At 44.1% G+C, this 138,120-nt stretch overlaps 1 protein-coding gene and 1 non-coding gene across 3 annotated transcripts; one reads left to right on the top strand and one right to left on the bottom strand.

Annotated features, from left to right (window-relative positions):
* Positions 1–17,300: 17,300 nt before the first annotated feature.
* Positions 17,301–95,046, bottom strand: TNR (tenascin R). Of its 2 annotated transcripts, XM_003785688.2 has the most exons (21): positions 94,488–95,046; positions 91,456–91,932; positions 84,668–84,931; positions 81,791–81,906; positions 79,372–79,522; positions 73,556–73,825; positions 67,703–67,888; positions 56,286–56,375; positions 55,017–55,280; positions 54,177–54,446; positions 52,904–53,023; positions 51,886–52,032; positions 48,782–48,901; positions 45,596–45,739; positions 44,799–44,929; positions 43,758–43,890; positions 26,396–26,547; positions 24,934–25,030; positions 22,789–22,950; positions 18,490–18,653; positions 17,301–17,541 (listed from the first exon to the last, which is right to left on the bottom strand). In XM_003785688.2, the coding sequence occupies exons 1-21, from the start codon at positions 94,984–94,986 to the stop codon at positions 17,422–17,424; spliced, it is 4,077 nt and encodes a 1,358-aa protein (XP_003785736.1). In that variant the 5' UTR covers positions 94,987–95,046; the 3' UTR covers positions 17,301–17,421. The 2 variants fall into 2 exon arrangements, with proteins under 2 accessions (XP_003785736.1, XP_023366543.1); XM_023510775.1 differs by lacking the exon at positions 94,488–95,046 and having other exon boundaries at positions 84,668–84,827; positions 91,456–91,536.
* A 13,726-nt stretch (positions 95,047–108,772) lies between these two features.
* On the top strand, positions 108,773–108,879 carry LOC111723862. The gene has a single exon (XR_002772310.1). It is a non-coding gene; the product is annotated as a U6 spliceosomal RNA (small nuclear RNA).
* The last annotated feature ends 29,241 nt before the right edge of the window (positions 108,880–138,120 follow it).

Raw genomic sequence — 138,120 nt, 5'->3', positions numbered from 1 at the left:
TCATGGTCACTTGATTTATTCAGCTGGTTGCCTTCAAGCCTAGGTTCATGGCTTAAAACAATTATGAAAACTGGAATTTAAATTAATCATATTAATTTTAACTTTCCCTTTTTAAACTCTGTATTGGTTACTTGTTAACTTTTTGCAGAAGTGCAACTCCTAATAAAATAATGTTGGCCCAGCACTTTGAGATGATGGCAAATGCCTATGGAACAGGCAAAGTTGAACTTAACAACAGCCACCAGGTAGACTTAGCATGAAAGCTACTCCTCCAAACCTTCCTTGTTGCTCAAATGTGGCTAAAAGTGTTCAACATGGGCTCCTAGCTGCAATTCACTTCCTTCAACTTGAGACCAGACCAGCCATTCAAACAGGTCCATCCAACACCAAGGGACAATCAAACCTAACTACATGATGACTGACCAGTGATGCTTTTGGAGAAAGATCATGATCAAAAGGGGGACATGTGAAAGTTGTCAGAATTAAAATTAAGTGACTTGTGTTAAAAACAAAACAAACAAAAACACATCCCAACAAATAGCTCCAAGGAAGGTCACAAAGGAATGGTTCTCATGCATAAATGACTGGTAACAAAAGTGATCAAAAAGACTCTGTAGAAACCACAACCTTGTACAAAGGTCATTGGTACTTTACAAAAAATAATACTTCTGTGGGGACATCTGCCCAGCAACTGCCTGTCCAACTTGGATTGGTGTCACTCTTGTCATCAATCCTTATAGCCAAGGATAATTATTTTAAAACAATTATATGAGTCTACTCAGTCTTCTTTTATAAAGTCTTCCCTCCCTTTACCTCCTCGGATGTGCACATAGTTTACTATGCACATAGACCTCTACTGCAATGCCCTTTTCCCAAATAAGTATTATTTTCTTTAGGAGAGCTTCTCTCTGTTTTGTGGGTCAGTAACACTGAGGCATTATGATTTATCTGCATTAGTAGGTAGTCTGTGTTTCCTGTCTTCTGGGTCCCTAGCTGGATGTTGTGGCCAAAGGCAACTGTATACTTATAAAACTTTCCAAGCAGTTTTCTCAAACTATTATACATCCTGAAATAAAATGCCTAAAAAATTTGCAGAGGCCCATGTGACTGCTTCTCAGACAAAAAGGAGAGAAACCAGACTAATTTCTTTTTTATTTTTTTGAGACAGAGTCTCACTATGTCACCCTGGGTAGAGTGCCATGGAGTCACAGCTCACAGCAACCCCAAACTCTTGGGTTTATGTGACTCTCTTGCCTCAGCCTCCCAAGTAGCTGGGACTACAGGCACCCACCATAATGCCTGGCTATTTTTTGTTATTGTTATCATTGTTATTTAGGTGGCTGGAGCTGGTTCAAACCCACCAGCCCCAGTGCATGTGGCCTGCACCCTACCCACTGAGCTACAGGCACCGAACCAAAACCAGACTAATTTATCTCATTTCTTGATTTCTCCATCTACTGTTACATAGAGTCTATGAAGGCAGGTATTTTGTCTCTTTTGCTCTCTGCTATTCCACCAGTGCACAAAACAATGCCTGGAACATTCTGAGTGATCAGTAGATATTTGTCATATGAATGAGTAAAATCTAGGTCTGTAATTTCAATTGCTATCAGTATCCTATTGATACAATATAGGTCCCTACATAGTTTGTGGGACCCAGTGCAAAATGAAAATGTGGGGCCCCATTTAAAAAAATTTCAAGATGGTTACAGGAAAGTGTTAAACCAAACACAGGGGCCCTCCAAGCATGAAGCCCTTTGTGACTGTATTGGTCACAGGTCCGTGAAGTCGGTGTGGGACCCTAATACCTCTAGCTTAGACCTCTCCTTTGAACTTCACCCTGTACATTGTGGCTGCTATTCTCTCTTGCTTGGATATCTGAAGGCATCTCTAGCTGATATTGCAAATGGAGTCCCTGCCTTCACTCTCACTAGTGTCTCTCCCTTTGTTGTGTGACCACCACCCATGCAAGCATGCTGTCTGGAATCCTATGACCTCATTGTCCCTCAAGCACATGTTTTGATTCTGTCACTTTAATCCCTAACCATCTCTTGAAAATATCTGTCTCTCCAACTGTGCTAAAGCCACCTGTGTTCAAGTTATTTTTTGTCACCTGAACCAATCCCAACCTTTCCCTGAAATCTTGGGCACCATCTCATTGTTACATGACAGCCACACCACGTCTTTCAGATATAAACGTGATCATCTCCCTCTCTTGTGTAGGATCCTCTCTTGCTTCCCATTACTCTGACAATAGATGAAGATTTGTTGGTGGCTTATATGTCCCTGTCTGAATAGGCCCTGCTCTCCTTTCTACTTGGATCCGTGTGACCCTTCCCCACCCACTGGGGCTCCAGCCATTGTGGTTTTCCACAAGTTCCCCACACAGTGTTGACAAGCAGAAGAAGGTGATTGGGAATCTTCATCCAATGACTGAATGAATGAGTGCATGAACAGGTGAATGAAGGTGTGGATGAATGCTGCAGCTAGGGAGCTCTTAGGTGGCACAGTTGAGAAATTCCATTTTGCTTTTTTTTGGCCCTACCAGAGCTACTTTTGGCAGCAGGACATGTGTGAAGACGTGTTCTCTTGCTTTCAGTGTGTGAACATTATGCCTTGATGGGGAAGCTGCAGCTGAAGTGGCTGTGGTGGCCCAGCGCACCTGCCACAGCCACATGACACCACTCGAGTAAAAAACTACTGACTCGTGAACTGCAATTTTGTCTCTGGCACCTGGGTGCAGCAAGAGCAAGTGTGAGTGTGATAGTTTCTGTTCCTATTCTTTTTATAGGTCAGGACCTGGGATGGGTGAGTGGCTCTGAAGGTGGCCATGAGACCCTTGGTCCTTTATAGCACCAGACAGAGTCAGGGCTGGGGTGTGGCAGGCTTATCTCCCAACCCCAGGCCACTGGCATGGGGCTGGGGACAGGTGAGTGCCCAGCTCCTAGCTCACCCTCATTGGTATTGGGAGTGGACCTTTTCTGAGAGCCCATGTGTCCATTCTGTGCAAAGCTTGAGGGCAAGGCTGTGTTGAGACATGTGGACATCTAGAGTAGACGCTTGTTTCACAGTTATATAGATGGTTCTAAGGCTCTAGTCCCTATGTAGGAGACATGCCAGGAAAGGGCTGATGGCAATGCTCTGCCTCTCTGTCCCTGGGGCCTCAGATATCCCATCCAACATAACACAGATCCTTAGAAGCTGCCCGGAAGCCCCTCCCTACAAATTCTCTAATGTTACTGAAACATGCACTTTGCAGGACCAACCCTGGAACCCAGTAGGCCTCTCAGCCAGAAGCATAGTTTCCTGGGAAGAGTTTTAATGAACGAGGACCCTGTAACCTGCACACCTGAAAGATTTCTACGAAGCCCCTCTGTGGTGGCTGCTGAGTCCCTGTTGAGTCTCTCTGGTCTACACTCCAATTGCAGGGGTAGCAGGGAGTGGACACAAACTGCCCCCAGGGAGCATGTGGCACTGAGAGGCACTTAGCTGCTTTTTCATGCAGCCTGGCCCTGGGGGGCTGGCCTCAGATGTGGGTGCTCTGTGCCAGCTCTGAGTCCTTGTCCCTTGCTGCTCGTCTGTTCCTCTCCCTACCCTTGTCACCTTCCCGTCGTATCAGCTAACTGTCCAGAGCAAGTTGGTGCTTTAACACTTTTCCCAGAGCATTTTCTTAAGGCAATAAGTTGCTGTGGGGAACCAGATCAGTGAAATTTCAGGCCATACGACTGCTATGAGAGTATCTAGGTTGGTCTTTAACATTTCTTACCTTCTACCAAGTTCACACGCTCCTGGTAATAACATCTGCTGTAAAGTACTTTCTGCCAATTTTATTGTTTGTCCCTCACAGTTGTCTGTGAGGAAGGAAAGACACTTATTCTTGATCCAATTTTACAGATAAAATGGCATCTTTCTAAGCTTTAGAGAGACAAAAAGGACTTAGCCCAGGGTACATGACCAGTGAGAGGTAGAATGCTTGGACCACATAGGTCTCTAGACCTCAAATTGAGTGGTATTTTCTCTGTTCCTCCTTCCTCAGAAGGTTTGCTTTTTTTTTTTTTTTTTTTAAATATTTTGGGTTCCAGTTTTAAATTTTAGCATAAAATTAAAGCTGTTAATTGAGTCTGTTTCGAAGGTATATGATACAACTGATTCAGTTCAGTTTCCATCAATTCTGTATTCTGGGTAAGTATTTGGTGTAGAAATGGAAAACCCAGGCTTCTCCCTCAGAATGCTCACAGATGCAGGGCATTATCTTCTTGTGGCGCCTACTGAATCACTTCGGCATCTCCTCTACCCCTTTGGAAAGAAAATAAGCCCTTTACTCATCCAAGCTGGAGGTCTCGCCTCTTCAGAGTGGCTTGGTCTTGGAAGAGAAATAAGTGGTTCTGGCAATCTCTTAATGAGTTGCAGCCAGATTCTAATAAGACAGGCGCTGTGTGAGCTGGTCTGGTCTCTTTCTCTGGAAGAAGACCGTGGGAGAGGGCGGAACGCCTCCTTTAGCACCAACATGCGGACCTCCCATTCTCCTTCCTTGCCGTGAGTTCTGTGGCTAGGCACAGTAATGCAGAAGGGACCTCATCAGGGATTCTTGAGAGTCTGAGCAAAACTTGTCTCTCTGGATAAGAGAAGCAAATGTGAAGGTAATTGATGCCAGTTACACTCACATGTTGACCGAATCCCAGAAGACCTTCACAACTAACATATGTTACCCAGATCTACGTTGGTGGCTACATTTTCTTAACACAACACCGGATCTAGTAGCTCAACAGGCATGGCGGGAACAGCAGGAAAGTAGGAAAGAAAATCTACGTTGCAACTTCTCTGAAAATCACACCTGACCCCTCCCCCTCTCCTCTCCCTCCCTTCCTATGTATGGAATTGCTTGTTTAGAAGGGTGAGTTGGGTAAAGGAGTTTAGTGGAGTGTTGCTCCTCGGCCGTGAACTAAGGCTGAAGTAGATTTCTTTCATGTCTGACTATATATTTTTCCTGTTGCTTCATTCTATTCCTGTGGCACAATGAACAGTTTTCCTTGTTTCCTTGGCTAGAGGTCTGGTTTTCTGAGCGTAAGGGAGTGCTCTGTGAGGCATGTGACTTTGACATTTACTGTCTCCCAAGGAGCATGGGCAGAGATATCAGCCTTTCTGTTGACAAAAGTCCTGGTCTTAAGAATCATTCTTTGGTGGAATTTTGAGACAAAATTTTCCCTTCTTTCTGTCTTTATTGCCTAGCTTGCCCTTGTTTTCTTTCTTCTTATGAAACCTTTAGGACACAGGAGATTGTAAAGTATTTGGTGATCTTAAACAATCAATAGCTTTTATTATTATCCATCAGGGGAAGCAAGAGGGCCAAAGGTCTAATTTACAAGTGACTCGTGATTTGAAGCTGAATGGATTCCTCGAGAGTCATGACAAATAGAGCCATTTTAAGACAAACGCTCATTTTCTATAAGCCCTGTCCTGTAGATTCCACTCTATACCTTGGAATCTAATCTCCTAACACAAAAACACCCAGAGTAATTCAGACAAAATGAAACAAAAATAAAACACAGATCTAAGCTTTTTAAACATTTATAAGCAATATAAAAGTAAACGCAATAGAAAAGCTGTAACAATGTTTCTTTGGGGGGATTCTTTTGTCTTTTGGACTAAAATGGACCAGCTGAATCTTCTTGCAATGTTGCTTCTATGAAGTCTGAATTGAGGTTATCTTCTTCCTGTGGTAAGTCTGCCTGTAACAGTGACTCTGGACTGAGGGTCATCCCACTCTAGAGATGTTTGGCAGGATTTAGAGACATTTTTGGTTGTTTCAGCTCCATAGAGGTGGTGGTGGTCCTACTGGAGTTTAGTGGGTAGAGGCCAGGGATGCTGCTAAATATTCTATGATACACAGGGCAGTTCCCCACAACCAAGTATTATATGACCAAGATGTCAATAGCACTGCTATATTGGAACCAGGCTTTATAGTAAGCATGGGTATTTCAAACTGAGTTAGAAGTCCGGTCATTTATCTGGGGGAAAAAAGGGTTGCAGACTAGATTTACATGAATTATCTCTCAGTCTTCTAAAGGTACTGGGTGAGGGTTTGGGAGAAGATAGGAGGGCAGGTTGTTCCACACTGATGTCTTTAATCATCTCTTGCACTTCCAAGTCAGTAAGTCAATTGAGTTGCCTTTAACAGAAACCCAGGTTGTCATTGTTGCCAGTTGTTACAGTGTAGCTTTGGTTGTAAATACAAGTTTTGCTTATTACTCTGTTGGTTTTATTTATGGGGAGAAAAAGTCATAAAAAGTGAGCATGGCTCGCAAATCAAGCCAAGTATTGCCTGCATGCAAACATAATATACACATTTCCTCATAGTGCGCACTGTTTTTCTTGGATCTTTAAATTTCCTGTACAGCTAACATATTGAATTTTCATAATTGCTACTGCATTTCTGGTAATTTACATTTGTTTCCCAGAAACCTCTAAAGAGCTTATTGTTTGTCATGGAGAGCAGATCCAGAGCTTTCACACAGCTATGAACAGATGCTTTGCAGTGATCTCTGATGAGAGCAATTTTTATTTAAAGCATCGAACAGCATCAACATCTAAAAGTGCCAGCCCCTTTCTGGATGCTTCCTTCATTCCCCACCCCCTGCCCCAGGAGGATTCTAGAGTAAACAGGTTTTCAAGAAGTTTCAGTTAGCTGTTCAGATTCAAGAAACTTCTTAATTGCCACTTTTCTAAGTGTTTGCAGTGTTTGAAATGTGTCAGAGTTAAAAAAAAAAAATTGTCCATGTTGAAACGACAATGCTCATCCTAATTAACCGTGTTCTTTCACTGTGTATCTCTTACTGTGTTCTCATGAACACATAAACAGAAGTCTGGGAATGCTATTCAATTCTATTTTGAAATCTTTGAAGCAAGGGGCCTTCCTCATATATGCATGAAATATCTGAATTGGAGGTTAGGGAGTGTGGTCAAAATGGGTGGAAAAGGAAAGAGGGAAGAAGAGAATAAACATCTGGTGCATGGGCTATAGTTTGCTGATTCCCTGTTCTAGAGTATGGCTGCCCCACTGGGAAGGTCTACTGGAAAGGACCACATTTGTTTACTGCCTTGCAACTGTATGGTGGTTAATCGTGTATGTCAGCTTGGTTGTACTACAGGGTGCCCAGATTAAACACTGTTTCTGGGTGTGTGTCTATCGGGGTGTTTCTGGATGAGGGTGGTGTTTGAATTGGGGAACTGAGTAAAGCAGACTGCTCTCTCCAATGAGGATGGGCATCTTCCAGTCCATTGAGGATCTGATTAGAACAAGAAGGTTGAGGAAGTAGGAATTTGCCATTTTTTCTTTCTGCCTGTCTGTTGAGCTGAAACAATGGTCTTCTCCTGCCCATGGCCTGGGATTTACATCAGTTCATCTAGTACCTAGGTGCTTATTTTTGGACTGAATCACACCACTGGCTTTCCTGGTTTTCTAGGCTACAGATGACAGATTGTGAGATGTCTTAGTCTTCATAATCATGTGGGCTAATCCTTTATAATAAATTTCTCTCTCTTTCTCCTCCATAAAACTTGTATGTGTGTATATATATGCTATCAGTTCTGTTTCCCCAGAGAATTCTAACTAATACAAACTAGTATTACAAAGTTCCTGGCACATAGTATGGATTTAAGAAGTGTATGGTTAGGGAATAAATATAAATCTTTTCACTGAAGAAAAAAGGGAGAAAGAGAACAAATCTCTTTGGGAATGGGGGCTTCATCTTTTTGTACATCCAGAGTCAGCATTGGGTCTTGTGTATACAGTAGGCACTTACTGAATGTGAAGGGTGAGATGAGTGAAACAAGAGACTCATTTATGTGTGGATTTATGCATCCAATGCATACTCTTTCTGCAACTCCTTGAAAGCCTGGGCAATGGGGAATATTGTACATGTCACCTGAGTGGAAAGATACAGGCACAGAGGGCCCTAATTTTGTGGTGATGTCTTATTCCTAACTGCCAAAGCGGTCACTGCTAAAACACATGTCCCCAGGGCCACTGGGGGCATTACGGAAGAGAAGATGCTACTGGGTAATTGCACTGATTACTAATGCTGCTAACATTCCTCTTGCTTAATAATCCACTTTTAATTTTACCCATGGCAGTTCTTGGTTCCCACAACACAGCAATAATTAAATCTGTGTTCAGATGGTTGTAAATGAACCCAGAGGTCTTAAGCAAAGGGTGAATTATACTCATTTAAGTTAGAACATAATGCTAGCATTCAGCCACCTCAGGAATAAATACTAATTACTGAAGTTTCTATAAAGTCCACCACATCCTTTTAATTTCTGTTTCCTTTGCCCAGATAATATTCAGGTCAAGATCCTGGTGATAGGTTTTTTTTCTCCATACGTAACAGTCACTCCTTCCCTGACATTCTGGAAACCTGTTTTTTAGAAAATGAGGGGAAAAAAGAGGAAATCAGCCTGAGGAAAGAGGCTAAGAAATTTGCTGTACCCACCTGCTCATGCAGGGCACCTTCAGTGGTCAGTGGTCCTGTGGCTGGAAGCAGGGATCTTGTCCCCATTTTCTACTTGGCCCCAGGGTGGAAGCAGCCAGCTGGTCCCTCCAAAGACTAGAAGGCATGAATCTTTTCTGGATTGATTTCCAGCACTGGGAATCTGTCTCTGTCTCAAGGCGCTCACCATTTCTCCCTTTTAACATGGGAGATAAAGGTCTCTCCTCCCTTGGCCCTGGGGTTTCACAATGCTTAGCCTTTCCCTGGCTTTCTGTGGGGAGCCAGTGTCAGGGGACTCCCTCACCCAGGGGGAGCGTGAGGGATGGGGGAGCCCGGCAAATAGGACAGTAGCCCACTCTTGGCCCCTTCTGCAGGCTGTGCTGTTTGTGCCCCCTGACTCTCGTTCATGCTGTTCCCCCTCACTTTTCCCCCTGGGTAATTTCCATTGGGGTAAGGCCTGGTCAGGCCCCTGAACTCTCCAGACCGCTTCACACAGGAGGGCTCCTGGGACTGTCACCTCCATGCATTCTGACTGTCTGTATTCCTGCGCTTGTGGAACTAAACTGGTCCCCTTTCAGGGCTGTTCCCTGCACGGGGTCATACTAATGTAACATTCAGGTTAAAGGGGATCTTCCATTATGCACTGAGCCCTTTTTCAAAGGAAAGTAAGAGAAAAGGCTTTCCCAGATGAGCAAGGGTGAGGACTGGGTGGTCCTGGGAGCCACCACCATCAGAATGGCTGAGGACGAATTATAATAGTTTAGGCCAGCTCCAAGACAGAGCCGTGCCACCCGGGGCCCAGGGCAGGCAGGCTGAGCACGCAGGGCCAGTTGAATATTTTCCGTAGTGCCCGCAGGTGGCGCTGGCGCCCCAGAGATCTGGCTGCTACCCAGCCCTCCAGGGACCAGGAGCTGGGGGAGAAGGCAGGAGAGGTGTAGGCAGTGAGTCTGTCTCAGCTGCTGGTCAAGGACTCGAAGCCATAGACTAGACCTCTCCAGGTCATACTGGGGCAGCAGAGGCACCACCCATCATTGGTGACCTTTTTCTGATAGCTAGGTGTGAGATGAAGGAGTGGGAGATGGGGAAGGAAGAGAGGGAGCGGGAGAACCAGGACAGGAGGAAGAGCAGGTGGGAAGAACGAGGAGGGCAGAGGTACCAAGGAGATAAGGAGGGAAGGGCAACAGGGCGGGCAAAGGGCTCAGATGGGGGAGTGGGGCCATCGGGAAGGAGAACAGGCCAGGCCACAGGGCTATGCAGAGAAGAGACACCAGAAGTAGCCCTGGAAGTAGAAAGGACAGGAGGCCCGAGGAGGAGGCAGGTGGAGCAGGTGACAGCATCACGCTGTGATCCCTCAGAGGATCCAGAGGTCACACACAGTTCTTTCAGGATCTTTTATTAACGTATAGAAAATGTGTTTAAAAAAGGAACTATACAGAGGCTAAAAGCAACCAGGACTATAAATACTAGTTAACAATGGTTAACAAGCAGAGATCTCAGTCTTTGAGCTACAGTGCCATGAGAGGACGGGGGAAGTTGGTTTTTCCTCTCTCTTTCTCTGCGTGTTTATTTTGATTTCAGTTCATTCGGGTGTGCATCATCCCAGGAGTATTCACTCCATACCCTTCTTTCTCTTCCTTCCAGTCTTTCTTTTAAGGAAGCGCTTTTTCAAGCACACTGTAGCTACAAAGTCAGTAAATTGGTCTTTGTTATTTTTTTACCTGAAAAGGCTGTTAAAGGTTAAAACAACAAACTCAAATTCAGAGGGATTGGAGGATTTGGTGTTTATGATTTCTCAGAACAACAATCCAGACACCACCAGGGTGGGTTTCAGCTGCCCAGAGCCCCAGGCAATGATCCCCTCAACGTCACAGTGAGTTTGCTTAGGATACCTGGGAATTCCCATGACCTGGAGAATATTTGCGCTTGGAATAATTAGTGTGTGTGTATGAATGATAGGAAGGAAGAGGCTATGTTAACCCCAATAGACTCATGTAGGGGCTGAACCTTGAGTCTGTGGGACTATGGTGTGAGTCTAGGCCTCAGAGTGGGGAGGGTGGGAAAGCCTCGGGTACAGGAGTGCCTACGTGGCTGACGTTTCTGCAGGAACCACGGTGCGTGCTACATCTAACACATGGTGTTGCTGCTGCTTAGGCAGCCCCCCACACTGAAAGGAGACCTTAAAAAGCAGTGTTCTCTCTTAGGGAGATCTGTTCCTTTACCTATAAACATCATCCAGTGAAGGGCAAGGGCTTCATTTTAGGAGTTTTGGCCTAGCAGCTAAAAATACCAACTACCGGAGAAAGCTGAGATCGTAGCCAACTTTCCTCTGAGCCCTCCCCACCCACTGGGTATATGTGGCAGGTAAAGAGTGGAGGAAAAGAAACCAGGGGCTAAATCAAATTCATTTCTCTTCTGCCTTCTTCTAGCCTCAGTCCTCAAAAATTTCCACTGAAATTTTTTTTGTGCTCCTACAAGGGACCCTGAAGGTGTTTGTACCCCCGGGAGTCTGGGAGGAGGTAGCCCTCAACAGTTTACAACCTGCTGGTTTCAGCCTAAAAAATCATGGGGTTTCTGCTTTGGTACTGTCTGTATTAGCTGGAATGCATTAATGATGGAACATCTTCTTCTCAATTTCTGGGGCAGAACTGATGCTCTAGGAACCTATAGCATGTTTATTCTGTGGTGTCTCCCTCCTCAATCCTGGCTACACTGCTTATGCCAGCTTAAAAATAAGGACTTTGGAATATCGCATTCTTTTAATGTTGAGAAAGAAATATGCTGCTCTGTTCCCAAAAGTGTAGGGTGGCGGAGATTATATTTGTGTCCTGGTCCTTGTCTTCTCCTCCTAAACTGCTGTGGACATTCTCTTTCCCCTCCAAAAAAGAAAAGGAGAGAGCTGCCAGGATATTTCTTATTCCGCCCAATGGTGAGATTGAGGGTTCCCTGGAATCTGTGGCAAAAATAATGGAAGAATTCTGTTCTCTTAACATACAGAGGAGAGAGGAAGTGGCATCAGAAGCCCCTTTATGAAAACAGCAGTAAAATAAAATGGTGGCCACTTGGCCAAATAAACAGAAAAGACATATGTTTCTCGAAAGGTTTAGAATTAGACAAAGAAGTTCAGTATGGCTTCTACTTAGTAGTGGTTTGACTTTGGGCATGTTACTTAACCATCCTGTGCCTCCATTTCCTCTTCTGTAAAATAGGTAACCCTGACTCATGATTGTAGTGAAGATTTAATAAAGTAACATATGTAAAGCCCTTAGCACATTATCTGGTATAAGGTAGGTGTGCAAGAAATACTATTTCTCTTTGTCCTTTAGTTCTCATTTAGGGAGAGGCCAAATAAATATAAATACCAGTTACCTATAAATACTAGTTAACAATGCTTAACAAGCAGAGATCTCAGTCTTTGAGCCTACACCAGACCTGATCTCAGCTCTGTTACTAATTGGCTGTGTGGCCCTGGGCAAGATGCCTACCCTTTCCTGGCCTCAGTTTCCTTAAGCGAAAATACAATGAGAGGACTGGATTAAATGATCCTGAGGTCGCCCTGACTCTGAAGGTGTGTTCCCCGCCTTGGCCTGCTGGAGGGAGTGTTGAACATATTAATGTTCAAAGGCTGTTGAAGAGTAACACAGGGTCTCCTTAGGGGCTGCTAAACTGGTGATGGGGAGAAAACAATAGTTCTCATTCATGCGTTCACCTCCTGGCTTTATATCTAGGCCCAAACCCTCCCTCATGGCTTAGGAGTTCTAGTCCACCTGAGTGTGCTACTTCTTGTTAGGGAAAGAGGATTGTTTTGCCTGACCTGAACCCCTGGTGCCAGAGAGCACCTACACCAGTACCTGGGAGAGTCTATCTGAACCTGCAAGACTGAAAGAGTTAAATGTTTCTGAACCGGGAATATAGTACTACCCTGGCCTCACTGCCCAGACAAGAAGTAGCTGTTTTATTAAGTTATCAGAGGGGGCCAAGTTTATCTGCAGAACAAGAACCATGCTATTTGGATGGGCTGCAAAAGCCTTATTAAGCTTGGGGAAGGAGGGAGGATTTCCCGTTTGGAGAAAATACAACACCGTCCAAAGGCTGTAAGGTTTGCCAAGGACATTTGGACAATGAAGTGCTGCAGGTGCAGTGAAGTCATGTTTCAGGGAAGGGGTGACCTTGAAAAATTAATCAGAATGCTGGTGATGACAAATCAGGCTTGTGTATTGGTGAAGAAAAAGTGAGATCCAGGCAGAATTAGTTGAACAAGAACACAAACCCTTCTGCTTCTGGTTTTCTGTGCAGTGACAGTACTCTGGTGCCTCAATTTCTCCTCAAGTAAAGCAGGTGAATTGACAGGAGCTCTGGTGGGAGGTTGGAGGCCTGAACTTGGGAAACCAGTGCTGGTACCTCTCCATGGTTGCTAATGCCTGGTCTCTGAGTTGTTTGGGTGCAGCCATCTGTAGAAGGCTTGCTTTTAATCCCCAGTGAGCCATCAACTTCTTTTTAATTTAATTTTTCATTTAATTTTTCTTCTTCCCAGCTGTTTCTCCGAGCTTGAAGAACAGAGAACTGGTATAAACAAATCCAGTAAGGATACAATTAGAATGAAGCAGAGCCATTTTTGTTTTCAAACTGGACCCAAATCTCCACCAACACATCATCTTAAAGCATACTAGAGTTGTTTTCTCTACTTGCTTTTCAAAGTTTTCAATTGGCCTAGTAGTATCAAAAGGCTCCAGTATTGTTAAGAGAAATATCACATATGTGTGGGGTTGGGTTATGGAAGGAGCAAAGGTTTGGGGAGGCATTTAGCCAAAGATCTTCAGGAATGTGGTCAAAGGACCCTGTAGTATGGCCAGAGAGAGGCTGAGGGCACAACCCAGAACCCTGTGACTCACCTGTCCTCAGAGGATAGAACTTCTCTGCTATTGTTACCTAGATATAAATGGCCCATCGGGGAAAGTTGGGCAGAGGTGAGTATGCAGCTCCTGCTATCTGAATGACAGACAGACCCCCACACTTCACAGATCCACCTCATTGTTTTGAGGGTCCAAGACCCTTCTGGCAGCTTTGGCAAGTTTGAAGCAAGTGAATACAAATTGTCCCACCTTCTTTCAAATTATTAAAAGTGACCTGAAAGTTGAACCTTCCAGAAGCTCCTTATCAAAGTTTTAAGAGTTGACAATGAGATGCACCCCTGCCTACCCCCAGACTACTCAGAGAGAAAGAAATGGAATTAGACCGAGTATGAGTCTGGCAATGAGAAAGCAAGCAGTAGAAAAGTGCGTATCCTGGGTAAGTGGCTCCACCTTTCCTGAAATTCTGGGTGGAGATTAAAAAGAAAAAAGAACCCCTTCAGCTTGGTGCACCCAGTGTTCTCATAGGTTCTTTTCTCCAGAGGAATGGGCAAAGTGGAACTCATGAACTCTTTTATCAACTGATGCTTTTAAAAGAGGTTTTTGAAGAGTTTCCATGTTGACTTTTTGTCCCTTAATCTACAGCTCTGTTGTGTGACTAGATTCTGATTAAGATCTTAGGTTTGGCATTGAGCTTCTTGGCAACCTTGGTTCCTTAGGTCTGTCTTTGAAATAACGGGGAGCTGGCTGGTTCCCAAGGAGAAGGAAACAGGTGTTAGGTGTCTTACCAATCAATGAGGAGGGCAGTGGGGGAGCTAGAGTAGGGGGTGGATTTAAAAATTTATGTAAGTGTCCTCTGCATTAACTTGCTGCCATTTTGTTATTGTTATTCTTTTATAAATCAAACCAGTTGGTCAGTTTTCCTGGGTCCTGGTTTGGAAGTCCTGGAAACCTGGAAGGAGGACTACGCTGTTTACCCCACATCCCTGACCCCTCACCCCCCACCAAAGTTTCCTACAGGGTGTCAGGAGGTGAGCGCCACCTTGTGGTCATTATTGGCAAGTCCCCTCCACCAGTTAAATTCAGCCTAAAGCCCAGCTGCTTTTCATGGGTTTGACCTTTCTACACCCTTTTCACACCTGACCTCTTTCCAGAAATAACCCTGGAGAAAGTGAGCTCACTATGCTGGAAACTATCTTTTATGATGGAGAAGTGCAAAAAAATAGGGAGAAACTCCTTGGATCTTGGGTCATTGGCAGTTGTTTTTGTTTCTGTTTTGGGTCTAAGTACACATCCTGTCTGCACACCCTTCCTGGCGGGGTTCACCTCTAGTTCTTTTGAGTCCCTGGAGGGAAATTTTGGTGTGCTTGGGGTGGGTGCTTTGTGAGTATTGCTTACTGGATTCACCTTTGGGAAAAGCAGGTGTGGTTGGAAGACTAGGATAAGCAGGGATCAGTGAGGAGAGCTAAGAAGGCTTGAGTTCAACTGACCACTGGCCTTGGGAGGAGAGTGGGCACAGAGTCTCAAGAACGGTGAAAACTCATGAGAAAAATCACTCTACTTAATAAAAGGAATTTATAAATCCTTTTGTAGAGGGTTGAGTGAGCTGATCTCTGAAGTCCTTTAAAATGAATCTAGGCAATGTTGCTGAAGCTATTTATAAAAATGTTCCATGGGGTAAAATGGTTCCAATAAAAAGCAGGTTTTGGTTTCCACTGATGTTTCTTGACTTTCACCTGAATTGACAACACATAATCTTTTTCCGTTTCAGTTCCCTTGATGAAGTGGGTTGTGCTGGCACCACCCAGGTCCCTGGGCTCTGCTTTTATAGACAAAAGGAGTTCAGGCTTGTGCTTGGCTTTATCTTTTCTGAAATGTTTTCTTGTGTGTGTGGGTTTTACTTATGACTTCGGAATCTCCTTCTTTCTTTGTTTCATAAAACAGGGTTCCTGGTGAATTTCCACAACTTAATTGTGCTCTCTCACCAATGCCAATTTCTGCTCAGGTTTTCAGATCATAGACTAGCTTTGTTGACTGTCAAAACAGAAAGGGAAGTTAGAAATCATTCTAGTCTAAGGAAAGAGGAAAGTGAGGCCCAGAGAGGTGAAACAACCTATCCAATATCATACAGCTAACAAAATGGCAGCAGCTGACCTGTAATATGGCCCCCAAGTTCCTTCTTCAGTGTGGCTCCTACTATTTATTGTATGTCACTCTCTAGCTAGATCTAATTTAATTTACAGGCTTCTTGAAAGGATTTGTTTCTTCTTCCTCCTAGTTTTTTGAATTGAGAAATGAAAAAGCCATCTACATTTTCAGCTTTGGGTATGCCAGTCACATTCACACCACAGCAGTTGGAGCGAGCCTGGGAGGCTGCTCAAGGGAGTATGCCTGCTGCAAATGGCAGGCTGACTTCATCCCCATGTCACAGGTGTGATGGTTGGCCCAAGGTCCTGTCCCTTCCTGGTTTTCAAAGTTTAGTTAGAGTGTGGATGTTTTCATCAGAAAATTGCCGAGTCAGGCTCATTTAGGGACTGGCTGATAAAGGTACAAAATGCCCCAGTTTGACAAACATGGGCTTTACAGGTAACAGAACTGGGGCCTTAAGGGGTAGAGAGGAAGAGGAGAAGGCAGCTAGTTTGGGGGCTGCAGGGAGGGATGGTCGCTGCTTACAGTTCATTTGTTGAAGTTGAAAGATCATGGCTTCTAGAGCCTCCAGCTCTCTTGGGCTTAAAAATCAAATCATACTCGTGAAGACAGCACATCCCATAAAATGGGAGGTAGGCCCACAATCCTCCCCTGTTCGCCTTTGGCTCTCTGGATGTAATTTCCTCTGGCACTTTTCATTTTTCCTCTCAAAGGCAGAATAATAAAAGGAGATGGAGAAAGGCTTGCCATGATCTCACCTCATGAAGAGGGTCATTTCTGTTTCTCATAGGACCAAAAAAAAGAGAAAAATTATTCCCCCAAACCAAGAATTCTATCTCTTTTTAGGATTACCGGTCAGGGGAAGGACTAGTTGGACATATAACTCCTTCTTCTGACTCTTATTAAGCTAGCCACACTAAGGAGAGATTTACAGAAGACAGAGATAAGGCATTCAGTTTGTGGTTCAGGAAAAACAAAACAAAACAAAACACCAGAACAAAACTATGGCAAATAGGACCGGATAGGACCAAAATGGAGAAAATGGAGCTGAGTAAGATTTGTGTTGCCATAGGACATGTAACATTTGTGGCAGGTGCCCTGACCTTTTCTGTCCTTTCTTCAATGCTGGACCCAACAACCATTTCTCCCTCCAACCCCCTCAGAAGGGTACTGTTTGATCTGAGGGTGGGGGCATTGGCTTACAGCCCACAGCCCACAGGCACTGTGCAACCCAGTGCTAGGAGCAGGCAATACCTTGGGAACTAGATTCCAGAACAGTGGGGGGAAGGTGGCTTGAGGGGCTCTGGGTCTGAGATAGAGTGGAATTAGGCAAGGAGTCTATTGGAGATGGAGCAGAGTCACTATCTCTTGCAAGGTAACAGGATACTCAGCTGGTAAGAGCAAGGATGTCAGAAGACGAAGCTTTGGCCTATTACAAAGAACTTGGGTTATTGGGACAGAATGCTGTTGATCTGCTTTCCCTTAATGGGGGCTGTTGGCAAAGCTCTCTTGCTGAGGCTTCTTTTCTGGGCTGATGTGAGAATCTGGCCATTGAAAGCAATGGCCAGAATATAAATGACCTGGAAGATAAAAGATAGCTCAGAAGAAGTATAGAAAAAGATGTGTGCCTGTCACCATGACAATCTGCACTCCACCACTTCCTTTGAATTGTTCTCTTAAGAAAACTTTCCACTTGCCCCCCCTCCCCCCATGGAAAAGGAGGTAAATGGAGGCAGAATGGAGGCTGAGGGTTAGGCTCCAGGGCAGCAGAAACCAAGAGCAGATGGTAGCCAACTGATTCCTGCTCTAGCCCTGCTTCCTTCAGATACTCTTAATATGTTGTAAATCACAGCACTGTTACCCTACCCCCCTTATTTCATATTATAAAATACAAAGAAATGAGGGAAAAGATTGGTTGGCTGTTGGCCACCCACTGCTCAGAACTGTAAGGACCGGCGTTTCCTCCCCGCTGTGAGACGGTGGTTGTAGGGTCGCATCTTCATTTCCACAAAGGGGATGGAGAACTCGTGGCCTTTCCAGTGGTACCAGTTGATCCCCTAGGTGTGAGAAAGATACAATGTCTGGTTAGCCACACGCTACCCTCTTCATAGAATACCCACTCTGCTTGGAAAGAAGGATGATGGTGAGAGCAGGGAGTCTGAGACGAGGAATCAGCTGTTCTTGGTTAACACAAAGCTTTGAGTTCCCAGTAAAGAGAAAGGATCGGAGTCTCATCCTAGCTTTCCCTTCTGGCTTGCATGTGGCCTGGGTCCTCATTGGGAACATATTTCAGGTCATTCCTTATTGCCAAGTTTTATGATTTTGTCTTTCAGGAGTGGCATGTGCCAATAGATGGTGATGAATTTCAGAACCCTGATAGTGTGGAAGCCTTTGGGAGGGAATAACTGTGTTTGACTTCTCACTCTTGATGGGAGATTCAGGTGGTTTCTACTTACCGTGACTGACCCTCTTGGTGTGCCCCAAACTAAGGGGTTTCCCTGGAAGTGGGCCTTTCAGTATTTAAACTGGGAAAGACCTAGTTGGTCCAGCTGAGTCTCCTGATCACCCACCCTGGCCTATGGACTTATAGTCTCTGATTGGAAAAGATGGTCCAGTCCACACTGATATTTCTGATCTCTACCTTCCTGGGATCCCTTTGTAGGATAAAAGAGAGTCTGTGAAGCTGTCCTCAGAATTGATAACCTCTTCCCAGGATCTGCTAGATGAGGAAATGAAAAGGATCTTGACTGGCTGTCAAGGGCTTCTCTGGATGAGTTCTACCTGGTGGGTCCAGTTATTTTCCTTTCCTTTCTCTGGCTTCAGGTATGCCCATCCTCATTCCTAAATGTCTGCATTACTTTTCTTTTTGACAGTCCTTTCTCCAGACTCTATGTATTTCTTTACCAGAAGGGAAATGTAGGACTCAGAGGAACACCTAAGACACAGAGCTCAGGGAGCAGGGCTCCCTAGCTCTGGACCATTCATGGTGGTGGCACATCACCCACCTGACTGTGCCTGGACTCCCCGTACTTCCCATTGAGGTTGGTCCGGTGGCAGTTCTTGTACCACCAAGCTCCCTTGTATGACATAGCACAATTGGTAACTGCAATATCATTGTCTCTGTCCTCTGTGGAGAATGGGCGTCCCTGGTGGTAGCTGAGGGAGTCCCCTGCAAAAAAGATACATTTGTGAGGATATTCCACTTGTCACTCTTTTATCAGGATTTTGGGACATCTGATCCACTCCCAGCAAGGCTTGCTTCCACTGACAGAAGCTTCCATCTACCTCTGCTGTCTACACCCAATTCCTCAGCCTGGGCCATCCACTTCCATGCTGCTCTCTCTAACCCATTTCTTCATCCCCAACATCTTGCTGACAACTCTGTTCACTCAGGCCCCCCTTTCCTCCTCTGGATTTTCCTTCAGGCCTGCACCGGGACACAGGACATTCACAGTTCCTTTTGTCTCCAGAAGAGACAGTGATGAGCCAGGCTAATGTGAACCATTATAGGTCACCACTGAATAGCCTCAGTGAAGCCAGCCTCTCTCTAGAGCACATGGTCAGACCACACTCCAAAGCCCACATTTGGAATTGGTGATGCATGTGGACAGGGACATTAGCAAACTAGAGTTCCCAGCCCCAGGAAACAGGATGATGAAAAATCATAGTCTTGTCATAGAGCAGTGGATGGGACAATGTGGCTGTATCTTGATGAGGAGTGGTCTCAAATAGGAAGATGTGGTCTTTGATTACCTCACCAAATATGTGGTGGGCTATTGAGAAAAAACAATTAAATAATTTTTGTGAGGAGGTATGAGGACTCCCAGGTGGAAACTGTAAAGGGGCATATTTTGGCTAAATAGATATGGAGAAATTACTTAAATATTAGACCTAGTTACGAGTGGAATGGCTTGCTTGGAGATGGGATATTTCCATTCTTAGAGGGAAGCAAAGGCTGAGTTTTTTTCTTTTTTTTTGGTGTTACTGTGCAAGAGCTCATATGAATTGAGTATTTGAAATAAGGGATCTAAATATAATTGATTGCAACAATTGGGAAAACTTTTAGCAGGATTTGTGGTTAGGAAGGCTGGGAAGGGGGCTCCTGCTTTTTATTGACTGGAAGTGTTTTTAGGTGCTCCTGAGCTTGCTTGCTTTAAGCTAGGAGAGATCATAGTCTGATTCTGTGGCTTCTCAGCCCCAGAATGGGGCTTACAATGGCTACTCCATTCCTCTGATGCATTCCACCATGGCTTAACTCTTAAGTTTGGTTTTTGTTTTTTTGGGAAGACCAACCCCTCAGGGAGTGTTCCTAACTCATTGTCATTGTCTCTATCCATCCTCTTCATCTTCCCTTTCCAGTTTCCAAATCTAGAGTTAATCTAGAGTGAATCTAGATCCTATCTATCTAGAGCTAATCCTACCACCTGTAATCCCATCTCTTCTAGAACCTGGAAAAGGCAGAAAAGATTTCTCACTTGTTTTCTACTTTTTAGCATTCTCACCTCTTCTCACCATAAGTCATATCCTTGACCTTAAAAATTACTGGATTAAGCCTACTCCCCAGTGGTCCTCTCTTTGACCATCAATTCCTCGACTATCATATCTACTCACATTCCTGTCTTCTCCCTCTAGCTCAGAATTTTCCCTTTTTACTCACCTGGAACAAATCTCTCTGGCTTCCATCTGATGTTGCCTGCCCTTGCCTCTGATGTGCTGCCAGTGCTGGTCTTTCTGTCCTTCCAGAATCTGGCTCCCCTTTCCATTTTTGCATCAGATATCCACCTCATCTATCCCATACATCAAGTCCTGGTTTTCTCTCTCAAACCAGGGTTCAGATTTATAATTTTCTCTTAATTCCTGACATTAGACAAGGCTCTTATCTCCTGTCAGGATTAATGCAGCAGCTACCAGCTGGTTTCTCTATTCTTTGCTCAGACTTACCTTACCTTGTTCATGGCTACACTGATTGTCCCCAAACCCCACTTCCATTATGCTACTCAGGACTCTCAATGGCTCCCTGTTGCCTATGACATTAAGAATAAATTCCTCTGCTCCCTCAGGTTTCAGGTCCTTTGGGATCTGGCTCTGCCCACCTCCACCAATCTTCTTTCCATTCCTTCTGATTGTGTACTCTGCCCCCTCACTGAAACCCTTCATAGCCTTCCCCTTCTCCATGGCCATGGCTCCTCACTGACTTCTCTTCTAGGTTTTGTTTTCCTTACCATCAGGATCCTAGTCAAATGCTGCTGCCTTCAGGAAGCCTTCTTCAACTACCCAGAACCCCCTTCTCCAACTACCCAGAACCCCCTTCTCCAAACACTCCTTACATTAGAAATGAGTTATCATGTGGTGGTAATTATTTCTTTTTTAACTAGATGTTTGGTTCTTGCAGAGGCCGTGTTTTATTCTTTTTTTGAGTCCACACAATGTGCAGAATGAGCCCTTAGAAGTTGCTCCACAACTTCTTACTGATAACTTGTTTGGAATTTTCAGTTCTAATCCAAGTACAGTCCTGGTTAGAGACTGGGGTGTTGGTAGCCTTGAGAAATGGGGACTGAGAGAAAGGGCTAAACATGGATTGAAGTCCCTGGGGATGGACTGTTACTAGTAGGGCCAATAAAAGTGAGTAACTACTAAAGATAAAGGCCAGGAGAATTGAGCCATATTAAATGCCAGAAAGAGAGGGGATGGGCTCTTCTTCCCTAGAAACTTTCTGATCTAGTAAGAATAACCATTGTGTCAAGTAGCCTGGAGAGGAGGAGCAGCCTAAATAAGCCAAGCCTTTCCATCTTCTGAAGATGAACCAGATTTTTGAGGTAAGGGATCAGACCCTAATTAATTTATGATGGTCAGCCAAGTGGCTGGCAGGATTTGCCTCTGAGACATGAAGGTAGCAAGCAGTCCAACAGCTCTGCCCTCCGTGGGGCCCAGCAGTGAGATAGAGCTAGAGCAGAGGCAGCAGAGGCTGGGCCCAAGTGACACAGATGGAAACCCCAATGTGGAGCAAGATGAAGAAGAAGGTGGGCGGTAGACCTGCAAGGGAGTGGGAGGACTCACTTCTCTTCCTGTGGGAGAAATAAGAATAGTTTTTCTTTCTATAGATATAATTCTAATCTTAGGAGGTGAATAGCATCAGATGATATTTGAAATGATTTAGTCTGACATCTTGTTTCATACGCTCCATTTCAATGGCTATTTTGTGCCTAAGGTGTGGCAAACTGGACCTTTTGTTGGGGAACTTCAGATTGGTCTGATTGTTGTTGGGAATGATCACACATACAAACAATAACAAAAGAAAGTTTGTCTTCTCTTTGGACTATCTGGCTGAGGAAAGAAATAAGTGAACAGATGTGGTAGCTGGAAGACCTTGATGCCCCTCTTAATTTTAAGAGGCATAAAAATGTTGCTAAACTTAGATACCGGTATTTAGTTGCCAAACTGGAGTTAATGAAAGAGCCAACAATTCCATGTACTAAATAGTAGCGTATTTGGCAAAACAGGTTTTATGAAATATGTTATAACAGAGCATGGAAAACAAACGGGCAAAGCCCAGGAAGCAGACTGGATGTTATGTTCACATTATGTTCTATTGATGCCACAGAACTTCCTGAGATGCTTGCTTTGCTGAAGAGAAATGTTTTAAAGCCTATATAGGAAGCTTGACCACCTATGTGGCTTTGGGGGAGGAATGAAAAGAAACATAGCCAGTGAGGAACTTTTAAGTGGCATTGTTGGCTTCTTGACCAGGTATTGTTGTGACAATTAATGGCCCAGGCAGGGCTGTGGGAGCATTTCAGAGAGCGAACAGAATCTGTATTATGTTCGTTAATACAAAGATAGTTTTGTCAGATGTCATCGTAGGGGAGATTTCTACCCAGACGATAGAGAAGTCTGCTCTCAGTAAGAGCCCACAGTGATTAATCAAGGTAAAGAAAATAATCTTTTCATTTACGTTACACTCCCCCACCCTTTTAATTTTAAAAGCAAATTTCCCTTCATTTATCATATTTTTTTCTGACTACTTGGTAAAGTGGGGCAGGTGTCATTATCACAGTTTTCCAGATGAGGAAACCAAACACCTGAGAAATGGATTTTAGGTCACCTGAGTGGTCAGAGAGAGCTGGACCCAGAGCCTGTGATTCTAGGTCTGACCATTTTTGTTGGTTGGCAGAGAGTTCAGGGGCTCTGTGGGTGCAGCCACTGCCCGATACAGCTCAGGCCCAGGATGAGGATGGGTGGGGGTGGGGCCCTTATCCTGCCATATGTGCCCTGCCCATGGGGTCTGCTTAGGGGGTCAGAGGTACCGGCAGTGCCGTTGTAGATGCCTAAGCGGAGTTTGAATAGACTTCTGCTGTCCTCGACGGCGAACTTGTCGTAGTAGGCAAAGACAGCTTCCTGGCTGTCCCGCATGTCCACACGCAGCTCGTAGCGGCCCTGGGACGTGATCCTGTGGATGTTGTCCAGCCCTGTGGAGAAGAGCAGAGGGTCCACTGAATCCAGCCCCCAGAGGCTTTGGACATGGGAAGGAAAGTACGACTGTGGCCTGGAAACAGATGTTATGGGTGGAGGAGGGGAGTTCAGAAGCTTTGCCTTCAGTGCTTCTCAACTTGTTTCCAAACAAATTCTACTGGACTCTGAATTTCCTTCCCCCAGAGAGGCCAGCCTAGTCTGCTGATGAGTTTCCAGCAAAGGCTTCTTAGGGATCCTAATGTCTCATCTTGAGCCTATAACTGACAAGCCCTGAGCCCTAGGCTCCCTGCCACCTCCTCTGTCAAACCATGATGTCTGAAGAAAATACGAGAGGCATTAGCTATATCGGCAAACACAAATCTGGGTATCCTCAGTTAGTTCTTCTTGTTTTGATTGGTTGATTGATATCTGCATTTTAGGTACATGCCCTAGGACCTATACCAGGTAATGACATTAAAAGATATGGTCCCAGCCCTGAAAGAAGCATATATAGTCCAGAGCCAGGCATGGTATCTCATTCCTGTAATCCTCTGGAAGGCTGAGGCAGGTGGATCGCCTGAGCTCATGGGTTCAAGACCAGCCTGAGCAAGTGCGAGACTCCCATCTCTACAAAATAGCTGGGCGTTGTGGTGGGCGCCTGTAGTCCCAGTTACTTGGGAGTCTGAGACAAGAGAATTGCTTGAGCCCAAGAGTCTGGGGTTGCTGTGGTAGGGTGCCTTAGCAAGGGTGACAAAGTGAGACTCTGTCTCATTAAAAAAAAAAAATAGAGAGAGAGAGATAGGAAGTACAAGGGGTACTGTGAATTGGGCTACAAAAGGAGGAGTGGCTATTTCTCCCACAGGCAATGGGTGAGAAAACTGGTTAGTATAGATACTGTGGAAAAAGAGTTTTGCCACGTCTTTGGATACACATAGGCAGATGCCAAGCTGTGAGCATGAGGGACAGCTGGCTGAGAGAGTTCCTTATGGTAGGGACACTGGGGAGTCTGCACATTTGGACACTGATGTTGAGGGAATGGGAGAAAAGCAGGTAAGGTCTGCAGTGGTGGAGACAGGTTGGAGGGGGCTGTACCTCGGCTAAGGGCTCGGCCTTCACCTGGTGGTGATATGGAGTCACTGGGAAGGTTTACAAATGAGGTTAACCATCCATTGCTCATATCTAGAGCATGAGGAGGGTCATTCTAGTGACCGTGTGGACACAGGGTTGGTGCTGGAGGCACGGGGGCCAGGTTGGGGGCTCGTATCTGGCCAGCTAGGAGAAGGTGGAGGGGCTTGGATGAGATTGTGGCAGGGGAGAGAGAAAGGAGACCAAAGATAGGGAATATGATCACCTGCCTTTCTCTCTGCCTCCTTTTACCACTCTGTGAAAATCTGACCATGAGGGAGGTGCTGGTAACAGGGTACTGAACGCTTTCCAGGATGGGCAGCACCACCACCTGCCTGGCACGGGCATTTCCCTTCTCACACCAGTTTGGTTCTCTGTCTGTACCTCCTGCTAGTGTCAGACCTCCTGGAAATTGCCAGTCACCTCTAATGCCACTTTCATTTTTTCCCTTTCCTTCTCAAGTCAGGTAATAACATCCTCCAAGAAGCAACACAGAGTGACTGGCCTCATTTCCTTGCTCGGCAGACTGACTGGCAGGCTGCTGGACTCCCCAGGAACGTCCAGGCTGTGGCTCTCTAGGCCCATCCCCACCAGGCAGCTGACTCCGTTTGTAGTTGCCTGGTGTCAAGACCCATCAGCATAAGAGACTATTAATGAGGATGGGAAGAGACAGAGAAAAGAGGAAAACACCACAATAAGATAAAAACAGATCAATAGTGGAGGCAAACAGAGTAAGAGGTTCTGAAAGCAATTCACGAGCTGTCAATGTCTCGACAAACACAAGGTTTCTGGTAATCCCAGATGGACACAGAAAGGGGAGCGATGGATGAGAAACCAGAGCAGCACAGCAAGGAAAAACAAAAAGGGGGTGCTACCTAGCCAAAACTCATCCTCCAGGTTCCCAAAGCCAACACGGTAATCAGCCCATTTCCGGAAAAAATCAGTTTGGCCATTCTGCCGCCTCTGGAATACCTACAAAGAGAAAGAAAAAAAAAATGAGGAGCTGCTAAGGAAAATGCAGTGTAATAAGTAAAATTGATATAACTGGTTTTATATCTCCAATGACAAAGATGCTCAGCTAAGGAGCATCTCAGAACAGGGCTCGGCATTTACACAGCGGTTTTTGTAGGTGCTGCTCTGAGCCCTTCTCCTGAAGGGCAGAGGCCCCTGATGAATAGGCTGGAGTATGATGTTGATGCTAATTTGCACCCCTGCAAGGTAGAAAGGATTCAGGATACATATCAAGCCTCCAAATAGTCAGGGGAAATCAGTTGGGCTCTCAAATTAATCTCAGAGTGCAGTGGAAGGCATTTCTCACCGCAAGAACAGGACCAACTTCAAATCACCTAGTAACTGTCATCATCCTGTTGCGGGCAAAGCAACTGCACATCATTCACTTTCTGAGCTGTTTAAGCGCTGATTTCATTTAAACTCCAATACATCAGCCTCGGCTTCAATTTCCAATTATACTTTATGGAGGAGGCACAAATATGTCAGAAACATAGAAGAAAATGTCTCCCAAGAGTAGCTTTATGAACCCAGCCACCAGTGAATTCCATTCAAAACCGCCCATTCTGCACCATGGAAAACCCAGTGCTGTGTGTTAACAGAACTGGAGGGGCAGAGGGGTGGTTGGGGCTCCCTCCCCAGGGAGCTCAGCAATGCACTGAGCAGTGGGGCTATTTGTGAGGCTGCCCTTTTTCTTGTGTCCTGTCATGCCTTCTCAGTGTGGGAGGAGGGTGGTGACAGAGGATGGTATCCTCTCTCTTTTCCTGACCACCTGTATTCCCTGAAGGCTGTGATAGGTCTGGGGAAGCATCAGGAAGGCCAGGGAAGGACAGGTCAGGTGGCCTTTGTAACTGGAGATGGGCTGTCCGTGTTCTGCCCTTCGTCATATGCAACCTCCAGTGGGAGGCTCCTAATCACCTCTCTTTAGAGAGGCTCACTTCTTTCTGAGAGGCGCCTCTTCCCCCACTGCCTCCTTATAGCTGCTGTCCTCAGCAGGCAAGATCCCTGGCCTTTCAGAGCCACCAGTGCCTTTCCCTAGCACCCTCCTGCATGAACAACTCTCCTTGCAGAAGGGGCAGGAGGGAAACAGACATCCTGGTGGCCCTTCGCTGGACCAGGCCCCTGCAGTCTTGATGCATTATTCCTTTTCCTGCTCAGCCAAACCTGCAATTGGGCTGCCAAATGAGGGTCCTTGAGTGGGAGCGACATAGAGGGTGAGATAAAAGGACAGTCAGAAAGATAGTCTAGTTTGGCTCAACAGGTGCTGAGCAAGGTGTACCAGAACTCTAAAGATGCTTTCATGCAAGGAAGATGGCTTCCTGTACTTACAATCCAGCCTCCCCCGTCGGTGGTCATATCGCAGTACACTTGCAACTTCTGGCTCAGCTCCCCATTGAGGAAGATGGTGTAGACCCCACTCAGAGTGTCTCCATTCATCAAATGTTGGGCACAGTCTTGAGGATGAGGGAATACCCGGCCCCCTGCACAGGAACAGAGGCAATTTCCAGAAAGGATCCTTTCTCCCACCATGCATAAGAGCCCCTTATATCCAAGAGGGTTTTAGAGGGCTCCTGGATCTGTGTGGTGTGGGGACTCCACTTCATCCTGCATTTTCCCTGAACTTATCTGACAATTTTTATGGGATCTGAGGACCAAAGGGTGGGTTCATGGTCTGGCACTTCTGCTAACCTATTTGTTTGACTTTAAGCAAATGGCCTCACTTCCTTGGGCATCAGTTTTTCCAGTAAAATGGGGATAATACAAATCTCCCCCTCTTGAGGTGAAGATGTGTGAATGCAGCTAGTGATGGGTTATTCAGGCAGTGACTACAGATGCATGGGCTGCAGTAAATCCCTATAGGGTCCACCTTTTAACATGATGAGCAGCACCTAAGCAAAGCCTTCTGCCTTCTTCACAGTGGCCTTTAAGGAATGCCCAAACAAGCTCAGTGTTAGCAAGAAGATGAATATCTATTCCCTGTACAAAATAATCTCCTGATTGGACTACACAATCAAATGGCCATGTTTTACAGTTCAGTTTGAGTTTAAAGAGAGGGCACAGGGAGTAAATTGCAGCTCATCTTTCAGAGAGAACAGCCCAATTTGTAGAACAATATCTAATTAGCTGAAAAAGAAGTTTAAATCATGTGTCTTGAAGAGCTTAGCTTCAGGGCAAATTTTAATGCTTAGCAGGCAAACCAAGAAGAAGAAAGCCCACTGGAGTTCTTCTGGACTGCAGGAGCTGAGAGAGCAAGCTAAAGGCGGGACTTGCAGTATGAGGAGTGGTGGTTTTGGTGCTCTGTACATATAATAGAGAATGTGATGTGACTGATGGAGTTCTGCATCCTTGAACTGTTTTTCGGATTTTTAAAATTTCACTAATAATTAATTTTTTAAATTGTGGATTAATATGAGGGTACATACAATTAGGCCACATTGCTTGCATTTGCAAGGCAAAGTCTGAGTGATTGTTGCAGTCCGAAAGAGAGGCTGGAGACCTCACCTGTCAGTCACTGCAGTGTCCCCTAGTGGCAGAGTCAGCACATTACATGTGTGGCATAGGGCTGCTTGGAAAGCCTGCTGATGGGTCTGAGTAAGTGACAGCAAGAAGGTGACGTAGCAACCTCATGGACAGCCATGGTCATCTCAGACCCCATCACAGATCATCAGTGAAGCATCCTGTGTTAGGAAGAGGTAATAGGAATCCAGTAGACTTTAGACAAGACCCTTCTGGAGGTGTCTTATCTCCTCTTTGTACCAGGAGTGCCCTTCATTTTGCTGTCACAGCAGGGTGAAGGAAGCACCATTTAAGGTGATTTAGAACAAAGGCTTTGCCTATTCTAGGTGTGCTTATGCCAGGGAATAATAATATATTTCCAAAGAACTTGTCTTTGCAAAGTGTATTTTTATTTCCATTTAATTCTTGCCAGAGACTTGAGAGGAAGGTTGATTGGTATAGATCACAGACTTATTTTATGAATAAGAAAACTGCACTCAGAAAGATCATGGCTTATTCAGGTTGCTTGGACTTACATTTTCAGACCCCAAGTCAAGTGCTCTTTGCAGTCTATCAAAAAAAGGAAATACAATGCATGATGGAGTTTACTGGAGATCTACATCTATCCACACAACAAAAGATTAATTAATATCTGTATTTATAAGCATATAAAACTCAAAAGACTAAAGTTTTATATTTTACAAAAAGTTCTATGTTCAAATTAAATATCTTTTCCCCCTCAACTGATTTCCCTAATAGCTACAGAAAAGCTGTTAACTGTCATCTCCATTGTGCCTAGAATTCTTTAAAGTTCCTGATCCCACCTATTCCTAGAGGTTAGTTCCATCTCAGGGAACACATGTGAGTTGCCCCTGTTCCCTGTGCCTATTGCTTTGGGACCACTGGCTTCCAGGCCATTCTTGATCTAATCTCTGAGAGGGCAACCAGACTATCTGCTTCCTTTCCTCCCCTCTTCTCTCACTTCCTTAGTTTCTTATCAGCACATAATGTTCTTCATCTTCTGCTCACTCCTACTTTATGCACTGATAACCCTTTCTATTGAAGAAAGGTTTTTCATTAAATTGACTCAACTTCTTAAAGGAGCCAGAACCCCAAATTGCTTCCAACACCCAACGTGTCTTCCTCCAATCCCCAAACAGCAATCTCACACAAATACACGTTAAAACCAAAGCACACTTCAGAATAGGAAAACAAATGATCTTATTATATGCGTGTACAGATGTCTTCACATTGATAATGTAGATGATTTAATACAGTAGAACCTCTGTAAGGTGACCACCCGGGGGACTGTAGTGAACTGGTCAGATATGGAGGTGGTCAACATAAGGAACTATACCTATTGTACTGAAACATACATGTGGTGCATGTCTGGTCTATGGAAATTAGGTTCACTTAAGGAGGTGATCAGTGTAGGGAGGTGGTCAGCTATGGAGACTCTATTGTGTTTATGTGATAGACACCTTTAAAAAACTCAAAGATATTAGCTGCTTTATATCTACACCTATGGCAAACAAATGTAAGTAAACTAAGATGACTTGTCCTAAAGGAGGGATGTTTTGAATGACTATTCTATAAAAGAGAGATTAATTTTTTTTAAGTCAGAAAAAGGGGATGAAATTAACTTAAGAGAAATGTGTTGTCTAAGGGGTGCTAAAAGGGTGGATGGGATAGAGGTCCCAGATTGCACCCTGGGAAAGGAAGGATCATGCTTTCTTCCTTTCAGGCCTCTAGCATTGAGCCTGTTGGTGGAGGCGCTGATGAATGCACTTCCTCACTTTTGACAATTTGTAAGACCATCTAGTTGTTTAGAGACTCTATTGGCTGTCATTTAGTCTGTGGCACTAATGTAAAGATGACCAACAAGCATTCTGCTTATGCATACGATCAGCAGCAGCAACCTGGGATTTTCACTTCTTGGGAAATTCCTGGGTTCCATGGCAGGTCTTCTGATTCAGAATATCAGAGTGTGGGTCCTGGGAATCAGTGTTTTGCCAAAGATCCTCAGACAAGTTTGGAGATCAGCTGCAACTGAATTTCATTATTTGCCTAGTATATTCTCCTTTTCTCCTCAGAGAGGACAAGAGGTAAAATTGGTCAACTAGGCAGTGCCCCAGGGAACCTGAGGTCTACTTTCTCTGCATAGAGACCCAGATGGCTGGGTGGATAAATGTGGTAGGTTGAATTGATCTCAGTCTTTCCCTCTCTCTTTCTCAGTAGGTATGTCCTGAGTGGGTTGGTCCTAAGATTTAGATTGGGTGAGATGGGAAGGAGCAGTGATGAGAGATTCTTCCTACTCAGCCTTGAGTTTATGGCTGTGTTCCAGTTTTTAGCATTTTGTTCTGCTTTGGGGGTTATTAGACTTTGGCTTAGCTAATGGTAAAGAACACATTGATTCCTGCTTTGCTGTGTTCAATGTGAACGTACTGGGGCTTCATATGTTTTCGGAAATTGTCAGGGAAGATTTGAGGCACTCCTAGCTCTCTGGATGTCACACCATTTAATATCATCAGAAGCTCGCCTTTAACCCTAACATTAATCATCCCAGTAATTTTTCCCAAGGCAGAAATTTAAGACCAAGTGCAAAACTAGAAGGCCTTTTTTTCCTTGGAGCAATAACTGGAGCCTTGCCTGACAAAGAAGCTTTTTTTTTTTTCTTAAGAACAGGCTGTGGTGCTGTGATAATTGCCAAGTTAAGAGGAACACAACTCAAAGTGATCGGTACACTGAACTGTCTCATAGTTAAATGTTTCTAGATGTAATTGTGAGATCAACAGGACCAGGGCACTCACTGGAAGAAGTGCTCAGAAATTGGTTTGTGTTGAGCGTTGGAGGCTGAATGCTGAGTGGAATGGAGAGAGTTTTGTGACACACAGTGTGAGCCCATGGTCCCAGCCAGCAGGGAGGGAAAGGCAAGGCTTTCTATGCCCCTGCCCTACCTATATTGGATCTTTGGGTCCCGTCATTAAAGTGGTCAGATTTAATAGCTCTGGAGAGTGTCTGCCCACTGCCCACTCCATGGCCTCAGCATCAGGACAGAAGCTTGATGCCCGCATGTTTCTCTGTAAGAACAACCTCAGCAGGCTTCTCTTTAAAAATGCAGAACAAAGCATGTTCCCCATAGAACCATAGGCGACCACCTTTGGCTACCAGCACTTAAATTTGATTTTCCCAGAAGTGGGTTTATAGTTGTCTGTTAGAATTAATAATCCATATTTGAAAAGTAGCTGGCTTGCCTATGGGGGGCAGTCTGAACCTGTGGACAAGAAGGTTAACTTCTCAGCCCACAAGAGCTGTCAAACCTACCACCTTAGTCTCCTCACAGCACCTTGTAATACATTTACCTGTTTATTCTCTTATTTATTACCCTGATAAAAAACCAAACAAAATAGTACCAAAAAGAGAGAGGGAGATTGGAAGAAAGTTTTCAAGTTCTATCTAGCTTCTTTTCCATATGCCATGGAGTAGTCATTACCTACCCTTTCACATGTATGTGAAACATAGAGATGAAACTGAAACTGTCATTAATAAATGCATAAAACATTTATCTAAAAATATTAATAGAAATAATAGATAATTAGGTTAATAAGGGTATTCAGCAGGATTTCTAGATACTGGATCAAGATAAAAAATTAATAGTATTGTTTGACATCAGCAATAATCAACTGGAAAATTTATATTTTTAAATTAGATAAAAGTCACAAAGCAATACAAAATCATATAAGATTCAGAAATTAGCCAAGAACATAAAAATGTCATTAACATAAAGGTAAACCTTAAAACTCTGTTTAGTTTTAATAGAGTTCATAAGGATGATTTGAATACATGAAGGTACATTTTTTTTAGAAGGGATAACTTAGTGTTATATGTCATTAAATTAATTTATAAATTCATTGCACTTCTAAATTCAAATTGAAATTTCTTTTAGGGAACTTGACAAACTAAACTGAGATGCCTATGGAAAAATAAATGTCACCAAATAGCTAAGTTATGCTTGAAAAAGAAGACTGAGAAAATTTGTTCTATTGTATAGTAAGATATTAAGCTATACAAATAAACACACTATGTTGTTTTTGCAAAAGAATAGATAATAGACTGTGGAGTAGCATGAAGAGTTCAAAGGTCAGAGACAGATCTATGTACATATAAAAACCTAATAATAAAGCACCACAAATCAATGGAGAACAGATGGATTATTTAGTAGATAATAAAAATAATGAAAACTGGTTCAGTCTAGAAAGAAAAATGAAACTGTATCTCTACCTAATACCACATGCTAAATAGACCAAATGTAAAAAATGAAAGTAGAAATTCAATAGAAGGCTGCATTAAAGACTACCATTTGGCCAAAAGCAGGAAAAGACTTCTTAAGAAAGATTTCAAAAGCTTAATAATAATAGCTAATACATATTTACTACAGGAACTCTAATGTGGTACCATAGAACAATGGTCAAACTATATGAATAGGCAATTTACAGAAAAAGAAAACTTAAAGGCTGACAAATTTAAACTCAAACTCATTATTATTTAAAGAAATTCAATTAGAACAATGAGATATTAATTATACCTATGAGATTACCAAAAATTATGAAACTAGATCATGTCAAGTCATTAGGAGGAATGATGCATGCCATTAGGAAATAGGAGCCTTCATGCACTGTTGGAGGGAATGTAGAATGAATGGTACAGCCATATGGGAGAGCAGTACTTAGTTAAATTATGTAAACCCATACCCTAAGACCCAGCAATTCTTCTTCTGGGTATGTATCCTCACTGATCCATAAGTGGACATGTACATTTACGGAAGCATCTTTTGTGGTGGTGAAAGTTGGAGACAATCTGTTGTCCATCTTTGGGCAAATGGAGAGGTAAAATGTGATGGGTACACATCAGGAAGTATTTTTCAAGTTAGAACCAAAAAAAGTATATATATAAAGGTTTCAAAATGGTTACATAGAAGTAAGCTGGGTTCACTCCTTTCCACAGAAATCTAAAAACAAGTATACAGTGCTGAGATTATCACCAGCAATATCCTAGACCTCAAATATGAACAAAACAGTTCCTGAGGCCACAAGGACATGATAAATCTCTGTGAAGATGTAAAAGAATTGAATTTCTGTATCTGTGGTGCCCTTCCCCCCAATCGGCCTACACTAAGTACATGGAAAATTTCTCCCTTGCTCACAGTTTGTATACTAGAAAAAGCAAGGTCAAGGTGGAAATTAGCATTCCCACCTTCTTGGGTTCCCTAGCAAACCTGTCCCTGCCATAACCCACAGGGCAGCATAAGGAATGCAGGAATAAAGAATGGAAAAATATCACTGAAAACAGGGGAGGTGGGGCAACCATTCCCCAGCCCTGAAAACTCTACTGGGTAACTTGGTCCCAGGAGATGCCAAATCAGAGTGACTGTTTATCAGTAACATGCTGTAGGAGTTTTGTTCCACAAGTCTCCTGGGCATAAACTACTAGCTAACTTTCCCACCCTAGTGAACTAGCTGCTTTAGGACCGCACTCATTCAGGACTGATGACACTCTGATTGCGTACTACAGTCAAGGCAAACCTGGCATTGAGGTGCCATCTAATGCCAAAAAGGAGACAGCAATCTATCAGGAAAAAAAAAAAAAAAAGATAATCAACAGGTAAATTACAAAGAATATCTAAGTAAACACGTCTAATAAAAGCCAAACCAAGCCAGACAGAGAAGGCTAGAATAAATAACTAATACTTCAATGCAAAGACACAGACATACGTACAGCAAAAAAAAAAAAAAAAAAAAAAAGAAACATGGAACCATGACCTCCCCAAATGGAGGAACAAGTGACTGACTCTAAAGAGACTGCTATACGTAGACCCTCCTACCAAGGATTCAAAAAAAGCAGTTTTAAGGAAACTCAGTGATCTCCAAGATAAGACACACATACCCTCCCCAAATTAAAAAAATTTACCAAAGAAATTGAAGTAAGAATAATAATAACCCTCCCCCCCCCCAGACATTTGGTAATGAGAAATACATTTACTAAACTGAAAAGTTTATTAGAGGCTCTCAACAGCAGAACGAATTAAGCTGAAGAAAGAATTAGTGAGTTTGAATATAGCTATTTAGAAATATATAGTCAGAGGAAAGAAAAGAAAAAAAATGAAAAGGAATAAAGATAACCTATAAGACATAGAAATTTCCCCCAAATACCAAATCTAAGAATTATTGGTGTTTAAGGTGTAGCTGAGGAAGAGCAAGGGATAGAAAGTTTATTGAAGCAAATAATAACAGAAAAGTTCCCCCAAACTGAACTTTTGGAGAAAGTTAGATATTGAGAAAGATAGACATTCAGGTACCAGAAGATCAGAGAATTCCACACAGACTTAACCAAATTGAGAAAGATAGATATTCAGGTACCAGAAGATCAGAGAATTCCAAACAGACTTAACCCCAATAAGAAACACTCAAAAGGTGAAGAATAAAGAAAAGATCCTAAAAACAACAAGAGAAAAGAAGCAAATAACATAAAAGAGCTTCAGTTCATCTGGGAATAGACTTCTCAGTGGAAACTGAGAAATTGGGATATTTTCAAAATGCTGAAAGAAAAAAAATTCTATCCAAGAATACTGTATTCAGCAAACAAATCTTTCAAATATGAAGGAGAGATAAAGTAATTCACAGACAAACAAGCAAAGAATTCACCACTACTACACCCATCTTACAAGAAATGCTAAAGGGAGGTCTTCAATTTGAAAGAAAAAAAAATCACTAACATGCATAAAGAAAACACATGAAGGTTTAAAACCCATTGGTAACACTGAGTACACAGACAAACCCAACTACTCTAATCCTGTAATTATGGTGTGCAATCCACTCATAACTCTAGTATGAATCCCCAAAGACAAATCTATCAAGAACAATAATAGATATAGCAAACCTGTTAAAGATGAAATTTTAACATATAGTTAAAATGTGAAGAGAAGGAGGTAAAGTGTAGAGTGTATTTTTCAGTTTTTCTTTCTTTCTTTATATTATTTTCTTTGTGATATAAGATGAATTGTCATCTTTTTAAAATGATTTGTGCTATCCATAAGGAATTTTCTGTAAGCCTCATGGTAAGCACAATGCAAATGTCTATGACAGATTCACTAAAAATAAAATGCAATGAATTAAAACATATAACTGGGTGGTGCCTGTGGTTCAGTGGGTAGGGTGCCGGCCCCATATACAAAGGGTGGCAGGTTTGAACCCAGCCCTGGCCAAACTGCAATAAAAAATAGCCAGGAGTTGTGGTGGGCACCTGTAGTCCCAGCTACTCAGGAGGCTGAGGCAGGAGAATCGCCTACATATCAAATCAGCACATTGTATCCCATAAATGCATTAATGTACACAGTTATGACTTAATAAAGAATTAAAAAATAAATTATTAGCCTGTAAAATGATCATAATGAAATAAAACTACAAATCAATAGCAAGAGGAACCCAACATGTGGAAATTAAACAACATGCTCCTGAATGACCAATGAGTCAATGAAGAAATTCAGAAAAAAATTTAAAAAATTTTTGCAGTTAATTAAAATGGAAATACAACATAACAAAATTCTTGAGATCCACCAAATTCAGTACTAAGAAGGAAGTTTGTAGCAATAAATGCCTATATTAGAAAAGTAAAAAATGTTGAAATGAACAGCCTGTATTAAAATGTACCTAAAAGAAATAAAACTCCAAAAATAAGCCAGATCCAAAGCTAGTAGAAGGAAAAAAGTAATAAAGATCAGAGAAAAAAGAGAAACTATAAAAAGTAGATCCATAAAAATAGTTGTTGTTGTTGTTTTTTTTAAGATACATGAAGTAGACAAATCTTTGACTAGACTAAGAAAAAAAGAGAGGAGACCCAATAAATAAAATCAGAAATGAAAAAGAAGGCATAACAACTGAGACCACAGAAACACAAGGAATCATTAAAGACTTTTATGAACAATTGAATACCAATGAACATGAAAATCTAAAGAAATGGATAAATTCAAGGTTACATACAATGTACAAAGATTGAACCATGAGAAATTAGAAAACCTCAATAAATCAATAATGAATAATGCAATACAATGTCTTCCATTGGAGAAAAGCTCAAGACCTAACAGTTTTACTGCTGCATTCTACCAAACATTTAAAGAAGACTAACACCAATTCTATTAAAACTCATAAAAAATGTGAAGAGGGAATTCTTAAAAACTCATTCTACAAGGCCAGCATTGCTCTCATACCAAAACCAGATAAGGACATAACAGAAAAAAAAAAAAAAAGAAAGAAAGAAAAGAAAACTACAGGTCAATATCACTAATGAACATAGAGCTAAAACAACAATAATGACAAAAACAAAAACAAAAAACCCTTAACAAAATAGTAGCAGACTAAATTAATGCATTAAAAAGATCATTCACCATGAGCAAGTGGGATTCACCCCAGGGGTATAAGGATGGTTCAATATACACAAATCAATAAATGTGATATATCATATTAACAGAACTAAAGAACAAAAATGATGTTATCATTTTCATAGATAGTGAAAAAACATTTGATAAAATCCAATATCCCTTTATGATAAAAACTTTCACCAAACTAGGTTTAGAAAAAAATATGCCTCAAAATATTTAAAACCCAGAAATTTGACAATGTGGAGGAAATGGACCAATACCTGGAATCACACCATCTTCCTAGACTTAACCAGGAAGAAATAGAACTCTTGAACAGACCAATATCAAGCATGGAGATTACAGGAACAATAAAAAAGCTTTCAACAAAAATAGCCCCAGACCAGATAGCCTCACATCAGATTTCTATCAAACCTCATAATCAAAGATGAGCTTGCACCTATATTACAGAACTATTCCAAAACATTGAGCAGGAAGGAATCTTCCTCAACACATTCTATGAAACATCACCTCGATTCCAAAACCAGGAAAGGACCCAACCAAAGGGGAAAACTACCGACCAATTTCACTAATGAGTATCTATGCAAAAATAGTCAGGAAAATCTTAGCTAATAGATTGCAGCTGCACATTAAAAAAATTATACATCACAATCAAGTAGGCTTATCCAAGGGATGCAAGGATGGCTTAACATACACAAATCCATAAATGTAATACATCATATCAATACAAGCAAAAACAAAGACCATATGATCCTCTCAATAGATGCAAAAAAAGCATTTGACAATATCCAGCATCCTTTTCTAACAAGACACTTAAGAGAATAGGCATAGGTAGCACATTTCTTAAGCTGATAGAAGCCATCTATGACAAATCCACAGCTATCATCATACTGAATGGAGTAAAACTGAAGGCTTTTCCACTTAGAACTGGAACCAGACAAGGTTGTCCACTATTGCTGTTATTATTCAACATTGTGTTGGAAGTTCTAGCCAATGCAATCAGGCAAGAGAAGGATATAAAGGGCCTCCAAATGGGGGCACAGGAAGTCAAACTCTCACTCTGCTGATGATATGACTTTATACTTAGAAACCCCCAGAGACTCAACCACAAAACTCCTGGAAGTGATCAGGAAATACAGTAATGTCTCAGGGTATAAAATTGGTGTCCACAAATCAGTAGCCTTTGTATATGTCAATAACAACCAAGTTGACAAGAAAACCAAGGACAAAATTCCCTTCACAATAGGTTCAAAGAAAATGAAATACTTAGGAATATACATAACACAAGAGGTGAAAGATTGTTTTCAAAGAGAATTATGAATCCCTAAGGAAAGAAAGTGCAGAAGACACTAACAAATGGAAGAACATACCATGCTCTTGGCTGCAAAGAATAAACATTGTCAAAATGTCTATTTTACCCAAAGCAATCTACAGATTCAATGCAATCCCCATTAAAGTACCAATATCATATCTTGAAGAACTGGAAAAAATAGTACTTTGTTTTGTATGGAACCAGAAAAAAACCTCATAGAGCTAAGGCTATTCTTAGTAATAAAAACAAAACCAGAGCCATCACCCTACCAGAATTCAGGCTATATTACAAGTCTACAGTAATCAAAACAGCATGATATTGGCACAAAAACAGAGACGTAGACATATGGAACAGAACAGAAAACCAAGAGTTGAAACCAGTTTCTACTTGTCATCTGAACTTTGATAAACCTAACAAAAGCATACAGTGGGGAAAAGAATCCCTATTCAACATATGGTGCTGGGAAAACTGGATAACCACATGTAAAAGACTGAAACTTGACCCACACTTTTCACCACTTACAAAAATTGACTCAAAGTGGATAAAAGACTTAAATCTAAGACACTAAATGACAAAAATCTCGGAAGAAAGTATGGGGAAAACTCTTGATGATATTGGACTGGGAAAGATTTTATGACAAAGAATTCAGTGGCTATCACAATGACAAAAGTTAACAAATGGGACTTAATTAAGCTGAAAAGCTTCTGCACAGCTGAGGACGCAACAAGTAAAGCAAAAAGATAATCTTCAGAATGGGAAAAGATATTTTCAGGGTATGAATCTGACAAAGGGTTGATAACTAGAATCTACAGAGAACTCAAATTAATTAACAAAAAAAGAATAAACAATCTTATCTACCACTGGGCAAGAGATATGAACAGAACCTTCTCTAATAAAGACAGATGAATGACTAACAAACATTTGAAAAAATGTTCATCATCCCTGATCATCAGAGAAATGCAAATCAAAACCACCTTAAGATATCACCTACACCCAGTGAGAACAGCCCACATTACAAAGCCTCAAAGCTGCAGACACTAGTGTGGATGTGGAGAGAAGGGAACACTTTTACACTGCTGGTGGGACTGCAGACTAATACAGCCTTTTTGGAAGGAAGTATGGAGAATACTCAAAGAACTCAAATTAGACCTCCCATTTGATCCTACACTCCCATTACTAGGCATCTACCTAGAAGAAAAAACAAATTATTTTATCATAAGGACATTTGCACTAGACTCTTCATTGCAGTTCAATTTACAATCACCAAATGCCCACCAACCCAGGAATGGATCAACAAGTTGTGGTATATGTATACCATGGAATACTATTCAGCCAGTAAAAAAGATGGAGACTTTACATCTTTTGTATTAACCTGGATAGAGTTGGAACACATTCTTCTTAGTAAAGGATTCACAAGAATGGAGAAGCAAGAATCTACTGTACTCAATCCTAATATGAAGGCAGTAGAGGATATAATACAAGGTGGGGGGAGGGGAAGGAGGGGGTGGGTAGAGAGGAGGTGAGAAGAGGATGGGGGTCACGGTAAATGGCACACCTCTTGGAAGTGGAGCACAGCTATAAGAGGAACTTCCTAACAAATGCAATCAGTGTAACCTAACTCTTTGTATCCTCAATGAATCCCAAACAATAATAAAAAAAAATATTAAACACCATGTGTGACAAACCCAGAGTTAACATCATAGTAAATGGGAAAAAAAAAATGAAAGTCTTTCCTTTAAGACCTGGAAAAAGACAAAGAATTGCACTTTCAACACTTTTATTCAATGTAAAACTTGAAGTCTTGGTAAGAGCAATTAGGCAAGAAAAAGAAATGTCAGGATTGTTAGCTAACAATCCCATCTATCACTGGGCAAGAGACATGAAAAGAATCTTCTCTGAGGAAGACAGACAAATATCTAACAAACATATGAAAAAATGCTCATTGACCCTAATCATCAGAGAAATGCAAATCAAAACCATCCTGAGATATCACCTAAGCCCCATAAGATTACCCTACATCACAAAATCCCAAAGTTGCAGATGCTGGCAAGGATGTGGAGAGCACTTTTACCCTGTTAGTGGGACTACAAACTCATACAGCCTCTTTGGAAAGAAATATGGAGAATCCTCAAAGAACTCAAATTAGATCTCCCATATGACCATGCAATCCCACTACTAGGCATCTACCCAGAAGAAAAAAAAATCATTTTATCATAAGAGCATGTGCACTTGATTGTTTATAGCAGCTCAATTTATAATCACCAAGATGTGGAAACAAGCTAAATGCCCATCAACTCAGGAATGGATTATCAAACTGTGGTATATGTGTACCATGGAATACTACTCAGCCATAAAAAAGATGATGACTTCACAACTTTTGTATTAACCTGGATGGAATTGAAATACATTCTTCTTAGTAAAGTATCATATTAAAAAATGCTCAATAATAGCTTTTCTCAAAAAGACAGGGAATAGTGGATGCTGGTGAGGAGGTGGAGAAAGGGGCATCCTCTTATACTGTTAGTGGGAATGTAAAGTAGTTCAGCCACTATGGAAAACTGTACAGAGATTCCTCAAAAAATGAAAAATATAACTACCACATGATCCAGAAATTCTATGTCTGGGTTTATATTCCCTCAAATGTTAAAGAGATACCTTCACACCCATGTTTACTGCAGTACTAATCACAATAACTAAAATATGGAATCAACCTAAGCATGCATTAATGGATGAATGGATAAAAATGTAGTATATATACACAGTGAGTATTATTCAGACATAAGGAAGAATGAAATTTTGTCATTGGCAGGAACTAGTGTTTGATAGATCAGTAGGATGACTATACTTTACAATAATATATTGAATATTTCAAAATAGGTAGAAAAGAATAATTTGAAGGTATCTGGTATAAAGAAAATATACAAATATTTAAGGGAATAGCTATCCCAATTATACTGACTCAATCTCTTCAAATTATATGAATGTAATAAACTACCACATGTACTCCAAAAATATGTACATCTATTATGGATCCATAAAAACAGTTTTAAAGAGACTGTATATCTGCATGACAACATGGATTGGTCTGAAAAATAGCACTGAATAAAAAGTATGAGAATAGTGTTATGCGATCCAATACCATACATTTAAAATATTTCTATTCAAAATAATTTTACTGGAACACAGAAACAAAAGGATGCAGGTTTAGCCCACCAGAATGGTTGCCTATGCACGGTGAAAGAAGAGGTAGAATAAAAGTAAATAAATGGGTAAATACAGACAGGGACCTTGCCGGAGATTGACGTTGGTGCTTTGTGACACACTGGGCAGTGTGATTAACTGAAACTCGGATCTGACATTCATCCATTTATTTACTTTGCACACGTGTAAGGCTGGTTTGTTCAACTGGGACGATTGGTACCCTACTTTCTTTTCCACAGCAGGTCCCACCGAGGAAAGAAGGTAGACCTCTCCTTTTAGGAATTTACTTGTCTCAATGAAGCAGAAACTCAAGCTGTTCCTAAGCAGTAGAGCAGCTCCCACTTTGGTGAAGAGGACATGTGGCATGTCTAAGGGTAGATAGCAGTGAGTGGTGGTCATTGGGCTTTCCTTTCCAACCGGAGCGTCTAATAAATATGTGGACTTCCATGATCCACTGTCTATTGTTCAGAGTCTAGGGTTTGTCAGTCTTCACACATTTTCACCTCATAAACTGAAGCTTGTGTTAGAGTAGGCTCCAGACTTCTCCTGTAAAGTGCCACAGAGCCGCTCTGCCTGTCTGTGGGACAGTGGGGACTGGGGCAAAGGTAATAAAAGAAAAACTTCTCATTACCCTTCTCTGGGCATCTCTGCAAATGACTGTCTTCGCTTAACCTCAAGGTCAGGACAACCTATTTTATAGTGTTCACTGTCTCCTAGGACAAGCTTTAGCAAGAGCCTTGTTTGCTTTTTATAGTATTAAAAGAGACAATGAAACCTGCCTCTCAGACAATCATTTCACCAAGTCCTGGCTGCTCTGTGGGGAATATTTGTTTCCTCATTTATATTCATGTCTCTAAAAGACAAGTAGACCTTGGATGAAATTTCAGGCGACAGTAAATTATAAATAATGTATCCATATTTTTTTCTCTTCCATACTACTTGTATTTAATTCCCCCTAGAGTCTTGTGCAAACACCAGAGACAAGAGGACAGCAAGCTATTAACATGATGGAAAGAAAGAAATGGACTTATGTTATGTGGCAGGAACACAGCAGGGGAAGACAGCTTGATCAAAGGAGGTTTCTGAGGGTTTCTGAGGGCCAGTTCTTCCCTTTTTTCCCCTTCTTTTAAATTTTATTATTGTTTTTTGACATCTTAACTCTTTTCTAGGTAGGTGGCTTGCCTGAAATGAATTTCTTCTCTTGGCCTACCCAGGATAAGGTGAAGGTGTGTACTGGATGGAGGCCACTTTGGGGCCAAACTTTAGGCTCTGTTGCTCCATCCAAGGAGGTACAGAAAACACTCAGGCTGATCAGCTGAGATCAGCCCATCCGAAGACTAGGGTATGCTGCTAACAGGAAAACTCAGGTACTGTCAATGCAGTTGGAAAGGATGCTAATTGCTTGAAAGAAAGAAATAAGCCTCTAAATCCTTCATCCCTGATTTGCCATCACACAGGAAGCCTCCAGTGCTTCCCAGACTTCTGGCCAAGTGGGAATGATTCCTGGCTGTGGGGTCCAGACTGGCAGCACTTCAGTCTTACCTGTAAGTGAAGATATCCTGTTCTTCCTTTTTGCTTCTTTCCCTTCTTGGTAACATCCCCATCCCCACCCTTTGGAAGCTCATACCCTTGTGTTCTCTTCCCCCTTAATGAGAAATGCTCTTGGCAGGGGTGGAAAGGTTGGGGGAGGAGGTGGCACAGACAGCGAAGACCCAGTAATATCATCATGCAAATGGACTACATAGCCTAATGTAATTTATTCAGGGTAACTTGCACTCGGGTGGCAGACACAGCTTGAAATTACAGGGACATTGGGCATTGCCCTCTGCAGGTTGTATCTCTTTGCCTGTGCCTCCTTCGGCTTTATTTCAGCAAAGACTTCTCTTCTGTGCTCTGTAGCTGGATTTATCTATTCAATTGGACCAGTATCTATTATCTCTCTGTGCCAGGCTTTGTGCAAGGTACTGTCACGTGCCTTATTTGTCTAAGAATTTTCCATTCTGAAACTAGTCAGTGAGTCCTGATAAATTTCCAAGACAAAGCCAGCAGGGTTTGGTATGCATCAGTGACCTACATTTAAAGTTGAGCTGCTTTCCAGTAAAACTGCAAAGGCTTCTGAACATGGGCATTTCCTCTCTGTGTACCATAGAAATAATAAAGAGCCCTTCTCTGGTACTCCAAACTCTACTTGGTGAATAACTACACTCATTGAGTAGGAAATTGGGTTCTTCAGTTTTCTTCTTTGTGAGTTGGCGCTGGTCGTGCCCCAAGAACACAGTATCAAGTGGAGTCTTGTAAAAACAAACAAACAAACAACCTAGGTACATCCTGATCGTCCCCTGTTCTGTCTAGGAAACAAAGCCACTATTCTGGCCGCCTTTCCAGATTTCCATGTGAGTTGTTAATTCTTTGCTTCTTTGCTCCTACTGAGCCCTAAGCCCCCAGCTGGATTTGGAATTGCTGATCCTAACTATGGCACACCCCATGGTGCAGCTGCACCTGAGAGGGAGCAGTGAGGGGCACAGCCCAGGTGCGTCTGGAGCAGGGCGCAGCTGTAAGAGACCACAGAAACTTTGGGCATGTTGTCATAGTGCTCACAACTGCTAGCTGTGGCATCATCAGAATAGGAATGAAAAGCTTATACTACATGAGAAAGCACTGAAACCCATGCATCTGGGGGATAAAATAATTAATTTAGAACTAATAAATATGAAAATAGGGAGCTCTGCTTAAGTGTCTGTCATCTATGTTCTTTTCATAGGAAAGAAATTCTTAATGGGAAAGCTCCAGCCAATGGGTTTTTAAGTGGTACCATACGGTCCCCTTTAATTAACCTGTGAATGTACAGGGAAGGACCTGGACAAGAAGAGGGTGACACCTTAGTTCTGAGATAAGACAGCTTTGAAAGAGCAGAGGGAGGGGAGCATAATTGACTTCAGCTCCATGAGAGAGACCAAGTGTCCTCTAAGCTCTACTTTGTAAAGGCCCATTTTGGATTCATGTCTTGGTTGTGTGACCAAGATTTATTTTTATTTTTTCATTAAAGCCTTTGTTCTGATCAATGTGCTCCTTGAAGATAAAAGGAGCACTTTGGGGGTTGCCTTGTTAGCTTATGGCAGGGCCTTGGAAAGGGGGAGGAGGGAAGAGTTTCCTTGATAACATCTCCCGAGGCCAAGGTTCAGCAGAGGCTGCTGAGGAGCTAGGTGCCAGGCAGTGGGTAAGAAGGCATCGCAGGGGCCCAGCTCCCTCACCTGTGGTGAAGGCGGTGGCTGTGATGCTGCTCCAGGAGGCATCTTGGGCTGCCTGCAGGAGCACCGTGTAGTCTGTGTTCTCTGACAGGCCCTCCAACCGGATCCAGGTGTCCTCTGCATCCACGATCAGCTCCTGTGTGATGAGCCAGAAGGAGTTACTGGCTTGCAATGTGGGGAAGTGGGAAGGGAGATCAGACTCCTATGGGCAGTGAGGTTGCTATAGCAATGACAATACCCTTTGTCCCAAATAAAGAGAAAACTGTGCTAATAAGTAGAGGGGAACACTCCCATGTGAGATTCAGGCCAGCCCTTGTCTCACAAGTGCATATTGGACTAAATTTAGGTACTTGGATTACGGAATCTGCATTGCACTGGGTTTGTCTGAGACCAGAGGAAGAAGCTGAGGAAGCTGGAACTTGAGCTTCCCGGCTTCTCTCGGGCAGACTAGCTCTGCTTAAGTCTACTCTGTGTATTTGGCTCCTGCAAGTGATTTCCCTTCAAAAAAGGATTCCACTGTTAATCCAAAATTTGAAAATCAGTATTTCAATTGATGACACAAAACAAAATATTTTTTAAAACTGTAGATTGTATAGATGTAGCCTTTGTGATGCTTACCATGAAGCACAAAAGCTTGCTGAATTTGGTTCCAGCTCATGTTTGCTGGGCTTCATTGGTGAAAATTATCCCACTACGTTGTACTGGGGAGTTTCCAGCATGCCTTGTATCACTGTATTGGAAGCACCACCACAAGCTAGGGAAGGTTCAGTATCTACCCCCATTATCAAGAGAAGAAACTGAGCCTCAGAGAGGTTGACTTCTTCACTTTAACTTGTGTAGAGCAGACTAGAAGGGCTGGGAGTGGCACCAGATCCCTGCTCTCCCCTCCCCAGCAGGCTATGTATCTACCATGGGAAACCTGGTTCATTCCTTGGGGATTGCTCCCTTCCCCCTCCCTCCAGTTTCCCTGGTCATTCCATTGGTCAGTTTCCACATGATCTCGCTTGAGAGAAACTGTCTTTCCCCTTTCCAGCAAAATCTCACCTTGCGGCTTCCATCGGCAGATTTGTAGGTCAAGATGTAGTTTTCGATCTCTGCCCGGGGAGGCTGCCAGGAGATCAGAGCACTTTGTCTGGTGACTTCACTGGCCGTCAGGTTTGCAGGGGGGTCCAGAACTGCAAAGAGGAGAAAATGATAGGATGTTCCTGCCTCTCCAGTTCCTCCCAGCTCAATTTCAGGCATAAATAGCTACATACTAAGCCCAGACCTGGCTTAGAAAGGAGCATAAAGGGTACTCCTGGGCCAGAAGATAATCATTCAGTGCCCTGACCACTCTTAGCTACTCCTCCTTCCCTTATAAGGCCTCTGGACATGGGTGTGAGGTCTCCCAATCTGACCCTCTATGCCTGAGACCCTGATCCTATTAAACCCTCATTTCTGCAAGTGTACTCTTGAACTTATGCCATTCCCTCATTTTACCTTTGTCTACTGTACTCCTGGCCATGACCCCACTCAGCAGCTCTGTCCTCGGTATCTAACCTTTTAATATCCATCAGACTTTTCTGGGCCAGGTGCATTCCAAATACCAGCCTCTCTTGGCCTGGTTCTTCTGCTGTCACCCAGACCCAGGGTGAGAGCAGAAAACAGATGCATCTGCCGACTGACAGCTGTAGGCCACTTTTGCTGAATTTGGGCTGCAGTCAGCCAAAATAAGAACAGCTCATAGCCGCAGGATCCAAAGCCTACAGAGTGTAATCTTGCCTCCACAAGGAAGCCGATCATTTTTTAGGACTCACAAAAGCCTCCAGGGATGCAGGGTAGAGAGGTGACTGTGTACTCACGGGTGGAGAAGTTGGTGCTAATGGTGCCACTGGTGAGAGGCCCATTGGTGGCATACATAGTGACAGTATAGTGGGTCCTGGGAAGCAGGTCGATAAGCTGGAATTCCTCACTGACTCCATCAACCAGGATGGTCTCTCCAGCAACTGAAATTAGATGAGGGTGAATGAGCTTTGTTTAAGGTCACTCGCTTGAGGAAAGCTCTACTAAATGCAAAGGCAGTTCACAAAGATTTCACATGAGAGAATTTTGGAGAAAGTCTTTTATAGATAATATAGCATCTTATACTATACAAGGATGTCCTCTCCTCTCTTTTACACCTTAATTGAGAAAAATATTCCTCAGATAGTCAGATAGTCTTCTGTATAACTTCTATCTAGGTCTCTGGAGTTACAAGGAATAAATCAAAATCCCCACCACCCTTCCAAATCAAGTCTTTTCTCTTCTAGACTGAGAAAATTCATCCCCCCTCCCCCATCACAGTTAAATGATAATTGTAAACCTTCACAATCTTGGCTGCTTTACTCTGGACAAATAATAATTATCAGTTTCCCCACTGAAATGCAAACCTCAGAAGAGGATCGAGAATAATAATTGCACCATTTATATTAATCCTTCAGGTTTTGGGACAGCCATTGGATGTTGTCACATGCTGAGATGATTATGAATCAAAGATCGTGTTTATAACCACCTCCCAATCCAACCTTGTTAGGTGATCTTTTTTGCATCCTGGACAAAGAGCTCCCCATTTATTTCTATTGCATTCTGTCTCTGTTGATTGAGTTTTGGCTCACTGTTTTAGCTAATTGAAATATTTTTGCATTTGGAGTCTATTGATCACAGTTTTGTTTTACACACAAATTCGGTGAGCATGTCTTCTCTGGATTCCTTCAAGCTGTTGATAAAACTGTTCATTAGATAAAGCTGGGCCCTCAATGGGACAGTTGGAATACTCCTGAATAATTCAGCATTTTACAAAATTTACTAGGCACATCTCCAAACTAGGTAGGTGGTTTCAAGTTTCTTGGGAACTAAAGACATAGAAAGGCACATGTACAAGCAAGTTAAAACCCAAACTAATACTCTGAAATAAAACACTTGAGGTTTCCCAATATCTTCCTTTGCACACTATACCATCAGTCAGCCCCTGACACATCACACCATAGAAGTTTCTATCTCCTCATCCTCTCTCACTCCTCTGCAGATGCACACAGGCTGCCCTATGCCTTGGAATTCCCTTTATCCCCCTCATCTTTTTTCTCTATCTTCCTTCTTTCCTCCCCTCCATGCCCTGGCCCCAATCATAATGGTCCAACAGATGTGGCCCGGGGTGTTCTGTGCTTGCCCACACAATACATAGTACACATTCAGCTGTAGCTATTTACTTTCCTGTACCATCACCAGTGGGGAGTTCCATGAAGATAAAAATGCATGTTCTATTTCTGAATTCTTATTGTCTTATAGCATATATGGCCCATGGGAGGGCATGAAAGTACTTGTTGAATGAAAAGACATTAATTGCAAGGATAGAGCTCTGTGCTTTGTGCCTGTGAGCAGGAGTGTGTCTGACTGCCTTAAAGGAATAAAGGAAGCTTTCACAGAGGAGGTAGTGTTGAAACTAAGACTTGAAAGGTGGGTTTTCTAGGCAAATAAGTAGGGAGAGAATTTCCTGCTAGCAGAAACAGCATGTATAAAATGCAGGAAGCCTCCAGAAAGCATGGTAAGAGTTCAGAGATGCAGGATCATGGTCTGCAAAGAGTGGTGGTAGGAGCTGAGATGGATTGTGCATATGCATTGTGGAGCTAAGTTGTGTCCCCAGTAACAGTCTTTATCCTTTGAAGAAGCTATTCAATCAGCTACAGTTCCTGCTAACTCCAGATATAATCCATCTTGCATATTTCCAACTTAACTAAGGATTAAGTGATAAGTAGGGTTTTCTAGTGCCTTGCTCAAATACAAATGTGCTAGTTGTTTTGCCAGTAAAACAAGGGCATAAAGTGGTTTTGCAATGAACCTGTGCTGGTATGTGGTGATCACTGAGGCCTGTTCCTAGTTGTTTAATAGTCTGTTTTAGTTTTTACTTTCTCAAGCTTTGACAATACATTTACTTCTTTGCACCTTACAGAGTTGACTTTCTCTACTATTTTTGAAAATCAAGGCATCTGCCTGCCTTCTGTCTTCTGGTATCTTTGTTCTCGGGATTCCTGAATATAACCCACAACAATTCTGTGATCCCGTGCTTAATTCAGGCTTAGTCTCTACGGCTAGAGACTTGGAGTACACAATCCTGTTTTGCTTTGTGCTTCTCTGTTCAACTTCAAATAGCATAAGGTGAACAAGCATGATGAAGAAGACATTGAAATCCAAGATTTTGTGTTGATTCAACCTGTTGGGCTGCATGTGAGTAGAAAAGACAAAAATAACAGAAGTTTGGCAATCCTGAATCCTTTGTCACCCGTTATCATGTTTATGTGTTCTAAGCCTGGTCCTATGACTTCAGTGTCTTTCTTGCTCTATAAATCCCTACAAAAGCATTTGGGGGCGATTCTTAGCTCCATTCTGAGTTTTGTCTTCCTTGCCCTAAGCTATTTCTCTGTTTTTTCCTTTGCCCTTTGTTACCTGCCCTTCTTGCACTTTTCAGATTCAGTTTTCTCAATTTCTAGAGTTAATACGGTTTGTAGAGTTTCGGGATATCTTGAGGGATTTAGGAGGTCAGATCCTTAAGTTCACAAACTCATCCTAGAAAAAGTACTATATACCTCACTGCTGAATATCACTATGGTCACCTTCAGGGTACTCCCCTTCTGAAGCTAAGCCCTGATGCCAGCCCTAGTCCACCCTTCAAAGCAATCTTGGAACTGTTTTTGGAATGACCATCAGAACTGTTGTTGTATAAAGTCTGACAAGTTTGCAAACTCATTCTAGAAAAAGTGCTACATACCCCATTGCTGAATATTATTACGGCCATTGGATGGCCAAAGGGAGTACTGCAAAGGTAACCATAGTGATATTCAGTAATGGGGTATGTAGTGTTACTTCCAGGATGAGTTTGTGAGCTTAATTGTCCTATCTCAGTTATTAATGGTATAATAAAGTGGGAAAATTTCTGTCCCTCAGATGAACAGGATGTTTTGTTTTCTCCCTTCCATTCTGGTCTGCATCACCCCCTCCTGCCTGCAGACACCCACCTGCGAAGTGTGTGAGAACGATGACGTAGTTCTCCACTTCACCCACCGGCGCCTTCCACTGCAGCAGGGCTTCCGTCGGAGTGATGTTGGTAGCAACCAGATCCACAGGATTGTCCATGGCTGAAGCAGAAAAGGAGCGTATCAGTTAAAAGTAGCAGGAGCTGCAGGATGGAAGTGCAGGGAAGCACCTCAGAAGTTTCGCTCATGCTGCATGTCCACTACTGTGCTATTCGAACTAGTGAAACAAGCAGAGACCTCTTCCTTTTCTGTCCTTGTTCCATCGGCCCCTTCCTCATCTCCTTTATCTCCTTCCTTTCAAGTATACAATCTCCCCTAATTGCCCCCAGCTCTTCCTTTTCATTCATTCAATTTCGTATGTGCAGAGCTCTGTGTCAGGTGTTGTGGGGGATTTCAAGGTATGGCTGTTGTGTTTTAGACATTTAAATCTAGATGGAGAAACTAAGAACACACAGCCATGGTTATAATTCTTTAGTTGATGGGATGATCATACTTCCCAGTCTATTCCCACTTTTATAGATGTAAGGCTGTGCCTTGTGGAAAGATCTCTGTTGACAAACTTTGGGGAAAGTGATGGGAACTCCATAAGGGGAGGAGGATCCTCAGGATGGGGAACTTGGAAAATTCTAAGTAAGCAATTGTGAAATGAGTGTGCGGGGCTCAGGTTGCCTGTAAAGGCACATCTGATTATTGGATTCTTGCTTCACTACTCACAAGGTTCACTCAGAGTTGCTACCTGGATATTCTTTTAGTTGCATTGAGAGCTAAGGGTATTCTTATAGGCTTAGGCAGGCCAAGGGTACCTGTCAGGGGAACAGAGCATGCTTGTTAGAGGATCATCTTCCTATTCTCACTTGTCCATGCTGTAAGCCTTTACTTTATTACTGAGCTTCTGTTTCACAAAGTCAGAATTTCTTCCAGAAATGGATGTTATTATATCAGTTTAGGTATCAGCTCAACCTAAGCATCACTCAGTTTACTGTTGGGAACCAAGAATTCCTTGATCTGACCCTGTTTTCTAATCGAAAGTTTATTTTTGCTTGGCTATGTCCCTCATTGCAAAGTAACCACCAGAAAATATTTTTATAATTTGAAAATTTAAATTGTATCCATAATCTATGCCTTCAAAGAGTTCTTCAAGTGCCATCTTTATGAGACTGCATACAGGGGTTTGATCTCTCTGAGACATGCTTGATCTGATGGGACTAGCAGGGTACCCTGATGAGTACTCGTTTCCAAAAGTTGTGAGATACTAGACAACCCCCAAATGAAAACATCAAAAGACACTTCTGAGGGTAAGGTAGTTATTGAAAGTTGCCAAAACAGCTCTGCCTAAACTTGAAGGAGGACAACTGGGGTGGTAAACCATCCGAATCAGTACACCAAATATCTGCTTTGGAGGCATTAGCTGCTTATGACCAGGAACCCAAAGAATAAGTTTTTGAGTTTAGCTGTTGCTCTCTCTTTATCTTGGGAATAGGAGGGTCTTGAAATCAATTTCATTGTCCTCAGTGGGAAAAAAACCTAATTTCTTACATATGAATTTCTAGGATATTCAGAAAGGTGGTACAGGATTTCTTTTGGCTTGTCAGATGTCACTTCCAGTCAACACATTAGTGGTCACGGATAATGTGATGGCTAGGGCAAGACTGCATACAAAAACAAGGCTGGGTTATCTATAGTTATAGGCCTGGAAGGAGACCAGGGAAGAGCAGATTTTTCTGTCCTGTCTCAAAGAAATATGTTTTTGTTCCACTGCTTTAAAGATGCTGTTTCTGAGCTTGTGAGAACCCCTACAAAAGCAGCGAGAATTCCAAGGTGCATTCCCCTCATTCGGAACTATCATTCTCCAGGGAAATTAAGCAACCCCAGGAAACCCAGGTGTTCTCCTAATGAGGCAGGCTGGATGCTTTCCCAGGTGCTATGTGAACAATCCTTTAATGAGGAGATTTGGTCTAGGGGCTGGGAACGGAAAACCTTGGCTGTGCCTTCTGGTACTTCTACACCAAATCTTTGCTAGTGTTGTGTGGCACACTTGCCTAAGGGGCCAGGGGCAGTGGAGCCAGAAAGGAGCTCCACAGGCCCATCCAACGGGCTTGTTTTCCAGAGGATGGCAACAGGATTCGGTTCATTGCACAGGGTTGACCGGGGGTGCAGAGGACACATGGATCCCATTGCAGGGCCTGTCGGAGACCATGGACTGTATCATGCCCTGCAGGTGCCCAGCACACCTACAGAGCAGCATCCTGCCACTGCCTCCATGGCAGATGAGGGGGTGACAGCCACCCAGAGACCTTCTTTCTCCCTGAAGTATAAAGCAAGCTCCTTGGTGGTTTCTGGCCACATCTATGAAGAATTTCATAACCCCAATTTTGTTATTGGAGTAACAATCCTTTTCTGAAATAAAATTTCCTCCTCTGAGCCTTTTAAAAAATCAGATGGGGGCCTGGTGTAGTGGCTCACGCCTGTAATCCTAGCACTTTGGGAGGCTGAGGCTGGTGGATTGCTTAATCTCAGGAGTTTGAGACCAGGCTGAGCAAGAGCAAGACTCTGTCTCCACTAAAAATAGAAAAACTAGCCAAGCATAGTGGCACATGCCTGTAGTCCCAGCTACTCAGGATGCTGAGGCAGGAGGATTGCTCAAATCCAAGAGTTTAAGGTTGCCATGAGCTATGATGGCACAGCACTCTATGTAGGGTGGCAGAGTGAGACTCCATCTCAAAAATAAATAAATAAATAAATGATGAATGATTCATATGTCTGTTCTGGAAATTACTTCACTGTGTATGTTTGAAAGGGCACTCTTTTCATATTGGAAGTTCCATGAACATTCCTAACCCTAACCAGGAAGAGTCCTAGAGGGTGAGTCTGTAAACTCTTAGTATTACAGAAGAATTTTAGGAGAAAGAAATTGCAAATAGCCCTATGTGACACGGTAAGTCAGAAGAGCATTCCAGATCAAAGTCGCAGACCCCTCGGAACTGGAGTCCTTTGTTTGAGCCAGAACAACTTTGCTGGGCTCTTCCTATTGGCTGCAGGTCCCCGGCCAGGGCCCTGACCTGACCTGCGCAGAGCGACACGCCTACCTGTGTGCACCAGCGTGCAGATGCGCTCGCTCTCCTCCCGGCCCCGCACGCTGTTGAGGCTGATTTCATACTCGGTAGCGGGAAACAGCCTGGTGATGGTGAATTCCGTCACAGTGTTGGGCACCACTGAGCTGTCTAGTCGTCCCACTGAAGAAGAGTGGAATCCACAGTTAAAGTTCAGCGGTTCAGCGTCTCTCTCAACAACGCATTCTGTGGTGCAGTCTATACAGGGGCTCCCGGTGGTATTTTGCCATGAAGCCCAGATGTGTGGGACCCAGCACACAGTGGGGAGGGATAATAAATGGCTCATGGGCTGGGAATGTTGGAGTTTGCTAAGGTCTGGATTCCAGTCTCACGCTTTCATTTTATGGGCTTTTAGAGCAAAGAAAACTAAGCTGTCTATGGAGTGGTTTTCTAACAGGCTGGTATTCTCCGAGGTGATTACATTACGGAAGTTAGAGGGCATGGCTGCAAGCAGCGGTCCACGCAGCCCAGAGACAGGGTGGCTCGGAAGCTGTCTCACCCCTCACTGGAAGTGAGTGTGCCCTCCAGTCCGTTAACAATGCTGCATGTGGGGCAAGAACTGGCAAGATGCAGGCAAGGTCTGGGCCAACTTCCTCTGACTCATAACTTGGCTAAAGTGGCAGAAATAGGACCTCGTCACTGTGGTCCCCTCCAAGGCTCCATCTGGCTGTGCTGGCTCTTTAGCCATCTTGGATTCTACTCTTTGACTTGATTCTCTTGGGGAGTGCATGTGACTCTGGCTCTTGGCAGATTCTTTTAGGACTCTTTGTTTCTCATAATACTGCCTATGTAGTGGTGACTGGCCGCCTCTGCTGGCGAAGGACCTGCTGTCTGCATGAATGCAATCAAGCCTTTTCTGATGGAGCATGCCACAGAGAGGAGGAGAAGCACAGGTAGGGGTTTTGACGTCCTGGGGATATGCTAGTTCTCCCATAATAATCTTCACCCAGCTCCAAATCCCAGTCATTCTTAGAAAACCTAATCAATGTATTACCTTGGGTAGGTCGATATGACACTCGGTAGTAATCAAAAGGTGCAGCAGGAGGGCTCCAGGAGACCATCACTGAATCCTTGGTCACATTGCTAATTGTGATGTCTTTTGGGGGATCAATTCCTATAAGGACCCAGGTGGTTGTGAGGAAATAAAACAGAAAGCACAGTGTGAAAAAGGAACTCTCATCTCTGATTTTATGCTGACCAAGAGCCAATAGTCTCCAAAATTCAGATAAGAACTTACTGTGTGATAGAGCATCCTTCAAACCACGGTCAGGCTGATAATCCACCCAAGACCTTATAGGTATGACCAAAGCATTTTAACAACCTGAAACCACACCGATAATGTGTGTCCCTGGGCAGCAAATATTACCTATCTGTAGGTCAACCAGGAGCTTTCCTCTAAGTTCATAGATTTTGTTTTAAACCGGGAATAACATAGTCATTTTCTCTGGAGGAACTTGTCTTAGATAAACCCAGATCTGCCTTTATCTCCTATTTTTTAGTAGCCACCTTTGGTTCAACTTCAAGAAACTGCCTATTGAGTGTACAGGGATTTCAGAGTACAAGTCCAGAGCAAATCCACTTTTCTAAATTGTATTTCATTTATGCTGTATACTTTTCTTTTGACTGCTAGGGGATTGTGGGATTGAATTAGCTGAGTACCTAATCTACTTGTCCAGTTTGTGAGTTCTCGTTAGTATGTAGGAAACTACCCAAACATGCACATTCTTACTCACACGCACCTCCTATTTGGGTTTGTATTTGGGGATGATGAGATGAGACTGACCCAATTCATCTCAGAGTGTGTGTGCTTTCCAAGCAATGGGCTGATCAACCCCATTCTTTGAATGCCAGGTCACTAGACAGTTGATGCTAGTCCCATGTGGTTCTGAGGAGGCCTCACGTGTCCCACTGTCCTTGCTGGGCAGTGAGTAGATGGCTCTCCGGACTATGAACAGGTGTCTCCTCACTGTAGAGGAATTCCTCTTGGAAACTAGCTTGCTCCAGAGCTTTCTTGTAAACTGGCAGCAGGAAGACCTTTGGATTGATGCATTCAAGCCTTACCTTCTCAATACATTGGGTCTGTCCTGCTTTCCAAATGATAATTTCCCACCTATGCAGCACTAGAAGAAGCAGCTCCCATACCTCTCCCCTTTAGCCAGAGACGCACTCTACTCCCTTAATTCCCTGGGTGTTTCTCTTTTTAAATCCATCAACTTGTCAAAGTGAATACCCCCTTCACCACCTGCTATCAAGTCCTCCAGCCTCACCTGTGGTGATGGAGCCCATGATGGGCTCAGAGGTTACTGTGCCGTGGACAGCCATCAGGTTCACGATATACTCGGTGGCTGGCTGCAGACCTGTCAGGACAGCATGCCTCTTGGTGGCATCTAGGGACACCTCCGTCATCTCCTCCTCCTCATCCCTTGGACTATAGTTGAGAATGAGTCTGTCTGCTGGGGGAGACGGATCGCTCCAAGTGATGTTCACACTAGAGGAGGTCACGTGAGAAAAGTGCAAATGGGAGATGGGGCGGAAGCCTGCGAAGAGGAGGAGATGGATGAAACGCGTGTGAGGAGAGGTGCTGTAGGTTAGAAGATTCATCTGGCTGAAGGGATCTACCTTCCTTGCTGATAAAGGTGACACCTTCACCTGCTGACCAAAGGGTCCACCCCTTTCTTTCCATACTGCCCTCTCCAGCTTTTGCAAGCCATGCACTGAAACATAGATTCTGATAAAATAAAAAATGCCTCAATGAGCCATTCAGAATACTGACCCAGGATCTAAAGTCTCTATCCTGGAAGGCATTTGACATCACCTCTTCTCTGTGGCCTGCTCCGGCATTTAGCATAGCAGGCAAGATGGACAGAACAGACTGCATGTACCATGGTTTCAGGCAGGCAGCACCCTGCTTACCTTGCCCCCTTTGCTTCCACACCTTCCCGCTCAATGTGCCTATTAGTTTTCCCTCTATCTCGTGTTTACCCATTTCTTCTTCCTCCTTTCTCTGAAGAAAATGCGGCTTTAGAAGAGTGGGTTGTCCAGATGGCAATCTCATGCTAAGATCTATGGATCCCTCTACACAGGTGGGATTTCTACCACCTTCGTACCTGTGAAGGCATCCACAGTGGACTCCAAGCTCTGTTGCCGACCCCTTTCAGCAGTGATGGAAATGATGTACTCTGCCCCTGGCTCCAGGTCTGTCAACGTGTATGAGGTCCTGTCCTTGGGCACAGTGACCTCTGAGGTGATCCCCGAGGATGGTGTAAAGGTGATTCGGTAGTGGTCAATGGGGCCAGTGGCCTTGGTCCAGATGAGGGAGATGGAAGTCTCTGAGGAGGCCGTCACCATGAGGTCTCGGGGACTGTCAAGTTCTGTGGATCAACATAAGTGGCCTGCTCTACACAGGTTCCCCTGGAGGGTCAGTATTCACGGGCCCACCCTATGTGTTTCTAGCTATCAGCTGGCCTGTTGACCATGAGCATGAGCTTGTCATTGCAGACCCTTATCTCACAGTTTGCTAAGCACCTTCCCTCAGAAAGAAGAATGATCTTCAGGAAGGCATTGCTAGTTCTGATCCCACTGGAATATATCCACCTCTGGGACAAAGCTGCCTGCTGCTTTTCAAGCTCTCTGTATTCATTTTCTCTTGGCCTTTCTCAGTAAGCCAAGCAGGGCAAGGCAGGAGCCACAGTCAAGTAGGGATATGCCATACTTCCCCATCACCTTGAGGCCATTTTGACTCATCTAGCCATGGGTGCTCAGGCGACTGTATCTGGGGATTCTGAGGACCCTTTTACATGGTCCTCCAGAGAGGTAGTCTATGCTAGACTGAACTTTGGGACAGGGTTTGGTCTGAAATCCTGAGCCTAGCTCAAGTTGATTATAGCCAAGCTACTGGAGCAATTTTGAAATTTACCCAAGAATTGGAAGCAAAAATGCTGGATCTAGAGTGGCAAGGGTCTGAAGTGGACCTTTATTCCGCCCTTGGACATAATGGATTATTCTGGACCTTCACTCCAGTGGCCTTTTTGATGGCTTTTGTGGCGCAGGGTGAGGCATTCTCCACTCCACCCAGGCACTGACCTACTTGGGACTGTCCACATCTACTCTGCACAGCTCTGGGAAGCCCTGGAGGCCATGAGGCTTCCTCTTAGTTCCCTCAGGACTATGGGGAAGATGGTGGGACTCCATCTTATATATCAGGTTTCAGAGGTTAGGTATGGGAGAAATATTGTTCCTAGGCTGACAGTTGTCACCATGGACCTGTTCATTGGGGGCACATTGTCTTTTGACTAATTCCTGCCAGGACAAGCCTCTGTGCCCTCTGGGACCTACAGGCTAAGCCAGTGTTCTTCCTTACCAATCCTCCTACTCACCAGTCCTGGCATTCATGGTGGCAGGCACGCTTTGCTGCAAGTCCATGACGGCAGATATTCCAACTCCGTACTCGGTGCCAGGTACCAGATCTATAGGCAGATGGAGAGACAAACATTATTTTGTGTGTGAATTTGGGACAAGGAAAGGTGAAAGGAGGGAAGAAAAAGATGTTAGATTCATGTTCATATCTTGTGTTTACTTCTCCTTGAGCCTCCTCCTAATATTATTCCTAATTATAACTTCACGGCTTAGTAAATCCATAGCATGTCAATAGGATGAACTGGCTGGCACAGAGCTTCCTCTTTGCTTCCTGTCTCCCTGGGGAGGCAGGGAGGCTGCCCTTGACAGTGACCTTTAGAAGTGTGCTCCCCTGTGTACTTAAGAGTCTCAGGGTGGCTAGAATCTGTGAAGTGAAATGATTTCTTGCTGAGCTTGTGAATTGGGGGAGTAGGTAAGTGAGAGGGGCAGTGTGGACACAGGCTTTTCCTGCATTTCTTTAATGTTATATATGAGAACCAAGCTATGCCTTTTGTAGGTAGGCGCTGAGGTCATATGGGGACTCCTGGGTCCCTTCTAGGGAACAACAGTGGATGGCTATTTTTCTGAGCACAGAGCTGTCAGCCTTCCATGTAGTGGTATGCAGAAGCCTGGTGCTGTCAGCTCCCCACTGAGCCCAGCAATTCTGGCCGCAGGGTATCCAAAGCTATGGATCCCATTTTAGGGTGGCTGCTGAGGGAGTTTGGGAGGATGGAGGAAATGCAAAACCTGTCTAATTCAAGGGTGTTAATTACAGGAACTCCTTTGGGGGATTCAATACAGAGGATCATTGAGAGACTCCCAGAATATCTACACTCCCCTGGACTCTCTCTCTACCCTCTTCCATATTCATTTTCAGACCAACTGATTTGACTGGTGTATGAGTTTCCCATGGCTGCTGTGACAAATTACCACTATTTAGGGAGCTCACAGCAATACACATTTATCATCCTATATTCAGGAAGTCTGAAGTCTGAAATGGTTCAGTAGGGCTACATTTCTTCTGGAGGCTTGAGGGGGAGGATCCATTACTCTGCCTTTCCCAACTTCATGAGGCTGCCTGCATTTCTTGGTTTATGGTCCCTTAAACCATCTTTAAAACCAGTTGGCATTATCACATCTGTTTCTCTCTCTGACTTCTGCTGCCATCGTCACATCTTCTCTGACTCTGACCTCTCTGCATCCATCTTAGAAGGATTCTGGTGCTTACATGGGGCTTACCCAGATAGTATGGGATAATCTCTCCATCTCAGTATCATTAATCACATCTGCAGAGTCCCTTTTGCCATGGAAGGTGGCATATTCACAGATGCTAGGGATTAGAATATAGAATATTTGGGAGCTATTATTCTGTCTACCACAACTGGCATCAAGCTGAGATTGTAGAAAAGTGTGACAAATCAAGTTATCACCCCAGGGGGTCCTCCAAGGTCAGTCTGAGTCTTTCTGGTAGCTCTTTGAGGGGTCTTTTGTGAGCTTCCCAGCATCATGGCTTATTATAGTGCTTTTTCTTCATGTATACAATATCTGTGCTTCTCATAATTAAATATATTTTAAGCCTCATCCCAACTCTGTGATAAAGGTGGCATGGGCAGTCTTTCCAATCCATGTTGGTTACCTGTGGTTGCCATTACAAACTACTGCAAAATGGGGTGGCTTAAGATGACAGAAATTTTTTCTCCCACAGTTCTGAAGTCTAAAAGTCTGAAATCAAGGTATCAGCAGGGCTGTAATCCCCCTGAAAGCTCTAAGAGGGAGCCTTGCCTCCTTCTGGCCTCTGGCATGGGCTGGATCTCCTTGGCATCCTTGACTAGCAGCGGCAGCACTCCGGCCTCTGCCTCTGTAGCTCTGTGGCCTCCCCCATGTTTGACTATGTCATTTCCTGCTCTTATAAGGACACCCTTGTACTAGATTTAGGGCCCACTCTAGTCCAATTTGACCCCATCTTAACTTGATTGCATCTGTAAAGACCTTATTTCTAAACATGGTCACATTCACAAGTCTGGGTAGATAATAATTTTGGTGGGACTGCTATTCAATGCAGTGTGTCATCTTTTTATAAAAAGAAATCATGGCATAGAGTAAGTCAGTGACCAGCTAGAGATGATCCCACCAGGCCTCTGGTGTCAGGGTTCAGGCTCTCAGGAGGATCTGGATGCCCCTCCACATCCTCCCCTCTCACTAGCTCTCCAGGGTAGCTGTCACTTCCCTAGAACCCCTAAGTTTGAGAGAAAATGCCTTAGCAACCTTTCCTTAACACATGGCTTGCTTTAGCCAAGGGGAGTACTGCATGGTAGCCAGAGGGCTCCACATCCACTTTCCCAGCATGACTTTAGTATAGCCCACACAATAAATACCCCATGCTTGAGTACAGCAGAATTCTCCAGGTCTCACTGGCAAGTTTCCCTTGAATGAATACAGTCCCAGAGCCCTGTATGGGCCCTTTCTTGGACAAGCTCCATGTTTCTCCCAACCCTTAGTCCTTTCTTTCTCTAAAGAGGCAACACCAGTGGAGGTAAACTGTGAAGTTCAATGGACTTTGAAGTCTAACATACATATGTGAGTATTCAGGCTCTGCCACCTTCTGCCTATGCAAGTTGATGACTTAATATCTTTCAGCCTCTGTTTCTGTAGAATGGGAATAATATTAGAGGGTCATCATAAAGATTAAATAACAGTGCCTGGCCCATGGTGATAGTAGCCAGTGTTTTATTACCTTGTATAGACAATGATTCTAAGATATTGAGTCCTTTTTTTAGTGGTCTAAAGTGGAGGGGTGGATGTGGAGGGGCATCCAGATCCTCCTGAGAGCCTGAACCCTGACACCAGAGGCCTGGTGGGATCATCTCTAGCTGGTCACTGACTTACTCTATGCCATGATTTCTTTTTATAAAAAGATGACATACTGCATTGAATAGCAGTCCCACCAAAATTATTATCTACCCAGAACTTTTAAGTGGTCTCCTCTGCTACCAAAAATGCCATAGGCAGGTAAAGGCTGGTCTAGGTACACCTGTTGTCAGAGGGTAGAGACTTATTCTGTTGGCTCTGATGGAAGCCAGTGATTCAGAGAGCCCAGGTGTCAGTAAGCAGCTGGCCCTGGTGGGGCTCAATACCTGTCTCTAGACTGAGTAGGTGATTGCAACGCCCCCAGATCCATTCGAAATGCTCATTTATCTCCGTTAGTGTGTTCTGTGGGTTGCAGGTACATCCTTGGTTGGAGAAATTAGATTACCTTTGGGATATAAACTACTTTTCTTAAGCAACTGATTGAGACCTTCAATTGCCTATAATGAAGTAGAAATTCTCCAACCTAGGTGAAGGGTGACAGAGTGAGGGAGTAAGACAGAAATTATATGTTGCCAAAGAGATGTAACATGTAACATTTTCATCCCAGTTTCTTATTTATGAAGCGTAAATGGAATGTTCAATAATTTACAACAGAATCATCCTCTCCCAGAAAACTGCACAGCAGAATTTAATGCACGCTCTTCCCAGGTTCCCTGACTAGGGGATGGGGAAGTGGGACCCACTTATAGGTTGGTGCCTGCTGCTTGCCTTTGATTTTCAGCGATTTTCTTCCTCTGCTACAAGTGAATTGTTACTCTTTGCCAGCAGGTAAAATACACTTGTGCTGGAAAAGAAAATGTGTATCCGAGGCATAGCTAGCACACTTATATATCAGCACTTCGCATTCTCCTAGGGATTTCTCACTTTTTAAAGATCCCATTGCTCTCTGTCAATGCTCCCTTTATCTTTCCATCTGACTCTGGCAAGTGGTAGCATATAAATGGCCGAGTTCCCTTTCTTAACAACAGCTCAGAAGATTCATCCCACAGGAAGCCACCACTCTCCATTCCTTATAGAACATCCTTTGTGCTGCCTGGAGGTTGATGATTTTCTCAATTCTTTCTTCTCACACCCATTCTTCTCAGAACCCCTAAAGCGCACACCTATCCACTCAACAAATTTTATTGAGAGTCTCCATGTCAGGCATAAGACTGTGCACCGGGGGTGCCAGGGTGAGCTGAGCAGACATTGTTCTTCTGGGGATAAAAAAGAAACTGTACTGAAAAAGTACATTCACTATTTAGTGAGCACTCATATGCCAAGCACTGAGCTACATGCAGTGGGTAATCTAGAGGAACAACGAAGGAGGGGAGAAAGGAGAAAATGAGGCAGAATTCTGAATGTCTGATGGTAAAGAGTCACATAGCTATAAGTAAGCTTCTGAGAGTGTCACATATGGCATCGTACTTAGTTCCTTGGAAGCTCTGCTGAGAAAGTATGCCTGAGGAGCAAACAGGCTCAGAGAGGTCCATCCCTTGACCAAGGCCACAAAAGTAAGACAGTAGAACCTCCATAGCTGACCACCTCCCTCATTGACCACCTCTTTACATCGATTTAATTTTCATAGACCAGACATGCACTACATGTACAAATTAGTACAGTAGGCCTAGTTCCTTATGGTGACCACCACTGTGTGTTGACCACTTTGTTACAGTCCCTTGAGTGGTCAACTTATAGAGGTTCTACTGTACATGACAAAACTAGATAGAGAACCCAAGCCCTTTGTTCTTTCTGACATGTCATGGCATGGCATAGTCCTCGAGTCTTTCAGATTAGTAGAGGTAAGTGGAGGAAGCAAACTGGAATTTGAGAATTATTTATTGTCAAATTGGGATCTGTCTCAAAGGCAAGATGAGATCAGCATGGGCTAGGGTAGCTGGAGAAGGCTTTCTAAGAAGGGACTTGAGTTGGACCTTGAATGGTAGCTAAGATTAGAAGAGGTAGAGGGAAGGAAACATCCCTCTGTGGCCAGAAAGAAAGAGGTCTGGTGAGCCTTGTCATAGATTAATGAGGGCCAGAGAGGAAGGAGAGCTAGCACGTTCTCATGTGCACGCCAAGGACTGCGGCAACAAAGGTGAGATGATTCATGTCCCCAGTTAGGAAACCTATTTCTCATGCTTGCTGCTGCTTGTAGGGAAATTGGTAGGGAAAAGGGGGCCTCTCCAAACTGAAATTGCTGTCTCTTGCCAGCAAAAACATGATTAAGACACATGGGATGGATAGGCTTGGTTGGGTTCAGGTGGACATGTGGAAACATGGACCCTCTCCATCTCTAAGTCCCTAGGCTCACCTCCCAGGGGTTCCAAGTCTGTCAAACTGGGGTTAGGGATTTGGTTGGTCCTTTTGCATGGGACACCTGTCTGCACAGAGAGGGATAGATTGAGGGCCTTATCCCTGAGGAACTTACAGTCAACTTCTTAGTTTTTATAGCAATTGTGTTATTATGTTGTTATTGTTATTTTCGTATTGGTCTCTTCATAGATGCTTTGGTCTTTGGGTCAAAGGAGTTTTTTTTTCAGTTTTTTATTACTATTTTTGTAATATAGTGAAAAAGTATGTGAGGTGTAGAGGCAGCGTGGCATCAGCAGTGGCAGGGGGAAGCATTGGGAAGGCTGCTGAGAGGGGCTGTCTGGGTTCGGAAGGGTCCGTGGAGGCTTGTTTGGGGGAAGAGCACCTCAGGCAGAGGAAATAGTTCATGCAAAGGTAGATCTGGCAAAATAATTCATGAAAACCAAGGACCTAATATAGGTCCCCATAACAGAGAAATTTTCCAACAGTGGAACTTGGAGACCAGAGGTTTTATAGATGGGGTAATATTTTGATTTTCCCACAACCCCTGAAGTCACACCACATAAACAATCCAGTTTTTAGTTAAATGGAGATCCAGTCTTCCGGGCTTCCTACTCTTTTGGGTAATAGTGGGTGCTTTTTCAGGGCTCCCTGAATGCATCAGCATTTCAAGGACATCTCTCTGCTCTTGGGGATGATTGTTCAATTATCAAGAGAAGCAGTCAATCCCATCTGTATTTAATGGAAGGGATTGCCACAACAAACCTGTAATTAATAAGAAAATACTGCCACTAAGGACCATTCTCAGCTGGCACATCCCTGCTGCCAGTGAAATCAGTGAGAAACACGCCTCATCAGCCCTGGTCCTACAGCAATGTCCCTTTTCTGGGTCTTTACTATAAACAAGCACTCCCTGCTGAAGAAGTGTGGCTTTTCTTCTGAGCCCCTTCCCCCAGCCTTTGCCACAAATGAGGGACAGACTCCTGTAATCCGAATACGGACGGGAGGAGGTGAGTGAAATCTAGGCTCTTTCCCTCCTCCTCTTCTACTTGGGTGTCTGTAGCCCACTCCCACCTTCCCACCCCCAAGGCGACATCACGTTTAGAGACTGCCTTACCAAAGTGACCACTTGGGGTCACTGTGACTTCACCCAAAGGAGGCTGAGCACAGTCCGGCCCAGACCCCTGGGCCCAGTGCCTGGACCCCTCCTCCTCAGAGGAGACTGCGGGGCAGTGGAAGTCCAACTGGGTTTGGCCTGGTGCACTGGCCCATCAGGGGAGTGCAGACAGGGCGAGGTGGACATCAAGTGCCTGGGTCAGTGTTACTTTGCCAACTAGACTCCTTCTGGAGTCTTGCATTTCCTGATGGAAAATCTTCCTGTGGACAAGCATGCCGCCTGCCTATGCACCTGGTGCACCTTGAGGAGCCCAGCTTCTTTCCGCTAGACACGCATTTGACCCTGGTGGGAAATGTGGGATTTGGTAGGTGGCCCCCATTCCATGTCTCCCAGCAACCAGAGACCTGGAAGGTGGCAAGTCCCAGAGCTTGACTGGGACGTGCTTGCAGATGTCAGCCTTGTGTGTGAGTATGTGAATCTGTAGTGTGTATGTGTGAGTGTGAGGGTATGTAAATCTGTAGTGTGTATGTGTGCGTGAACATGTATGTGAGTGGATGTGTTTGTACCTATATGCATGTGTGTGTGTGTGTGTGTACATGCATGTGAGTGTGTGTGTGTATGCATTGTGTGAGTGCATATCACATGTGGCTGGCTGTAAGTCTTTGTTTTCTTGCAGCCCTGTGTGGTATCAAGTCTGTAGGAGTCATCCAACTTTGGGGTTTCCCTGGCCCTGTTAGCAGTTTTTCTGATGAACAACCTACTGGCTGGAGATAGAGGCAGCTGTGTGGGGAGAGGTGGCTGATTGGCCATCTGAGGCACTCCACCCCCACGTGGAGTGTGTGAGGGATTCGCTGAAGGGCCCTGGTTGGCTGGGTGGGGGCACAGTATTCACAGGGCCATGGAGGACAGCTCCTTTTGCCTTGTTTCCTGGCCATGGGGATCCTCAAGTGTGGGTGTCTATTTGTAGGGAGGATGAGGAGGGAGACTGGGTGACTGAGGGCATGCCCCTCCCCTCCTGTTGAAACACTGCAGCCACACGCCTTTCCAAGGACAGGTGAGAGCAGTCACCTCAGATATAAGGCCAGAGTAGTGTTCACAATTGGCATTCATCCTAGTCAGGGAAGTTGATTTTGTTGGACCAAATTCCAATCAGGGACTGAGGCCCTCCTTCCCTCCCTCCCTCCACTAGGCATTTTCTATATGATGCATTCTTTTTTTGTTCTGCCCAAGAAGCAGAGTGGTGTGGCCAGTCCCTGTTAGTGCCAGGTTCTAAGCTGGAGGCACCCAAATGAGCCTGCAAGGTGGGACTCCTTCTGGACTGCAGGTATGGTACACAGGTGAAGAAGGCATCATCCAGGCTAAAGGCTGAGCCTAAAAAAAGACTTAGATGACTCAGAAGCCACCAGAATAGAGAAAAAAAATCATTATAGATGTTGGATCTGTTGTTTAGAAGCAAATTTGTACTCAGAAGAGAATTCTCTGGGAATTGCCTATAGAGAAAATGGGGGAAATGTTTGGTATTTTTGCCCCAGCCTGGGGCTGGTGTGGCAAGAGGAAGCTGGGAGGGGCTCCCTGCTATGAGCTCTGGGAATGATCCGGAGACCCAGGGAGTCAGCAAGGGCCTGTATCCCACAGTGGAGAGGTAGCTGGCAGCCTTGGAGACCAGGGCTCCTACAGGGAATAGCACATACAGGTGCCACAAAGCTGTAAGTGTTGAGAGTCAGCTGGGAGAATATAGGAGACCCAACTTCATGCCAGGGAAAGGCCAGGCTGCTATCATCCCAGGTCTGAGCTTTGTGGGGATTAAGGACAATAAAAAATCATGTGGATATTGAGTGCTAACTGCATGCCAGGCTCCACCCTAAGTACTTTTGTAGAGAGATGTACATATAGTCCTCACAGGAACTCTATGAGGTAGACAGGAGGTCCTTCACATGAGGAAACTGAAGCACAAGGAATTTAAGAAATTTGCCCAAGGCCGCATATCCATGAAGCCGGTGGCCTCAAACCTGACTTGAGTGAATTCCAAAGTCGTGCTCTAAGTGAGCAATTCTCACACATTAATGGGCAAAAGTTACTTAGGGGGTTTCTAAAGTGCAGGCTCAGATTACCAGTTCTGGGAGTAAGAGGGCTCATATATCTCCCTGGGTGATGCCTGTGTGACTGGTTTGCAGACCACATGGGTGGAAGGAAGGTTCTACATCCTGGGCTGCAGGGATTGAAGGAGGTCGTCCTGAACCACCCATTAGCTCACGGACCTCCTCACCCACTTTCTTCTTCACTATCATCATCTACTTGCTGAGTTGTTTACTACGTTAGAAGCCTACCTTAAACTCGTTACCTTAAACTTGTTACATGTATCGACTCATTAAAGTCTCATGACCCACTATGAGGTAAGCAGTATCATTCCGGGTTTACAGATGAAGAAACAAGCTTAGAAAGTTCAAGTCAGTTGCCCCAAATCGCATAAGAAATGGCGATGGAGTTAAAGTCTGGGCTCTTAACATTTTGCAAAGAGCATTGAAATCAAACTGGGACTTCCAGGGTCTGAACACAGGCCTTGGAGGCTGAAAACGTTCCTGTTCTAGGCTCCATGTTGGAGAGTGGGAGAGAAAACACAACTTCCTAGAGTTAGAATCAGTCTTCTCCCTATTGCCCCCTTCTCTTGTTCACGGCCTTTCCTTCTCTTCCTCTGGAAACCTCAGCAAAGAGCCAACAATCCTCGCAACTAGCATCTCAGCAAGTACAAACATATCTGATTTCCTCATGTATTCCTACATATTCTTATAATCCCTCCTGAAATAACGTAAAGCTATTTGCCCTTATAAATCTCCCAGCAGTGAGCTCCCTGGGATAATTATACATAACACATATATTAATATATTAATGTATAACTTAATATAAATTAATATATTAATTTATAATTATGTATAATATATGTAATTATATGAACTCCCTGGGATATTTATATATGATTTATATAATATAATTCTATAACTTTATAAACTCAAGTCTAACACAAAAAAAGAACCTATTTAAGCCCACTGCTCAATACTAATTTCCCCACTCTTTAAAAGTCTGTGGCATTTAAATTTGGATTGTTCCTTACATTTTACTTTGCTAACAGAAGCAGCTGTGGAATGGTGGCCATATGCCTTGTTTGTGTTGTGAACCTGGGCAAGTTTTCAAACTTCCTGAGCTTTGGTTTCCTCATCCATAAAACAGGGATTAAGTAAGTTGTAAGTACGTGAAGGTACCTGGGATAAGATAGAGGATCAATGAATGGAGAATGTTCCTTTTTCCTAGGAGTGGAAGATTATAACAAAGACGTGACTGGATTCTCTCTCTCATGATTTTATGGTATATCTTCCATCTGAATAAGTAGCTGTCATTTTTATATAATTGCTAATTAGAAAATTAGCCTGCGGCTCCAGGCAGGAATGGGCTGCGCTTAGAATCAGTTCCGTCCTGTATCATCTCAGGGTTTTTTGTTTAGCTTAATTTCTGTGACTGTTTCCTAGCTCTCTGCAAGGCCCTACGCCAGCTGGTCTGTCCTTCCGATGCCTAATTCACCCCCGTTAACCTGCTTGGTCAGCATATCTTCCCCTCTGCTTGCTGTGCTTTCAGGAGTGCGTCTGCCTGGAAAAAGCATTTATTATATTTACTTTAACTAGCCTGATTTGGCAAGGCAGCCTGGGATTTCAGCTCAGGGGGAAAACAGCTTTGATTATACTGCCCTTGTTTATTGTACGCACTCTCTGCTGTGTATCCCCTGTCTACTAAGACAGCAAATACTTTTGCCGGAATCCAAGACACAAGTTAAACAAAGTCTGTTTGCCAGCACATTGGCAGCCACGGGTCCTCGAGTGCTTCACAAAGCATCTCCTTCCTCAGAAAGCTGTGTCCTGCATTTCTAGTCATCAGCCCATTGGTGAGGTCAAGCAGGTAGGTTTTCTCAGATGGGTGAGCCAGAGTTCCCGGGAGGAGTATTGATGGGTCCCACACTCGCCAAGAGGACAGGAAATGTTTCCCAGCTGGGTATTGTGGTGACCCAGGGCACTGCCTTAGCCCCCACCACCATCTTTTCTCCTTTCGACTCCAGCAGCAGCCTCTTAACCACTCCCCTGCCCCTGGCCTTGCTCTCCAATCTGGTCATTATGTCACCCTTATTTAAAATCTCCCAATGATTCCCCACTGCCCTCAAGAATAAACCCAAAATCTTTATAGTCATGACTCTCACCTATCTCGGGCCTCGTCTGTGTCCTAGTCGTACTGAACTTTTGCAGTTTCGTTCACTCATCCACTTAAGAAACACCGATCTAGGACTTACCATGTTCTAGACGTGGGGGTGGACCCGAGGTTCAGGGATGAACCAAACACGATTCCAGTTTCCTGGAGCCCTAGGTCTAGAGTGGATACCGACCATCAAATAATCATGCCACGTGTGTGAGAGGAGGGCCTGAGGAGTGCTGAGGGGTGAGTGGTAACTGGTAAGATGAGGCTGCAGGAAGAGGTGAGCTGACCTTGCTCAGGAACCAAACATCTCCCTGAGACGTGAACAGTGACCTGGGTGCTGAGAGAAGAGCCCACTTTAACTAAGTGAATCAGTTGATGGAGAGCCTGCTAGGTGGAGGCAACAGTGCATGCCAGCCCTGAGGCAGGAGGCAAAATGTGTTTGAGGATTGGAAAGAACCAGAGCTGCGGGCTTGGAGGAAGGAGGGCCTGGGGTATGTAGGTGAGACTGGAGGGGGACCAGGCAGGGTCTGCTGGGCAACACAGGGTCTGGGCTTGTCTTAACAGTGGTGAGAAGCCCCAGGAATGTCTGTGCAGTGCAGTGGCATGACCAGAAATGGACTCTGAAAGGGTCACTGATACCTCAAGAGAGGATTTGAAGGGGCGGGAGAGAATGTGGGAAGGTGATTACAGTGGTCAGGATAAGAGGTGATGGTGGCTTAGACTCAGCAATGGTCATTTGATGGAGAGTAATAGACATACTTGAAAGAGATTTAAGAAATCAAATCAATGGGATTTGGTGGTGGGTTGGATGTAAGGGGGTGGTAGGGTAGAGAGGGGTGGGGTGTAGACTCGGCAGTCACCATGCACGCAGACACAGGCAATACTCACTTGTGAGGGTGGCCCTGGTGGTTGGGCCAAGGCCCTTGGGGACCAGCATTTCATGGTATTGCTCTCCTGCCAGGGTGCTGTATACAACCTTGTATTCCTGAACCTCCGCCTCACTGTTGTCCCACTCAAGGTCAAGGCTAGTGGCTGTGCGGGAACCAACTCGCAAATTCTTGGGGGCATCAATCTCTAAAAATAGATAGACATTACCAACATTTTGTGTACGTTTGTGCTGCATCTTGCACTTTAAAAAGCTTAGAGACGGGAGCCCCCATTCCGAACCTCTGCCCGCATTGCCTGAACCCTGTAACTTTTCAGTTTGCCTGAGCCGGTTCCTCAGGAGGGTCCGAGTCTTATTTGGGAGTAAGTATCAGCACACTTTATGCTTCCCCCATTTCCATTCAGCAGTTCCAGGGGTGTCCTAGAAACTTTAAAATGAACCAATTAATGCCATAAGCTTAAGAACCAAGCAGAGGAAACCCCAGAAGGAGAAAATCAGAGACGACTCCCGAATGAGTAAGGTGGAGATAGAGCAGTATCATGTTTGACCAGTTAGCAAAAAAGGACAGTTGGTTTCAAGACTTTGAAGCATCAGATGTCTTCCCTGAGTCTGCTTGCACAGACACCGCTGTCATGAAGTTGTGTACAGAGGGTAGGATGCGGCAGGTAGAACATAGTCAGGCCTCCATTTGATCACCAGCTCTGACTCTTTAGGTAGTGGGACCAAACAACCGACATTTCCTGTTGTTGTGTGAATCAATGACTGTGATGTGTGTGGCATGGCTCCTGGCACAAAAATGAGTGCCAAACCCTGGGCTGGCTTTTTGTTGCCTCTCGTGTTTCTCCTGAGTTCCAACAATGTGGCTCCCCTTGCTTGCTCTGGAGCTGGAATGAAAGGACCCCATTTTGTGTTCTCTCCTTCAGTCCTGGGGAGCTGCTTCTCTCTCCCAGAGTTGGGGGTCCCCCTGGACTTATCTGGGTAGAAACAGGGTAAATAGCTTAAAGTGCTGCCCTCAAACAAACAAACAAAAGACCACTTAAAAAGTTCCATAGAGTGCTTGTCTTTGAGGCTTGAGTTTCCCTTCAGTGTGAACCAGCCATTTGTTCTGAGAAAATCTCCCGTGCATTGTTTTAATTTGCAAATGCAAGACAAGTTTCCACCAATTGTTCTTGTGGAAGACAGAAACGCAGTGAATCAATCTGAGCAGAAGCTTTGGAGTGAGAAGTGCTCTGTTTAGTGATGTAAATTGGGAGAATCTCTTAGCAGATTTATGTCTCTGCAGCTTATTTTTCTGAGAACTGTTCCCTCACTCTGCATTTTGGCATGCCATGTGCTGTGCATGCCTGATCATGCGTGTTACTTCTCTACCAGTTGGATGGAGGAGCTTGGATAGACAGCGTGTGGAAGGGACACCCAGGACTGCCACCCCTAAGTTTCACGGAGGAGAGGCTTGGAGTGTATAGTCGGTCCTGGATTGGAGCAGAATGAATTTAGGGTTAGGGTTGAGGTTGACAATTGTACTGAGTACCCTTCGCAACTGACACCGTAGACCTTGGGAATGCTGGACTGTGGCGGTGTTGTGGTCATAGGGCTTGTACCCTGTGGAGGAAGGCAGGGTTTTCTCTGAATCTCAGAATTCAGACACTTCCAACATCAAGTTTCCTGCAAGAGGTCAATCCTGAGAATGAGGGCTTGACAGGGTTGGGGGTAGGGGTGGTGTCACGGGGTGGTAAAAGTGTTTGCTCCTCCGGCCTTGAAGCCTGACTTCTAGGAGGGGCAGCTGAAGAACACCCCTGTAGATGGGAGCCAAGCAGGTCCCAGGGGAGGCAAAGACAGATGTCTAGTGGGGTCCCTGTGGAAAGGCTGGGGACTGTGGAACTCTGGTAATAATCTAGCCTCTGAAACATAAATTAGGCGAAGTGACTCTCCTGCCAGCAGCTTGCCCATTGCTTCCCATCACAAACTCCTAGCTATGGTCTGCGGGGCTCTGCAGGGCTCTGCACTGCGAGTGCCTGCCTGCTGGGCAGACATCCCTGGGAAGCACATGGCTCTCCCCCACTGTGCTCCAGCTGTGCGCCTCTTCCTACTCTCCAAACACATCAAGCTTCTTCCTCAGGGCCTTCCCCTGGAATGTTCCTCTCCAGATCGGCACAAGGCTTAGGTCATTTAGGTCTTGTTACAATAACAAATACTTCCTTGGAGAGACCTTTCCAAACTACTCGGTCCAACGTGGCCCTCCCTCGGTACTCATGTGATTGAAATGATTTGGGGTGTTTGCTTTCCTCTTTATTATCCGGTTTTCCCACCGGAATGTAATTCTTGCGAACGAGGATGTGTCTGTTTTGTTTATTCTGTAGCCTCGGTGCCTAGAACAGTGCTTGAGACCTACCAGGTGTTGGGTAAATGCATGCCAAGTGACTGAATGGCTGTCGTCAGTTCTCTGTCTCGTTTGTGACCTTAAAGCTTTTAGACAAATCTTCTAACTAGTTTGGTTTTGAGGATGCTTCGGCAGAGGTGGTGCTGGGAAAAGAACAGCTCTGACTGAGGGTATCGGGCTTGTAGACAGGAAGCTCCCTCTGCTGTTTGCCGCCAGATTCTTGGCTGAAGTTCAAGTGCCATCCAGGTTGGAACTGTGAAATGACTTTTTTGAGAATCCGCAGAGTGGAATCACCACGAGCAGCTAGGGACTTGAACTGCTGTTACTCGGGCACTCCCTATTAATTTCCCAGGGCCGCTGCCCGTCTTAAACAGCAGAAATTTATTTTTTCACAGACTAAACGCAAGGTGCTGGCGGGGCTGCTCCCTTCTGAGAGCTGTGAGGGGATCTGTTGTAGCCTCTCTCCCGGCTGCTAGTGATCCAGTGGAGAGCTTTGGCATTTCTTGGCTTGTGGAAGAATCACTCCGGTTTCCTCCTAATCTTCACATGGTCTTCTCCTGTATGCACATCTGCATCAGTGCCCAAATTTCCCCTCTGTATAAGGGCACAGTCATACTGGATTAGGGCCCACTGTAACGACCTCATCTTAATTTGCTTATCTGCAAAGACCCCATTTTCAAATAGGTCAGAAGTATAGGTCCTGGGGATGAAGACTTCAATACTTTTTTAGAAGACATGATTCAACCTATAGTAGCAATAAAGAAAGGTCTAGGGCATTTAAGTGAGCTGTCAAAGTGGCAGCCTGTATTTGACCAAATGCCCTGAAGGCCGCACTTGGTACCTTGAGGGATATGCTCAAAGGGGAGGACTCCAGCAGAACCTTCCGGTGGTTCCTCCCGCGGAGCAGCTGAAATCAGAGCTGCTGAGGCAGGGAGGGGTTTTGGGAATTAGCCTCTGGGTTTCCTTGGGCTGGCTTCTCTCCAATTCCTGGCCTTCACATCCTTCCTTTTTCCTTTTTACAGCACAGCTGTAAGACCCAGGCAAATATCCCACTCACCATGCAGGAAGCAAATCTCTGTTTTAATTGCCTGTGCAATTAGTGCACTCCTAGTGTCGAAGCCATCACCTGGAAAAGCACTTTGGCTAATTTGAATTTAAGCAGAGTTTTGAAATGACTGAGGGCCCTACCGTGAGGGTCTGGGTAACTTTTCATCATTCAGCTGGCACCTACCAGCCTGGCCCTTGAGAATCTGTTTCTAAGATTCTCTTCCCATCCCTTCTGTCCCCTCACCTCCCCGCAGCAGAGGGGAGCAGGTTTGAGGTGCAGGCTGAGGCTGTGTTGAGATGGCAGCCACCTAACAGCTGCCAATCCAACAGGCAACCGGAAACAGAAAATCATGCCGCAGTGAACTGAAACTCCAGGGAGCTCCTACGAGGTAGGATGTAATTGGCTTGATTGGAATTTTCCTGGGCCAGCAGCCAATCCTGCTTCCATCTTGTTGACCTGAACATCAAGAATTTGTTTTTCATCACATTACTCAAGAGCTCTCTTCTCCTGCTTTGCCTCTTCAAACCCTTTATCAGAGCAAAGCACAAAGAAACAACTTTTCAAACAAAAACGATCTCAGAATTAAGAAAAGAAGGCAGGACTCATGGTCCACAAGAGATACCAGTGCCTCCAACAACTGGTGTTGTGGGGGTGGGGGAGGAAAGGCTGACCTGGAATTAACCAAGAAAGGGACATTGTGGGATGCCCTTCCTCATGCTTGGGATGGGCTGGCCCTGGGGTTTAGGACTTTACCTGTAACTACACACTGTAAGTCTTTACCTCAGGAGCCCTGACTTCTGCCAACATGGAGACATTTTCCAAGTCCACAGTGGCCAACCAGTTTGCAAACCCATCTGGCTGTCACACTGAGATGTATGCTCCAGTCTAGGGCTATTTTGGTATCCTTCTGTTTTACTGTCATTCTTACTAATCAATTGATTTTAAACACAGATGGCACATGAGGTGCTATTTCGCCAATCACTTGGAGCATCCTTGAATTCTCTGGACTCACCCTGGACAGGCTTTTAGGCCACAACCCAGAGTAGGAAGCTTGAATTAGTGATTCTCTTTCTACATTATTCCATCAAAAGGTGCTGGATCTTAGTTTTTACAGATGTTATCAGTTTTCTTTGATTCTTGGGACAACTGTAGCTGGCAGAGACATTCTTTGACATGTAACCACCCCAAGGCAGAGAAGTTGAGACTGAGAATCTGGGTTAGATAGAAACTCAATCACTAATCTGTTCCTATGCCCTTATTGGCCAGTGAGGGTACTTAGTGGGTGGTGTCGTCTTCCCTGCTAACTAGCCGTCAGACTAACGGGCTTTGAGAGAGGGAGCAAGCCACCCTGAGATCCGGCCTTTTCTGACTGTTGGTGAAGCTCTTTAAGAGTCTCAGCAGCATTGGGAAGGGCTCATCATGGCAAGGCAGGAGGCATTTATATAGGCTCTGCAAGAGGTATTTATATGGGCCCTATTCAGCCCCTTGTCTATGGGAATCAGACCTCATAAAACTACTGCCAGTGCTCACAATGGCAAGGTGAGCCACAGAATCTCAGATAGAAGGTTTGCTTATGGCTATACAGGTTGGGCTTTACCCAATGCCAAGGGGCACCATCGCGGTGCGGGGTGAAGTCATTATAGATTTATGGAATTATTACAATGATTTCCAGCAAATGGTAATGAAACATTTTGAGGAAGAGACACATGTCCTGAATTCTCACAACATTGTCATTTGGGCTAGCAATACAGATGCTTAAATGATTTCAAGATAGACTTGTCATTTCGTAAATGGGAAACCTGAGGCCCATCATGGGGAAGACTTCTATCATGTCTCCGATCTGGCTGGCACCAGAGGCAGGGCAAGAACATAGTTCATACACAGGTGTACTGCTTTTCCTCTATAGTGTGACCGTGACATCCTCATGGGGCCTGAAACTTCTCACTTCCTTCCTTCCTTTTTTTTTTTTTTTTTTTGAGACAGAGTTTCAACTTGTCACCAGGATGGAGTACATGGCATCATAAGTCACAGCAACCTCAAACTTCTGGGCTCAAGCAGTCCTCCTGCCTCAGCCTTCTGATTACTGGGACCACAGGTGCCTGTCATCATGCTGGCTAATTTTTTTTATTTCTTGTAGAGACAGGGTCTCCCTATTGCCCAGGCTGGTCTCAATCTCCTAGGCTCAAGCAATCCACTCACCTCAGCCTCCTAAAGTGCTGGGATTACAGGTGTGAGCCACCAGACACCCAAAGTGCTGGGATTACAGATGTGAGCCACTGTGCCCGGCTTCCTTCTGGCAGGGCCTGTGATTGCCTGGGCACCTCTCATCTCACGTCCTTAATGCCCTCCCACCCTACCTTGTAGATACCACCAGCTGGCACCACCTCCCCCACCCTCTCCTTGGGCAGCTCTCCCCTGTCGCGTCTATACCTGTTGTGAACTCGGTGGTGGTGGAGTCACTCTCGTTGGTCCCTCGGACTGCGCTGACTGACACCCTGTAGCGGGAGCCTGGACGCAGAGCCTGCACTGAGTACTGGCTCAGGGGGGGCTGCAGCTGGAAGGTGGTCTTCCCGCCTTCCCCGCCCACCAGCCCGTATTTCAACAGAATGAAATCCACTTTGGCTCGAGGTGGTGTCCACTCCACAAAAGCCACGGTGTCGGAGACATCTCGAACCAGGATCTGTGTGGGCCCATCAATGACTGAATGAGAAGGATCAAATAGAACAAAAAATTTAATTGAGAACCAGCCTCGAGCATCAGCTCTCTCCTTTCCTCCTTACATTGGTCTGGCCAGTCAGAGAGGGTGACTATTATTACCCCATTTTACAGATGGGGAAAACGAGACACAGGAAGAAATATCTTTCCTAAGGACACTTCATTTGGCAATAGGGAAACTGACATCAGAACTCACTTCCCCTGAATCTTGGCCTAATTCTTCTTTTACCGGACTATAGTTTTAAGGTGCCTGTATTTCCCAGACTATGCAGGGAAGGGCTCTTACTAACATGAGGGAATCAGCCCTTTTCTTTCTGGAGATAATGGGGCAGAGTGCTGAGAACTGAGCTCCTGGCATTCTCAGCTCTCATCTTCTGTCAGCCCTGGGGAAAAATCTAGGAGGTGATGAGCCGGATGCAAAACAGGTCATTTTGAGTGCTCAGAGGATGTTTCTATGTAGCCATACGGAAACTCCCATCCATCCCACTGCTGAGACCACATCAAACCCAACAGACATCCATGTCTATGGACATAAAATATGCCTTCTAGGGAAACTCACTCTTCTGGAATAAGAAGAGCTCTACCTTTGGAGCTCTAGCTTTTTATGGATCATTTTTTCCCCATCTGTTCTTGCATATTCCTGCAGAAGAAGGCTGCTGTAGTCACAATAGGCCTTCAAGGGTCTCCCACTTATGTCTCTCATAAGAGAGGCACCGTGTTTGAGGGTAACACCTTGAAAGTTGGTTGGTTTCCTATAAGACCCACCACCCGTGCTTCCAGCACCTACTTGGGGTCCTGTTCATACTGAACTAGGTGATGAAGGCACTGAGGGAAGGCAGAGGGGAGTAGAAAAAGAAAAGGCTTAGTGGACAGAACAGAAAATGGTGTTCTCAGCTTCTTACGGGACATCTTCATGGCCAACATGCCCTTCACTGACAATTATCTACTACTTACTAAAAGAGTAGGTCTCACTTCCATGTTTACATTTAATATGTGGCTACACCCCTCTGGCTGGAGCTGATTAATGTTAATATTAATATTCCTCAAGGATTTGCAATTGAAACCAGAAAGCCTGTCTCTCTAATGAGCCTATGTAGAGCCAGGGCTTGTGTGGCCACTCCCTACCACATTGATATAGAAGTAGAGAGCATTTCATCTGGACAAAGGGAGAAAAGAGAGGGAGGAAGACAAAAATGAATGATCATGTAGAGCTTCTAGAAAGATACAGAGAGTGACTGGATTGCTGACATTCCATTTTCTGATTCAAGTCTTTTGTGAGGCCCAGATGCATTTCTGGCTCTGGGGTTCCCCGGAGATACTTTACGACTTTTCTAGTAACTTTTCTCTTTTGTTTCAGCTAGTTTTAGTAAGTTTCTCTTCCACCTTACCAGACAACCTTGACTTGTTTGGTTAGCCTGCCACACTGGCCCGCCTCCTGCTCTGTCTCACAAATGCATGTCTCCCTTAGGACTGCGTGTACTAAAATAAAATCTTAAGGCTCCTCCCTTAGCAGCTGGACCTCCTCTAGATCAAGGGGATCCCTCAAACTGAGTTGCTAGTCATGAGAATAAAGACCAGACATGCTTCAATCATGCCCCAGTCCCTTCTTAGAGATGCCTTCTGTGCCCTAAGGCTTTGCAAGACATACCTGCAGGTCCTCAATATATACAACAAACCACTTGAGTCTGGGCATAAGCCCAGTAATTTGTCTCTGATAAAAAAAAAAGACACTTATCTTAACTCAAGCTTTTCTTTTCTCTGACTCCTGGTCTAGTAGATAGAATCTAACTCTTTCAGCCAATTGTCAGCTAAAAGAATCTTTAAACCCATCTATAACCTATAAGCCTTCTGCTTTAAGATGTCCCACCTTTGGGGGCCAAACCAATATACCTTCCATGCATTGATGTGACTTTGCAAGTAATTCCTGTCTCCCTGAAATGTATAAAGCCAAACAGTAATCCCACCACAGCAAGTCCACTTTCTCAAGGCTTCTTGGGTGGGACTCTGGATCATCATCCTCAACTTTGGCTCAGAATAAACTTCTTTAAATCATTTTATAGAGTATAGCTTCTTTTCCACTGACAACTGACTCAGGGCTGAGCTATGTCTCTTAATTTTTCACAGTTGGGCCTTTTCCCAGGCACCCTGTCTTCTCTCTGGGTCTAAGCCTAGTCCTTTCTTTATTAAGCAGTTTGGGATTTTGTTCTAGCAACAGCTAAAATGAAAATCACCAGACGTTTTTGGTGCTACCAGGTTTGGAGTTGAAATGGAGTCTTGGTCTTTATATCTGAGATAGTAATGTGATTTAATAGAACACATTTAGACGGCTTCTTTTCAGCATACTGTACTTGGTGGCTTTAGATAGTGTGGGCCTTTTACATTTAATTTAATTTAATTATGAAATAGAGGAAATGATCTTGTAGCTGTTGTATAAGCATAACATCTGAAAGATAGTAGCCGCTCAGTAAATGGGTATTGAGTAAATGAAATGAATGGAGGGTCTACTTTATTCATGAGAAAGAAGGGAAAGCATTTCAATGCGCTGGAACTTTTTTGGGGAAAAAAAAAAAGCTATCAGGAAAACTCAAATGACCACATAAGGCTTTTGTCCTTCAACTCTTTAAATCCACAGAACCCTAATCATAATGGATTGAACATATTAGAATGCGATTATGTAGCACAGAGGGCTCTCACTGCAGGAGGTCTTGTAATTTGCATTCACGAAATGGCCTGCCTGAAAGAAGCCAGTCTGAGTCCTGATGAGGGCACAGAGCTTCGCAGTAGGGGGTTGGTGTAGGTCAGACCTTAGCAGAAGGAAATAATTAAACAATCCTTTCCTAAAAACAGCAGACAGGACTGGGAGCCAGCCAGCATCTTTTCCATAGCCACCTTGGATCCTGCCCTGTGGTTGGCCACTTGGTAGCAATGTTCCATTCCAATCACGAAGGCATCAGCTTACTTTCAACTCAGGCCCTCATTTCTAAACAAACACAAGTCCTACTCAAAAACTCAAGTGGAATAAATGTTTTTCCATTTCTTCATGACTCTGTATGTGATGCCAGAATAATTAAGGATTGTTTTTTTCTTAATTGGAAAAAAACTCTGCCTAGCTTTACCACAGATTTCTAGATCTGAAACTTTAAATTTTAATCTTAAGGAACTTCCAATCCCCTACACCCACAACAACAACAACAACAAAACCCTGCAGATTTTATAATGGATTTTATAAAAATTTGGATTACCTAAGGCAAGGTAAATACTCTTACCAGGGAGACAGGAATTACTCTAAATACTCTTAGTACCTTAGGAGAAAAATATTCCTCAACTGTGATGTTCTCTTTCCTCTTAAGAACGATTTTCTCCTTTGAGATTTTTGTCTTCTACTAATGCTTTCTTCATATCAAATCACAGGAGTGACTTGGACACCGTGAAACATTCTATATCAGAAGAGAATTCTGAACTGTTGTTGGGCTCAGAATAGGATTGCCCAAAGGAGGTTGCCTTGATGGGCTGAGTACTTTGAGCTAAAGGAAATTGAAAGGGCCTCAGAAGCAGCCTTGGAAGCAAGGTCTCCCTGACTTTCTCCTATCCCCCTGTTTCCTCTGTTTCTTGCTCTTCTTAAAGAAATTCCTAGAAATCAGGATTACTCTTCCCCAAGCTAGGTCATAGAAAGTAGAACTCCTCTCCTCCAGTGCAAGCCATGAAACTCAGATCACTTTCTTCTCCCTTGAAGACTCTCATTCAAGAAGGGCCCCGCCCCACAGGGGAGGCCAAGAATGAACATAACATGGAGAGGTCAAGCGGCATCTGGACATACTGGCCTGGCTGGGTTTCCCCACTCAGCCTATCACCATTAGATCTTAGCCTTTTGTCCAATCACATTGCTACCCCACTGTCCTTCCTTATCAAACCTAAGCATAAAAATAGAGTTTTCCCACGGTCTGTAGGTTTCCATTTCTGAAGGTTCCCATGTCATGTCAGACTTTACTATGCTTTCTCTTATTCACTTGTCTTTTGTTACGGGAATGTTGGTTGTGAACCTTATGATGGGTGGGCCTCCTACATTATCAAATGTCAGCTCTTCAGATTCTAGCATACCTTTGGGAACAGCTGTAGGAAAGCTCTAGCCACTGGCCTTCTAGAGCGATTCTTACAAGTTTTTAGGAATCTTAGGTTCTATGGCTATGGAGTTTCTTCTAAAATATACATACTATTTGGATCAGAACAGTAGTTTTAAAGCCTTTTTATGGAATGAATTTTTTTTTTTTTTTGGTAAAGAACAAAATTTTAAATGAGTGTACAAAATATAAAACAGATCAAAGCAGAGCTTCCCTGGTTGGAGGCATGAAAGAGAGAAGTCTGCCTCTCCCTTGGTCCCAGCCTTGAGGCACTGCCATGGAACCCTAGCGCAAATGCCATAATAGTTTTATACCCATGTTTTCTAGACTGAGTATGAACTTTAGCCTCTGATGCTGTTTAGTTTGGATCCAAGTAGCAAAGTATGAGTCACTAATCTTTTAATGTGGTCTCATTAGGTAGGGTTGTGTTTCCCTTTTCTGGCCAACTCAGCCTTTTGCCCTGGACTTTAAGACTGGCTTTCTGGGGTGACAATTTCCATTTATTAAAAAAAATGCTATACTTATATCTACCTATCTCAATTTCTATTACTGACAGGGAGAGTTGATTAATCTCCGAGTTTTAGCTTGCCCACCAATAAAATGAGAACAAAAAATGACACCAGATGCTATTGATAACTTTTGAGACATTCTTAGGGAGGGTACACACATATGCATCTCGATTGCTGATTTACAGCACTGAAGCTGAACATCCTTTGTTAGCTAAGGAAATAATAAGGCAAATGAGACACAATTAATGGATCAATCCTGGAAATAATGATTTTGAATGAATGAACTATGGGGTGAAATAATAATAAACTTAATTTGTCACCTTATGCAGTGACCCAACCTGTTGGTATTAGTTTTGAATGACTTGTTTCCTACTGTTTCCATGTATGTTCTCTAGGTGTGTATGTCCGTATCCGATATGGAGCACTTACTCTCATCCATGTGGTGCTAATCACTTTGGATACTTTACCTCATTTAATCTGCACATTAATAAGGTATTGTTGCTCAGCTTTGTAAATGCGTTGAGGTTTGGGAGGGTTTAGATGATTTTAACCAAATATCACACTAGGTAAGAGTGAGTCAGCTCTTCCTGGTTCCAAAGCTCCTAGGGCCTGATGAATGAGGTTTCTTACTGAGTAAGACCAGGAGAAATATACTATAAATCTTAAGAAAGAATTTTCTCCATTGAACACTCTCCTGGATGTCTCTGCTTGTGAGGATGAGCAAGAAGGAAGATGACTAGCTAAGAGCTAAGCATCTAGTAAAGTAGCTCCATCTCCAACTGCCACCATCATCTCAGCTCTAGGAGAAGTCTGGCACCTCTTTTGTCTCTCCACTTCTTGAGCAACTCTGAAGTTCTTTGTCCCATATGATAGAATGGGTTGCCATACAGGAAGGGTTACTCACCAGTGGAGACACTGGCCGAGGTGGGGGGGCTCCGGGCCTGTTCTTTCAGAGCCACCACGTTGACAATGTACTCCTCCCCAGGCTTCAGTCCTGTCTGGTTAAAGGATGTGACGTCACTGGGCACCTGAGCGATCACTCCACCTTCATTGTTCTGGAGAATGGGGAAGAGGAAGAAAGCAAAAAAGAAAAATTACTGGGAGAGAAATATGATAAGAGAAAGAGAAAGGTGTGAACTGTGAATTAAAACTAGGGGCCACATCTATTTCCTCCATGTTGATAGCTGAGAGTCTGGGGCCACAAACAACTTCTAGAAGTCTCAATAAGGATGCTATCCCTCTAGTCTAGGAGGATTCGGCAAATGGAGAATCAATTTTTGAGAACATTTCTTTGGCCTCTCCTGAGTTTGCTGAGTTTGCCAATAAAAATTAGTCATGAGGTGATACAGACTGGCTTTTGCCAAAGAGTAAATGTTAACATCCATCCAAGTTTTTTGGCATTTATTATAATGAGCATGCCCTTGGCTATTTAGAAGAGCAGAATCTTGTGTGTTTGTGTGTAAACATCTTCACAGTGTAACATTCCCAGCTTTTTTTTTTATGAATCAGAGCCATTATTTTGCTATATCTGGAGTTTCTCATGGTGTTGCATTGGGTGCAGATCTGTCAATACCTTATTTCCCCTTCACTTGGAAGAATTAGGTTTCCATGACACATGAATTGTGTGTCCATGCGATTGTCTGCCATACCAACTATTCAGTACAAAAAGAAAAAAGAAAAATAAGCACGGAACAAAGAATAATACAAAGAAGAAAGGAAGGAAGGAGACAAATTATGGAAGAGAAAATTAAAAAGGGAAATTTGATATCGGATGAAGGATTTAATATTTATTATCTATCTTTTTATCTTATCATCTATCTATCTTGCATTTTCTATGAATGTCCCTAGAAAAGGAGGAGACAAAGGTCCCTTTTAATGGCATTGTCTTTCTCCTTACTCTTTGGTGTCTATTTATGTCACCAAGAGTGTTCTACATGTAATTTAAATCAGTGTGATAAATGCCAAGGGCCTTTATCCACCCAGGGGCCTCAACTTACAGATCACAGTAGTCATCAAGCCATGTGTCCATGCATTTGACCTTGGCACACCCTGGCCAGTCCTCTCTTAAGAGTTTTACATATTGGATGTAAAACAGGGGAATGTGTCATAATTTTTTCAGCCTAAGCAGCAAAGTGACATGATTCTCTCTGTCATGTTATGAACTCAATTATCTGCCATACTTCATTGGCCTTTTTAGCTCAATTAAGATATATAATAAAATATTTGTATGGAATGTCCATTCAGATGTATTTATCTTGCCATGATATTACACAACTATATCTACATCAGAGAATGCGGTGTCCAAGTTTAGTGGACAGAGCCCTGGTGTAGGAGCTAGAAACCTGGATACTTATTGTAAAGCTGTCACCAAGGAGCTGTATGATGTTCTTTAAGTTTAGTCTTTATAATCTATACTATATGAAAAATGAGGGACCATATTCTGTGAACTTGAAGATCTTTTGCAACTCGAACAGTTTAGGTCTCTAAAAATTTTGAAGTGGCAAAATCAGTCTTGTTAGCCAAAAATATGTCATTTGTCATTAAATCTGATGAATGACTGGAAAAATGCTCTTTGATGTTGAAGGATGAAGACAGAGAGAAGGAGTATGATTGCATTTTATAGCCCCATGAGTGGTATAGTTAGGGAGGACATCAGTCGGGTCAGCAAATTCTGAAAAGTACCAGTCAAGTACCTCTAGAAACTTAGAAAGGTTGGTTTTAAGTTTAATAAAATAAAACAGTGCTTTAAAGAGTAGAAATGAACCCTGGGATACTTTTAAACTCATAGACTAATAATTTAAGGAAAATTTTGCTTAATTAATAGGTTACAAATTCACTGTGAATAATCCAGGACAGCCATAACGTTTTAGTTTTATATCTCCAGTCTTTAGAGATTGAAGCCATGCAAGGTGGCTTTTATTTTTGTTCGGGTGCATCTGTCTCTACAGAATGAAGTTTTGGGTTGACTTTGTGACTTATTCAGATTGGCTTTTCTTCTGTCCTAAAGAGGAGACAGAAGAAAATTTACTAAAATCATGGACCACCAAACTCTGGCGCTATCTCAGTAGAGAGCTGGAGCTGGTGGCTGCTTCCTGCATCCTCCTGTTACCTGAGGCCAAGGTGCTACACTCAGGGTTAGTCAGTCCTTACCACATCTTTGTGAAAGAAATATTCTAAGGGTCAGATGACCACAAAATGTCCTTTTGTGCATTTAAGGACATGGAAAGTGATATTGGGTAGTGTATTCCTCCTGCTGCTGATTCCAAGTGAAGCCACACATACTCCAAATGGGGCTATTTAGCAGTCTAACAGATGAGTGTTACCTTTGGGATGAAGCTGATCTCCCACCCATCAAAGGGAAATGAGAAGGGCTCCCACTGCACTTCCACGGTGGTCTCTGTGATCATCTTGAATTGTAGCCCTTGAGGAGTGGGGAGATCTGGAATACAGCAATGTAGGTAACAATGTCACAGCTGTCCCTCAGGATGGAGAGCATTGCCTGGTGCTTTGTCTTGGTAAACTCCCTCCATATCATGGGTGTGGTAGTGTCTGGTGGATAATCCCAGGCCTACTGTAGACACAGTGAGTCCCAGGTGCAGGTGGCTCACTTCATCGGTGCTCAGTGTTGATGGAACACCTGAGCAGACTTAAAACACGATCTATATTCTATATAAATCATTTGTTATGCTTTTTATTACATAATATGTTAATGTTAAAATGCCAGAGTCCCTTTCTTTACTAATGTGGCAAACCTTGGCATTTAATTTATAATATAATGCCTTTTCCGGAGAGCTTGAACACTATCTTTTGGTGCTTTACAGGATTCCTGGGAGGCAATATTGTGGCTAATATCAGTGTTCTCATTTTTCACACAGGAAAAAGAAGGCACAGAAAAAGTTGGCTGGAGATGCAGAGAAAGCCAATTTCAGAATAAATACTAGCATGCTTTTCTTGATCATATGATGTGCATTCAGAGTGTTTTGCTCAGCTCAAATCACTAAATCTAGGATGGCCTGAAGCTTACATTTCACGTGCACCAGCAAAACGAGGCCTCACACAAAGAACTGTAGCAGGTACTGGGAGGTTTGCTTTTGTTATATTTGCTCCTTCTTTTCTCCAGCTGTCCCTTCATTATTTTTCCCTTCTCTTCCTCACTCCCTTTTGCCTCACCGTTTTTTTTTTCTTTTCCTATCTCAATCTCTCTCTTTTCCTCTTCCCAATCGGTCCCCGAGCCACAAAGACACATACACATGCACAAGTTTAGTGAGGTGGAAGTGTGCTCATCCTAATGGAGTTCCAATTACCAGCCCTAAAATACGACAGCGTGACTTTTCTCAGTTCTCCAGGGAGCCTGCTCCTGTTTTAGATTTGTCTCTCCTGGGCTATTCCCATTAGAAAACTGACAGATTCTCATCCCTCCTGTTTGGAAGCTTTCTCGTGCTTCTTGGATGGAAGATAGGACTGATTGCAAACCCACTTGAAGCCAGGTCAGGTGGTTTACACGATTTTGTCCTTGTCACCTGGGAGCTCGCCAGAGGGGATGCCCTGAATTGGCATAATAAACGCTATAGGAGATGGAAACTTCATCACTGCACGTGCGTGTGGATCAGAGAGAACAGGCTTGGGAGTCAGGCCAGACACTTTGAATGGTGACTCATCCTGGAGCAAGGTGGGGAAAGCAGCAGATGGTGACTGGCCTTTCGACAGAATCATTATATGTATTTAAAACCAGTTCTCAGGCACCAGAGGATTTTTTTTTTTCAAAGAAAGGTCAAATATAGATGGAAATAATTACAGGCATGTTAACAGAGTCAACATTTATACGGGAGTCCAATAGTATAACAGACTTCCGTCACCTGAAAAGCAAAGGGACAAGATAACGTCTTAAATCCTTGCCTGCCTGTCTCTATCCTTGCCTCCCTGAGAGCTCGGTTTAGTCCTTGAGCTTCTGTGATGCCTCAAGGCCAGCTTTTCCTGCTTGACCCTCTCCTTTTCTGAACTTCCTTGGCATCTGTCACCAAACTCCATCTTGCCATTTGAGACTTACATAAAATAGGTTCAGTTCTCTTACCGCTTTATCTGGTAACAGGCCCATTTACTGACCCTGGGACTTTCTGAATTTTAAAGGGTTCGTGTTCTCATGGTCACGTCTTGGTCCACTTCCTTGTTACTGCTAATATTTCTGTATCATCCATACCCTATCTTTTTCAAATGTTCTCTTTGCCCAGAATTTAATCAGATGCAGCCCCCTTTCCTTGATATTCCCAAAGGCTTCCACATGAGGCACACAGGCATTTGTGTGCATTCGGGTTTTATGGTAAACTGGGACGATGGAAATTTCTCTTGCATAAGTCCCTCTGCTTGGTTTTTGAAATTCTAAAGTAACACAGACTTAACTGTAACAATTTCAGAATTCAGAGGTGAATAAAGAAAAAAAACTTTTTCTCTCCCCTTCTTGTTCCATTCTTCCATGTAGTCGGCATTAATGAATGGCATGTGATCTTTCGTATTTTTCTGTGCTTAAACATACACAAAATATAGATGTATACCCATAGAAGTTTCTCCTGTTATTAAAAAAAACTATTCATTTTTTATGGAGAGCATTTTAGCTTGCTCTCTCTCCTCCCATCGAATCTTTCTAGACTATGTCCTAGAGCTTCAACTTTTATCACTGAAATGAATTATCGAGATATTTTGCTAAATAAAAGAGCATGGAAAAAATTTTGCCACTTCTCCATAGTGGATGTTGTCAGCTATGGTTTTAAATAAGACTTTTTCCCACTCTGCTATACACTTACCATCTGTAACATACCATTTAACTCTTGCTTATTATATGGTCTATTTTATATCTCCTGGTTTTAAGTCCTTAACTAGATTCAGAGTCTGCACAAGTCTCCTATGTTACCTGACGTCTAACCAGAGTCTAACATACAACCAGGCAGTACTCCATAATTAAAGTACGTTTTGTCCTTTTGGTTCTATAATTTATAAATGGCGTCTGAATTTGGAAACTCTTAATTGGAAATGCCTTTTACACGTGGCAACTTTTCTAAGGGTGTCATGTCCGTAGCCCTTCCCTCAAGAACAATGACTATTCCAGGCATCCCTGAAGAATTAAGAAAAGACACTACCATCATGAATGCCCATGATCTCATGTAGGAGAAAAGGAAAATGAAGCAGGACGGGGGAATGGTACGTACGGGTGGCCACCTTGGCAGTGATGGGAAGGCTGAGGATGTTGCTAATGACAGCGTAGACGCTGATGTTGTAGGTGAGACCTGGCTCCAGCTCCGTGATGGTGACACCACTCCAATCTCCAGGCACCCGCTGCTGGAGCTGGAGGCCTCCCAGGGCCATCGGCTGGTAAGAGATCACATATTCCGTCACTGCCATCGGCCCGTCCCATTCCAGCTCAATGGACCTGTCGCTGATACCAGCCACTCGCAAGTCCTCTGGAGGGGCAACTACCGGGAGGCAATACACAGACAGCATGAGCTCAGGGGATTGCCTTTCTCATGCTGGACTCAACTTTCTTCCTCACATCTCATCCCCATGCCATGTCTATATATTCCACTGGCCTCTATGGCTTTGAGTGATTTCTAACTTCCTTTGTGGACAGGGTCCTGCCTTTTCTGTGCTTAGCATCCCAATCTCTATAAGGCCATGAGCTATTCCTGTACTGTGCCTACTTGCTTGTGCAGGCTGATTGTTAAACTTTCAGGAAATTTGCGAGACCATTGTTAAATACAGCCATTGATAAAAAGTAAATTTTATAAACTTATAATTAAGCAAATTATATGCAAAACAAAGGTAACAAATGCTCAAAACTTATCAATCTCAAATCATTTCACTACATTTTACCATTATCTAAGCTAGTTCACAAGTGTTGTATCTCTCTGGTGGAAAGACCATATAGTTGTGTTCTACTCCACATCTGTTCCCAACTCTGTTTAGTGACATCATGGTGATAGTTTGAAATTGACCATGGAGAGAGTATTTATACCATGGAAACTGGCAAGTGATGCAAATCAGGTCTTCTAATTTTTTATTCCTTTAGGAAGCCAATTGTTAAATATTTAGCAGCAAACCACCAGTTAAAATGTTTGGTGGTTTAATAATTACTTTCATCCCATTCCTCGAGGAGCCAGTATCTGATTTGGTGGGTAAAAATAGACTCATTCCTGGTTATCTTGCAAAATAGAAGAAGCAAAAATAGTAAATGTGGACACCATGACCTGATGAAAACATTCAATGGTGCTTTATTGTAGCGTTTTCCTTTTTAAAAGGAGACCATTTATTTTGCTTTTGAAAGAAAAAGAATTTGTGTTAAACTAATTTTCATTACCCTTGACTTTAGAGATGATGATAAAGAAACATTCTTTTTTTTTTCAAAGAAATATTCTTGAGGACTTTTCTCTCTTTTTCTATTTCTCAAATGGTACTCAAAGAGTTGCCAAAGGTTAAAAGAAATTGAAATAGCCTTTTGTGTGTGGTTTCTTTGGGAAATGAAGATTCACTAGTAGGCTAGGCACTAACTGATTAAACTTTTAAGTCTAATTAGAGGCTAACCCCAGTGTGGCTGTAAATGTACCTGCCCATAGGTTAAATCAAAGATCAGGCCAATATTTAGATGGTCATAATTAACTTAAAAATTTATATGTAGTGGGGCTCTGATTAGTTTGAGAGATTTTATTGGTTTTGAGTTTCTCCTCTGATTAATCTCACCCTTTCACCTTCACCAGCCAGTAGGCCTAGGCCAGTGGCTTTTATGGGACCATGTGCGTGGACAGTGTCTGCCTCTGTGCTCATGGGTTTACCCTAAAATTCTCAGCAAAAGCAGATATGAGAAGTCTTTTAACAGAGCTCAGACTCTCGGCAGAGAAATCGCCAGTTATATATTTGTAATGTTGGACATTTGCTTTGATTGCTTTCCCCCCAAACTCTTCATTTAATAAAACAGTCTAGAAAGTGGGGCTTCCTCTGATTGAAGGTAGCAAATGATCAAAACAAAAAATTTAAAAAAGGGTGGCACCAGGCAGCGCCTGTGGCTCAAAGGAGTGGGGTGCTGACCCCATATGCCAGAGGTGGCAGGTTCAAACCCAGCCCTGGCCAAAACTGGAAAAAAAAAAGGGTGGCACCTGTGGCTCAAAGGAGTAGGGCACCAGCCCCATACACCAGAGGTGGTGGGTACAAACTGGGCTCTGGCCAAAAATGGCAAAAAAAAAGAATTAAAAAAATTCTTTTTTAATTTACAAAACTAAAGAAGTGAAAATGAAATTTAAATAAACTTTCAAGTGAAATTTAACTTCCAAGTGGTATTTTTATAAACTGGCATCATTTATAATTCTGATATTATTAGAGCTTTAAACTGCACTGAGGCCTTTGTCACAGCCTGTGTGATACAGAATGATTCCTGGACCAAGGAAAGAATTGTTGATATAGAGGATCCATCAGGATTTGCATGTTTATATTGATCATTTGTTATGCCCTAGGTATAATGCTCACCACTCTTACATGGATTATCTTACTTCATCCTCACACTGACACTATGGGATAAGTATCTTTATTATTTCTGTTTTGCAGATGAGGAAATTGGGCCACACAGTCATCAAACATAAAAGCTAAGATTTGAACCCAAGCAGAATGACTGTAGAACCTCTTAGCCAATATCCAATAGCATTTCACATTTGTATAGCACTTCCTAGTCTATAGAACGTGTGGCTAGAAAAAATTATCCCTTAACTGAGGCCCAGGTTAAGGAATGTGCCATAAATCCCATGGACCTGGGTCATAGCAGAATTGATTCTTAAACGCAGATCTTCTACATTTAAAGTTCTTTGCCTTACAATTTGTAGGTCAGGTTCTATATCATACCAGATGCCTCCTTTCATTTATCCACATCACCCCAAAGTAAACTCTATTAGGAATAATTCAGACCATCTTACAGGACGTGATCTCTAGACTAGTGCTTGTCCTAGAGGTAAGAAAACTATTTTTATAAAAAGACCCTCTAGTGCTTGTCTCTTGTGATTCAGCACCCTGATCACAAGTTTCCTATGCAGGACTTTTCCTGTCATAATGACAGAAATGGACATTCCAAGTTTCAAGTCACCAACAACCCTTAGGGCATTTGTAACAAGTCAGAGTATTACTTTTTGGTTCCTTCTTCCAGAAATAAAACTAATAATGTCAAGAGAGAGTGATCTAAGAAGAGAATTTTTAAAGCAAAAAAGGAGGTGCAAAAGAACTTGTTACTCTGGCAACCAAACTTGAAGCCAGAGCCCAGTGACAAACACTGAGAAGGCCACTGGTGTCATCAAGGTGGAATTAGTCTTGTAAGTAGTGGCTCCGTGGAAAAGACCACTGCCACTTGCCCTATAATTTAGCAGTAGCTCAAAGGTACAATGAGTGCCAGTAATCCATTACAACGTGATGACTTTCAACTACAAAGCAAACTATAAAAGAGCCTTATGCCTCAATTCTATCAGTTTATGGTGGGTGCAAAGAAATCTATTCTTTACTGAAAATAGGTCTTACTAAGTCTGACTTCCTTTGGGTTTCCAATTTGGAAAGTTGAGGAAGAGCAGGCTGTTGAAAAGGAAAAAAAACAAACCACAAACCCCAAACTGGGGCTTGAAACGAGGTTGCTTATCTACAAAGATGCCACGCTCTTTCCTTTTTAGATCTTGCATACGTTTTGCACTTATGTGGTGAGAGCAGTTGGAACTGGTTCCGTGATGTGTCTTGCTCCAAAGAGCAAGTAGTTTCAGGTGCCAAAGGTTGGGCCGGCTGCCATCCTGACAGAGGCAGAGGCTGACATTGATGGATGTCCACAGGTCTGACTGAGGTCCAGAAAACAGCTTTCTGGACCCTACTCCGATGGTTCTTTCATCCTGCTGACTCACAGGGAGTTCTGGACAGCTCCTCAGCCAGCCCCTGCACTAACTGCCAGCTCTGGGGACAGGCACGGACAAATGGTTGAATGTGCTTCTCCACCTCACCTGCAAAACCTCATATTTTATCATTTGACAGGATTCAGCTTTCATGTCCAAAGGTGACTTCTTTGTGTATGTGGCTTTAAAATTTTTATTTTTCAATTCTGTTCTACTTAGCATCCCAGAGAGGATTAAATAGCGCTAGAAGTTGGTAGGAGACCAGGGTTCTCTTTCTTACTCTGCCATTAATTAGCTGCCTGGCTCTAGGAAAATCTCTCTCTGGACTGCTGCTTTTTAAATCTATAAAATGAGAAGAAGCCTGGAGTAGCTTCTTTTAAGGCCTGTTTCAAGTGCTCATATTCATGAATTTTTTGTCTTATTATCTATGTATGGGCAGAGAATGGAGGCAGAAAGCTTGATATTTTGTCCCAGAGCACACTGTGAGCACAGATCAAGGCTGGGAGTCAAATGTAGTGGCCTTAGCAACACTATTCAATTGCATTTGAGTGCTGGGGACCTAGGGGGCCTCAGAATGAAATCCACACAATGGGCAGCTATTTTCTATGCCCTGGCCAAAGAGAAGAGAATGTCCTAAGGAAGTATATTTTGTGGCTTTCACCTTCCTAACCCTTCTCTCTCCTCTCCACACTCCTGTAGGCAGTGGAAACAGTCATGCTGTAATGCATGCACCTGGCCAGAAATGTCAAACACTGGATAAACAGCCCCTTCTCCTACAGCCTTTTCATAAAGAGCAGGCAAAGTAGCACTTTAGATAATGACCTAGATACTTCTCTGGGAGAGACCTGTGGCACCTGGTTTAAAAGACAGGCCTTAAGAACAGACCTCCTGTGGTGAATGGTGGCTCCAGGGTTGCTATAGAAACAGATGGAGATTATGCAACTGTCCTTCCTCACATGCTTTGGGCATCTGTAAAGTAATTTATCTGGGCCTACGGAAGTTTTCCTCAAGCCACAGAGAGGTAACATGTCAGAGGTAATATGTGCTTATGGTTTGGACTCAACCCAGCTGTAGATGTGCTAGTGGCTGCTGAGTTGTCCCTGTGGTATCCAGGAGGGTTTATCTCCAGTTCAGGTTGGAGTCTGGATCAGATCAAGATTTTATTTGCAAATGGACCCATCCCTGTAGAAAATCAGGGTCAAGAACATGTCTGGCCTATTTAGGCCAATAAAGGTGGAGTCTACTGAGAAGCATGTGTATGATAGGACAGCTTTCACAGAGCAATGGCCTAAATAGACCCTTAGCATCCTCCAGGGGGATCTAGAGGCATGCTTCAGGCTGCTTCCCAGAAACTGCCTAGTGACTTTGCATACAGAAACAATAAGGCTTAGCTTTAGCTTGATTTTCCTTTAGGGAGGATGGGTATTATGACTATCCATAGTTTTTGAAAGATATTTCAATTCAATAAACAAAACTGTGAGCCTAGGCCAGGCACAGTGGTTCTCACCTATAATCCTCACACTCTGGGAGGCCAAGGTGGAAGGATCACTTGAGCTCAGGAGTTCAAGACCAGCCTGAGCAAGAGCAAGACCCCATCTCTACTAAAAATAGAAAAAGTAGCCAGGCATCATGGTTGGCCTCATGGTGGGCACCTGTAGTCTTGGCTATTTGGGAGGCTGAGCCAAGAGGATTGCTTGAGCCCAGGAGTTTGAGGTTGCTGTAAGATGTGACACCACAGCACTCTACCCGAGGGAATAAAGTGAGACTCTGTCTCAAAACTAAAAAAGAAAAAACAAAAACAAAATTGGGAGCCTAAAGCAAATAATTGAATATGGGAAAAAATTAAGAAATGTGAAAATATTTTTTTCCTAAGCCCACACATTATCATTGTTTTTCTTTTCATTACTGCCATTGAACTTATTTCAACATAATTTAAGTTGAAGTCACATGTGCAGGAATGAGGTATCCACCATCCAGGTAGGGATCGCTGATGATGCTGAGGAGCAGAAGGCTGGGGACATTGGCTTCCTAGGGTTTCCTGCCTTGAACCAATGTCAGATGGTTGGTCAAAATATTCCCAGAATTGCTCAATTAAGTTTAAAAATATTTGATTGTGGCTTTTTTTTTAACCTTAAATCTTCTTAGTGGGTTCTCTGAACCCTAAATGGGAAGGATTAGCTACTTAATATGCACTCCTTAAACCACAAACAAATATATGAGCAAAAGTCACAGACTTAGTCAAAAGAGGATGAACGAAATAATGAAAATAATCTGATTTGGGTAAAAAATAAAAAAAGGAAAGGATCAGCGCCAATGAGACATTGGTTATTTTTCTCACTGATTAGATTTAGATCTCCATTTTAGGCCATCACTTTTGTATCAATTTCTACTACATATGGGGTTGGTTCCAATTTGCCAGATAGTCATCTGGAACAAAGTGAGCCATATCCCCTTAGTATGCTGTGCTAATTGTTAGAATGTTAGTTGTTGCTCAATGCTTTAGTATTTTCTTCCTGTTTACTTAATTCCTTGCTTACAAATATTTTTCTCCATGTGGACGTCCTGGATCATTTCCTAAATTATAATAATAATACCTTACAACCAGTAAGGCCCAAGATCATTAGACGGCCCCACAGCCTAACTACCAACTCTTGCAGTAGCAGTGTATTGAACTTTAATTCAAGGTTCCCCTGGAATATGGCAACAGGTGAGGGTGCTATCTTTGAGCAGGTGGAACCCTTGGAATCCCTCTGAGTTAGACGAGGGCCTTGCCTAAGGTGGTCCCATGATCTCAGTCTCTGCCCCTCCCACCTCAAGTGTGTTGTCATCATTGTTGTTACCATTGTTCCAGTCCTAGGGGTAATAATCTAGCTCTCAGCCTGAACTTGATCTTTTCTGATTTCTGCTCTGTATCACTTGTAATCAGTCTCATCAGTTATTATTGACTCAAGAAATCAGCTCTCTTGGAAAGCAAATGAGTACCACCGACTTGGGGATCATTTTGCCTCCCAGTCCTCTTCCCCAGCTACCTGGAGGTGTCCAGTTAAGTTGCTGGGCCACCCTTGCCAAATGCCCCGCAGAGTTCCCCTTCCTACCTGCTGAGCAGTCAGGGCCCTGGTAGCCCTCTTCACAGATGCACAGTCCCTCCTCGCAGTGTCCTCGCCCACTGCAGGCATTCAGACACCGCCGCTGGCTGCAGTCCTCACCAGCATATCCCTCCTGGCATAAACAGGTGCCATTGGAGCATGTCCCCTTCCCCGAACAGTCCCCAGGGCACCTCAGCTCCCTGCAGTCCTCGCCAGTGTAGGGCTCTTCACAGACACACTCCCCGTCCACGCAGAGTCCCCGGGAGCTGCAGTCGGTTGGGCACCGGAGTTCGGAGCAGTCATCCCCACTGTATTCACTGTCACAGATGCACTGGCCGTCCACACACACACCCCGGCTGGAGCAACCCAGTGGGCAGTAGGGCTCTGAGCAGTTCTTGCCAAACCAGCCTTCATTGCAGATGCAGCCACAGGACTCAAGGCTAAAGTTGCCATGGCCACTGCAGTGAGGGATATAGTCCAGTTGTCCTGGAATGGTCAAGGAGAAGGTCAAAGGGAAGCAGTGGCCTCTCCTGTCAGCGGTGCTGGGGTGGAGTAGGAAGAGGCCTCTACTTATCCTCTGAGCAGATTTGTGTTGCTGAGAGTTAAGCTCAACAGTATTTGATACGTATTTAGCTTAATAAATATTTTCACCTAATGTGGGCTATCGGTGCCTGGCACAGTTCTGGGGACAAACATGAATGCAATCTGGCCCCTTGTCCTCCAGGAGCTTACCTCCAGGTATCTTGGGTCACATTCCCTAGAAGTAGACTTCAGGTAAGATTCATGTAAGAGTGACTTATTGGAAGATATTCCCAGGACAATTTCATAGAGAAGAGGGACAATCAGGAAGGGAAAGGAGCAATCTTTGAGCAGCAAAGGGACAGGCCTTTGAAGAGGGACAATCAGGAAGGGAAAGCCCCCAAGCCCAGGTACATCGTCAGCAAAGTACCAGGGGAAACAACTTGGGTTCAGTCTGGCAGGGTGCTCTTGAAACAATGCAGGTCACATCTCATCGTGGGTTAAGGGTGGTCCCTGGGGGCATGTGAATTCCCAGGCCCCTCATTCTGTCTTTGGGCAGGATGAGAAGGTTCTAGTAGACTAGGGACAGGCCTTTGACAAAGATGCCCAGGTGCTGGCTGTGGGGACTGAGGGCACCCAAGCGGAGGTAGGCTGAACACTTGAGTTGGCTACTCAGAAGAAGGTTGTATGCGGTACAAACCTGTCCTCCCTCCCTGCCACTCAACCAACCCTGCCCATTCAGCAAAACCCAGTGCCAGCTTTACTTCAAAGGCTTCCCAGAAGCTTGTTCTCACTTAGGTACTGTTTGCTATAACCCCCTTCAAGGTTATCTCTGTCCCAGCCCTTATTTTCTTATAACTATAGTGGTTACTTTGTTTGTTTAGCATGAATCGGGTAAACTTGTTAAACAAACACCAAGTGAGTACCTACCTGCTCAGCATCCTTTTCTGCATGTGACCTAAGCATGTGAAGTCCACTGAGTTACATCCTTGTTTAATTCTACCACATACATGTAATCCCTACAACCTGAAAATTTACCATGCTAAGATTGCTTAGTGTGACTCTTCCTTGTAGATTTTTCCCACATCTGTGAAGGATCCTGGCGGAAGGTGGTAAAAGGTCCACTTGTAGAAGCCACCCAGTCTCCTGAGCACCAGAATGCTGGAAACCTAGGACCTCCCTCTATTCCCCAGACCCGTGGGAAAGAGGAACCAACCTGCCGGTGCTCACTGAAAAAAGAGGACTGAACAACTGGGCTGGTCTTTAGATTGTTTATTTATAGTGTTCATTATGGGGGGGGGAGGAGGAGGTGAGAAAAACTCTTGAAATATTTTGCTGCTCAAAGATTGCTCCTAATCTTGCTGTGTCTCAGGGAGAATGTTCCCAGCATCCCTCTGGAGCTGCGGGTCATCCCCGCTCTGCTAACATTTCACTCTCGCCCCCTCCTGCTTTCATTCAGTGAAAGCCTCGGGATCATGGACCCTATAAGGTGAGTGCTGAAACTGCAGATGTTAAGACAAATGCTTCTGCTCATTCAAGACCTGAATTGCCTGAGTCTAAGGTACTTTTAGGGAGATGAACATTGGGTGCAAAGGGACAGACCCAATTCCTGCTCACTGTGGGCCAGCTGATAACAGCTGTTGCTTGGATGATTCTGCCTGGAAGCGAGGCTCCCATCTGGAACAAGTGCTTCTGAGTTTCATAATTCCTCCTGCTCTAGTCTAGCTCCACGTGTAAAAGGAGAAAAGAAGGCATAGGCTTGGAACTTGCCTAGGCCATAAGTCAGGAAGTACCAGAGCCAGGATTCAAATTTGGGAAGTCTGGCTCTGAGAGGGAAAGATAGTAACTCATGAGGGCTACTAGTTAGAGAGTGGGCAAGGCTAGGTGTAAGTCCCCTGAGCATTCAGCCTTTTGGAGGGTGGACAAGGGCTGTGTGTGCTGTGTGTGATGGCACGTGTGTATGAGAGAGTGTGTATGTGTGCACATGCATTTGTGTGTTCATGGAGGAGGCAGGAAAAAAACTTCCATCTTGCTGGAGAAGAGGGGGACAGGCCTTCTGGGACCCTAATGACTATCATTTTCTCAGATGGGAGAAAGGCCATGATTGAGTGAGCAGCGCGCCTGCATTCTCTAGTCCCTCAGGTTAACATGGATAGATATCAATTCAACAGCCTGTGAAAACCAAAGATGAATGAAGACAGACATCAAATTCCCTGTTCACCATCGAAATTGCTGTGCTGAACCAATGTACCATTACCTGACTCATCCCCCCAAAATCAGGTTAATGTATTTCAAACCAGCTAAGTAGTAGAGAATCCCTGAACTGAATCCCCTGGGAAGGACTGTGTTTCGATCTCAGAGACATATTAACCGGCAGCTGCAGAATGGAGCACTTCTTTCCTTCCACAGGAAGGGATGCTGAATTTCACATGGAGCGCATCTCTCCCTCCCATTGCCTGTCCCACTCCTCTCAGCCCTCTCTGTCACCGCCTAAGACCCCGCTGCAGCTCCCCCGACTCTACCTGTGGCCGCACTTTCTTGGCAGCAGTTGGCGCCGCACTGGTCCCGCAGCACCGACACCTCCCTCTCCAGCATCTCTATCCGGCTCAGCAGCTCCTGCAGCATTTGGGCCGAGCTGGCACACGGGCAGGCCTTTTTGGGGAGGTTGATCCTATGCGTGAAGGTGACCTGGCTCTCGTGGTCCGAGGTCTGGCCTGTGTACTCTGCCAGAGTCTCGTCTTCAGCGCTCACCTCCTGCTCAGCAGAGGCCTCCAGCCCGGAGGAGCAGAGGCTGTCCAGGGGCACGTTAATATTGTACACGTGGTTGAAGACCACGGGCTGCTCTTTGCTGGATGAGTTGTAGCTGGCAACGCCTCTTTCCTCCTCCGCTGCCTGTCTCTGGACCCTTTCTGTGGTGACCTCCAGCTGACACTCCGAGGGCTTGAGCATGGAGCCCAGAAGGATCAGGTTGACGCCAATGAGCATGTTTTTCAGAACCACTGTTTCCCCATCTGCCCCCATCCTCTCAGCCAGACCTCTGGGTTCAACACCAGCTTGCAGCACACAGCATGGAGTTGTGGGACTCTGCAAGAGAAAACGAGGCGTGAGACAACTTCTGAGACCTGTGCCTTGGCACCATGGCTGTTGACAGTCCCACACAGCTAAGATTTTCAAGGGATGCTGGCAAGGGACAGTGGCTGCAAAGTCATGAAGGCCCAGGACCTTTTCCCTGAAAATGGGGACTGCTTCTGCAGAAGGCTATTTTGTTTTCCCAAAAGGCTTATCTAGAACACATGGGACTGGCCCTCATGCTGGCAAGTGGCTTCTAGAGGGCATGCAATGACTTGCAGGCCATGTGGACAGGCTCTTCCTCTGAGGAGGAGCCAACCTTTCTTTCTTCCAGCTGAGGAATAAGCTGAAGGGGACCGTGGAGCCTTAGTGTCCGCTCACGTTTTTTCAGATATTTATTAGAGAGGGGCTCCACCAGCCACTTCAAAACAATTTTTTCATTAACTCCTCTAAGCTCATGTGTTCAACACAAGATGACTTTAGAATAACTATGCAGGCAAATAATATAGTTCCAGGTAATTGTGATTGTTAATAATCCTTGGGTACATTTGTGATTATCCTGGACCATGTGAGCTGAACTTTCTTTTAATCTTCTCATTAGTATAGTCCCAGTGCTCTGTGACAACAGGGTGCCTTTCTTCTGAGTCCCTGTTTAAATTGCTAAAATAAGGAATTAGCTCCTGTGCTGGTTACTAGTCACCGAGAACCACAGAGTACAATAAATTCACAGTAATGCAAATAAGTTTTTCAGAAATTATATTCCCTTTGTATTCTCTATGTAAAATAGAAGAGAGATTTATACACTTTAGTTCTAAAGGTAATGCCAGAGTACTGAGAAGATTAAGGACTAGGGGCCCAAGGGAGAGTGACTATGAGTTTGAGAAGGAAGCAAATTTCTGCACCCAAGCTTGTGCGATCCTCAGGACAACACCGTGATGGGGCATTGTGATTAGTCCAGTCCTATAAGGAGGAAATTCTGCTTTGAGAGGGAAAGATTTGAATGCTAACCTGACTGACTCCAAAATCTATGTTCTTAACTACTATCCCCCAGAGTCTTTCTTGAAAAGACCATTCCATTTTCTCTGGTCTCTTATGGAAATGGTGTACATTCTACGATCTTTCTGGAAATAATTGAGATTAGAGACTTTTGCTAGGGCCAGATTCAATACTCCTTCCTCCAAGAGCATTCCTCTCTCATTTTTTCCTTCCTGTCCCCTCAGCCATTCCTCCAAGCATAGGCTGAATTCATGCCCTGCTCTTCCAGCCCCCTCCCTGTGCTTCTCACGCTAGATCACAGGTTCCTTTGCCTCCATGTCAGTTAGTCCATGTTTTGTCTGCGGTGTGTGATCATCTGTCCAGGATGGCCAGGGTGTCCAGTATACAGCCGTGTGAATGCATGAGCAGATGCACGGAAGGATGGGAAGATAAATTCATATATACCTGCTCAAATCATTCTCCAATTTACTAGATTCCTCCCCATTATCTTTAGGTAAGATACTGGTCTTGTCAATTTCAGATCTGGACAATGCTCTGGGTTGATTTCATTAGGACTAACCTGTATTAGTGACTGGTATAAAGTCATGTCTTATTATTCAGTCTTACATCATACATTGGACTATAATTTGTCCCTATTTTCTGTGTAGAGAGGAAGCAGGGCAGAGCAGAGCTGCTGAGACTACAGACTCTGGAGCTAGACTGCCTCGGTTCAAACCTCAGTTCCTTTGCTTTCTAGCCATGGGAAGATCATGTGACCACTTTGTGCCTCAGTTCCCCCATATATAAAATGGAAATAATAATGGTACTGTAATGATGAGGTTGGAGTGATGATGGAGTTATTATCTGAACTATTCTTACCTAGTACTTGGCATTAACTAAAATAAATAAATATGGTTTACAGACAAGTAGAATAATTATTCTGCTTCTTCCCTTGTCTAAGGACTGCCCTGAAATCCTTGGAACATATGAAACATCTTATCTGTCAATGGACAGCAAGAAAGCCCCATCCTAAACAAACCCTTGTCCAAAGATGGGTGATGTCCTTGGAGTGATGTGGGAGATGGGGTCTGTTGATCACTTCCAGATGAGATAAATCAACCTTGGAGATCAGTGGGATGACATGTCCGGACTAAACTGCCCTCCTGACTTCTTCCCAAGCCTCCTCTCACCCAAGGCTCTACTTGCCTTCCCATTTTCAGCTACTATGGGAACTATACCTTAGGTACCACTTGGGCCCTTCTACCACTGAATGTCTCCCAGGAATGGCTCTGCTATTCGACATTGACATCTAGAAGTGCCCTTAGCTATCTCTCTACTGAACTTGAGTTTATTTATCTGATCCATGTTGATATTGTTGAATAGCTTTTTTCTTCTGGGAATTGTAAAATTACCATAGACCCTCTTATAGCACTTAACAGAGCTTTTTTGTTGTAGATACTCAATAAATAAGTGAAAAAATAAACAACATTATAGATGAAAAGGAAGACAAGTGACAGAAAAGTAAAGGGGGAAAAATGTTAAGTACCACACTTAGATCTAAAGCATAGATAGTTTCTACCTAAGAAACTATACAGAGAAGGGGAATGGGGCTGTTTTATATGTGGAAAACACTCTAGATGTTAGTCAATAACCAAATGTAGTCACTCCACAGGGTGATTTTTTTTGACTCCCCAAATCTTATTTCAACTTAGGATTTATTAATTGAAATACAGAATAAAGGACAAAGAGCTGCACCCTCTACTGAGCACTGATTCCCTCTAGGTGGCTGAGAGGTTGAAAGGACTCAAAATTCTTGTCCTATGAGATAAAGGAGCTTAGCATTTGGGCCCAAAGATGTGAAAACTCAGGGAATAGATTTTTCATTCACTATTCATTCCTTTGACAAATATTAAGTACGTTCTGTATGCTGTTCCTTTTATTCATAGAAATTTTATTCAAGTGTATATGTGTAGAAAGGTGGGGGCAGAAAATTAATGACTACTGGAAATAAAATAATTATCTATACCACAATAATTATTATGAATACAAATTATGCTCTATTTAATATGTGATAACGCAGCATACATTAGTGTGTGTTTGTGTCCAGAAGTGGCAACTATAACCAGAGAAAAAGAAAAGATGGAAGCAGGGAAGTCAACAGGACAGGGGCTTGTTGACACTTCATAGGCATGTGATCACAGGCTTTCTGACCAGGTGACACTGAGTGGAGATGCAGAAGTGGGTGACAGCAAGCCAAGCAGATGGGGAGGAAGCTCGGCACAGCCCGGGAAGCTGTGAGTGCAGGGCTAGTGAGCCGGCAAGACAGTGTGGCTGGGGACCAGAGAATGAGGGAGCCACATGTGGAGAGGAAGAGATGAGGTCGCAGAGGAAGTGGGGGCCAGATCACACACGGCCTTATAAACCACTGCAAGTTCTTTGGCCTTTACTGTGGCTATGTGGTCACCGTTCTCAAATGCATCTGTGTATCAAACATTTGTCATGACCCAGCCTGTCCTCAGGAAACGTCAGTCTCCTGGAGGAGATGAAAACACAAGTAAATGTGATGACAGTGCAAGGTGATAATAACCTAGCAAGTACACTAAATGCCTTGAGCAGGCTGGAGGTGATACAGGGACTCTGCAGGTGAGCCTGCTGACCAGCAATGCTGTTTGCCAGGTCCTTCTGGCCTGGCTCTCCAGGGACATGATAGGATTACACTTTCTGGCCCCCTGTTGGTTAGGTGAGGCCTTGTCACTAGTTCCGGCCAGTGAATTGTGAGAGGAAACAGTGTGTGTCATTTCCAGGCGGGTGTGTTTGATTGTTGACAGGAAACCATAGCCTGGGCTCTCTCCCTGGGCTCTCTCCCAGGGTGACTGGCGGTGTTTGAGATGGTGGCTGTGCTGTCAGGCTAGGTCCCTGATGACTCATGACAGACATGTACCATGGGAAATAATCTTCCGGTTTCTGAAGTACGCATTTTGGGATTGCTTTTTCCCACTGCATAACCTACCCTATTAGGTGGTAATACAGAACTTGGTTTTTAACAGATGACTCTTTAGGTAAACAAGGCAAAAGTTCATTCCACTGAAAAAAATTTGAAAAATTGCATTTGTTCAAACTCTGATATGTGCAAGAACAGGTGCAAGGAATGCCGGTGTCTGAAGGCTGTCACGTGCTGAAGGACTGGGTCTTTCCACGGTGAAAGTTCCCAAGGTGGTGGTTTCCACCAAATGCAGCAATCTAGATTTGGCTCAATATATGGAATAGCTGTTTTAATAGTGAGATCTCCTGGATTGTCATGAGAGGTAGAGAGGTCCTGGAGGTCTAATCATTGGAGGTATTCAGGCACCAGTGGAAACATTTCTTAATAAGGATACTGAAAAGGGCATTTTAAGCATCAGATGAGAGATAGGACTAAAATGAACATTCAGGTCTTCTCTTTCCCGATACTTTATAAATTCATGGTCTTAGTGGGCTTTGAGGAGTCAACCCACTATAATACTGTACCCATATTTGTGGGTAGAATAACAGAACTTCATTCTTTCACAATCCTAGGGCCTAGAAGTCCAGAATCAAGGTGTCCCTAGGGTTGGATCTTTCTGAGAACTCTGAAGGAGAATCTATTCCATGCCTCTCTCCTAATCTGGTAATTGCGAGAAATCCTCAGGCATTCCTTGCCCTGTAAATACATTGGTTCAATCTTTGCCTATGTCTGCATATTTTGTCCTTGCTGTGTCCTCTCATGGTTGTCTTTCTACATGCACAGCAGATACAGTGGATGAGAGGCCCACACCATTCCTGTATGATGTCATCTTAACTAGCCACTTATATTTGCAATGATCCTATTTCCAAGTAAGGTCACATTCTGAGGTATTGGGGGTTAGGACTTCAACAGACCTTCTTTTGGAGTGGGGATGTAATTCAACTCATAACAAATACCAATAGTAACTGGGCCAACCTAAGCACTTTCTTTGCATTATTTTGTTTATTCCTCGTTGCAACATTATAAGCTAGTGAGGAATGCTATTTAAGAGTCAAGATATTTAGCAACTAGTCTGGTCTGGCTTGGGCTAACACCAGTCAGATTGGAGCACCAATCAATCACGTCTGCTATAGACAGCCAGGAGGGCTCTAAGGGGATTTTGTTGAGATGGGAGGTCTTTTATTTACTTCCTTTATTTAAGATGAAGAAAAGGAACTTCAGGGAAGACCAACGAACCTGATCAAGAAGGCACAGTTAATGAGCAAAGGAGCCAAGGTGGAACCCCAATCTTGCTGACCATGGTCTGTGCTTTTAACAGCTGTTTTCCAGCCACCTTTAATTAGGGGCCGGATACCATTCTCATGAAAAGACTTTGAGCTCTTGTAAATCAACACTCTCCTCTTTTCCGTTCAGATTTAGGACTTCCTGACAGCGATGACTTTTAGCTTAATGTTTTCTCCACAATCCAGGCCATCTCCCCAGAAATTGCTTCAGTTTCTCCCCCTTAAGAAGAGGCTTGTCTGATGGTTCTTTATTTAAAAGCACCCAGCCTCCACTGTGTCCCAAGAATCAGGAGCAATTCTAAATCAGAAAGCTTTGGTCCTAGAGGAATTGGGAGACAATTTTTTTTTAACTTGACATCTTCTGGGACAATTCTCCCCCAAACCAGTGGTCATGGAAAACCAGGGTCACAGGCTCCCTCTGGTTTCATTCACTTCTCTGAGCTCGCCCGATGTGTCCCCAGCCAGCTCAGTCACAAGCCATTGCTAGCCACACCATCACTGACTCTCAGCTTCTCTCTGGGTTGCTTGTCTGGTGGAAGGAGGAGACAGAGGGTGGGATGAATGGCATGAAGGGCTCCATTTTTCTCACTTCATCTGGGGCCAGCTGAAGGGAGAAAGGAAGTGAAGCTAATGTTTATTAATTGCCTACTTAATAATGCTCCCAGTGTTGCTAAGCTCATGTCACTTCATAATTATTTCAAAGTGGCTTTCTTGTTTGTGTCCCTGAAAGCTTCTGTTCCTGGCTTCATTCTCTGTCTCCACCTGCTATTCCTCTGTATTGCAAAAAATACTGACTGTTCCGCAGGTGGGTTCTTTCCTTGGCATTTTTCAGTGATGCTGATGGGCAGATTTTTGTAGCTTCCCATGAGGAAGGTACAGTTTAGTGTCAGGGAGTGCTGCATTAGATACGTTTGTCTCCTTTAGTGGGTCCCGACTGTTCTGAGATCCATGAATATTGGGTGAGTGTATGGTTAAGCCAGATGTAAAATTTTTGTCTCCGAAGGCAATTTAGGAGGCTCGAGGGCACTAGCAGAGGTTCCTCTCTGTCCCTCACTGTATTTCTGTATCTCAGATGAGTCATCAGACTAGAACTAGTAAGACTCCTGGACTAAAAACACCAAAATGGGCCCATTAGAGAGATAAACTGGTGGTAGAAGGAGGATACCATGGTCTGAATGTTCGTATCCCCCTCGAATTCATATGTGAAATTCTAACCCCGAAAGTGATGAGGTGGCAGGGACTTTGGGAGGTGATTAGGTCACAATGGCAAAGTCTTCATAAATGGGGTTAGTGCCCTTATGATAGAGGTCCTAGAGGGACTCCTTGACCTTTTCACCAAAGCTAGAAAGTGCCATCTAAGAATTAGACTCAGAATTTGCTGGCACCTTGATCTGGGACTTCTCAGGCTCTAGAATGGTGAGAAATAAATTTCTGTTGTTTAAAAGCCATCCAGTCTATGGTATTTTATTATAGTAACCTAAGAAGAGCAAGACAGGGGAAAAGGAGAGAATATCAGAGAAAGAAGGAAAAGCAGAGAAGGTGGAGAATTAAAAATGGAAGCGAGTAAGGGAAACAGACAAGAGTTCCACAGGTAGAGCAAGAAAATATAAACCTGAGGGATAGATAACACACCCAGGGTTCAGTGATACACTAACAGTTGTGAGCAAGACAGATGGCTAATGACCCTACAAATGGGAGAGCAAGAGAGTTGCAGTGATTCGATAGATTGATACTCGCGAGATCCGTGTGGTTCCATTGATTTATTTCCTCCACTCCAGCTTCCTTATCAATATAATTATCATGGCCAGCACCAGAGGTGTCTCTGGGTAATTTGTAAGAGGTGGATAACAGTGTCGTCTGCTGGGCTGATTTAGTGCTGTGTTAATGAGGTACTGGGAGGCCTGTGGGGAGAGTCTTGGATCACCCCAGCTTGGCTAAAGCTCATGTCCTCCCCAAAGCTGTTCTTAACTGGCTTTTTTTTTCCCTTACCCTTGATCTCTGGCTTTATTTCTTCATACTGAAGGACTTTTCCAAGGTTATAGGCAAATACTCCGTGAGCCTTCACATTTTCCCACATGGGAGACGTCAGAGGGGAATGGCCTCAGGAAGGCTGGGGTGTGGCAGGGAGGGGAGGAGGGGTAGCCAGACCACACCCGCTAAAGCGGTGCCTTTGGGATTTTTCTTTTCCTTTCCTTTTTTTTTTTTTCCTAGAGTCAGAGAGGGGTTGGAAGAGGCCACTGTGGGGCAGAGAGCTCAGGGAGGGGGGAGGAAGAGAATGAACGATGATGTTAGTTGTGAAGCAGGTGACTTCCCGGGGGCAAGTGCCCAGGCCTCTCTGTGGATTTTCTAGTTTCTGCTAACCTTAGTTCCCCCTCTGTCCCTAGGGGTGATTTATAAACTAGAACTGTATCTGTGGAAAATGACACCTCTTTTTAAAATGCTTTTTTAAAGTTAGAATTAGTTTAAAAATAGTTCCCTCCCTGCCACGGGGATGCTCTGCCACTTGGCGAAAGAGGGTAATTATGAAAGACGAGGGTGTAATGTGATTACAGCCGGCCCCATTGTGTCAGTGGAGGCAGTGAGGGGCTGCTGGGAAAGCCTAGAGCCGGCTCATCTCCATCAGTGCTGGGCCTTTATTGGGCCTGTCAGATTTCTGAAAAGGACCTGAGGGCAGAAAGCTCCCAGCACACAGGATTCCTCGGCTGGCCCAGCGCTGTCAGCAAGGACCGGAGTGCTGGGACTGGTGTGCAGGCCAGCCGGGTGTCTCCTCCCACCAGGCCGGGCCGGATGCCCTGAACTGTGCATACTTTGATGTGTCCCCACGTGGGAATCTGCAGGAAGGACCTTTGGTTCAGAATCTAAAGGATCCACATTCATTTCTCAACACATGCTCTGGCCCAGTATGTTTGCGGTTTTGTGTCAGTGTGGATTAGAGAAACCACAGCAGCTGGGATGTGGAATCTGGCTTCTGGTCTTGTCCTCTGGTTCTGTCTTGTACTATCTGGGAGAACTCTAATTGATGTGGCCTTTCAGAGCAACTCCTCCTTCGTCTGGAAATGGGGTCTTGAATATTACAAGGGAATAATACCAAGGGAGTAATAAAAATCTCATGATCAGAAGTAAATGTGAGGTCATCTAGGTTTCGATTTCCACTTTGCAATACTACTGGCAAGGCTGGGCAAATCTTACCCAGGCTGGGTGCCTGTTTCTTTCTGGGCAGCTAGGTTGATAGAAAGTCTGCCTTGCAACTTCAGCTCTAAAATTTTATAATGGGCTGGGCACAGTGGCTCACACCTGTAATCCTAGCACTCTAGGAGGCTGAGGCAGGTGGATAACCTGAACTCAAGAGTTCAAGACCAGCCTGAGCAAAGTGAGACCCTGTCTCTATTAAAAATAGCTAAAAATAGAAAAGTGAGCTAGGCGTTGTGGCAGGTGCCTGTAGTCCCAGCTACTCAGAAGGCTGGGGATCTCTTGAACTCAAGAGTTTGAGATTGCTATGACCTATGATACCACGACACTCTACTGAGGGTAACAGAGTGAGACTGTCTCAAAAGAAAAAAAAGAAAGAAAGAATGACTTTAAGATGCATGGTCTAGCTTTCCTCATGAATTTTGTAGACTCCAGAGAATTCTTAATACCTGTATTTGACAGTTAAATACATATAAATACCCAAACATAAATTGTATACAGTCACATTTAATTCTCACAAGAGTCAATGGGATTATTCTCATTTTATAGATGAGGCTTACAGTATGGGAATGATTTGCCCAATTACACACAAGAAGTTGGAGCCAAGCTAAGTCCTGAATCATGTTTCTAAGCTGTTAGTTCATAGTAGACATCACAGCCTCCCTCCATCCGCTGCCTCTGTCCTTCAGAAGTAGGTACAATATTAATAATGAATTCATAATTAATCTACACCATTTTGGTCAAAAATTCTTCCAAGAGTTTGACCTTTTGCTATCATTAATGTCTATTTTTTTTATCTGTTTCTTGGGTTTGGAGAACTGCATGTTACCATCTGCTGTTCAATTATTCTTCTTGAAGAGTCATGTTACCTTTCATCTTTCTCTCCCTTACATTGAGTGAAACTGCAAAGAAAATTCCTTCCTGAGAAAGAGTGCCAGTCAGACTGTGGCCCCAGTTGATGGTTTCTGTTTCCTGCCCATACCCCTTAGGACAGATTGACAAATTGGTTCAAAATGTTATGTAAGAAGTGGTGACTGCCCTCATGGGGCTTATAATCTAGCCAAGAAGACTAGGATGATGTACATGAAACTGAAGAATGAGATGAGGCCATCTGTCTTTAGGTATTAAACTGAAGAGCACTCATGTTCAATTGGACAGGGGCTCCAGAGCTGAACAAAGATCAGTGTGGGAGAAGTGACCGGAGAAGGCTTTCTGATGAGGTGAGGTCCAGTCCTGATGGTGGTGGGGCTGGATAGTGGGTAGTGAGAGGGGACAAAGGGTAGAAAATAAGCAGAGTTAACTGGAGTCTGTGGGTAAATGCAAGGAAGTCCAGCCTCTGACAGGACCATCTTCAGTCTTCAAGAAGACTTAAAATCAACTAAAACTACATTATTAAAATACTACATATATACTGTGTGTGACTTTTTTTTTTTTTTTGAGACAGAATCTCACTATGTCACCCTCAGTAGAGTGCTGTGGCATCACAGCTCACAGCAACCTCAAACTCCCGGACTGAAGCAATTCTCTTGCCTCAGCCTCCCAAGTAGATGGGACTACAGGTACCCACTACAACACCAGATTATTTTTTTGGTTGCAATTGTTGTTGTTTAGCATGAAAATTCCAACCTGCCAGCTTTGATGTATATGGCTGGCGCCCTACACCCTGAGCTATGGGTGCTGAGCCTGTGGGTACTTACTTGATAAGGGGCTGGTCACATATTAGCAGTGCTTCTAGAGCTCGATGTCCCCACACCTGTTGGACCAGGCTAATGTAGAAACATGGGCTCAGAACTTCTATTAATTATATATGTAAATATTGGAACTGATAGCTTGTTACTTTTAGAACATTGAAACCTTTCAGAAACAAACAAATAGTAGGAGTAGTCACCTTTAAAAATTATACCTGCCCACGTCTAGAATGCCAGAGAAATTCATCTGCCCTAAAAATACCTAATGACAGACTCAAATATCAAATCCATGCTGTTTCCAATTATATGGCACAACTATATTGGAGTTGAGCCTTCCAGCAGGAGCTGAATAATTGCTTTCATATATTGGATAACCATTAATTTCTTCAGATGACTTGTATGTTGGAGGTGGCAACTTATTAAAGTTCAGCTCTAGTGGTCTACAGGAGTTATTTACTTCATTGTATAAATTATGTCTTTTAGAGCATGAAATAGCACCACCCCGACCCAAATACTATAAACCAGTGAATTGTATCTTCTAATGCATGAAATAATGCAATTTTTTCCTACCTGAAATTTGAGGAAGCTTTGAGAGCACTGGTATAGAGAGCACAACCTGCTTAATTAAATTCAGTTACACACGGATTGCACACCAGGAACAAGGGGCAGCTTCCATCCCAAATGCCAGGGGCAGGCTAGAGATGTCTCAGGCAGCTCTTTGGGAAGTGGGAGAAAGGTATTCACATAACAAGAATAAATAGCGGACCATGATGAGTACTATATCAGAGTTATGGGACATTCATCCAGGAGCCTAGCAGAAGGAGGCATTTCAATTGCAAGACACTCTAGAGAAAGGTCAGTGGAAAAGGTGGCCTTTGAGCTGAGACTTGAAGAGTGAGAACAATTTCCAGAGGAGGAGCAATGGGAAAGGCAGCTGGCACAGATAGGGAGCAGAGAAGGGAGGACCTGTTTGCTGGGATAGTGGAATTGAGGGTATCTCAGGAGGGAGGGGTACAAAGAAGATGTCAGAGGGCCTTGACTGGCATCTTTAGAAATGTGCTCTGTGTCTGCGGGCTTGTTGAACCAGCAACGTTTTTAAATGACAAGATTAAGAAATCCTTTGACATCTGCAGTTGCGAGGGGCTCCCAAGATGAATTGCAACCTGAGCAACACAAAAGATTTCTTTTTGCTTGTCGTTATCTTCTTTTGGAGTTAGTTAGTCAATAAGGCCCAAATTAGCCTTCCTCGTTACTATAGAGAGTGGTTTTTCAGGGTACATAATTTCTTAAATTCTGTTTCTCTCACTCTTGACAAAATGGATTTTGCTCTCCATTAAGTTATACTGCATCATCTTCGTTCATTATTGTTAAAAGGGGGCACCAGTGGAATTCAGATGTTGGTTTATTAACTGCTGGATCCGGGATGTGAATTGTAAAATACTGGACTTTTAAATGTCTTCAATCTGAATAAAGATGTGAATTGGCCATTTGGCTATGTGCAGCTGCTTTTCTGATGAATGAGGAATACAGATGACACTGAGTGAGCGCTGAGAGGTGTTGGTAAGCAAAGCTCGATCTGAGGGTTCCCAAGTTCATGTGTGCAGGGTATGAAAAAGGTCTGAGAAAAGGTATAGTGTACCAAAAAAACACTTAGAAGGCACCAAATGTTTCAGGTGGTTTGGGGTTTATACCTGAAATACCTTGTGCATGGTATCTGCTTCACTTTTATCAGAGTTCTTTTTTTTTTTTTTTTTTTTTTTTTTTGTGAGAAAGAGTTTCACTCCATCACCCTGGGTAGAGTGCTGGGACATCATAGCTAAGATGACCAGATGTCCCACTTTTGGTGGGACAGTCCCGATTTTTAACAATTTGTCCTGCTTCCTGCGACATTTTTAAAAAGTCCCAATTTTTGGAAAGAATGCACGACAATCTATGGAAGGGTGGGACAACGGGAAGGGAATATACGGTTTTTGGCTGCTGAAAAGGTTAATGTAACTCCATTTGGGAATGAAGAGGTTAACATGTAACTTCATTTGGAAATGAAAAGGCTAATGTAAACTCCCTACTCCCCTCCTGGGCAAGGTCCCAGGCTCCCTACTCCTTTGAGCCACAGGCGCAGCCCTATACATAATTTTTTTTAATGTATTATATTTGTAAATTGTACTTATGTTAAAATTAAAAAAAATTACAATACTATTTTTGTTTTCTATGAAAATTTTTGTTGCTCCATATAGAACAAATTTTTAATCAAGAACACACCCCTCCTCTGCCCCACCCCCTGGCCCCACCCCTGTCCCACCCCCCATCAATGGTGTCCCACTTTACCAATGTTAAAATCTGGTCACCTTAATCATAGCTCACAGTAACTTCAAACTTTTGGGCTCAAGTGATCCTCTTGCCTCAGCCTCCTAAGTAACTACCAGCACTTGTCACAACGCACAGTTTTTCTATTTTTAGTACAGACTGGGTCTCACTCTTGCTCAGGCTGGTCTTGAGCTCTTGAGCTCAGGCAATCCACCTGCCTCAGCCTCCCAGAGTGCTGGGATGACAGGCGTGCACCACCGTGCCTGGCCTTTACTACAATTCTTCATCCAGTATGACTTGCCTTCCTTCTGGCCTTTGCTGTGTATGATTCTTTTTCTCTGCCCTTCTGGGTCCTCTCTGTACTTTTTTCCTTGACCTCTTGCCTTGGAGCTTCCCAGTCCCCAAAGGGGTGCCCCATTTGGAGAACTTGGCACAGAGCACAGAGGAGAGACCAGTCCTGGCTGTCTCTCTGAGGAGTTGCCCAGAGTCAGCTGTGCCCCTCAGCTGAAACGCACTGCTTCTCTCAAGGGGACCTTCTCTCATGACTGATTGTCAAGTCAGGTTCTGGTAGCCTCTTATCCTCTTCCCTCACCTCTTTGGGGGCTTATGGATAGTAACCACTTAGCCCACCTGGTTGCAATTCCCCACTGATTAATCTGTGGCTGTCCAGTTCTCATCCTTGTAGGTACCCATAGGAAACTGACTTTCTGGGAAGGGCTGACTACTCCAGACACTTCCTCCTGTCCCCAACTGTGCTTCAAACTTACCTTCCTCTGTGCCTCTTTCCCTCAGTAGTCAAATGCCAAAGTAATACAAGACACAGTATTGGCAATAAATTAATGCCTTCTGAAAACCTATTTGGAAACAGGTGGGCCTTATACTATAAATAACGGTGACATTTTCATTTTAACAACAGCCTTCAACTAACCTAACGGTGGACACGGTTCAGTGTGGCTTCATGTTCTAGCAGGGAACAAGATTTATTGCCTGTAAATGGTTTCAACATCTTTTCTCACATTGATCTTTCTACCTTTCCCCTTTTGAAAAATCACTAAAATGAGTGTGAGTCCCAGAGCGCCTGGTATTTGTAGAGCTCCTCTGAGTGAGTAAGATACCTTCACAGACATCATCTCGGCTGATCCTTCCACCAATTCTGTAAAGTGTGCAAGGTGGACATAACGCTCCACTTTACAGATGAGTAAGTGGAGGCTCAGGCCTATGAATAACAAGGCACAAAGCTGGTACTAAAGAAACCAAGTGTGCTGAGGGTCATCTCTGCTACCGCTGAGGAATGTGCAGTACAGAAAGGAACCTAGGTGCTCGCTTTGGCAGCACGTATACTAAAATTGGAACGATACAGGGAACATTAGCATGGTCCCTGCACAAGGATGACACGCAAATTTGAGACGCATTCCATATTTTTGTTTTGTTTTCCTCACAGGGAGAACTGGAAAAATACGGTGACATTTGAAAAAGTAATGAAGGCACGGGCTTATTTATTTATATATATATATTTATTTTTATTTCTCAGCATGAATATGTTCCCTAAAAAAAAAAAAACACACAAAACCAAGAAAAACCTTTTAGCCTTCCACTTTCTCCTCTGTCTTGATGTGCTTATAGTTGCTTTAATGAGCAGCTGGCTGAGGTGGGGGCAGGGAGCTCTCCCCAAAGTTGGCTAAGGGCAGACCTGCAAGTGGGGTAGAACTGGCAGCCAGGGTGAGAGGAAAGGGAGGGCAGGAGCCCCAGCCGGTCAGCGTAGAGGGAAACGGCTCTGGGTTTCTCTCCAGGGACTTACTGAACAACCCATCTTCCCTCCATCCATGGCCCAAGTGGCTCTCTGCTCTACCCAGTAATGACTCAAACTTGATGCTTTCCTTGGAGTTTGCAATGGGAAGACTTATGCCTTTGATCCTAGTTTGCGTTGTCAAGCAGGATTACTGCAGGGAAATCATTATAAAAGCCTTCTCCCTGCTGAGCAAGACGCAAGCCTGAGTCAGTAAATGGAAGGAAAGCCCAAAGCAGGTGAGCTATTTCCCAAAAGTGACTCTGATAATTTTCCATGCCTTATTCATCAGGGGCTGTGTTTGAAGATAATTATGAGGGAGGCAGTGACATGCCCTGCTACTGTTCTAGAATATTATACCTTCCTTAGTCTAGACCTACGAGGTGTCTAGAATGATCCAAACTTTTGATCTGCAAGATGATTCCACAGTATTAAGTCAACGCTGAATATTTATCACCTTTTCTCAAAATAACACGATCTCTGAGCTTTTCCTAGAAGACTAAAGATATGGTACTGGTGGCTGGGTTTGTCCAAACCTGCTGCATTTGATTAGGAAGGGAAAATCTCCACTCTTTTCAAGCTAAGCTAATCATATAAAATATAATCATGCCCCAGAGTTTGTGTTCTGTCCCCTTGCGATACACTGTGAAGGAAAGGAAGGGCTTTCTTTGATGGACACGTATGTCGGCCAGGCTCGTGCTAGGCAGTCTTCTAAAGGCATTATTTATAAACCCATTTAATCTTCACAGCAATCATACAGACTATTATCATTGTCCCATCTTAGAGATGAGGAAATTGTGGCACAGAGAGGTTAAATGACCTGTTTCAAAATCATGAAACCTTTAGTCTAGGGCACCGAGATCAAACTTAAGCAACCTGGTGCCGATGGCTTCTCTGAATGTCAACAGTGTATCCAGTGGATTGGGAAACCTTTTTATGAGAAAGACTTTGTGACAATTATCTCCCTCTCTGAGCTCCAGAAGAACTTGTTATGACACTTAATCACAATAGTTATCCAGTGTTGGATATCCCCTAATTGGAGGGTCCCTAGAAGGCAGGATCTATAATCTAGTTTACAGTTATCCCAGCATCAGCCACAGAGCCTGATGTGTAGTAGGTGTCTCTCGTACTCTCTCAGTGTACACACACACACACACACACACACACACACACACACACACGATGCAGTTCCAGCAATCCTTAGCTACTCAAACATTCTGCATATTCCTACAAACTGGTCTTTCCTATCTTACTTCCAAAGTTTCTGGAATTTTCCTTTCTGCTGTGTTATCTTGAGAACTGGGGCTGAGAGTATGCAGAATGGCCCCTGAAAGGACTGGCACACACTGTCCTGCCGGCCATCAGCAGACTTCATTGTTAGGCTAACAAATGTCCCACCCCTTTCTAGCCTCTCTCGCTGATGGCTCTAGGATTACAGGTCTTCCCTGCTCAGTTTCTTTTGATTACTGCTGCCTGTCACATTGTTTCTTCTTATTGACCATGGCACCTGTCAGACCGTCCATACCCCTAATTGTCTTTACCCACCGCATGTCCATCTCCACTGAGACCTAGTTCCTCTGACTGCTCAGGCTCTGTCAGGATCCCTTAGACTGACTTGCTTTTTCTCAGAAATTCAGGAGTGATCTGTGGCCTTCTTTGCCCTTGAGCTTGATGAGGTGGTTGGTTGTGAGCCAGGTCATAGATGGTTTTTCCCAGGGGGCAGACTTTCGAGAGGGTGGAGGGCAGGGCACCTGCCTTGGAGACAGACATGCATCTATCTGTGTCTCCTGCCACTTTCATTCCCTGGCTTTAGAGCAAGTCACGTGACGACTCTGAGTCTCAGTTTCCTTATCTGTGATTATACGTAGTAAGAATCAAATACACAGGAAAGGATTTCATAAATTATTATGAATGGGCACATAACCGATGGGACAGTATCAGCATTGTTAACAGATCAAAAATAAAGAAGCATATGGTCTCCTTTTCCCATGGATCAGAGGTTCACTCTGGGGCGTCCAGCCTTGAAATCATCTTGAGCAGAACTGACGATGCTTGGGTGACTCTGAGTCGTGAATCCCATGGTGGCATTTGTGGTGTGTCTTCTTGACCCACAGTTATCGATAAGGACCATTATTTCATGCAGAGGACCAACAACACTCAGGGAATGGTCACCTCTGCTTTCCAGAGTGGGGTCGATTAGAATGTAAATAGAGACCTTAATCACAAGAATTCCTAAATTATTCCTTGGTTGTTCCTGGGCTATGTGATCCCTAAAACTGGGCTCTGAGAAACCAGAGGGGCACCAGGGTTTAAGCTATTCACCTGGCAATAGCAGCTAGAAGTGAGGCTCAAGAGGCAAGGATCAGGGCCCAGGGCTGACGTGGGCTGTCCTGAGCTGGGCTGGAGCAGGAGGCTGGGAGAGGTGGATAACATGACACCTCCAGGAAGCATCCAGGGTCTACTGACATTTACAGGGCTGGATTAGAGCCACTCAGGTCAGAACCAACAGCAAAAGACCCACATCCACACAACTGAGGTGCGAATCCCACGTGGTCTGGAGTCAAAGGTCAAGGTGCTGGTGTGCTAGCCAAGAGCTATGGGCCTTAGGAGTTAGAATCCCTGCACCAACAGCCTAAAGCTTTTTTTTTCTGATTGGAAAACAATACGCATTTATTATAAAATATCCCAAAGGTACAGAAAGGTTATATTTTTAGAACTCTGACCCCACAAAAGTCACTACTGATTTTGTTGTATTTTTTTTTCATTTATTTCTCTGTGTTTATTTCCATGATTGAGATTGCACCCTATTTAGAATGGACACTTTAAACCAAATTCTTCAGGTTTGCTGTCTTTGGGAAAGCACTGCCCAGTGCCTCTGCCCTGACCTGGGCAGGCCCAGATAGCAGGTCTGAAATTGACCTGAGTCCATATTGGCAGCTGTTCTGCAGGACCAAGCAGGTCAGACAGACACCAGGCCTGGCCTGGCAGTGGTGGGAGTTGGTGGATCCCAACAAGGGAACAGCTTCCATATCTTCCCTTCCACTAGGGCACCAAGCACTTGGCCAGTGTTGACAGGGTGACCGGCTTTTCGTACACAGTTCTCCTCATTAATGGGTGTACAGAATTGTGTCTGAGCCCACAGTGGACATTTTTATTTTGGTCTCAATTAGAATAATGAAGCAGGTCTATTTGAGAGAGCACTGTAGGAGACAAGGGCCTGATCCCTTCCCTGGCAATGAGATTTCTGACCAATGTGAACAGCAGGGCCCTTGGGCAGGTGGACTTGAAGATCTGAAGAAGAGAAATTCCAGAAGAGATGGGAGTGGCTGGACCAGAGATGGAACAGACATGACAGCTGGAGGACTGAAAGTCCCTGAGCTCTCGCTTCCCACCTGCACGGCTAGTTTCCACCAGTGCACTGAAGCTTCTAAGGGAAGTAGAAAGTATCAGTGGCTAAGTTTGAGTGGAATACAGAAACTGCTGGATTTTACCTGGAGGGTGTGCTGGGAAAGAGCTTCAGATACTTAGAGACCAAGCAAGAAATATCAAGTCAAAGACTCTGGAGGTGTCTCAAACCAGAGGGTTCTGGGAGTGTTGCATGCCTGTGGGGCCAGGAGAGGGTGGATTCTTGAGAGATTCTGAGTGTAATTCTCACCCATTCTTAGGACACCCTAAGAACAGACCTTAGGGCTCAGATTTGTGGATGTTATTTTGGGTTCATTAAATCATTTTCTCAGATCCTGTATTAAGAATACTTGAAATAAGAGGCAAGATGGTGCCACAGGTATGGAGCTTGGGAATCGTATGGGACTGGATTCTCATCTGACTACTAGCTGTGTGATTGTGCACAAGTGACATGTTTTTCTCTGAGCCTCAGTTTCCTCACCCATAAATGGAAGTACTTGATAACGGCAGGGTTGTTTTAAGCTTTGAATACGTGGTATGTAGTAAGTATTTGACACAGGGCCTAGCACAGAATAAATGCTCTAAAAGCCTGCCTGATAGTACTTTCTCATAGCAGTGCTATGTGGGACTCACTGCTGAATGAACTCTTACTATCAGGGGTGTTTTGATATGGCTATCTTGGGTAATTCAGGAGCTTGGAATAAAATTGGTTTTATCAAAACCTGTGACATCAGTTCCTGAAGCAGTGTCCTTATCAGCTAGGAAAATGGCCTTCCCTGACAACCTGAGTGGGGTAAAATGGCAGCTGGGAACAATGGGATGCATCTGTGACTTTCTCTCTGCTCACTGTGCTCGCCACTGCACTCAAATCTGCAAAGACCATCATTTTTCAGTGTCCCCACAGACTGGACCTGAGAACATAAGAGTCCCTCTGTCCATCCTTTCTTCCCTAAGTGGTCAGTGAGGTAAAAACAATGCTAAGAGTCCCAGGGAGGTGCTGGAGTTAAGCAGCTATTATGAGGCAGGGAGCCATAGTTTCCATGGTGTCTGTAGACCTGGGTCACTGGGGTGAAGTCAGGACGGCTGCCCCGAGTGGGCTTAGCCTCTGCCACCTGCCAGGCAAGGGGTATGCAAACCATGCCTCACGACAGTGCTGCTGTTTCCTAACTCAGCCTAGAACCAGGCCTTTAAGCCCTAGAGGAAGGAGCTTCTGCAGGAGCTTGCTGAAATCGGTTAAGACTCAGCCTTTAGGAAAGGGCAGCTTGTATTCTTCCATTTACCTAGTTGTAGGTTCCCCAGACAGTCTGGCAAGAAACTTTTCTGGCCACACAGGGATGTGCTGAGGGAGGAAGCATATCTCTACAGATAAAGTTGGTGACAAGAGGTGAGGTCTAATTGGCCTTTGAGGGGAGTTGCTTCTCTGCCCTCCTGTACCCCTAAGGTGCTTGGAGTACTGGGAGGCTGTCATCACTCCCTCCTGCCTCAGTCTACCTAGGCTTCAGAAGCTGCTGGGCCCATGTGGGTGCTGCGCTGCTGCCCACACCAGCCAAAGGGCTATCAGAGTTGGCAGAGGTGGTTAGACCACCAGCTCACTCTTCCTCTTCAGGAGAGGCTGCAAAGCTGCCCGGGCAGAGCTCAAGAGTTACAGCACTGACGTGAGTCATCTTTGAATCTCAGATACAAATCATAGCCTTTGTTTATGCTGGGACACTGACTGCATGAAGTATTGTCTCATCATGGGTAATTTAGAAGAGGGGCATTCAAACACTTTTACTCTATTGACCATAAAAATGCATCTTTCTTTGAAACCCAGGTCTAATACATCTATAATTGTTATCTAATGTTTAAACTCTCTACATATATTTCATTGAAACCAAAGTTTCACAGAACTGTATTCGCTTTTACTAAAGGCATAGATTCTAATTCAATCTATGTATCCTAGTCTCCTTAAAAAATAAAAGCTACAGCCCATTAAATTGGTTTCAAGACGCACTCGTACATCACAACGCACACTTCAGAAATCATTGGTTTAGGGCAGCAAGGTCCAATAAATATACCATGCAAGCCACTGAATGTGAGCCATAGGTGGAATTTTAGATGTTTTAGTAGCCACACCCAATGAGTAAAAATACACAGGTGAAATTAATTTTGATAATGTATTTTATACAGATAATTTTTTATGTAGCCGAAATATTATAATTTTGACATAAAATCCATACAAAATTAGGAGCAAGATACTTTGCATTTTTATGCTTTGTCTTTGAAATCTAGTATGTGTTTTATACTCACAGTCCAGGACTAGGCAAATTTGAGATGCTCAATATCCTTTGTGACTGATGGCCATAGTATTGGGCAGGGCAGCTATAAAGGGCACTCTGAGAAAGGAACCAAGTGTTTTCCCATGGTGTGTACAGCTGTGCAAGCACTGGCAACATGTCTCCTTCCTTACTCCCGCCCTCTCCTCCACCCTCCTTCATTCTTCCCTCCCTACCTTCCTTTCCTCCCTCCTTACTTCCTTCTTCCCTTCCTTCCTCCCTCCTTCTTCCCTCCCTCTGTTCCTCCCGCCGTCCCTTCCTTTCTTCCTGGAGCTGCAATTCCCAGGCACCTCTGCCCCAACACCAAGAAATGCATTATAGCAGAATGGACCTTGGATAGGTGTCTGGATTTATTAATAGAAATCCTATCTTTTATGTTGCTTTGGGGAATAGTTGAGGGGTAGGTTAAAGAGAGGTTAAAGAGGTTAAACTTTACCTCTTTAAGTAAATCTCAAGATATGTAAGTTAGCGAATTCAACAAACAGTTATTGAGTAGTTACTGGGTATGAATAGTAAACCAATGTCTTGGTAGTTAAGGGATTTTGAGGGGATCTTTTCATCAGAGCTAGAAACTAATTTGGCTAGGGCTTAACCCTCCTTTTTCCTCAATAGTATTTCTTTCATCTCTTTCTATACCAGGGGGTTGTGTACCCCTCCCTGTGTGCTCATTAGTGACCAGCGTCCCCTACTCACGGTATAAGTCTGGTGGAGACGTGGTTGGGAGAACTGATGTGACTAGCATGGCTGTGCTTCACATCCTGCTGTTTATTATTGTTGATGATGACAGGACTTGCAGCTGACATTTACATCAAGCTTTAAAATTAAAGCTTGCTTACAAATCAGTGGGTTTAATTTTCTAAGCAACTTTGGAGGTTGAAATTATTATCTTCATTTTATACATGAGAAAATTAAGGCTTGGGGAAGGTAAGTCAATTGTTCAAGATCACATATTTGTTCAAATTAACATATATTTTCTGAGCACCTACAAGGCACAGTATTTTATGTTGGCTATATAATATGAAATAAAGTTCCAGTTATTGGAAAATCTCTTTAGTTTGAATTTTAAGCTTTTTCTTCTGTAGTACACTATTCTTATTTTATATAAGTGGAATTGGTTACCAACTGTTTTTACATGGTATTATATTATTGTCTTAACTTGACTCCACTATCTATTATCCATCAGGTACAGTGGCTCACACATGTCATTTCAGTACTTTGGGAGGCTGAGGTTGGAGGATTGCCTGAGGCCAGAAATCTAAGACCAGCCTGGGCAAAATAGGGAGTCCTCATCTCTATAACAGATAGAGAAATTAGCCAAGCACCTATAGTTTCAGCTACTCAGGATGCTGAGGCAGGAGTTTGAGGTTACAATGAGCTATGATCATTCCCCTGCATGCTAGCCTGGACAATAGGTGAGATTCTATCTCAATCTCAAACCAACCAAGTAATCAACAAATAATCAAAATATTAATTAGATGTTCAGGGATAGAGTCCATTCTATTATCTACATTTATCAACTCCCTTTAAACTCATTTAGGACTTGAAAAATTGGACAATTTCCCCTGGATTTTGAGTCACCTATTTATAGTAATATTGATCTAAATAAAGCAGAAAGTTGAATCTAGGATTCAAGATTCTAATCCTTCAGAAAATTCTCATCCTTGAATTGTTATAGCTAAATCCTGAAAAGTATATTTTCATGGTGTTCTAGAACATTCTATGAGTAGGTTGTTGATAGAAGCTAAGCAAAGAATGGAAAAAGTCTGTAGGGGATTCCTTGTGTCAAATAAATTAAAGAATCATAGAATTAAACAGAGTCTTTACAGAATAAATTTTAAGAGCCTTTAACATGTAAAAGTGATGTTTGGATCATTGAGATATGTATAGATGTAAATATAGATATAGAATTGACATATAGATAAAGATACAGATTATAAATATAGATAATAGGTAGGTAGATAGATTTGGAAATAGGGGGCCGCACCACATAGTGGTGAAAAGAGTAAATTTGGACTACTGTAGCTGCTAGTTGTGTGACTTCTACTGCTGCAGTTTCCTCATCTATAAAATGGACATAATGAAGTTTTTGTGAGGATTAATCTAAATAATACACAAAAAGTATTTAGAACAGAACTTGTGACATGATCAATACTCAATAATTATCAGATGAAAGTATAATTAGCTATCCAGGTGTATTTGGCATGCAAAAATTTCAAGTGTAGGACCAACAGCCCTTCTTTTCAACAGCATATTAAGGGATTAATATTACATCAAACACTCTCTGTAAATGCTTCTCAAGGATTTAGAACACAGATTGGAACAGGTGAAGAAAATTAGTAGGACCCGGGAGTTCTATGTAATGTCACTGGCTGAGGAAAGATGTTTCCACTGGAGGTATTTGGTCTTCCCCATTATAGTTTCAGTTCTGGGGAGGCACAGATTGGTAGCCCAAGACTTTAGGAGGTCAAAGATCACAAATAAGTGGTACGTGGGTCTCTACTTCTGACTTCTTTCCTCATGAATGACATTATTAATTGATCATGGCACACTCTGCCACCCACCTGCTCAACACAGCAAATCAGGCAACTCTGAAAAAATGAATTTGCATGTGAGATAAGCCTACTTTATATCCCAAGGTCCATCATCATTTGGTTGTAGAAAAAGTAGCAGCATTTCACTGTAGCACTTGTTGAAACTTTGATATGTGGTTTGAACAATGAATTCTAGTGAGCCATGAAATTTTGAGGCAGCTCTGTTTAGAGCCTGAGAAAGTTGGCAATAACCAAAGTCATGGTGGTGATAGGAATAGTAAAGATGAGAGAGAGATTGGTGGGAGGTTAGTGAACATCAACTTGGGTGACCTTCAAGAATTAATTCCCTAAGAAAGATTCAAGTCAAGATCCCTGAGGCAAGAATTAGTCTACTAAGTCAGAACGTTTGTTCCCTCATTTCTCAGGCTATAAGGATCATTCTAGTAGTTGAGATTATATCATGTCCAAGATTAGTTTCCTCTACTCTCTACTCCCGTTTCTGGGTACTTTCAATGAGTACAGACTCCAAATCATGGAATCAGAGAGCAGAATTTAGAGATCACTTTAGACTATTTAATTTATTTGTTTTTTTGAGATACAGTCTCACTTGGTCACCCTGGGTAGAGGGCTATGGCATCATCATAGCTCACAGCAACCTCAAACTCTTGGGTTCAAGCAATCCTCTTGCCTCAGCCTCTTGGGACTATAGGTGCCCACCACAACATCCCACTAGTTTTTCTGTTTTCTTTTTCTTTTGTTTTTAGTAGAGACAGGGTCTCACTCTTGTTCAGGCTGGTCTTGAACTCATGAGCTCAAGCAATCCACTTGCTTCAGACTCTCATAGTGCTAGGATTACAGGTGTGAGCCACCATGCCTGGCCAGACCATTTTACTTGACAAGTGAAGAAACAACCCTAATTCTTAGCAGTAGGGCTGAGATCAGAATGTAGGTTTCCTGATATTTGGTTCCATGTTCTTTCCACTGTAGACTCATCCTCTTTCAATGCTGCCTAATACTTTTCCTTTATATCCAAAGAGTAGCATGTTTGTCATTGGAATTGTTCACATTTCGTCTCTACTTCCCTTTTGCTGTCTTTAGATAAAACTTATTAGTATCTACTACACAAAGAAGAATGCCTAGTGAAATTTCATTACTTAAAGGAAAACTATTACTGCAATAATGGATTCTTTTGTATTTTAGAGTAAAAAAATGTAATTTTCCATGAGAAGGAAAATCTTATTTTATCTCTATGAATTTTGAAAGTCTGTCTGGGATCCAGTTTGGGAATCCTTATTTTGCAAGAGTGTATGAGGACTGAGGGAGATATTTGACCTCATCATCCTTTTTTTTCTCACAAGAGCAGCTGTTCTAGGAACAGAATCATTCGCCACTCCCCACAGGGCCCAGGAGCAGCATGCATTTTGCATAATCATCTGTACGACATTCAGCCATGGACATTCTCAAAACTGCCTTTTTATTTGGGGACTGCACTAAATGGACCTTTAGGGAGGAGTAAATGAATTGGGAGAAGAATCAGAACCTGAACTTTTTCCTTGGAAGTCTATAATATAAATTTATTTTAGAAATTACTTAGAAAATGTTCATTAAGTAATGAAAATAACTATTTAGGTTTGCATCTCAACTACGTGGTGCTGAAAAACAATAGACATTTTCTTTTATATGTACCTAACAGGTATTATCAAGTGCCCACCATGTGTAAACAGCCCTGTGTTTGGCATTGGTGAGAATATAAAATAGACTTCAGTCTGTTCTACAGCAACTTAAATTCTCACTAAGGTTACATCCTCCCTTTCCCTATTCTCTTGCTCCCATGAGGGTTGAACTAACATCTACCAAGTGCTTTAGATTCTAGGATGGTCCAGAATAAAATTAACTTTATCAGAGTGGGCACTTTTCCTCCCAGGTGACCAGGAAAGCTTCTGCTGATGATGACTTTTCTCTTGTAACAGGGCCAGGCCCAGGCAGAGCAGGAAGAACCAGGGCTTCTCAGCACAGTCATAGAGGAGGAGTGGTGGCTTTGGTGGCCTTCTGGCTCCTAAAAAGTAAGGCCCCAAAGTCAAGGAATACAAATGCTTGCCTCTGTGAAAAGTGATAACTTCTTAGGTTAGGAGAAGATCAGCCAGTCTTTAGCTCTCATTGTTTTCACATTGCTCTTGTTTATAGACCATCATTTCCCTCTCTCTCTCCAGACTACTGATGGGGATGAGAAGACAAATGTATCTTCTTGAAAGATTGTTGTTCCAACTGGCCAGATACAAAGAGGGACTGTGGGTAAGCCTCCTCCTGTGGAAAAGGGTGGCGAGGGGGTGCTGTTGCTGGGTGGGAGTCTTGAAGCAGAGTCTGCATACCACAGGTGAAGGAAGCCTCCACAAGGGGTAGTTTGTCACACATGCTGGTCTGGAAAGGGTCATTACAGTAAACAGCAACACTGGCACTTTAAATGCACTTGACGCTGTGGTAAAGAAAGCTGAGTATCGTCTGGTGAAAGCTGATGGTCAAAGGTAGGCCAAAGATAGAGGGATGCAGCAGGTTGCATTTTCTAGTTATTGTAGGAGAGGGAGTGGAACACCTGTACTTTCAAGCAGAAGCAGAGAGCCATGCACCTAGGAAGGCACAGAAGGGAAACCTCAGCTCCAGAATGGGGAAGCCCAAACTTGCCTGGCCCTGAAACACCTGGGTTACATTTTCCTTTCCCTCCTTTTGACAGACTTCTCTTTATTTCTTCCTTTTTCTTATTCCCCATTCTCTTTTCTACTTCCCTCCCTCCCTCCCTTTCTCTCTCTCTCTTTTTCTTTCTCTCTTTCTTTCCTCCCTCCTTTCATTTCTTTTTTTTTTACCTCCTCATTCCATCTTTCCTTTCCCTCCTTTCAGTCTTCACATTCTTTTAAGGCTGACTAGTTGCTATTGTTTTAGGTTCCATGGTATTATATTAGGGGCTGCTGGGGCCTCTGATCCTCATATGATTACAACCCAGCTAGAGTTGGGACTGGTAGATGCCACCCAATATCCATTCTCCTCTTCTCTCTTGGTGGCAGACAGATGATGATATTTGGGGCTTGGACGCATCCAACTAAAAGGCTACATTTCCAAGTCTTTCTTGCTAGGAGTGGCAGAGCAATTGCAGTAGGGCCAATGAGAAGTAAGTAGAGTACTATATGGGACTCTGGGAAAGTTATATGTGGAAGCTGAGCAGCTGAGAGCTGTACTTCCTTCTTCGTGTTAACTGGAGCATGATGGCTGGAGCTCCAGAAGCCATCCTGGACCATGCAGTGAAATGAGGATAGAACCTGCATAGTGAGATGGTCAAAGAGAAGATAGAGGAGTGTCATGATGACACTATGTGACCACAACACTAGCCCTCAATTGGATGTCTCTGGACTTCTCTTCTGGATGAGAGAGAGAGGAGAACTCTGCACCGTGTTGGAAGAAGAGGAGTTGTCCTGGACTACACAGTAAATACACAAACACTAATGAAAGCTGATGAGAAAAAGAAGGTTCCTGCATCATTTTCACGATATCTGACACCACAGATAACCCAAATAGTCCTCACAAAATCTGCAGGCTTCAGGTTGGACACCTCTGGAAGCCACTGATATTTCCAGTCTCTGTTATTACAGCTGAACACAGTCCTAAGTGACCTAATCAAAAAATACTCTACATGGGGGCAGTGCCTGTGGCTCAAAGGAGTAGGGCACCAGTCCCATGTGCCAGAGGTGGCGGGTTCAGACCCAGCCCCTGCCAAAAACTGTAAAAAAAAAGAATACTCTACATGTTCCACTATTCCTTCCTAGATCATTTACTTTTGTGTCTTCTCTAATAAGTAGGGTGTGATGGTTTGAGGGTAGACTGAGTAACATGCCAGATGACACAGGCATTGTAGGGGAGGTTAGATTGGCTCACCAGAGGCAAGGTGAGTTCCTGACTCTGGTCCCCAGTGAACCCTTCACAGGCATGACATGGGATTTTGGGGAGTTAGGAGGCTATAGCAGCTGAAGGCCCGAGTCCCTTATACTTGCAGCAGAATCTCCCACAGTCGTGTCACATGGGGAAGCAGAGGCAGTGTGTCTGAGGCTATCAGCAAATGTCCTGACAAGGAGCCTGGGCAAGGCAACAATTTATGAGGTTCTTTTGACACTGAGTGTAAGAGAAGGCTTCATCAAGCAGATTTTTCTGGCTGTGTTGTATGTACATTCACAAAGTAATTTACAGTTCCCTTGGAAACATGAAAGAGTTTGAGTCTAAATTTAGAGTGTTCACTCTGAGCCGATGCAATAGGCTCAAAGCATATTCAGAATGAAGAAATGTGGGACAACTCACCCATAAATCTGTAAACATCAAGCCCATCTATCGAGTTATGGAGACTACAGTTGCTCCTGCAAGAGGTCAGTACCTCCTCCCACAGCCCATAGTCAAGGAACAGAGGGGAGATGACCACTTTGCTGCCTGCACTAGGAACTCTAGTCCTCAATGCGTTGTTTTTTGGTTTATTCCTTTGCCTTCTCAGTTGTGTGAGGCCCCACGACATTTTCCATCTGTCTACTGTTAAATTTTCTTGCAAAGTGTCTCTGTGTGTGGTCCCAAGGAACCAGCATGCACAACTCTGCATACAGCCAGATTGCATTTTCATGATCCATCCACATGCTGAGTTCCCAGGAAGTTTCCGACAGCCTGGAAGGTAACGCACATCCATTTCCAGAGAGCAGGTGTGAGGCAGAGCACCAGGAAGAGGGAAGACTCCAGAGAAGCTCCACCTCTTGTGATAACATATGGAGTGTCAACTGTCCCTGGGAACACTGTTCCTTGCCTGGGCCTGGTCATTGGCCATCTCTTACCTGAATTGGATAGAAGTCCTCCAATTGGTCTTGCTCTGCCTCCTGCATGTCTTCCCTCCACCCACCACCCACCATCCTTGACACGGCTGGGGGTGATCTGCTCAATGACATCCCTGGCTGAACAGTAACACTGCGAACTTCCTGTCTTTGCCCAGCAGTTGTCACACTGCCTGTACTTTTTCAAAGAAGTTTACTGAGTTCCTGAGTGAATAAAGCCATCTGACAACCTTGTAATATCTCCCTGACATCTATATTCCAAGCTCACTAACTGGATGATGAAGGTGCTCTATATTATTACTCTGTTTAGGTGTCTACACTCATCTCTTACCTCTCCCGTCCTCTTAATTTATACCTGGGAACATTGTAGCATGTTCCTGTCCATTCTGGCTCCTGCCATGCTTCGGTATGCATTGTGGAGTTCCTGAATTCTCTGAATTTGTTCCTGCTGTCCCTCTGCCTGAAATAGCTTTGACCAACCTTCCCTGTTCCTTACTCCCCTACTGCTGTCACCCCATCACATTCACTTTACCTAACTGACTCCTTAATTTGAAGACTCCGATACTGCCTCCTCCCTACTGGGAAGCTTTCTATGATCCTCCCCAGGCTAGGATAATCGTGTCTCCTCACCAGGCCCACAGCCAGCTCTCTGTCATTACACTTTCTTTTTTTTTTTTTTAGAGACAGAAATCTCACTTTGTTGCCCTCAGTAGAGCGCTGTTGTGTCATAGCTCACAGCAACCTCCAACTCCTGGGCTTAGGCAATTTTCTTGCCTTAGCCTCCTGAATAGCTGGGACCCCAGGCACCCACCATAATGACTGGCTATTTTTTGTTGTTGTTGTTCTTACAGTTTAGCCAGGGCCAGGTTTGAACCCGCCACCCTCGGTATATGGGGCCAGCACCCTACCCACTGAGCCACAGGCACTGCCCCACTGTCATTGCACTTTCTACATTGCTCTGGGAAAGTATTTTTATGTGGGTCTTCTCTGTTAGACCGTGAGATCCTTAAGAGCAAGAAATGAGCTGAATTGGAAAATTACTGCAGGGTGATGAACAGAGGAGTCACCCGATCTGACTTACGGTTTAAAAGATCACTTCGCTGCTTATGGAGAATGGTCTCATGGTCGGGGGGGTGGTGCAAGTTAGAAGTAGGAAAACTAGTTAGGAGAGTAAACCAGCGGCACAGGTAGGGGTGATGATGGCTTGGACCAGAGTGGTAGCCGAGGAACAAATGTGTCATGGTTAGATTTCAGATACATTTTGAAGGAGGAATTGATGAGATTTGCTGATCAATTGAATATAGTAGATAAAAGAAAGAGGGGAGAAAAATATGATGCCAAAATGTTTGCTTTGTGCAAACAGAAGGTTGACACTGCATTAACTGAGATGGGAAAGACTACGGAGAATCAGATTTAGAAGAAAGAGAAATTAAAAGTCAATTGGGCACATATGAAATTTGTCCCCAATGTGAACACCATGAGGTCAGATGGAGGAGAACATGGATATGTGTGTCTGGAATTCAAGGGAGAAGTTGGGCTGGAGGTGTAAAATTTGGAGTTATCAGTGAATTTTCATGGCCATGGGTGGAGTGAACATAGGAGGACAAAAAGGGTTCCAAGGACTGATTCCTGTGACACATCAACATTTAGAGATTTCACTGGGGAGGAAAGGCCAGCAAAGAAAAAGTGAGGTGAGAGGAGAACCAAGAAAGCAGATACATGGATGTGAAGTGAGGGAGAGCTTCAGGGATGGGGGAGGAGTCTGTGTGGTAAGAGCTGAGAATAGAGACAATAAAATGAAGACTGAGAACTGATGTGGAAGTCATCAGACTTCAGAGCAGAGAAAAATGTCAATACAGAGCAGAGAGGATATTTACTGGACTGACATCTTTGAGTAGGAAAGGAGGGGACAAGATACAGTCTTCAAATAAAGGGACAAGTATTAGAAAAAAAGTTTCTGTTATAGACACGGGCAACATTTAGCAGCTGTAAAAATGTAGATCCTTTCAAAAGATTGTGGGAAGCCAGTGGGAGACCAATGGAGGAGCTGTGGGGTGGGCGTGTGAGTGGGTCCCCAGGCCACCTCTCAGGCGACTGCACAAATCAATGTACCTGTCTACTTAGTCTTCCATCTGACTGGGGAGGGATCAAGCCCTGATGCGTTCCAGCCAGCTCCTTCTGGTGACTCAGCCCCAGACACTCCTAACACTCCATCACATTGCCAAGAGCAGAACATGAGGACAGGCCTTTTAAAAAAAATCTAAAAACTGAAGCAGTGGGGGTTAGATAAGCAAGGAAAAGGAGTGTGAATTACTAAGAAACAGAGCCAGAGAGTTCTGTAGCAGCATGACATATTTTGCATTTGGAAGCCTTCCAGAGCTAGCTGCAGTGGGAACAGAGGGGCAAAGCTGGCATCTGTCGGGTGAGGTGGTGTCTCCGAGATTCAAGCTGCAGAGGGGCTGCCTGTGTCTCTCCTCCTGGGGGGAGGCTCTGGAGGAGGCAGCAGGTAGGCAGTGTAGTCCATTTCAGTTTGTTCTGTGACCTCCCCTTTTTTGCACATCTTATTTTTCCCTTGGTTTTTTTTCTTCTCTATTCCCCCTTCTATTTGTACACTTCACTGTGAAACTTAGGCAGCAGGACATGTCAATGCCTCATACGTTAGGATAAGATGACTTTCATCGTGACTCAGAACCAGGATAGTGGTAGGAGACAAGGTGAAATGGCAGCGGAGTGGCCCTGGGTTCCTTGCTGCGGAGAGGCTGGGAGAGCCGGAGAGAGTGGGTGGAAGCTTTAATGTTGAATCCTAGGGCTCTGGAATTACTGTAACAACTGGATGATTAGAACACTGGGGGTGAGAGGGTGGTCTCAGGTCTGACACAGAGGTCAGGAGGCACTGCGCTCGGAAGCCCAACAGTGAGAAGATGTGCTGTCTGTCAAGGCAGATATACAGAAGGCAACCCGAGGGAAGAGGAGAACGCTTCACCCCATCCATGCTGGTGTGCTTCAGCCATGAGCGCTTCTGTTTCCAAGCATTAAAGTATAATAAACAGAAGAAGTCCTGTCAACTGCCTGAGACTATATTTATTTAAATCAGCCAGAATAGGTTTTTAAAAGCAAAGGTCTATAAATCAGAAAGAGGCAGGGGATCTGGGAATATGTACTCTCAAAACAACTCCAAAACAGGTTATCATATTCAAAGACAACTGATATATTTCCAGGTTAAACTCACCAACGTTGTATGCCTTGTAAAAGGCCCATGACTTCCCGAGCATTCAACACGAGTTTGGTTTTAGAAGGCTGTAATAGCGCCAAATGAGTTGTAAAGATAGTAACATATTCACCGTGTATATTTACAGCACATTCCTGCGGGCAACTTGTAGCTCAATGGAACATTTACTCTGTGGTATAATTTTTCAATAATATTACATGCATTCATAAAAGTAATTTAGAAAAAGCCCCATAAAGGCATTTGACTTTTGCCAATTGCCAGAGTAATAAAATGCCTTTACATTATGCTGCGGTAGAGAAGCTGTGCCCTTTTGCTTGATGAAGTCCCTTCAGCATTTACAACTGGATACGTGTATGTGTCACACTGTTGTCATCTTATTTTAATTTGAACTGTGGATTTTCTGTCTCTGGATGGCACTACTCTTATAGTTTGGGGAAGGGCAGGAGCACGCTTATCCTGCATGACAGAAAGACCAGGGATATGAATGCTGGTGCAGGGAGGCCCACCTCCACCATGTGCTCATGGTACTTAAGTTATACCCCCAGGAGTACCAGGTCCACTGGTTCCTTCTCTCAGTGCCTAGCAAGTTTTACTAATCACCTATTATGTGATCAGTAGCTCTGTGGGAGGGGCTCGGGGGGGTGCCAAACCAAGATTATAGTCTAGAATAAGACGCTTTAAAGAAGCTTTGCTAAGAGCCTGGGGTAGAGGGTGAAATAATCCTAAGCCGTGTTTCAGCTTCCATAGATGATTGCTATATTTCTCTGCCCAAGCCCAGGAGAATCCTTTTGGTCCTGCCCAAGAAGGGAGAATGGAGAGAGAGGAAGAAAATGAAGGGCGTCAGGGCTCATGAGAAAGGATGATAGTGGGGTAGTCGGAAAGGAGGAAGAAAGAAGAAAGGAAAGCAAAAGGATGGATTCTGAGAGTCCATACGCCTTGGTTTGAGATGATTTCCTTCTTTGCAACTTCTAAAACCTTCAGAAATGTTGCTGTCTATACAAATGCTCTGATTAGGTGTTGATTTTGCAGAGAGGGCGTCCACACAGGAATCTAAGGGAGGACTGAATTTCTAGGCAATGTGAACTTGAGGCAGAGGGGCTCATGAAACCATAAGTCTATGGGACGTCTTTAGGCTTTATCTGGTCATGGACCCGGGGATCTGCATCCATTAAATCTAGATCTCTCACGATAGGGAGGCCCCAGCCAACCTCGAAGTTATAACAGAATCATAGAGGCCAATCAAAATACTTACAGAATGACAGGAAAATCAAATCAGTCTAGAAAGCCAAGGTGTTTGATAGAGACAAAATATAATGAAGCAGTGAATTGAGAGTTAGGGCCCTGCTTGTCGGAGGAGAGAAAGGAGCCCAGCAAGAGGGGGATGATTTTGAGGAGCTTCTTGGTCTTCTGACAAACAATCTAAGATCCTTTTAGAGGAAGGGGTGACACTTGATGGGAACCTTAGAAGATCCAAAGATTTGGGTGAGATGAGAGGAATTTAGGAGCGTGCCAAGAAAGGGGTACACATAGACACGCAAACAGGTGCACTGTGGGCGCCTTGTCCCTTGGTCCCCTGCAAATGTATGTAGATTCTGAGTCTCACCTGTCCTATAAACACCACATCCAAGTATAAACACCACATCCAAGAAATCACAAATAGCACAACTCATTTATTCATTGAGCGGCATTGACAGCATGGCTGAGGTATAGTTAGTAAGGAAACAAGAAGCATGACAGAGTTGGGGAGAGACATATCTTGTCACGTTTGGACTTCCAAGTGCAATCCCTCCTTACCTCTGTGTCAGACCTGAGACCACCCTCTTACCCCCAGTGTTCTAATCGTCCAGTTGATATAGTAATTTCAGAGCCCTAGAATTTGACATCAAAGTTTCCACCCACTCTCTCCTGCTCTCCCAGCCTCTCATCGGGAAGGAACCCAGGGCCACTCCACTCCCATTTCACCTTGTCTCCTACCACTATCCTGGTTCTGAGTCATGATGGAAGTCGTCTTATCCTAACGTGTGAGGCATTGGCAAGCAGCATTCTTACTGTTAGAATTATAAGGGTAAACAATACAGATACACTCTCTGCCATCCTGTCCCGTGGGGGAGACAGAGGCCTAGCAAGTAAACCCACAAATTGTATCAGTGACCTGGAAATCGACAGGATGCTGAAATGCAGACAATAGACAGAAGCTTCAGGAAAGTTCAGGGAGGCCTCGGAGAGGAGGTGATATTTACACTGGGCCAGGGAGAATGGGTGCAGGGGAAGGACTGGCTCGGGAGAGAAGAAAGAGTATTCAAAAGCCCTGATTTGGGGAAGAATTTGGTACTTTTCTGAAGACTTTAGAAACAGGATGGCTGAGGTGTCCTTAGTAAGGAAGCAAGAAGCATGACACAGAGTTGGGGAGAGAGTTGACATAATCATCTAAGGCCTTGCAGCCCGAAGGAGTTTAGATTCTATTCTGATTGGAATCAGAATTCATCAAAAGATTTTGAGTAGAAGTTTTAAAATTGTTCAAGGATTTTTTCACTTCTTGGTCTCTCAGTGTAAAAATTTTCAAAAATAAAATCCTCGACACTTTGCAGGCGTGTTCACGCCCCAGCCGTCTATGCTACAGAAAATGGCCTAACCTGCTAAGGTTTACTCATTACGGGTCCCTGAACAGCCAACAGATGGATAATAACATTTAGTCATTGCTGACTGGTAATTACAGTATATATTTAAAGAAGAAATAACTACATTTCCTGCTTCAAGCTCTGTCTTATGAAATGGAGAACCAATATCTCCTAAATTGTATACCAGAGACACAATCCATAGTTCCCAGAATTGATAGAAAACTCCCCGAGGTTAATAATTCATGCATGACCTGTGATTGCAGTTGTAGGTTATATCTGTTTTCATTAGATGTTCTCCTTTATTGAGTTTCCACAGCGCTCATCAGGAGCCTCTGCGTACCCCTGTTTGAAATAAGCTGCTTGCTTTTAAAATGTTCTGGACTGTCTAATTTCATTTGAACCATTATGGGGAACACACAGTTCCTGTGTGTCTGGCTTTTAAAATCTTTTCACACTGATATCTAAGACTGTGGTTTGGGTATTGATCCCAAGCTTTCTGGGTCTAAAGAACCGTGGCTGTCATTTTATTATGGATCGATTCGTTCATCCTGCTCCATAGTGCAGGCCTGTCTGATCCCAGGAGGAGAGTTTGTAACTCAGGGCGTTTTGCTAGAAAACATGGCACATGCTTTGACATGAGCATGGTCCTTGGTCTAGGTGAGAATGACATCTCAGCCACTCCTGGCCTGATGTGGGAACGGCTGCATCAGAGCTGGAGTTTAGAGCCTGGCCTGGCTGCGATCCAGATTTGTGAGTCAGAAGCTGGGTTTTACCATATTTTTCCCTTGAGGAATGTTTTTCCTTCTACAAGAATAGCTTTTATTCCTCCTTTATATAGCCTTTTGGGTCTATATAGAATTCATGAGGGCTGCCGTGCGGTTTTTGGTGGGGGAGTCTAATTTACAGCTCTTGTCATTTTCTATCTGATTTTAAAACCAATCGGAAAAGATATAAATCATATGTATACATCAATAAATATAGACATGCAGACACACAATTTATGAATAGTGGCCATTTGAGTGATGGGATTTTAATTAATCATTTTGCTTATCTCTATTTTCTAAGTTTTTTTAAAATAAGGAACCTGAATTATTGGTATAATATAAAAACCAAAGTGGTCAGATGTGGTGTCTCATGCCTCATAATCCCCACACTTTGGGAGGCTGAGGCTAAGACCAGCCTGGGCAACATAGCAAGACTCCATCTCTTATTAAAAAAGGAAATAACGAAAAAAAAACAAAGCTGAGAAAAAAATGTCTCCTTCTTGTCATTCTTGGTGCCCAGACAAGGGCCCTCCTGGCAGTCATAATCGGGTAAAGAAAGGAAGGAAATGATGGCTATGAAGACCTCCTGCAGGACCAGCAAACCCCCTACCCGCCAGGGTACATTTGTGTGTGTGTGTGTATATGTTCCAGAAATTTAAAACCTTCCCTATTGCTCCCTGAAACACAACCCAGGACTCCTCATCTGGGGGTTCCTCACACTTAACTTGGGTTTCTATCTCTGGAAGAAGTGGTGACTGGAGGGGAGTGAGGGATAGGTGCTGAGAGGTTGGGGCGCGGAAAGCCCCAGTTCCTTCTCAGAGCCCCCCTCCCCCAGCAATTCATTTGGTTCCATCCCTTTCTTGGTCTCCTCGCTGCTTCGCTGCCGACTGTTTACACCTTCCTCTTCATTCCCTTTCTCTTCTTCCTCCTTTCCTCCTCCTCCTCCAAATTTATTCCTGCTCCCCCCTTTTTCTAGGAGGGTGGGGGATGGGAGAAAGGACGCTCATTATCTGACACTTTCAACATTCAGTACCTTCTGCTTTTGTCAATTAATGAAACCAAACTTTGGAACTTAGAAACCATTTTCTCTATGAAACAGTGAAAGGTCTTGGTCCATTTGTGAAACAGAAGCCCTGGGACTTCAAGACTGTTGACTCTTACAGTGTTTATTTGCAGACACAGTTTCTGCAGTGTCTGTTTCTTGCTCGTTGGTTGTTTTTGATTCTTCATTTTGTCTCCTCCACGTATGGGGGAGAGTGGTTACCGAGGCCATGAAGGTAGGGAGGTGTGTGGAGCTCAACAAGGGAAAACGCCTCAGTTACTATCACCAGACTTCATTCTGAGGGATATGAGACCACTTATGTACCTCTCTCTTAAGGTTGTTATGAGGATTTCATGACATAATCCGTGAGAAACTTTCAACACCCTGCTTCTTGTATTTATTATTATTACTATCACCATCACGCGGCTTGCTATTTTCCACCGGGAAAACAAAACAGACTGCTGGGGTTTCATTCCCTAGCTTGTGAACAGAGGAGGTTTGGAAGCCACAGCAGAACTCCAGTGACCTCTAGCTATGCTCTGCTCCCATACCTGGCTTCTCTGAACCCGGTGAGCTCCTGAGCCCTGGCAGGTGGCTTCATCTTCCTCCCACATCCTGCCCTAAGAAGTACTCAGGAGTGTGACTTCCCAGCCGAGTGGGGGAGTCAGGCTGTGCTCCACCATCCACCTTTGACCAGACCAAGGTGAGTGGTCACATGGAACACATAGAGGTCAGGGTGTGCTGTCTCAGCAGGAACTGCAGAGAAACCGGGAGCCACTGAGGAGGTTAACCAATCGCACCCCCTCCCTGGGGAAGCAGATGCTCCCAGGTTCACTGTTCCCAATGTTCACTTTGGTGATCCCTGGAAGCCTACCAGCAAATCTGTGGTCTTGAACTGAATCTGGAGCTGTCCCTAGCTGTAAGGCAGATGGGGCAGCATGGGGAGGGCGTGGGGTGTGGCCCCAAGTGGTTATGCTTCCCTTCATGCCTAGAGTAGCCTGGTGTGTCACTGTCCCAAAAGGGAGGGATGGTCCAGTAAATATTTAGGCTGTGTAGGCACACTTCAGTCCCTCCCTGGGACAGCACACCCTGACCTCTGTGTGTTCCATGTGACCACTTCCCCTGGATTGGGGAAGACCTGGCTCTCATCTAAGAGGATTATTTTTCTGTAGGGGCCTAGTATCTGACACAAATATCAGCCTGCTGGTATTGCCACCTGCTGACACAATTGAGTGATGGCAGATCATGGGAGGTTCTGCAAAGACCCTGAACTGCCTTTTATCTCGAATAGTAGAGGTTACTCCGAGTTGTAGAAAACACTATGTGGAAATTGCTGCCTGCCCAAGCAGCCTGATTGGACGACATCTGCAGATCTCTACAGAACCAGCCGGCAAAGCTCCGTTTTCCCAAAGAGCTCTGCTATTCCTTTGCACTCACACATATATAGGAGCACACATGCACACACACACGTACACATACACACATGCACACACACAAACACACCCATGCCCACAGCAATGCCCAGGGAACCCACACACCCTGAGTATCTCAGGAGTGGGCTAATCCTGCAGAATGTCTTAAGAGCCATCATTCCCTCCCCTTCCCCTATTCTTTTTCTTTCTTTTCTTTGATGCCAGATTCTTGACTACATTGAGTGGTTCTCCAGACTAGTTAGAAGAAATTTCCATTTTGTGCCGGGTCAGTTGCTGAATGAATAGTCCTAAAGACTAGCTACTCAGTCTAGTATCTACCACTTGTCCCTGGAAAGGCATTTGTAAATATTAAGGTGAAGTGGGAAATAGAAAAAAAAAATGGAGCTCTAAGGCAACGCTGAGGATTTCCTAATATGTCAGAGGGGCCAGCGAACCCCGTCTGGTGGTTAGCACGTTGGGCCCCCACTGCACTGGGCTGAATTCTGAAGAGATCCTCTTTCACCTGTTCACATAGGAGAGAGGGGAGACCTCTGAGTCCAGAGGGGAGGGGAAAATCTATCACTTTTCATTTGAGATATGTGAAGCAGAGTCCTCCCCCACCCCGGGCCTCCTTCTTTGTAACCCAGGAAGTCTCAGTGCCTCTGACTGACACAGATTAGCTTCGTTGGCAGCCCGTCTGCTCCCTTTGGCTCCTGGGATTCCCACTTGTCCCTCCAGGCTAGCTCATTGCCTCTATTCTCTGCCCCTGTCCAGCTTTCTTATTGTCACTCCCTTCTGTCCTCTGGCTTCAGATGCCACGTCTGTCACTTAACCTACTGTCCCTGACTCTCCAGTCTATTCACTGCATCTCCTGGAAAAACCTCAACACTCCACCGGACCCTCTGCCTTACATGGCACCATGGGGACAAAAACTATTTCCAACCTTGTCATTTGGTGCCATGGAAGGTCCCTGCCCTCTAGCTTCAGCAGGGCCCACTGTGGGGCTTCATAATCCCCACTCACTGTCCCTCTCCGATCAGACCTTTTCTTCTTTCCGCAATCTCTGGTGCTACTGTCTCCCACAGTCCCTCATAACTGTGAGCTGATCTTGACCTTTAGTGATAACAAAATTAGAGAATTTCAGGTAGAATCCTCTCAGACACATGTAGCCATCATCTTCTCCAGGGAGACCTCTTTGAGAGCCAAGGCCCACCCCGCATGCTGGGTTAAGTTCGCTGCATGGGGCTCCCAGAGCAGCTCATGGGGTGCTTTCACTTACAGCACCCATCATGCTAAAGCAGCCTGCTCACCCCATTTACTCGTTTTCCTGGACAGTGAGCTCCTGGAGAACAAAGACCATATCTTTTGTCTCTGAAGCTACAGTGCCCAGCACAAAGTTAGTGCTCAGCACATCTGGCTTGATGAATGGACGAATGAAGCTCCTCCTTCTTGGAAACACGGCCCTTGACCAGGTAGACTGTGTGGGACAGAGCAGTCAGGGGCAGTGGCTCTCCATAAAGGGACCCTCGCAAGTCTGGGGGGTCCTGAGAAAGCATCTGCAGTGTGGGGGTCTGAGAGCACAGGCAGCTGTGCCCATATGCAGATGAGAGAGGTGTTGTCATCAGCTGGCAACCCACAGGCTTTTAACTCCTCATTTTGGGGGCAGAGGGAATAATTTCCTCTGCTGTTCCTCTTGTCTGCAGAGATAAATTCACCCATCCTTCCTAACAACAAGCTGGTACAAGGCAAACTGTGAAGGGGGTGAGAGCAGTCTGTGGTCCCTCTCTCTCCCTCAGATCTCTCTCTTTGCACCTGTTTGCTGCATCTGACCAAACAGCTCCAAAGTTTAGAGTTTCTAAGCCAAATGGGACCATATGGATCACTGGCCCAATTATCTGCTTCTGCACTTGATGAAACTGAGACTGAAAGAGGTCTAAATCCTTCCCAAGGCACCTAGTTAGTAAAAGGGAGGACCTAGAAGCCAGGTTTCCAGGCCTCTGGTCTGGTCTTGTGTCTGCCGTGCCACATGGCTTCTCACAGGGGATCCTTCTTACACCTTTCCTATTTTGTCTCTGGGTACCAGGGTGGAAGAGATGCTCCCCCACAGGCCACCCTGGCCCCGGAGAGCCCACATGTGGAGCCTGCTGAATGCAGCGTGACGCTGGCATCCCCTCAGGCTTTTATGGGGCCTGCCTATCTCAGCAGCAGGTAGAGCTATCTGTTCCCAGGTTGGCAGGACTGTAGCTCTTATTGATGAAAGAGAAATCAAGCCGAGTCTGAAAAATGACTTAGCATTTTGAACGTTGGAGAGACACAGACTAATGGGTTCTCTCCTTATATATATTACGTGGTTCAGTGACTTAGGTGACTTTATAGAGAATGGCTCCAGCCAAACCCAGCCAGGTCTTACCTGTCATCACCAAACTCTCTGGGAGCATGAGGCCTAGCAGAGTTGAGGCTGTTGTACCAAGCATACCCTATCATGTCATACGCTTCTCTGTCCCTGGCTTTCACTTGGGAGCAGCTAATGTAGCAGGCAAAAGAAGAAGTAGCAGAAATTAGCAACCAAGGCAATGGGGATTACATTAGGGAACCTACATCGGGTGGCCTGTGTCTCCCTTCTGTCAGGTTTTCTTGGGGTTCAGCAGTGTGCAAAGCAGCCCACCTGACAGTCTGGTGGAGAAAAGACAACACACATCAGTGACGTTAGATGATATAATGGCAGTAACTGTTGAGAAGAGAATAAACCTGGGAACAGGGCCAGAGACTGCCTGGACATGGGGCTACTGCAGTGCAGGTGGACAGGGAAGCCCTCTCTAAGGAGGAGGTAATTCAGCAGAGACTTGGATGGAGAGGAGCAGGCAGGCTCAGGCCTGGGAACAGCAAATGCAAAGGCTCTCATAGGACATGCCTGGGTGTTCCAGGGCTGCGCAGATGCTGCGTGGCTGGTGGTAAGCTGGGGGACAGAGGTGAGAGAGTCCGGGGCCTATGGGGCCTAGTGGACAAAGGAGAGAGTTTGGATCTGATTCTTAGTCTGATACTTCGGAGAGCTCTAAGAGAGCGAAGCGTGATGGAAATAGATTTGTGCTTTTCAAAGATGACCCTGTCCCCCACGGTTCATAGCAGTGTTATTCGTAATAGCCAAAAGGTGGGACACACCCAAAGGTCTCCCTATGGATAAATGGACAAAGTATAGATATACAAACAATGGGGTATTATTTGCTTTTAAAACCAATAAGCTTCTGAACATGCTACAACATGGATGAACTATGAAGTGATTACGCCGAATGAGATAAGCCAGGCACGAGAGGAGGATGGGAATTACTGTTCACAGGGACACAGATTCAGCTGGGCATGAGGAAGGCGTTCTGGACACGGATGGTGGTGACGCCATACAGCCATGGCAATGTACTTCATGCCAGTACGTTATACACTTAAAATGGTAAATTTTATAGAATGCATATTTTTCCAGAATAAAATTTTTTTAAAAAGGCAACAAACAAACTCAACCTTGGCAGAAAGAGAGCAGCAGAGGAAGGAAATAAACGAACACACAGTTAAGAGGCAACTGCAGTCACCTAGGCGACAGGCGATGGTGGCAGGGACCAGAGTGAAAGAAATGGAGAAAGAAAGAAAAGGATGGAAGGAACTGCAAACTGATAGAAAAGTTGCAAGAATAGGGCCAAAAATCCCAATAGTGCCTCATCCAGATGATGGGGGACATATTTTGGAAATAAAGTTGAGCCAGATTTGGTGGAGAGCCAGCTGTGAGGACTGGGAAAGAGAGAAATGGATTCGGCTCATCCCTGGACCTATAGAAAGTCAGATGGGGAAGGGCAGCAGTCAAGTCACAGACCCGGAGAGGGATGGTGACTCTTCTGAGACATACAGCAAATTCATGGCAGGGTTGGGGTGTGAGCTCAGGTCTCTAATTTGCAGGTTTTTTTTTTTTTTTTGAGACCTAGCCTCAAGCTGTCCCCCGAGGTAGAGTGCTGTGGCATCACAGCTCACAGCAACCTTCAACTCCTGGACTCAAGCGAGTCTCCTGCCTCTACCTCCCAAGTAGCTGGGACCACAGGTGCCTGCCACAACACCCGGCTATTTTTTTTGGTTGCAGACATCATTGTTGTTTGGTGGGCCTGGGCTGGATTCGAACCCACCACCTTAGGTGTATGTGGCTGGCGCCCTAGCCACTTGAGTCACAGGTGCCGAACCTGCAGTTTTTGATCAAGAGTATAACTGCTCTCATTTTAGCCATATTTCACCTTTATACAAAGGTCAGGCAGAGAGGGGTGGGCAGGGTCAGCTTCCCAGAGATAGACCCTGTCTCTCTGTTCTCAGGATTCTTATCCTCAGAGGGGATGGAAGATGTGTTCGGGGCTACTACTGTTGAATCCACCTGACAGTTGCTCAGTACCTCCTTTTCTAAATGAGTCTAGTTATCTGTCCATTGGGGCTGGTAATGGGAATAAATAAAAAGAATATGCAAAAAGGGTTTTTGTAGACAAAGCCCCACTCTAAATGTTCCCCCATCCCCAAATATTCCTCTTGCCTCTTGCCCTAGGGTGTAAAATTCCCATTGTTAGGATCCTGTCACTTAGGAGCTGCTGGCTATGCTGCATTCATGAAATCACCAGTGTACTTACAGTGTGCCAAGCGCTATGCTAAACGCAGGGTGACAGAACTAAGACAGCCTCTTTCCCACAACAGGCATTCTAATAGGTGGAAAGAATATGGCTTTGCGGTCAAACAGAGCACTTCGAATATTGGTGTCATTGGGTTTCAGCTATGTGACTTCGGACAAGTAACCTATACTCTCTGAGCCTTGATTTCCTCACCTGTAAAGCGGAACTGTGCAGTTTTTTAAAGTATGGCTACAGATTCTTTTATGTTCCTACCCATGAGAGGTTAGGTCTGTGTCTCCTCCTCTTGAATCTGGGAAGGCTTATGATGGTTTCAATTAACAGAGGATGGTGGAAGTGATGCGATGTGACTTCTGAGGCTAGAACATGAAGGCCAGAAAGCTTCTTCCTTGTTCTTGGGAACACTGAGCCACCACACACAGCTCTCAGGCCAACAGCACCAGTGAGCCCAGCCCGTGAGTCATCCCAACAGCGGGTCAGCCTCACCAGTGGGGAAGCCACCCTGGAAATGGGTCCTCCAGACCAAGTGCATTGAGCCGCCCCTATTCCACAAAGCAGAGACTGGCTAGTTAATCTGTTGTGCTTTATCCAAACTCCTGACCCACAGAATCCATGGACATAATGCGTAGCTGTCATTGTACACCATCAAGTTTTGGGGTGATTTGTTCCACTCATAACCAGAACAGGGGCAACACCATGTTCTTCAGGACTACTGTGCATTTTCAGTGGAAAATGAAAAACCTTACAAAATCTGAGCTTATCTTAGGGTCCCAATAAATAGGAGTTTCCCTTTTCAAAAGAAAAATCCTCCCTGACTAGCGGTTCAAGTGAGCCTGTGATAATAACTAAATACAATGTGAGGGTATCACAGTAGAATTAAAAACAAAATGCACAAAAATAAAATCAGTCAGGAAGCTCTTTCATTGTGTGACTATTTGGGGCTGTGGAGCTGTGGGAGGGAAGACTTCAGTAGGAGGAGACATGTCAGTAAGATCCTGAAGAGCCAGCAGGGCTGTGTGGAGTTTGCCAGCCAGACAACATCCAAGGGGGACTTCCGGCGAGAGAGGCGACAGCCTGAGGTTGTCAAAGCCTCCCCCATGGTTTTCCTCCACCCACCTGGGCTCCTCAGCAGGCTCTCCTAAGCAGAGCAGCCAGAATGAGTCCCTGAGGAGGGAAGTTGAGTCCTGACACTTTGTTCTAATTGCCCATCTTGCTCAGAGTAAAAAACCAAAGCCCTATCAGTGGCCTGAGAGCAGAGTGACCACATAATTTATCATCCAAACTGGGGCACTCTGAGAGGGAACGGGGAACTATTAATACTTTCCCCAGCACCACAGGCCTAATTCGAGATTGTCCTAGGCAATCAGAATGTGTGGTCACCTCACCTATGTACCAGCTTTAAGGCTTGGGGCACCTCCCTGATCACATCCCTGACTGTGTTGTCCCCTGGGCTCACCTGTGCTCACTCACACTAACTTTCCTGACAGTTCTAGAATCGACCAGGTGAGTTCTTCTTTCTGCCTTCCTGCACCTCCAGGTCCCCTTGGCTGGGGTGCTCCCCCCTGGGGATGCTCACGGCTCATTCCCTCACTTCCTTCAAGTCAACTAACTTTCTTTCTTTTCTTCCTCCCTCCCTCCCTCCCTCTCTCTCTCTCTCTTTCTTTCTTTCTTGACAGAGTCTTACCCTGTTATCCTCAGTAGAGTGCTGTGGCATCACAGTTCACAGCAACCTCCAACTCCTAGGCTTAAGTGATTCTCTTGCCTCAGCCTCCCAAGTAGCTGGGACTACAGGTGCCCACTACAACGCCTGGCTATTTTTTTGTTACAGTTTGGCTGGGGCCGGGTTTGAACCCACTACCCTTGGTATATGGGGCCAGTGCCCTACTCACTGAGCCACAGGTGCCGCCCTAGTCAACGTTATTTCTCTGCTAGGCCCCTCCTGGCCACCTTGTTCAAAGTGGACTCTTACAACTTTCTTTTCCTCCTCGCTTTCTTTTTCTTATAGCATGCATCATCTTCTACATAATTCACTGCATAGCTTATTAGATTCTAATCTCCCCTTATAAGAA

Source organism: Otolemur garnettii, unplaced genomic scaffold (assembly GCF_000181295.1).
Source record: "Otolemur garnettii isolate 467f Iridium unplaced genomic scaffold, OtoGar3 scaffold00016, whole genome shotgun sequence".
Classification (NCBI taxonomy): Eukaryota; Metazoa; Chordata; class Mammalia; order Primates; family Galagidae; genus Otolemur; species Otolemur garnettii.
Note: the sequence above shows the minus strand (reverse complement) of the source record. Positions and strands in the feature narration are given on the sequence as shown.

Excerpts from the sequence above, each read along its gene's own strand:
- TNR (XM_003785688.2), bottom strand. The coding sequence starts at position 94,986 with ATGGGGGCAGATGGGGAAACAGTGGTTCTGAAAAACATGCTCATTGGC. Across the intron at positions 25,031-26,395 it reads CCGACGGGGGAGGCTGGATT|GTATTCCAGAGGCGGCAGAA; the intron begins GTAAGTACAGGA and ends TTCTCTTTGTAG. Across the intron at positions 17,542-18,489 it reads GGGAGTCCAGGCACAGTCAG|GGGATCAACTGGTACCACTG; the intron begins GTGGGTGATGTG and ends TCTCACACCTAG.